Source organism: Macaca fascicularis, chromosome 2 (genome assembly GCF_037993035.2).
Source record: "Macaca fascicularis isolate 582-1 chromosome 2, T2T-MFA8v1.1".
Lineage (NCBI taxonomy): Eukaryota > Metazoa > Chordata > Mammalia > Primates > Cercopithecidae > Macaca > Macaca fascicularis.
Genome location: NC_088376.1, coordinates 154253330 through 154383753, shown reverse-complemented (window position 1 = coordinate 154383753; position 130424 = coordinate 154253330). Strand labels below are relative to the sequence as shown.

At 47.8% G+C, this 130424-nt stretch overlaps 4 protein-coding genes and 1 non-coding gene across 11 annotated transcripts in view; 2 read left to right on the top strand and 3 right to left on the bottom strand.

The window, feature by feature from the left end:
* Window positions 1-4114: 4114 nt before the first annotated feature.
* On the top strand, window positions 4115-5713 carry GP9 (glycoprotein IX platelet). The gene is made up of 3 exons (XM_005571744.5): window positions 4115-4171; window positions 4809-4934; window positions 5034-5713. Exon 3 carries the CDS (start codon window positions 5047-5049, stop codon window positions 5578-5580), a length of 534 nt encoding a protein of 177 aa, XP_005571801.1. The 5' UTR covers window positions 4115-4171; window positions 4809-4934; window positions 5034-5046; the 3' UTR covers window positions 5581-5713.
* Window positions 5714-11048: 5335 nt separating this feature from the next.
* Window positions 11049-11156, top strand: LOC123572111 (small nucleolar RNA U13). Its single transcript, XR_006696447.1, has one exon. It is a non-coding gene; the product is annotated as a small nucleolar RNA U13 (small nucleolar RNA).
* A 12687-nt stretch (window positions 11157-23843) lies between these two features.
* On the bottom strand, window positions 23844-64285 carry RAB43 (RAB43, member RAS oncogene family). 4 transcript variants are annotated; one of them, XM_005571741.4, is made up of 3 exons: window positions 63953-64285; window positions 30899-31082; window positions 23844-27581 (listed from the first exon to the last, which is right to left on the bottom strand). In XM_005571741.4, exons 1-3 carry the CDS (start codon window positions 64154-64156, stop codon window positions 27331-27333), a joined length of 639 nt encoding a protein of 212 aa, XP_005571798.1. In that variant the 5' UTR covers window positions 64157-64285; the 3' UTR covers window positions 23844-27330. The 4 variants fall into 4 exon arrangements, with proteins under 4 accessions (XP_005571798.1, XP_045241584.1, XP_015286816.1 ...); XM_045385649.3 differs by having other exon boundaries at window positions 30899-31076; XM_015431330.3 differs by having other exon boundaries at window positions 63967-64285.
* A 5786-nt stretch (window positions 64286-70071) lies between these two features.
* Window positions 70072-104156, bottom strand: ISY1 (ISY1 splicing factor homolog). Its single transcript, XM_005571740.4, has 11 exons — window positions 104023-104156; window positions 102236-102258; window positions 101618-101669; window positions 99978-100043; window positions 99757-99799; window positions 89096-89208; window positions 83698-83815; window positions 77438-77560; window positions 76679-76800; window positions 73193-73279; window positions 70072-72832 (listed from the first exon to the last, which is right to left on the bottom strand). The coding sequence occupies exons 1-11, from the start codon at window positions 104023-104025 to the stop codon at window positions 72725-72727; spliced, it is 858 nt and encodes a 285-aa protein (XP_005571797.2). The 5' UTR covers window positions 104026-104156; the 3' UTR covers window positions 70072-72724.
* A 16358-nt stretch (window positions 104157-120514) lies between these two features.
* The window catches only part of CNBP (CCHC-type zinc finger nucleic acid binding protein), a 15366-nt gene continuing 5456 nt past the window's right edge, over window positions 120515-130424 (bottom strand). Inside the window, exons 2-5 of one of the 4 annotated variants that reach the window (XM_045385652.2) lie at window positions 122975-123112; window positions 122785-122877; window positions 122418-122616; window positions 120515-121598 (exon numbers count right to left, since the gene is read on the bottom strand). In XM_045385652.2, coding sequence (XP_045241587.1) covers window positions 121481-121598; window positions 122418-122616; window positions 122785-122877; window positions 122975-123098 — 534 coding nt within the window. In that variant the 5' untranslated portion in view covers window positions 123099-123112 and the 3' untranslated portion in view covers window positions 120515-121480. Of the gene's footprint in view, window positions 121599-122417; window positions 122622-122784; window positions 122878-122974; window positions 123113-130424 lie in introns of all 4 variants that reach the window. The other 3 variants (XM_065539060.1, XM_005571739.4, XM_065539061.1) reach the window with 3 other exon arrangements.

Below are 130424 nucleotides of genomic sequence, written 5' to 3'. Positions count from 1 at the left end.
CCCTCATGTTTCTCGTTATTTGTGTCATAGGCATGTATCACCTGAAATTGCCTGAGAGGCTCAACCAAATTTTAGTCACAAGATCTGCGAACGCTTCCCTAGTGGGTGCTGAGGTTCTCCAAGGAGCCGCTGGGCCCATGTGCAGACAGATAAGCAAATGGCTGGGTGAGTGCATGGGGGAGGGCTTCCTGTAAGAGGTCATGCTCCTGGTGAATCTTAAAGGATGCAGCGTGCCAGGCAGAAATTCCACAGGGCTCCAGAAAGAGGGCACGGCAGAGGCAAAAGCACAGAGACAAAAGTCTGCATGTGGGTGGGGAGTGAGGGACATAGCTAGCCTACCACGAAGCTTCAGATCAGGAAGAGATGACAGGTGAGGCTGGACAGGGTGGCAGAGGGTATCCTGAAGACAGCGGGGAACCATGAAAGACATGGAGCAGGGGCTTGGTGAGATTAAATCTGTATAGCAGAGGCAGAGGCCGGCATCAAGGAGACAACAGTCCTGACAAGACACAGATAAGACCAGCACTAGAGAAGAGATGGCCAGCAAGGCCGACGAGTATGTATTACATAATGCCCATGGGCCAGGCAGAGGTGCTGGGGAGGTAAGAGTTAATGGGACAGAGTCTCTGCCCTCTTGACTCTCACATCAATGGGAGGAGACATTTAATAAACACATAAAAATAAGATCATTTCAGATCCTGATCAATGCTAAGGAAAATATGAAATGGAGTATTTTGGTACAGAAGGATGGAGCTCTGCCTTGGCGAGGGAGGCCTTTGAGGAGGGGTCATCTGAATTGAGATGAGAATGATGATCAGGAGGAAGCCATGTGGGGCTCTGGGGGAAGGGCACTCCAGGCAGAGGGAACAGCAAGTGCAAAGGCCCTGAGGCAGGAAAGTGCTGGAGTGTTTGAGCAACAGAAAGAAAATCGGTGTGGCTGGACATTGATGAGCAAAGTAGAGAGTGGGTGATGGGGTCAAGAAACAGATAGGGGCCAAGCTACAGCGGGGCCTGTAGCTTCCTGACCACAGGGGCACGGGCTTTCTTTTATTTGCGACGGGAAGCCAAGAAGGCTAATGAAGACCAGAGCAGTAGCAGCACAGGGATAAGTGGTTAAGTTCTGAATAGATCCTGGTGGCTGAAATGACAGGAATTACTGATGGGTTGGACAGGAAGGAGAAGTGACTCTTCAGAGGAGTTTTATGGAAGAGAGAAGCAGAAAAATTAAGGCAGGATTTTTCAAAAGGGCAGTATTATAGGCTGCTTTTTTTTGTTTTTTTTGTTTTTTTTTGAGATGGAGTTTTGTTCTTGTTACCCAGTCTGGAGTGCAATGGCGCGATCTTGGCTGACCACAGCCTCTGCTTCCTGAGTTCAAGTGATTCTCCTGCCTCCACCTCCCAAGTAGCTGGGATTACAGGCATGCGTCACCACCCCCAGCTAATTTTATATTTTTAGTAGAGACAGTGTTTCTCCATGTTGGTCAGGCTGGTCTCGAACCCCCAACCTAAAGTGATCCGCCCACCTCAGCATCCCAAAGTGCTGGGATTACAGGCGTGAGCCACCACGCCCAGCCTGGCTGCTCCTAACCTGATGGAATGACCCAGTGAAGGAGAAACTGATGATGCAGAGGAAGGGGCACCTGATGGGGCAATGTCCTGGAATGGTGAAGAGGGGAGAACTCAGAGCACGAGAGTGGGGCTTGGCCTTCGCCTTGGTTCCTGTTGCTGCTGTCACAAGAGGCTTCATACATCACACATTTATTTTCTCACTCTTCATCACGCAGCTCCTGTGGGCTCTTCCAGCCCTCCTGAGGTAGATCAGCAGGACCTGTTTTCTGAGCACCTGTCAGGACCCCTGGTCACCATCCTGCTGACGGCAGCAGGATCTGGTTGAAACAAGGTGTAGTGAAGAAGCTGGCAGAAACCAGAAACCAGCAGATGGGGACAAAAGCAACCACTAGTTGTCCTCACTGCTCTCTAACATAGACATCCCCTACCCACACCATGGTAGTTTACAAATGCCATGGCAACATGCCATGGCAACAACCTGAAAGTTACAGGGTTCTGGAAACTCACCACCCCTTTTCTAGAAAGTTCTAAATAACCTGCCCCTTAAATTACATGTAATGAATATAAAGCGGCTTTCTTCACCACTGGCTCTTTGACTTCTATCCTGGCCCAAGCCAAGAGCCCTCAGCGGCTAAGCCCTGTTGTGGGGGCTCACCTGCCCTGCACCACTTGTAGGTGGAAATCAAGGTGATGCAGGGCAGGTGAGCCCCCACAACAGTGCTCACCTGGCAGGGCTGCATTCCTCTCTGGAGGCTCTGGGAGAATCCACTCGCAGGCTCATCCAGGCTGTTCGCAGATCCAGTTCCTGCATTATCCTGTCCCTCTTGGACAGATGGGAGTGTATTTACCCATATGGGTAAGTACACATGGGAAAAAAAGACAGTCTTGCCTGATGTTGGGATGGGGGGGAAATTTTTATTTTCTTCTTCCTGTTCATCTGAATATTCTAATTTCCCACAATGAAAATCACTTATTTATTATTTATGTAGTTTTTTAAATTCACGAAACCCCTCTATGTTGATGTAGTTTTTCGTTTTAAGTTGTACATGCTGAAAATAAGGAAATCTCAGAGGCTCAAGAGGAAGGAGGGCACGGGCCCCACCAGCCCTACTCAGGACACCTGGCCTGGCGGCTTCAGCGCCCCCACTCACTCCAGAACCCCTTACCCCCCTGCATGGGGCTCACTGGTGAATGTGTGCAGGGCAGAGGAGGCGGAACATGCCAGGACTCCATGGGGAGGGAGGGAAGGCCCTGACAGGCTGAGGCTCCTCTCCAGGGTCCAGGCTCCAGTCAGAGTCCCCACTGAGCACACACCAGGGGACCCCCAGGAGCAACCAGGCCGCCAAGCAGGTGTGACTTCAGTGGGGGAACAGCACCTTCTCCACCCTTCTCTGAGCCCAGGATCAGTGGGTGGGGGAAGCAGAGCTAGGGCCTGGCGGCCTCTCAGGGCCTCCCAGGAGGGTGAACACCCAACTCCTGCCCCAAGAGCAGAACTGGGGGTGGGGGAGAGAACAGGAGGCCTCCCGGGGAAGGACTCAGCCTGCTTGGCCATGCAGGAGGAGGGAGGCTGGCCTGAGAAGGGTTTGGGACCAAAATAAGAACAGACATCCCCCTGCTGTAGGGCCGAGGAATATTCCCGAGGGTCCAGAGTGTCAATGAAGTGCATTTAAAACTTCCGTCAGGCTTTTGTCCTTGGCTTTTCCTGCCAGGCTTCTGTAACTTCTGTGTTTTGACCTTATTTTATTTATTTATTAATACGGAGTCTCACTTTGTCGCCCAGGCTGGAGTGCAGTGGTATAGTCTCAGCTCACTGCAACCTCTGCCTCCCGGGTTCAAGCAATTCTCCATCCCAAACTACATTTATGTTTTATAGGAAGCTTTATGTCACTAGCATAAATGGAAAATGGTGTCCCTCCCCTAAGTAGAATGTGCTCTAGAAGGAAATGTACTGCAAATGTTCAAACCATAGGCCAAAATTCTAGCTAGAGACTCACGCTTGGTAGAAGCTCTGCTTCCCAGGCCTGCAGCTGTTTGTCAGAAAGAGGGATGGGGAAGCGCTAGGCAGGAGCTAAAAACCATGGCACCAAGAAGAGAGGGGAGAGTTAAAAATGAAGTCACTCTCCCCACCATGGTGTTCTCAGCCAGTGAGAGCTGCCCAGCCCATACCTCTGTGAGGCAGGCAGGACGGGGTCACTGCTCCCACTTTACAGATGAGGAAAACTGAGGTTCAGAGAAACATCTAGCATAGCCACGTTTCTCGGGGGTCTCCTAGTTCTCCACCTTCTGGGAGCAGGCGAGGGGCCACCTCAGTCCTCCACAGACCCAATCCCAAAGCCGGTCGCAGCACTGGCGGCACAGTGGGACACCCTTCATAAACCGGGGTTGAGATGTGGTTCTGTGCCCAAGGCGCGGGCCCCTGAGGGCCTCCAGCCTCTGGAAATAGGCCCCACGGCTGCACTGGGGGGATAAGCCAGGCTATTTTCATCACTTCCTTCCACCCGCTTCCGCAGGGGGCACCTCAGCTGCATCCCATAGAGTTGCCACCCAGACCTCAGCCAGGACCTTTCAGGCCACGCGGGAGTGCCCAACCGAAGGCTTCACAGGTAAGTAGCCCTCTGTATTACCCAACATGGCCTCCCACAGGGAGAGAGGAGGTCAACTCCTGTCCCCTTAACAAGACAGGGTTGGGTGGGACATTCTCTCTGAGACATCATCTCCTTGGCTGAGTCAAGATTAATGAGTTGATTTGACACTTATTCACTGGAAACCTGCTGTGGGTGGGGGGAGCTCTGCTTGTGGAGGGGAAACGCCTGTGGGGAAGAACCAAACAGAGGGCCACGGTTCCTGAGACCTGAGTGTGAGTCTGGCCTCTGACACCACACCAGGTGGCCCTGGGCACGTTGCTTTCCCTCTGTGGGCCTCAGTTTCCCCAAGTCAGTGTTAGCCCAGATGAGTGACTTTCCAAATGGGGCCCCACTGGGTTCCCCTCCCTGCTCCAGTCAGTGTCCCCATCCCACTGTCTTCTGCATCTGGGAATCAAGTAACAGCTCACTTAGCTGGCGGGGGCGCAGCCTGGAGGCCCCTGCAAGGCTCTTTCCTAGTCTCTGGGGTCTGTGGTCCTGGGCTGGGACTCATTTAGCAGCCATCTGCTCCTCTCATCCCCAAGTAGGGGATGGGGTCTCTGCTAGGGGCCAGGAAGTCCCTTCCCCTTCCCAAAAACAAATTTACCCCAATCCACAGCTGCCCGCACCACCCTGCCTTCAACGGTGTCCAGAGCCGGTCAGCCAGGCCTGGGTTGGGCACGCTGTACCTTCCCCAGTCACCAGCCTGTTTCCCGGAGGAGAAGGCTGAGACCCGAGAAGGGAGGTGAGTGCGCCATGTCAGGCTCCACTGCATCCCCGGTGCTTGCCATCCCTGAGGATGGGTCAGCTGCCAGGCCCTCCCTCACAGCTCCTCTCTCTGCAGCCCAGCCTGTCCCATGCCTGCCTGGGAAGCCCTGTTCCTGCTCTGGGCCACAGCAGAGGCCACCAAGGACTGCCCTATCCCATGCACCTGCCGCGCCCTGGAAACCATGGGGCTGTGGGTGGACTGCAGGGGCCGCGGGCTCACGGCCCTGCCTACCCTGCCAGCCCGCACCCGCCACCTCCTGCTGGCCAACAACAGCCTTCAGTCCGTGCCCCCGGGAGCCTTCGACCACCTGCCCCAGCTGCAGACCCTCGATGTGACGCAGAACCCGTGGCACTGTGACTGCAGCCTCACCTATCTGCGCCTCTGGCTGGAGGACCGCACACCCGAGGCCCTGCTGCAGGTCCGCTGCGCCAGCCCCAGCCTCGCTGCCCATGGCCCGCTGGGCCAGCTGACAGGCTACCAGCTGGGCAGCTGCGGCTGGCAGCTGCAGGCGTCCTGGGTGCGCTCAGGGGTCTTGTGGGACGTGGCACTGGTCGCCGTGGCTGCGCTGGGCCTGGCTCTTCTGGCTGGCCTGCTGTGTGCCACCACTGAGGCCCTGGATTGAGCCAGGCCCCCAGAACCCCTGGTCCCAGGCCAGGGGGCCAATCCCTGAGGCAGGTCCCCAGACTCCACCAAGCCTGGTCAGCCCAAACCACTAGAAGCCCAAAATAAACTGGCAGCTTGGCTGTTTTATATAAGCTCAGAGATCTTTTTTCCCCTGTCGGCACTTGAGTCTGTCTCCTTCTGAAAACCTGGCTCCATTTTGTCATAACCAGACATCAACTGGGGCTTCCCTGTTCCTCAAGTTGTTAGTAAAATGGACTGCCCACCTCCCCCACCTTTCACCCTTAATTACACAGTCTCTGGACATCCCAAGCCAGGACCTGGGACTCTGGGTCTCATGGCCTCAGCCGTCTGCTTCTGGTGTGGGTCACCCTGGACAGCCCAGGCCAGCTTCACACTGGGGCCCAGCCCTCGCCACATTCCCCAGAAATCTCGCTCTCCCAGCACAGTAGTGAGCAGAGCAGGGTGTCCCAAAGGCCCCTGGAGGGAGGAGAGGAGGGTTTCCGTCCCCATGACAGAAATGGCTTGGCGGGTCCTTTTCTGTCGCGGCCTCCGACCACTCCACCTTGGCCATGAGGCTGCTGGGGCTCACCTGGCCCCGTCCTCTCCTCTGTCTTCTCTCTCCTTTTTTTCCTGTCTACTCTTCTCCAGAAACAAGACAAATCCCTCTCTCATGGAAGACAAGCTCCTACAGGGCTAACATCTGCACCTCCAAACCCTGGGGCCCCCTCCTACCCCAAGCCCTGATCACCAAATCCTTCAAACAAGGCAGCTCTGCCCCTCTGAGGAATCCTGGTGCCACATGTTAAAATCATAAACTTTTCTCCACCACATGAGGTAACATTTATGGGCCTGTTACTGGCCAAGCCAAATCCAAATATAATTACACTGGGACTCCACCCCTCGAGGGGCTGCATGTATATGTAACCAGCAGACCAGCTCGGGTGGGCCTGTGGGTCGGAAGATTCCACCAGGTAGCCCAAGTAGGTTTAGAGGGCAGCTGGAGGGCACTGACTGACAGAGCTCAGGTCGGAGCAGGAACCCCAAACTCGGAGGTGGGGGCCAGTAAGGAGTGGTAGGGAATGTGGCAAACCAGGGAGCCTGTGTTCCATCCAGAGGGGCTCAGCCGACTGCTACCATGTAGAGATGGGGGCCCAGGTGCCAGGCGTCCCGTTCTTCCAGAGAGGTCAGAAAGCTAGATTGTTATGTGAACTCTCTGAAGTCTTTAAGTGTTGGCAACTAAATAAGAAATTTTAGGAAATACATAGGCAGGACAAATAGAACATCAGCCAACTGGATCAGGCTGAGCCTGCGATTTCCGCTGTGACACGGCTGCCTAAGAACAATCGTAAAAGCTGGCATCTGCTCCTTGGGCACCAGGTGTGTTCAAGGCTTGCGTGCAGCACCTCCCATGGGTCACTCTCGGGTTTCCCTGTGGGAGCCTGTAGGGAGGGAGCTGTTGTGTGACCTGCTGCTTGGAGGAGGGTGCAGGCCCAAGGTTACCTGCTTATTCTCTTTCACACGTGCTCCCTCGAAAGCTTCCAGGCCTGTGGGGGACCCTGGAACTAAGGCCCTTCAGTCCCCAACCCCCGACACGGGGTGCTACACAGATCCCCCTCCTTCGGTGCCTTCCTGAGGCCATGTGTACCCACCAGCGATTCCAGGCCCCTGTCCTGCTCGGTCCAGCAGGAAGCTGCAGGCTGCCTGGGCAACAAGTCCTCTGTGGGTGGGGAGGGTGGAGGCCTCTGAGGCCAGGCAGGGACTTCCCAAGGTGGATGGCTGGCCACACAAGCACCCTAGGAGACGGTGACTCCCTGGAAGGTCACTGTCTGCCTTCGCCAGTTTTTGCTGCTTCAACCAAATGCCAGTCTGGGTACTGTAAAAACAGTGAATATTTATTTCTCATGGTTCTGAAGCCTGGGAAGTCCAAGATCCAGGCACTGGCATTTGGTGTCTGCTGAGGGCCCTCTTCCTCTCATTGGCGAAGGGGCGAAAGGGATAGAAGAGGCAGCCAGCTCCCTCATACACATCTTTTTTTTTTTCTTTTTTTCTTTCTTTCTTTCTTTTTTTTTTTTTTTTTTTTGAGATATGGTCCTGCTCTGTCGCCCAGGCTGGAGCGCAGTGGTGCAATCATGGCTCACTGCAGCCTCCCGCCTCAACCTCCCCAGTAGTGGGACTACAGGCATGCGCCACCACGCCCAACTAATTTTTGGTAGAGATGGGGTTTCACCTTGTTACCCAAACTAGTCTCAAACTCCTGGGCTCAAGCAATCCTCCTGCCTTGGCCTCCCAAAGCTACCACACCTGGCCAACCTCAAGCACTTTTATAAGGGCCCTAATTACCTTCCAAAGGCCCCACCTCCTAATGCAAGCACACTAGGGATAAAATTTCAGCATTCAACATCACCAGCCCCAGCCTCAGTGCCTCCCCCACCACAGGCATGGTTGGCCAAACATACCCCTGCACGGGTAACTTCACCAGCAATTCACACGATCTCCTCTCCCTCAGAGCCGTCCACATCACCTCCCCTGACACCAGCCTCACACTGACCTCCTGCAGTGGTGCGATCATGGCTCACCACAACCTCGGCCTCCTGGACTCTAGCGATCCTCCCACCTCTGCCTCCCGAGTAGCTGGGACCACAGGCATGCACCTCCACACCAGCTAATTTTTGTAGTTTTTGTAGGGAAGGGGTTTGGCCATGTTGCCCAGGCTGATCTCGAACTCCTGGACTCAAGGAACTGATTAGCCAGCTTCGGCCTCCCAAAGTGCTGGGACTACTAGGCGTGAGCAGCCACCGCACCCAGTCTGTGTAGGGTAATTTTACCAGCAGCTAGAACCACTGACCCACCCATCCGGCCGCTCTTCCTGATCACAGGCCTCTCTGCTGGCCACCTGCTCACTGGGAGGCCTCCTTCTCTGATGTAACATGGAATCCACTCTCAACATGCAAGACAACATGCTACGGTGTCTGTTATGGAAGTGGAGCTCAAGCCTGCCGGCTAATAGTACAGCACTGGGCACAAGTGGCAAGTCTATCTTTCTAGAAACTGTCCTCCCCAGCTTCTGAAACTGTCCTTCCCCTCTTCTGCATGCTCCTGGCCAGCGGGAGAGCAGAGAACAAAGAGGACTGCATGATGCCCATGGCCAGCCCTGAGGGGCACAGATCATGCTTGCACATTTGCTGTCCAGATCTCAGTCAGTGGCTGTGATGGTTAATATTGAGTGTCAACTTGATTGGATTGAAGAATATAAAGTATTGTTCCTGGGTGTGTCTGTGAGGGTGTTGCCAAAGGAGATTAACATTTGAGTCAGAGGACTGGGAGAGGCAGACCCATCCTCAGTCTAGGTAGGCACCATCTAATCTGCTGCCAGCTCGGCTAGAATAAAAGCAGACAGAAGAGTATGGAAGGACTCTACTTGCTGAGTCTTCTGGCTTTCATCTTTCTCCCCTGCTGGATGCTTCCTGCCCTCAAATGTCAGACTCCAAGTTCTTCAGCTTTTGGACTCTTGGACCTATGCCAGTGGCTGGCCAGGGGTCTTGGGCCTCTGGCCACAGACTGAAGGCTGCACTGTTGGCTTCCCTATTTTTGAGGTTTTGGGACTTGGACTGGCTAGAAATGGAGGTGAGCGGAAGGTGGAAGTTCTGTCCCAGCTCAGCTCAGCCCATGCTGGGAGGGTGACTGGTGGCATGGAAAGCCCGCTGGGACTCAGCAGCACCTGGGCCTCTAATTGCCAGCTTTCTAACCGGCTCTGGGGCTGCAGTTCTCATTTTCAATCCTTCTGGATAATAAGCAGTGAGGACCTCTACTCCAGGTTTTGAGAAATGTCTCAAAATCTTGGGAAAGTGTTACTTTCTTGGATGGATCTCTAAAACAGTGGATCAAATTCAGACAGGAAAGCTAGACTATATTACTTCCTTCATTAATTTTTTTTTTTTTTTTTTTTTTTGAGATGGAGTCTCACTCTGTCCCCCAGGATGGAGTGCAGTGGCACGATCTCTGCTCACTGCAACCTCTGCCTCCCAGGTTCACGCCATTCTCCAGCCTCAGCCTCCCGAGTAGCTGGGACTATAGGCACCCGCCACCATGCCTGGCTAATTTTTTTTTTTTTTTTTTTTTTGAGACGGAGTCTCGCTCTGTCGCCCAGGCTGGAGTGCAGTGGCCGGATCTCAGCTCACTGCAAGCTCTGCCTCCCAGGTTCATGCCATTCTCCTGCCTCAGCCTCCCAAGTAGCTGGGACTACAGGCACCCGCCACCTCGCCCGGCTAGTTTTTTGTATTTTTTGGTAGAGATGGGGTTTCACCGTGTTAGCCAGGATGGTCTCGATCTCCTGACCTCGTGATCCGCCCGTCTCGGCCTCCCAAAGTGCTGGGATTACAGGTGTGAGCCACCACGCCTGGCCACCTGGCTAATTTTTTGTATTTTTAGTAGAGACGGGGTTTCACCATGTTAGCCAGGATGGTCTCAATCGCCTGACCTCGTGATCCACCCGCCCCGGCCTCCCAAAGTGCTGGGATTACAGGCGTGAGGCTCCACACCCGGCCACTTCCTTCATTAATATTTAATTGCAAGGCTGGACACAGTGGCTCGCGCCTGTAATCCCAGCATTTTGGGAGGCAAAGGCAGGTGGATCACCTGAAGTCAGGAGTTTGAGACCAACCTGGCCAACCTGGCGAAACCTCTCTGTATTAAAAATACAAAAATTAGCCAGCGTGGTGGCGCACACCTGTAATCTCAGCTACTTGGGAGGCTGAGGCAGGAGAAGCGCTTGAACCTGGGAGGTGGAGGTTGCAGTGAGCCAAGATCACGCCATTGCACTGTCACCCAGGCCGATCTTGGCTCACTGCAGTCTCCTCCTCCTGGTTTCAAGCGATTCTTCTGCCCCCTGAGTAGCTGGGATTACAGGCATGCGCCACCTTGCCCAGCTAATTTTTGGATGTTTTTAGTAGAGACAGAGTTTTGCCATATTGGCGAGGCTGGTCTTGAACTCCTGACCTCAAGTGATCCACCTGCCTGTCTCCCAAAGTGCTGGGATTACAGGCGTGAGCTACCACGCCCGGCCCATGCCATGTATGTTTTACCACAATACATAGCAATAATTTTTTTTTTAAGTAATAGAGCAATCTCTGTAAGCGCCCTTAGCCAAAGACAGTCACTATTAACACAACATTAGTCTAAGCATCCCAGCTTTTCTCTTTTCTACCTCTGGAAAAGATACATTCTTAGCAAGTAAACACACCACTGAAGGCACGGAGGAAACAGTGGGGCTCGCCATTACAGTATTTCCTTCTGGTGTCCTTCTCTGAACAGTTGTATGTGGTTGAGATCACAACCACACAAATTATCTAGCCCAACTTTTTCCCTTCTTTAAAGAATGGAAATAGCTTTATTGATTTTCCTGGCTATATATAACTAACTCATGATCATAACCAAAAATTTTTCTCTAAAACTACAAAGAAAATTAGGAGGCTTTTGTAGTTTATAAGTGTGATAATTGGCTTTTCTCGTTCTTGTGTGAGTGAGAAGTGCTTCTCTCAAACCTTGTTATGATGTCAGCACATTACCTACCAGACATGAAAAATGATAATAAAAGGCCTGAAATCCAGCACCCTCCAGAGAGATATTTCTTCCTAACTTTGACTGAATATCCTTCCAGGCTTTCTCCCCAAAATGTGTGTGTATGTATACATATGTGGGTGGGTACGTGTGTGTATACACACCCACATATTTAAATATATATTTAAGATTGTTTTATTTATGAGAGTAATTGAGAATATATTTTCATGGTTCATCTGTTTTTACTTGGTCAATTTTTTTTTTGGGACAGAGTCTCACTCTGTCTCCCAGGCTGAGAGGCAGTGGTGCGATCTCAGCTCACTGCAACCTCGACCTTCTGGGCTCAAGCTAACCTCCTGCCTCAGCCTCCTGAGAAGCTGGGACTACAGGAGCATGCTACCATACCCGGCTAATATATTTTTGTAGAAACAAGATTTTGCCGTGTTGGCTAGGCTGGTCTCGGACTCCTGAGCTCAAGTGATCCGCCCACCTTGGCTTCCCAAAGTGCTGTGATTACAAGCGTGAGCCACCGTGCCTGGCCTACTTAGTCATTTTTAATTTTATTGTATTCATTTTATTTTTATTAATTCACCTCTTATTGAGGAACATTTAGGTTTGGGTGGGAAATTGCAATGATAAACAGCTATTCAGTTTTTTTCGCTTACTGGCATTTTCCAATCAATATTAGAATTCTAGTCACTACTTCAATCAACTCCTTCATGAAGATCATTTCTATGCCACTCCTTTTCTGGGATATCTAGGTTGTTTCCAAGTCCCCCCTACCCCCACAAATGGCATTATGTCTTAGTCTGTTTGTGTCTCTATAAAGGAATACCCGAGACAGGGTAATTGATAAAGAAAATAGCTTTATTTGGCTCATGGTTCTGCAGGCTGTTCAGGAAGCCTGGCACCAGCATCTGTTCCTAGTGAGACCTCAGGGTAGCTGTCACTCATGGTGGAGGTGAAGGGGGCCTGGTGGGTCACACAGTGAGAGAGGGAGCAGGAAAGAGGGGAGAGAGGTGTAAGGCTCGTTTTGAAAATCAGGTCTCTTGGGAACTAATGTAGTGAGAATTCACTCGTTATCTCATTGGTGTGAGGACTGCACCAAGCCATGAGGGGTGCACTCCCATGACCCACCTCCCACCAGGCATCACCTCCAACATTGGGGAATCACATTTTAACATGAGATTTGGAGGGGTCAAATAGCAAAACAGGCCAGGTGCAGTGGCTCATGCCTGTAATCCCAACACTTCGGGAGGCCGAGGTGGGTGGATGACCTGAGGTCAGGAGTTTGAGACCAGCCTAGCCTGGCCAACATGGTGAAACCCTATCTCTCCTAAAAATACAAAAATTAGGCCGGGCGCGGTGGCTCAAGCCTGTAATCCTAGCACTTTGGGAGGCCAAGGTGGGTGGATCACTTGAGGCCAGGAGACGGAAACCAGCCTGGCCAACATGGCATAACCCTGTCTCTACTAAAAATACAAAAACCAGCTGGGCGTGGTGGCACACACCTGTAATCCCAGCTACTCAAGAGGCTGAGGCACAAGGCAGAGGGATGTTGCAGTGAGTCAAGATTGCACCATTGCACTCCAACCTGAATGACAGAGTGATACCCTGTCTCAAAAAAAATAAATAAAGTAAGTTCATTTGGAGGGTCAAAGTTCAGATGCATTTTGTTTTGTTTGTTTGTTTGTTTGTTTGTTTTTCTGAGACAGAGTTTTGCTCTATTGCCCAGGCTGGAGTACAGTGGAGCAATCTCGGTTCACTGCAACCTCTGCCTCCCAAGTTCAAGTGATTCTCTTGCCTCAGCCTCCTCAGTAGCTGGGACTACAGGTGTGCACCACCACACCCAGATAATTTTTGTATTTTTAGTAGAGATGGGGTTTCACCATGTTGGCCAGGCTGGTCTCGAACTCCTGGGCTCAAGTGATCCACCCATGTCGGCCTCCCAAAGTCCTGGGATTACAGGCATGACCCACCATGCTTGGCCCCGGATACATTTTCTTTTCTTTTTTTTTTTTTGAGATGGAGTCAGTCTTGCTCTGTTGTCCAGGCTGAAGTGCAGTGGCATGATCTCGGCTCACTGCAACCTCCGCCTCCCGGGTTCAAGCAATTCTCCTGCCTTAGCCTCCTGAGTAGCTGGGTTTACAGGCACCTGCCACCATGCTCGGCTGATTTTTTTTTTTTTTGGTAGAGACAGGGTTTCACTATGTTGGCCAGGCTGGTCTCAAACTCCTGATGTCGAGTGATCCAGCTGCTTTGGTCTCCCAAAGTGGTGGATTACAGGTGAGAGCCACCTCATCTGGCCCCCAGATGCATTTTCAATAGCAAGAATTTTCCCTCTTCCCTCTCATTCCTCTCCTCACCCCACTTAAAATAAAGTTGGCTCTAAAATGCTGGATGAATAAAGGAAAAAAGTCAGCAGGGCAGAAATCATCATTACAAATACTCTGGAGTGCAAAGGATTGACCCCATGTCTGAATGTTCCCTGGAAAGTAAACATTGGCATCTGTGTATTAGTCAGGGTTCTCTGAGAAATGACCAATAGGAAGTGTGTACAGAAAGAGAGTTTAAGGAATTGGTTCACATGATGATGAATGTTGGCAAGTCAAAACCTGCATGCTGGACCAGCAGTCTGGAGACCTGGGGACACAGAATCACAGGTCAAGTCCAAAGCGTGTTGCTGCAGATCCCCTCTTGTTCAGGGGAGGTCAGTCTTTTTGTTCTTTTCAGGCCTTCAACTGACTGGATAAGGCCCACCCAATTACAGAGGGCAATGTGCTTTTCTCAAAGTCCAATGTTCAAATGCTAATCTCATCCAAAACACCCTCACAGAAACACCCAGAATGATATTTGACCACATATCTCAATACCAGGGCCCAGCAAAGTTGGCACATAAAATAACCATCACAGTCTGTAATGTTTGTTTGCTGAATCATATACTTGGCAGGGCCGGGCACAGTGGCTCACTCATGTAATTCCAGCTCTTTGGAAGGCTTGAGGTCGGGAGTTCGAGACCAGCCTGGCCAAGAGGGTGAAACTCTACTAAAAATACAAAAATTAGCTGGGTGTGGTGGCACATGCCTGTGGTCCCAGCTACTTGGGAGGCTGAGATAGGAGAATCACTTGAACCCAGGAGGCAGAGTTTGCAGTAAGCCAAGATCACGCCACTGCACTCCAGCTTTGGTGAAAGAGCAAGACTCTGTCTCAAAAAAAAAAAATTATTAATAATAATAATATACTTGGCAGTACTAATTACAGTGGAAACACCTATTTGGTAAGCACCAGCCATTTGTTTCACATATGTCATTATTATATATGCATTACATATAATTTCTTTCTTTTTCTTTTTTTTTTTTTTTTTTGAGACAAGTTCCTACTCTGTTGCCCAGGCAGGAGTGCAGTGCCACAATCACGGTTCACTGCAGCCTCTACCTCTGCTACTCAAGCAATCCTCCCACCTCAGCCTCCTGAGTAGCTGGAACCACAGGCACATGCCACCATGCCCAGCTAATGTTTTTTTTTTGGTAGAGATGGGATCTTGCAGTGTTGCCCAGGCTGGTCTTGAACTCCTGGGCTCAAGCAACCCTCCTTCCTTAGTCTCCCAAAGTGCTGGGATTACAGGCATGAGCCACCGCACTCAGCAATATATATCATTTCTAATCTTCAGAAAACCCTGCAAGATAAGAAGAATTATCCTCATTTTTTCAAATGAGAAAACTTATGCTTAGAGGAAGAAAGGCTCCCAAGGCAACACAGCTGCATTTGAGGGAGATGGAACTGAAAGCCTTCTTTAGTTAACCCAAAGCACCAGGCCTTTTCTGGCCACCCTTGCAAGCTGGGCAGGGATCACTCAATGTGGCAAGGATTGCTCACTTGGTCTCTGAATTGTCCTCCCCTTCTTCCATGGGAATAGAATTTTAGCCAGGCACAGGGCCGTGCAGAATACAGACATTTCCCAGATGCCCTGAGTGAGCTGCGCCTATGTGACCAAGTCCTAGGCAAGGGGATGCAGGCAGGTGCTTCGGGCCGTGCCCTTAAGGAAAGGGGTGACTGGTCCTCCCTTTCCCCTTCCTGTGGAGTGGGTGTGAGGAAAAGAAAGAGAGATCAGACTGTTACTGTGTCTATATAGAAAGAAGTAGACATAAGAGATTCCATTTTGTTCTGTATTTGAGATGCTGTTAATCTGTGACCCTACCCCAACCTTGTCCTTGCAAGAGACATGTGCTGTGGTGACTCAAGGTTTAAAGGATTTTGGGCTGTGCAGGGTGTGCTTTGTTAAACAAGTGCCTGAAGGCAGTATGCTTGTGAAAAGTCATCACCATTCTCTTAATCTCAAGTACCCAGGGACATGTACACTGCCAAAGGTCGCAGGGACCTCTGCCTAGGAAAGCTAGGTATTGTCCAAGGTTTCTCCCCATGTGATAGTCTGAACTATGGCCTCGTGGGAAGGGAAAGACCTGATCGTCCCCCAGCCTGACACCCGTGAAGGGTCTGTGCTGAGGAGGACTAGTATAAGAGGAAAGAAGTCCTCTTGGCAGTTGAGATAGAGAAAAGCATCTGTCTCCTGCCCGTCCCTGGGCAATGGAACATCTCGGTGTAAAACCCGATTGTATGTTCTGTTTACTGAGAAAGGAGAAAACCGCCTTAGGGCGAAAGGTGGGACTTGCTAGCACAGTGCTGCTCTTTATGCACTAAAAAGGTTTATGGAGATGCTTGCATATGCATATCAAGACACAGCACTTTTCCTTAAACTTATGTCACAGAGATCTTTATTCACATGTCTTACTGCTGACCTTCTCCCTACGATGATCCTATTATCCTGTCACTTCCCTTTTTCTAAGATGGTAAAGATAATGATCAATAAATACTGAAGGAACTCAGAGACCTGTGCCAGCATGGGTCCTCTGTATGCTGAGCGCCGGTCCCCTGGGCCCACTTTTTCTTTCTCTATACTTTGTCTCTGTGTCTCATTTCTTTTCTCAAGTCTCTTGTTTCACCCAATGAGAAACGCCCACAGGTGTGGAGGGGCAGGCCACCCCTTCAGTGGGAAGCAGAGACTGGAGCCAGGTGGCACCTCAGGGTGGCAGTGCAACCGCACAGATATCCTGTTCTGTTTTTGTTCAGACTTTTACAGGGATATAGATACAATTTTATGCTGCTATTTGGGGTCTTTGTATTCCTATTAATTAGAAAACAACTTTGAGGCCCGGTGCAGTGACTCATGCCTGTAATCCCAGCACTTTGAGAGGCCAAGGCTGGTGGATCCCTTGAGGTCAGGAATTCAAGACCAGCCTGGACAACAAGACAAAACCTCATCTCTACAAAAAAAAAATGCAAAAATTAGCCGGGCATGGTGGCGCACACCTGTAGTTCCACCTACTTAGGAGGCCGAGGCAGGAGGATCGCTTGAATCCGGAAGGCGAAGGTTGCTGAGAGCCAAGATTGCACCACTGCACTCCAGCCTGGGCAACAGAGTGAGATCCTGTCTCAAACAAAGAGAAGAAAGAGAAAAGAGAGAGGGAAGGGAAGGGGAGGGGAGGGGAGTGGAGGGGAGGGGAGGCAACTTTGAGGCTTTCGGTTTACAAAGATTCCATAATAAAAGGGAAAAAACAGGCTCTGCGGTTCACCCAGCCTGCTGGGTTTGCAGCTACCTGTCAGTCAATAAGACCAAGGCCAGAGCCTGGAATACACACTCTTTACCTGATGTCCTCCATTTCAGAAAAGCTCCATGGACCTCCATCATAACTTGAAGAATCATTCCTTCCATTGAGTTTAGAAAGTTGAATTGGCCAGGCACGGTGGCTCACACCTGTAATCCCAGCACTTTGGGAGGCCGAGGCGGCAGGATCACAAGGTCAGGAGATCCAGACCAGCCTAGTCAACATGGTGAAACCCCATCTCTACTAAAAACACAAAAATTAGCTGGGTGTGGTGGCACATGCCTCTAATCCCAGCTACTCAGGAGACTGAGGCAGGAGAATCGCTTGAACCCAGGAGGTAGAGGTTGCAGGGAGCCAACATCGTGCCACGGCACTCCGGCCTGGGCAACAGAGACAGATTCTGTCTCAAAAAAAAAAAAAAAAGAAAGTCGAATTATCTCACAGAAAGGCTTTTAAAAAATCAAGTATTGGCCGGGCGCGGTGGCTCAAGCCTGTAATCCCAGCACTTTGGGAGGCTGAGACGGGCGGATCACGAGGTCAGGAGATCGAGACCATCCTGGCTAACACAGTGAAACCCCGTCTCTACTAAAAAATACAAAAAACTAGCCAGGCGAAGTGGCGGGTGCCTGTAGTCCCAGCTACTTGGGAGGCTGAGGCAGGAGAATGGTGTGAACCCGAGAGGAGGAGCTTGCAGTGAGCTGAGATCCGGCCACTGCACTCCAGCCTGGGCGACAGAGCAAGACTCCGTCTCAAAAAAAAAAAAAAAAAAAAAAAAAATCAAGTATTTATATATTTATGTTGTATCCTTCAGCAAACATGTGGGTAATTTTATTTTGTGACTGAAGTCACCCAGTCAGCTGCCTTTAAAAAGTCTAGAGTACAGACTCGGGGAGGGGCATGTGGAGCTGTTAAGTGGGTACAGTTTCAGTTCTCAGGTGAGAAAGCTCTGGAGCCTGGCTGCCTAACAATGGGAACAGACTTAGCACTACTGAACTGTGCTCTTAAAAAATGACAAAGATGGTGAGTTTTATGTTTGTATATTTTACCGTAAGTTTTCTAAAGTTGAGTAACGATTCTGCAACGTTTTTAGCACTAAGCCCTTTTTTCAAGCTTCTAGGCAGTACCTTATATATAAGATAAATGAGTCTAACAGAATCCTCCCGGCTTCTCTGCCCCTGCCCCGTGGGCTTTTGACAAGCCTGAGGACTTCTTAAAAGCCTGTTTGTACCACACAGATCCAGAACTTTCGTGGGGTACTAAAATTTGGTTTATTGGCCAGGTGCGGTGGCTCACACCTGTAACCCTAGCACTTTGGAAGGCTGAGGCGGGAGGATCTCTTGAGGCCAGGAGTTTGAGAGCAGCCTGGGGGACATAGTGAGACTCTCTATCTCTAAAAGAAGTTTTTTAAATTTGGTTTGTTAAAAAACAATGATAGCAAAATGTTGTTGAGAACAGAAAGAAGGTTTGAATAAACAAAAAATGTACCCGTTCATGACAGCAAGATTCAAGTCTCCCAGATGAACCTCTAAATTCAGTTCATCCTATGAATATCTTTGCAAATTTCTTTCTGAGGAACTTAACAAAGGAAGAGACGAGGCTGACACCACCTGAAACTCCTCATGAGCAATTTCAGCAGAAGGCTGGGTACAGCCAGAAGAGCACCTTCCAGAGTGTCAAAATCAAGGATTAAAATATAGAGACAAATCTCTACATTTAACATTTTATGTGGGAAGCAATTTTGGTCTTACACACAGACCAAGTAAGTGGTCTTCAGTATGTCTGAAGAACAAAGAGGAGGTTAGAGGTATTATAAAAAGGAGAAATGGTACATACTGTTTTTCGGAAAGTTCACTGGCACCAGTAAAATTTGGGGACACTGGCCAGCTCTAACTGGTGAGTGACAGAGTGTGAAACTCATCTTAGAGTTGCAGCGGGTGGTGGCAGTACCTATCAGATAAGACTGGCTTTGGCTGAGTGTGGTGGCTCATGCCTGTAATCCCAGCACTTTGGGAGGCCAAGGCAGGTGGATCACCTGAGGTCAGGAGTTCGAGACCAGCCTGACTAACATAGTGAAACCCCATCTCTATTAAATAGAAAAAATTAGCCAGGCGTGGTGGCGCATGCCTGTAATCTCCCAGCTACTTGGGTGGCTGAGACAGGAGAATTGCTTGAACCCAGGAGACGGAGGTTGCAGTGACCTGAGATCGCGTCACTGCATTCCAGCCTGGGCAACAAGAGCAAAAACTCCAACTCAAAAAAACAAATCAAAACAAAACAAAAAACTGGTTTCAGGTTGGAGCAGGCAACCTCAGCAGCCAGGCTATAGAGAATGACATTCCTGGAGCAGTGTTATGTGCCACCATCCTGCCCCCCACTTCTGGACTCTGTTTTATTTGGGTGTGACAAGAGTTACCCAGTTCGTATGATCAACTGTCACAAGAGACAACCATCACAGACAACCTGCGCTGTGGGGATGCCTCTGGAGTCTGCCCCAGGCTTCCAGCTACACTTGGCATATTGACCACACAGGGGAGAGGGAGTCTCCTCTCCCTACCTACACCCCACCAGAATTCCTTGGCAGTTATTTTTATTTTTAAAATTTAATTCAATTAAATTTGTATTATTTATTTATTCATTTTTGAGACAGAGTCTCATTCTGTCACCCAGGCTGGAGTGCAGCGGTACAATCTGGGTTCACTGCAACCTCTGATTCCCGGGTTCAAGCGATTCTCCTGTCTTAGCCCCCCAAGTAGCTGGGATTACAGATGTGCACCACCATGCCTGACTAATTTCTATATTTCTAGTAGAATCAGGGTTTCGCTGTGTTGGCCAGGCTGGTCTTGAACTCCTGACTTCACGTGACCTGCCCACCTTGGCCTCCCAAAGTGCTGGGATTACAGGCATAAGCCACCACACCCGACCTATTTTTAAAAAGGGATAAATCCGGCCGGGCACGGTGGCTCAAGCCTGTAATCCCAGCACTTTGGGAGGCCGAGATGGGCGGATCACGAGGTCAGGAGATTGAGACCATCCTGGCTAACGTGGTGAAACCCCGTCTCTACTAAAAAAATACAAAAAAACTAGCCAGGCGAGGTGGCGGGCGCCTGTAGTCCCAGCTACTCGGGAGGCTGAGGCAGGAGAATGGCGTGAACCCGGGAGGCGGAGCTTGCAGTGAGCCGAGATCCCGCCACTGCACTCCAGCCTGGGCAAAGAGCGAGACTCCGTCTCAAAAAAAAAAAAAAAAAAAGGGACAAATCCACAAGGACAAAGGGAATGAGGGGAGGTGACTGTGGGGAAGAGATGCCAACATGCTTCTGTGAGGTAGAGAGTGGAAGGAGGCAGTGGCCGCTTCCACAGATCATAGTGGGGCTAGCAGAGGAAACCTGAGGAGAAGCAGCCACTGTGCCCCCAGGATCCCCAGGAGTCAGCACTCAGACACTGCAGATTGCCATAGATCACGAGAGAGGCCTGAAAATCAGGGCTGCCTGGAAGTCTAGTTCTCAGCATTTGTAACCCTCAGGCCCCTCCCTGACTTCTGCATCTGTATCTAGATGATTTGGCATCTATATGTGAATTTATGTCTTTTCTGCCCAAAGAGTTTACAGTGTCAAGTTGGTCAAGGATCAAGAAGAGATTAAGGACCATATTAGGTCTCAGACAAGGTAACATGAAGAAAATAAAACACAACCACCACCACCACCACAACAACAAAACACCATTAGGGATGACAAGCTTGCATGTTTCCAGGCAGAGTAGCATTTGGATGATGAAAGTGCCCTGGGGAGAGTGTCTGGGTGTCAGGGTGATGCAGGGGTCCTGCTGACTCCATTCATGGTGCTGTCTCTGGCTGTGGGATGGAGTCTGAGCCTGAGCCTTGCTGAGGAGCGAGCCATGAGCGTTTTTGGTTTTTTTTTTTTTTTTTTTTTTTTTTGAGACGGAGTCTCACGCTGTTGCCCAGGCTGGAGTGCAGTGGCGCGATCTCGGCTCACTGTAAGCTCTGTCCCCCAGATTTACGCCATTCTCCTGCCTCAGTCTCCCAAGTAGCTGGGAATACAGGTGGCTGCCACCAGGCCTGGCTAATTTTTTTGTTTTTTTTTTTAGTAGAGAAGGGGTTTCACCACGTTAGCCAGGATGGTCTCGATCTCCTGACCTCGTGATCTGCCCACCTTGACCTCCCAAAGTGCTGGGATTACAGGCTTGAGCCACCATGCCTGGCCGCTGTGAGCCCTTTGACCTTGAAGTCTGCAGATGAAGTTGGCACTTGTAGGAAGGAAGGAAAAGACACTTGACCAAGACATAAATGGATAAGATCCTTCAGGCCAATGGAAGAACCTGAAAATTCTAGGATGTCAGGGTCTGACCCTGGGCCATGCTTGTGCAGTGAGCAGGCTGTGTTGACCAGAGTTCCTCAGTCATGTGCACACAATGAGGATCCCCCTGGGTATCCTCTTGAAATTCAGATTCTGACTCAGGAGGTCTGGGGTAGAGGCTGAGGTTCTGCATTTTTCTATAGGCTGCTGGATGATGCCCACGCCGCTGGCCCACGGACCACAAGTGGAGCAAGGCAGGAGCAGGCAGGCTCCACTTACCTGGCTCCAGGGAGCTCCCTCAGGGCCACCTGGCCACACTCTCCCCTCTCCCAGCCTCCTCTGCCATGTGCTACCTTCTCAATGGGCCACACCTCTCCTGCTTCCCTCCAACCAGCACAGACTGTGGAGCTTCCTGGCAGAGTGAAGGGCCAAAATACAGCAAATACAATTGTTGTGCTAAGAAACAAATTTTTAAAATGTGATATGAAAGGGAAACCTCCATGTCTGCAGCTTGTTCCCTGGGCCGATTGCTCTGAGGTGACAGTGGCATTTTATGTGTGGCCAGTCACTGAGGGGCACTGCCCTCCTGCAGGGGAGTCCCTGAAGCCCCAGCCCCAAGTGTGGGCTCTGTAGCCACAGCTGTAGACAGGGCTTCTTGCAGTGGGCCGCACCATGGCCTGCTGAGAGCACAGTGGACATGAACTGAGTCCAGAGCTTCCTCTGAACTGGGACTAAGCTCTCCAGTGGGGAACCATGGTCAACAGCTGCAGCACCTGGGCAAGATGGGGCCTGGCCTCCTGCCCTCTGCAGGGTCATGGGAGTGTCTGGGAGCTCAGGGTCAGGGCCAGATGGCTGTTCCTGGGGCCTGGGGCTCCAGCTCAGGCTGTTTGGGAACAGGAACTCTTGGCTTGGAGAAGCCCATCACACAGCAGAAGGCCTGGGATGGTCGGTCTACGGGGAGCAGCTCAGTCTGAAGGTGGCAGAGCCTCGTGTGGCTGTGTGTGGCTGAGTCGGGAGAGTGGCCAGTGCTGGGCCCTCTCTAAGGAGTCCGAGGGCCACAAGGACCGTGGAAAGGGTCTGAGTGAGGGAGTGGAGACCTAGTGGCTAGGAGACTTGCTTGCTTGAGGACGCTCTCTGTGGCCACAAGGAGAGGCCAAGGCAGGACTAGGTCAAGAGGAGGCTGGGGCAGAGACCCTGGCAGGAGGTGGGTGCACTGGGTGGGGATGGGAGTAGCCAGGATGTAGATGAGGATAGGGAAGGGCCCCCCTGCCTCCTGGTTTCCTTGAGGGCAGGGCTGGCCAATCCCAGCCCAGAGGCAAATGTGTGCAGGGAGGAGAGGGGTCCAGGTTGGAGCTTTGGGAGCCCTTGGAGGGAGCAAGGCAGATTCACCTCTGGGACCCAGCACCCAGCTTGGGTCTGCAGGTGGGGGCTCAGGAGTGAACATCGTGGGGGCTTTGAGCAAGACCCTCTGGGCCCCAGACTCAGCTTCTATACTTTGAAGTCAAGGAGTGACCTGTGCTGTCTGAGTTTGCTCTGGGGTCTGGGCAGTCCTGTGGTTTGGGCAGAGGCCTTAGAGGGCCCTAGGGACAGACTGACCCTGGTCTGAGCCTCTGCGGAGTGTGGGGGTGACCGGGCTCGGACAGGCCTGGTTATGGGTTTGTCTTCCACGGGGCACACGTGCACTTAGATGCTTCCTGGCATTCAGAAGAGAATGGGGAATTCAGACATCAGGCCTTCCTTCTCCCTGGGAAGGATGACAGTTGCCTGGAGCCAGGCCTGTCTTGAGAGCCAGGGCCCTGGGCCTTCCTCTTCCAGTGCCCTGTTCCAGGCTTTCAGTGCAGAAAGCACTCCCCTCCTGGGGTCTCTTCAGGGTTCCCCGGGATACAAATGGGACAGGGAATCGGATCCCATGTTTGAGGAAACCAAGGCCCAGAGAGGGGAAATGACCTGCCCAGTGCCACAGGACAGTCAGGGCGCACCTGGGTTTCAATGGCAGTCTGCTCTGAGCCCCATCATGTCAGTTTGTCTGAGTCAGGCTTGGCAAGGGGGTGCAGCACTGCCAGGCCCCCCTTTTCTTCCTCAGGGTGACCGACCAGCAGCCCTGCTGTTCTGAGAGTCCCTTTCAACAGAGAACCCCTTATTTGAGTGACCAGGAATAGACCCCTGATTATACTGGTGGGCGGGCTATGGATTTCATGGGCTTCCCGGTGCCAGAGACTTGATTCAGGCACTTACCTAACCTGAGCATCCACTGTGTGCCTGGTAACATCTCCGCACTGGTCACATCACAGGAGTGTTCTTAGGTCCTAACTCGGAATAACGGGTCAGAGCCCCCCAACCCCCAGGCATAGGCCCTAAGCCCCGACACTGGCGTTTGTGTCTGAGACGGGGTGGGAACACTTCTCTATAGGAAATGTCTTCAGCCCAGGATCCAGGGATGGGGAGAACCTTGAGCCCTCTCCAATACAAGCCCAATGGGAGGAACCTGGGGTGTCCCTGGCAGAGAAGGGACCCAGCCCAAGCTTCCCCTGCCCCTCAGGCACCGACTGCTTCTTGCTCAGGGGGTCCCCTAGGGGCTTAGGGACAGAGGGAAGGTCTCGTAGGGCTCTGGGCAGCAGACTGGCAGGGGGCAGCATGTCTGCCACCCCGGGCCTGGAGACTAGTTGAGGTACATGGCCACCTGGGCTGCCTCTGGGCTCAAAGATGAGAGAACCAGTCCTGGGTGCAGTGGCTTGTTATAGAAATCTGTTTAATGGTTTAGGAATGTGTACACTGGCTCTGCCAAGTTTCCATAAAGGCAACTTTTCCATGTTTTAAAAAATAGATTTGGTATAAAGATTTATATGTTCATAAATAGGTGACATGAAAAATTACCAAATGCAAATAGAATACTTGGGCTGCCTGAAGCCCTGTTCACTCCAAGTCCAGGCCCTGCAGGGGTCAGAGGGTCCCTGCTGGAGGAGGCCCCAACTCCAACAGCCTCTTAGGAAGATAAACTGAATGCAATGTGTATTAGGAACCCTCCAGCTCCTTAAGCCAGCATCACACTGGCCCCACCCTGGCCTCAGCCCACCTCCCTCTGCTTCCCCCCACCAGTCACCTCCACCCTTGCCCCCTCCCCTGCACTCCAGCCCCTGACCCTACCTGCTCCCACTCTTTGGCAATTTGTCAACAAAGGAAGAGATGACACTGTTCTCCCACCCCAGAGCCTGGGCTGCCAGGAGAGCTTAGCCTGCCTGCCAAGGGGAGGAAACAAGCCAGTTTTGTTTTGTCTCACACACTTCCCCATCTTCTCTCCCAGCCGTTTTAAGGACCGGAAGGGCAGTGGGGCCCCCTCCCGGTGGGATACAGCGGGGCAGGAGCCCCTGCAACCCCAGGTACAGGCCCTGAGCCCCTGACCGACTTTTGTGCCTGAGAGTGGGTGGGAACGCTTCTGGGTAGGAAATGGCTTCAGCCCAGGACCCAGGGGTAGGGGAACCTCGACTATGGGGTGGGTTGCTCCTGCCAAGGGGTACTAGGGGCAAGGCCCCAGGGTGGGGCCAGTTCTAGGAGCTGTGTCCAGCTAGGCCATCTGTGACCCCAAATGGCATGAATAAAAGGGCAAGTTGGTAAGAGCCAGGGGAGGGCATGGGGCAGGGAGGCCAAGTTGGCCCAGACAGGACAGAGGTGCTCCAGGGACAGGGTGCCAGGCAGAGCTGTGGGGCCTTTGAAACATCCTGAGGGCCCAGGCCTGCCACTGGGTGACCTGGGCAGAGAAGCCCAGAGGACAGCAAGGTGCCCAAATGAGAGGTCAGGGCTTCTGGGGTGGAGGGACAGGGGCACAGTGGCAGCAGGGGAAGGAACGTGGAGTCCCAGGTGCGTTTGCCTTTCCAGGCCAAGCCCTTGGAGTAAGGCTGCTCCTGCCTGGGGGGTGAGAAATGGAGGTGGCTCACAGTCCCAAGGTGACAAATGAACCCATCACCGGTCAGCTACCATCCCTGTGAAGGAGCCAGGGTGGAGAGCCCTGTCCATGTCCTCCCTCCCTCCCTCCCTAAGCCCTGAGGAAGGTAACAGCCCCAACTGTGAGGCCCCGGCCTGGAAGCAGAGTAGGAGAGCCGGGCTTTTCAGAGGTGGGCAGTGGGTGGTGGTGGGCAGTACCAGTAACTATGCTCAGATGGCTGGGACTTGCCCTGGAACTGGGGCTGAAATTCAGACAGGGAGTCCCAGGCCTTTGCTCCCAAGACCCCATGCATGCTCCGTTCCCCCCAAAACAGAGGGGCTCTGCAAGGACAGGCTTCATGCGACTTCTCTTCCAGTGTGGGCCTGCGGTGAAAGACCAGCTCAGCCCCTCCTGACCATGTGACCCCAGAAACATCAGCCCCAGCAGAAAGGTTGTGGGGCTGGAGGAAGGCACTGCCCACGACATATCCAGTCCCAGTGGAGTCTGAGGGCACCCCTCAGTGCCAGGCACTGTCTGCCCTGCAAGCAGAGCCCAGGCACTGCAGTGGAGGTGCAGGGGCAGAACCCAGACCCCACTCAGCTCCACTCTTGCCCCTGCCACAAGCAAAGCTGCTGAGGAAGGAAGCCAGGCAGCCTCACCTCTGGTGTCCCCCAATCTGATGCACCCAGACTCCCCTCAGTGCAGGTGCCAGCCCCCCAACTCCTGGCAGCCTTCCTCCCTTGCAGAACCAGGCTCAGCATCCCACAGGTAGCCTCCCTGCCCAAAAGGAAGCCTGGCAGGTGAGATGCTGGCTCCACCACCACCATCAAGCCCTTGCTTGTCTCAGTCTCAGCGGGGGAACCCGTCGGGGCCCCAACCCTTCCTCTTGGGTCACCGTGGCACTGCTGTAAGGCCTACTCTTGCCCTCAGCCAGGCCTGCTGGGAAAGTGTTTAGTGCAGAGGGCAGGGAGGCATGGGGGAGGCCTCTCACTGGCCCAGGGACTACACTGAGCCCTGCCTGGCCTGGCCTGGGAGCTAGACCACGCCCCGATGCAGCCCTGCTCGTGGGTCCAAGAGCTGCTTATTTCTGGGGCACCCGTGCTAAGGAGGCTGTGAGGCAGAGCTGGGCTGACACAGACGGACTGGGATTGGCTAGGGAAGATCACCTGGCCCCTCCAGTCCTAGCCCTGGCTCTCTTGTCACTGTGATACCTCTGAGCCACAGGCCCAGAGGACAATGCTGCTTCCCAGATCCCCCCACCCCACTTTTGCCTTCTAACCTTGGCACCCAGCTCAGGATGAGGCAGTTAAGGGCCCAGGGAATAAAATGGGCCAGGATAAGGACCGCCAGCCCCTCTCCTTTCTTGTCTGGGAGACTCGATTCTATAAACTAGACTAGGACCCACGCTCAGCTGGCAGGATTTCTGCTTGTGGGGTAAGGCTGGGTGCCTTGCAGTGCCCTCTCATCCCTGAGCCTCAAGGATGCAAGCATGCAAGCTTCTACTTGGACCTTAAATGTCCACTTTCCCATCTCATTCCCCCACCCGCCAAACTTTTGAGTGCTGGCATTGAAGGATTCGCTACTTTTGCAACCTGAGTGGCAAAACACTGGGACCCGAGCCAGCAGACAGTCCCCACCTAGCTGTGGGCCGTGACCCCATGCTGTGCCGATGAAAATGAGAAGCTACACGGAGAGCCAGAAAACTCAGAGGTCCTGATGAGGCAGTGAGCCAGGCCCCAGGGAGACGTCTGTGAGTGCTGCGGGGGGCAGTGAAGGCAGGAAGCAGGTTCCCCACCTGGAAGGGGCTGGGGCTTCTCTGGAGCTGCGCTCAGGCACTGAGTCTGTGGGTCTCATGGCTCTTGCTCTGCTGCTCTGTGCAGAGCCCCAGGATGACCAGAAGAACCCAGGGCACTGGGCACATCCCTGGAAAGCAGCAACCTGCTGCCACAGGTTAAGCAAACCCATGAGAGGAAACAGTCAGAGCCACCAGGCGTGGGACAGGGAGGACCACCAGCCCCTCCTACTGTGGCCCACACTGGCGGGTTCAGGCCAGTCCTGGAATGTGAAGATTGTGGAGGGCCAGCTGCTGGCTGGCAGGGTGGCCCGTGAGGGTATCCTGCTTCCCTTTCCTCAAGGAGAGCCTCCATCCTGCAGCCAGACCGCAGGATGCAGAGCTCCAGAACTTCACCCGGCTGCTCTAGTCACCGGTGCCCAGGGGGGCTGGCTCTGGAGGGCTGGGCTTGGCAGGCCGGGGAGAGCAAGGAGGTGGGGAGCCCCCAGCTTGCCGGCCCGGCCCCCGGTCAGCACCCGCAGCCCCAGCCTTCTCCAATGTCCTTGCTGTTCAGCTGGATGTGGTCGGGGCTCTTCTCGCTGAACAGTGGGCCCCCATGCCGCATGATGAGCTCCGTGGCCACCCTCAGGAAGGCCTCTTCCACGTTGCTCGAGTCCTTGGCAGATGTCTCAATGGCACACAGGATGTCATAGTGCTCAGCCAGGCTCTGTGCCTCGGCCAGGGAGACCTCCCGAAGCTCGCTGAGGTCTGACTTGTTCCCTGCAGAGGAAAGCCAGGGGCAGCATGAGGCCACGGGGGCTGGGCAAGCCCAGTCCCACCTGGGAGGGCCATGCTGGCAGCCCCACGCCACTCCCCTCCACCACTACAAATGGACACCCTGGCACGGTCATCTACCTTTCTTTAAAAAACCATTTTTAGGCCGGGTGCAGTGGCTCACGCCTGTAATCCCAACACTTTGGGAAGCTAAGGCAGGGGGATAGCTTGAGCCCAAGAATTCAAGACCAGCCTGGGCAACACAGGGAGACCCCATCTCAATTTACCCAGCTCCTCCTAGAAGGTATGAGATGACTTCATTATGTTCCAAATAAGTTGTTAAATTGTTCCTTGACCCAATTTCTAGAATAACTTTTTAGAAGTCTCAGTTTTGTAATGTGGTTATAAGGAAGACAAAAAAAAAGAGTCTGGGCCGGGGGCAGTGGCTCACGCCTGTGATCCCAGCATTTGGGAAGGCCGAGGTGGGTGGATCACCTGAGGTTGGAAGTTCAAGACCAGTCTGGCCAACAAGATTAAACCCCTTCTCTACTTAAAAAAAATAAAAAAAGCCGGGCGCGGTGGCTCACGCCTGTAATCCCAGCACTTTGGGAGGCCGAGGCGGGCGGATCACAAGGTCAGGAGATCGAGACCACGGTGAAACCCCGTCTCTACTAAAAATACAAAAAATTAGCCGGGCGCGGTTGTGGGCGCCTGTAGTCCCAGCTACTCGGGAGGCTGAGGCAGGAGAATGGCGTGAACCCGGGAGGCGGAGCTTGCAGTGAGCCGAGATCGCGCCACTGCACTCCAGCCTGGGCGACAGAGCGAGACTCCGTCTCAAAAAAAAAAAAAAAAAAAAAAATAGAAAAAATTAGCCAGGCATGGTGGCGAGGGCCTGTAATCCCAGCTACTCGGGTGCCTGAGGCAAGGCAATCACTTGAACCGGGCAGATGGAGGTTGCAGTGAGCCGAGGTTGCACCACTGTACTCCAGCCTGGGCAATAAGACCAAAACTCCATCTCAAAGAAAAAAAGGAGTCTATAAAGATCTAAAATTTCCTTGGCAACCTTAATTGATATAGCAACCAATTTCAAAGTGTGAAACTTATTTGGATCCTGATCTCAACAAACTGGAAAAAATAAAACACCTATGAATTTTATGAGCAATTATCAATCTGAATACAGACTGGCTATTTGATATTATTAAGGAAATGTCAGTATTTTTAGATGAGAAAATAATATTGACGGTTTTTTTAAAGTGTTTACATATTTTGTAGGTTCATGCTGGAATACTGCCAGGTGAAATGGTTTGATGTGCATTTGTCTCAATATGAGGAAGGGGAGGTGACATTGTATAGATGAGAGGAGGCTGGACTTGAGTTGCTGATTGCTGAAGCAGGGTAATGGGTACCTGGGGGCTCATTATTATTCTATTCCAAGCCAGATATAGTGGCTGACACCTGTAATTCCAACTACTTGGAGGTTGAGGCAGGAGGATTGCTTGAGGCCAGGAGTTCAAGATCAGCCTGGGCAACATAGCAGGACTGCATCTCTAAAAATATATGTATGTATATATGTATGTATAAATAAATACAAAAAATACTATTTTCATAGCTGTATAAAATGTTCTATAGGCCAGGCATGGCGGCTCTGTAATCAAAGCCTGTAATCCCAGCACTTTGGGAGGCAGAGGCGGGCGGATCATGAGGTCAGGAGATCGAGACCATCATGGTCAACATGGTGAAACCCCATCTCTACTAAAAATATAAAATTTCCATGCCAGGCAGGAATGTTTTCCAGAAATGTCCTGGATAAAAGGGAATTGGTAGCCAGGTGTGGTGGTGCGTGCCTGTAGTCCCAGCTACTCAGGAGGCTGAGGCAGGAGAATCGCTTGAACCCGGGAGGTGGAAGTTGCAGTGAGCCAAGATCATGCCACTGCACTCCAGCCTGGCATCAGAGCAAGACTCCGTCCCCCACCCCAGCAAAAAAAAGGGGAGAGAAATGGTTAGGCCAGGTGGGGAAAACTCTGTTCCTGCCAAGCGCTCCATGTCCCAGTCTGAACAGGCTATGGAAGGCAGGCCACATGGAAGCAGGCACCACCCTCTTCCCAACTAGAGTCAGGTCCAGGCCCTGTCTGTACATCTGAGTCAGAAGAATCAACCTGTTGGCCCAGCTACTCGGGAGGCTGAAGCAGGAGAACCGCTTGAACCGGGGAGACAGAGGTTGCAGTGGCTTTGTGGAGGTTGCAGTGGCTTTGCAGATCTTGCAGAACCAAGATCACACCACGGCACTCCACCCTGGGTCACTGAGTGAGATTCTATCAACCTGCTGTGGTAAGGACCCCAGGGATAACATAAGAGCTAAAGAGCTTCTCCAGTCCAGGTCTGGAAGGTTGTATAGAAGGAAAACAAAGGTAAACAGCATCCTTCACAGCAGTAGTTCTCAAAGTGGGGTCCTTGGACCAGCAAGCTGGGTGTCACCTGGGAATTTGTTAGAAATACACATTCATGGGCCCCAACCAGCCCGCCTGGATCAGATGCTCTGGAGGTGAGGCCCTGCAGCTGCACTTGAAGAAGGCTTCTGTGGGATTCTGAGGCACAGAAGCCATCAGGTGTCCCTGCTCTGTGTGTGGCACAACAGAGAAAGTCAGAAGCTTGAGGTCAGCAGAAGCAAACTCAAAGCCTACATGTGTATGCTCACAGCGGACGCGGATAAAATCACTCCACTTTTCTGAGCCTCACCCCAGGCCCTGTCAAATGAGGAGAAGCCAGGATACAAGAGCTAAACCTTGACACATGTGAAGAACTGCAGAGCAAACTTCAGCTCCCTTTCTTCTTTCCTCTAATTCCAATGTTGAATATAACTTTCTATCTTTTTTTTTTTTTTTTTCTTTTTGAGACAGAGTCTTGCTCTGTCACCCAGGCTGGAGTGCAGTGGCGCTATCTCGGCTCACTGCAAGCTCCGCCTCCCAGGTTCACGCCATTCTCCTGCCTCAGTAGCTGGGACTACAGGCGCCCGCCACCACGCCCGGCTAATTTTTTAGTTGAGACGGGGTTTCAACATGTTAGTCAGGATGGTCTTGATCTCCTGACTTTGTGATCCACCTGCCTTGGCCTCCCAAAGTGCTGGGATTACAGGCGTGAGCCACCGCGCCCAGCCTTGAATATAACTTTCTAAGTGATTAGCGGGATCAGGATTTGCAAAACTATGGCTCAAACTCTGGCTGGGACTCCCTCTGGACTCAGGGTTACCCTGTGTTTAAAAAGCAGAGGGAGGCAAGGACAGGCAGAGTGATGGGATTTGTGGTCCCGAGGAACCCCCAACTCACCAATCAGCAGCTGCACAATGTTGGAGCCCGCGTACTTCCTCACATCCTCAATCCAGTGAGGCACTGACAGGAAGGAGCTCCTCTTGGTGATGTCGTAGGCGAGGATGGCCCCATTGGCACTGCGGTAGTAGCTCTGGGTGATGGTGCGGAACCGCTCCTGGCCAGCCGTGTCCCAGATCTGCAGCTAAAGAAATAGGGTTCCTCAGTGAACCCAGTGGCACAGGCTGAACATGGGGACAGGCAGAGTGACCCCACAGACCCACACCCAGAGCTGTGGTTCCACTGGGCTAGGAGGCCTTCTGAGCCCTTAGAAAGCAACTCAGTGGCTCAACCTTGTTGGAAAACCGGGGAAGCAAAGGGAAGGTGAGCAGCCCGTCCTGGCCCTCCAGGGTCCTCGGGGAATAGTGGAGGAAGGGGCATACTCTGAGCTGGCCCAGGTCCTCTGTGTGCCCCTCCATGTGCCCCTCTCCCCTTAGCACTGGGCCCACTGCTGGGAACACAGAACCACCAGTGCTCAAGCGGCCGGCGGCTGGAAAGCTGGCTCCAGGTGTACTGCGCCGCCAGCAGCGCACAAGGCCAGGTCCCCTCCCCTGCAAGAGCATCATGTACCCAGCTATATGTGAGGCTCCTCCAGCATTAGGGTTCCCTCAGGACTCTACAGCCTAGTGATGAGGGCTGTGGGAAAGGTGACTGGTGGTGGCAATGGGCAGAGTCCTCCCATGGGGCCTTTGAGTACAAGGCAGTTCCCATCAGCTGACCCAGCTTGGCCAAAGCAAGGAGCTTGGGGGCTTTTTCCACCCATATCTTCATTTAACACCTACTCTGCCCCACCTCCCACCAGACGTGGGCTGTGGAGGAGAGGTGCCCGTGGGCGGGAGGAGCTTCCCTAGCATCTTTTAGAAGCAGAGTCTGGCAGGATGGATACCAGGCCAGGCGGGGGCAGAGGTCTGTGGGGCTACTCCGGGAGATCACCAGCCAAGGTGCATATGCCAGGGCTCTCGGTGACCAAATGCCTCAGAGATTGGCTGTGCCTTCTCTGCCCCACCAATCACAGGTTTTTGTGGCTCTCTGAAGACAGACACCCAGCTTGTGGCGTATGCTGAGCTGCAGGTCCATCAGCCCCCTTTGCAGGCACAAACACTCGGGGTGCCTCTTTACCTAGTTCTCAAGATATATGAGAAAAGTCTTCCTCTCAAGGTCTGTCTGGGGTGGGGAAAGGCCACAGAGGCCCAGACAGTTCCTGAAGGCAGGGCCTCTGTCCCTAGCACTGTGGAGGTGACCACCATTTCCCCAGCACCAACACAGAGAAGTCTGAGAGTGAAAGCTCTGGGCCACAATGTGCCAAATACGACCCCTCTTTTCTGAGTTGTCCCATTTACTCCTCAGTAAATGGCTCCAAGAAAACCAGGCCTATGTTCCATAGTTCATGCGTCTAGCAGCTCACGCATGGCAACATGGGGTGACGTGCAAGGTTTATGTGTGCACCACACAAGTCTGGGATCCAGATAACCTCTGGTGTGGAGATAACTCGTCTCCACACATAACATGAAAGACACCAGCCAAACAACAGCAAAAACGCAACACAGAAGAAACAACACAGAGGCAAAGTCCTCAAACAATCATCAGTGTTTCAGAAATAGGGAAAGACTCACGGAATAAGAAAAGAATACTATCGGCCGGGCGCGGTGGCTCAAGCCTGTAATCCCAGCACTTTGGGAGGCTGAGACGGGCGGATCACGAGGTCAGGAGATCGAGACCATCCTGGCTAACACAGTGAAACCCCGTCTCTACTAAAAATACAAAAAACTAGCCGGGCGAGGTGGCGGGCGCCTGTAGTCCCAGCTACTCGGGAGGCTGAGGCAGGAGAATGGCGTAAACCCGAGAGGCAGAGCTTGCAGTGAGCTGAGATCCGGCCACTGCACTCCAGCCCCAGCGGCAGAGCGAGACTCTGTCTCAAAAAAAAAAAAAAAAAAAAAAAAAAAAAAAAAAAAAAAAAAAAAAGAAAAGAATACTATCTTTTTTGGCAAGGGGCATTCAGAAAGAAAAAAGAGCTCAATTAAAAATATGATAACATACATGAAAAATGCAAGATCAGGGTTGGAAGACAAAGTTGAAGAAATCCCTCCAAAGTAGAGAAAAAATACCAAGAAATGGAAAAGAAAGAAAATAAAATTGTGAGCCAGGCGCGGTGAGCCAGGCGCGGTGGCTCATGCTTGTAATCCCAGCACTTTGGGAGGCCGAGGCAGAAGGATCACCTGAGATCAAGAGTTCGAGACCAGCCTGGCCAACATGGTGAAACCCCATCTCTACTAAAAATAAAAAAGTTAACCGAGTGTGGTGGTGCACACCTGTAATCCCAGCTTGGGAAGGTTGAGGCAGGAGAACTGCTTGAACCTGGGAGTCAGAGGTTCCAGTAAGCCAAGATGGCGCCACTACACACCAGCCTGGATCACAGAGTGAGTGAGACCGTCTCAAAAACAAAAAAGAAAATTAAGAACCAGGCTTGGAGAGCAGGATAATCAGAGTTTCAGAAAAAGAGAACAATAAAATCAAGGAGAGGAAATCAAGTATTTCAAGAAAAGTATCCAGAATTGACTGGGGCCCACCAGGCACACACACACAATGGAGCAGAGCAGACCACACTGCATCCATGGGCGGAAATTGCAGAACGACAGGCAAGAAGAAAGAATACAAAAGACCCATGTGGCTGGCATTAGACAGCCAATGAAAAAATGCCTTAAAATGAGGAGAAAAATTATTTCCAACCTAGAATTCTCTGCCCAACCAACCAGTAGTCAAGTGTGAAGTTTAATAAAGGCATTCCCAGACATACAGTCCTCGAAAAATTCACGTTCCTGCCACCCTTCCTCAGGGAGTGACTGAAAGTTCCTCTACCTAAAGAAGTCAACAAAAAATAAGAAAATGTGGGATCCAGAAAACAGAAAGTTCAACTGAAAGGGGGGCAAAGGGAGATGCCAGGATGATGGAAAGGTAGATAGATCCCAAGATAATACCTAAGCAGCAGCCTAGACATCAGCCAACCTGGAGCTGGTAAGAGGGCTCCTGGAGCAGCTTCCAACCATGGCAGCATCACTGGTGGCAGAGTAGCCCTCCCTCCACACACACCACAGGACTGGAGAAAATATATGAGGCTGTCGTTTTTGGAATGTAGACAACAAGCAGCATGAGACCATAACCCCTAAAAGAGGAAAAACTCATGAAAGGCACCTCATGATCATCATGACGCTCTACCTGGGAGTTTCCTGACCATGGGGATAGAATCCAAGCAAAGCACAGTGGTCCCACTGAACTAAGGAGGCAGAGATCAGGGTCTGGAGTAGATTATGTGATGAAATGAGAAGACATATGTAGGGGGAGCCCAAAAGTCTATGTGAGGTGTCCCAGTGAGCTCTTGACCAGAGAGTGCCCCTTCCAGAGTTGAGAACAGACCAGAGATAGAGGTTCAGGAGTGCCAGGGGATGCTGAAGTTTCAAGCCAGACACAGTGAAGAGGCCTCATTAGTGTCTCATCAGTGCCCCATATATGAGCTGAGATATCAGAATGTCACTATGGGTGAGGACCATGCCTAAAGAAAGGCCTCTATAGACCTGCCCTAACCAACATAAGCCTTGGGTTTGGAGGTTGAGTTCTGCCACATTAGAGAGGCTCAGAAACACCTTCGTCTTTCCACATATCCACCCTAACAAAAAAAAAAAAAAAAAAAAAAGCCTAAACAAACAACTTCAAGGTGATCTGCCAGTAACTGAACTGACTACTAGGACAAGAATCAACACTCTTCTAAAGAAGATAACAGAATCCAGAGTCTCGTTATCAACCACAATTCCCATATACTATTGAAAATTCCTAAACATGTAAAAAATAGGAAAATATGAACCACAGATAGGGAAAAAGCAATCTACTGACACTGATGCCAAAATGGCCCAGATATTGCATTTAGTAGGGAGACTTTAAAGCAGTGATTTTAAATATGTTCAGAACATTACAAGGAAAGTATGTTTAAATAATTAAAGAAAAATATCATCATAATGAGTGGACGACTAGGGGATTTAAGGAAATAAATGAAAATTATTTCTTAAAACATTAAAAAATGTTTTATTAAACTATTTATTATTATTAAAATTACTGGCTGGGTGCAGTGCTTCACGCCCATAATCCCAGCACTTTGCAAGGCCAAGGCAGGTGGATCACCTGAGGTCAGGAGTTGAAGACCAGCCTGGCCAACATGGTAAAACTCCATCTCTACTAAAAATACAAAAATTAGCTGGGCATTGTGGTATGCTCCTGTAATCCCAGCTACTTGGGAGGCTGAGGCACGAGAATCCCTTGAACCTTGGAGGCAGAGGTTGCAGTGAGCCCAGATCACACTACTGCACTCCAGCCTGGATAACAGAGCAAGACTATCTCAAACAAAAATATAGATATTAAACTTAAAGTTTTTTTTTTTTTAGATGGAGTCTTGCTCTGTCGCCCAGGCTGGAGTGCAGCGGCGTGGTCTCGGCCCACTGCAACCTCTGCTTCCCGGGTTCATGCCATTCTCCTGCCTCAGCCTCCCAAGCAGCTGGGACTACAGGTGTCCACCACCATGCCCGGCTAATTTTTTGTATTTTTAGTAGAGATGGGGTTTCACTGTGTTAGCCAGGGTGGTCTCGATCTCCCGACCTAGTGATCCGCCCACCTCAGCGTCCCAAAGCACTGGGATTACAGGCATGAGCCACAGCGCTTGGCCTTAATTTTTGTTTTGAGACAGAGTTTTGCTTTGTTGCCCAGGCTGGAGTGCAATGGCATGGTCTTGGCTCACCGCCACCTCCTCCTCCTGGGTTCAAGTGATTCTCCTGCCTCAGTCTCCTGAGTAGCTGGGATTCTGGGCATGTGCCATCACACCCGGCTAATTTTGTATTTTTGGTAGAGACGGGGTTTCTCCATGTTGGTCAGGCTGGTCTCAAACTCCCGACCTCAGGTGATCCGCTCGCCTTGGCCTCCCAAAGTGCTGGGATTACAGGCGTGAGCCAGTGTGCCTGGCCTAAACTTAATTTTTAAATGAGTGGAAATTCTAGAACTAAAAATTATAATAAGTGAGGCTGGGTGCAGTGGCTCATGCTTGTAATCCCAGCACTTTGGGCGGCCGAGGCGGGCGGATCACAAGGTCAGGAGATCGAAACCATCCTGGCTAACACGGTGAAACCCCATCTCTACTAAAACTACAAAAAATTAGCTGGGCGTGGTGGCAGGTGCCTGTGGTCCCAGCTACTCGGGAGGCTGAGGCAGGAGAATGGCATGAACCCGGGAGGCCAGAGCTTGCAGTGAGCTGAGATCATGCCACTACACTCCCACCTGGGCAACAGAGCAAGACTCCGTCTCAAAAAAAAAAAAAAAATTATAATAAGTGGAAAATTCACTGGATGAGCTTAATAGCAGATTACAGATGGCAGAGAAAAAAAAATCAGTGAACCTGAAGAAAAATCAATAAAGAGTTAACATGAGGAAGGGGAAAAAAGATGGAAGAAAATGAATAAAATCACAAGGTATTGTGAGATAATACCAAACTGTCTCATACTCACATAATTGCAGTTCCAGGAAAAGATAGTGATAATGTGGGAAAAATACTCAAAGAACTAATGTTAGTGGCTGAAAAATCTCCAAATCTGATGAAACACACCTGGCTTAAAGATTCAAGAAGCTCAGCAAACCCCAAGCAGAAAAAATACAAAATACACCAAAGCAGATCACAGTCAGACTGACAGAAAATAAGAATAAAGGGGAAATATAAAAAACCGTCTGATAAAAGACATATTCCATACATGGGAACAACAATACAAATGACAAATAACCACTTCTCAGAATAATGGAGGCTAGAAGACAATGCTGAGAAGTGCTAAAAAGAAAAAAACAAGTGCGGAAAGAAAAAACTCTCAACGCTGAAGTCCTTGTCAAACAAAATTTTCCCTCATAAGACGGTAAAATCAAGACATTTTCAGATAAGTGGAAGTAGAGAGGAAAAAAGCTGCCCTGCAAAAAATGCCAGATGGTACCACCACACTCCAACCTGAGCAACAGACTGAGACCCTATTTCAAAAGAAGAGTTGGAAGTGGCTGCTCTAGGGCAGGGGGTTGGCAGTATCCTAAAACCTTCTGCTATCAATCCTTGTAGAACCAAATGACTCCTCAACCCATACGCAAGTGTAAGTTTGCTTAAAATAAAAACTAAATGAAAAACCAACAAAATAACTACTGATTAAGGCATGTAGGCCAACCAGCTGGTGAACTGTGGGCAGTAATGGAGAAGATATTTTGGGAAAGTAGACCCTTCCCATGGCTGGTAGTATTCCCACCCTATTCCCCCAAATTAGAGGAAGGGAAGGAAACAGGGCAGCGGTGGTACTCTGGGGCCAACAAGCCTGAGCTCATGACCTGACGCTCTGTCACCAGCTTTGTGTCTCCAGGCTAAAAGTTCAACCTGTTTTTCTTTTTTTTTTTGAGATGAGTCTCGTTCTGTCACCCAGGCTGGAGTGCAGTAGCGTGATCTCTGCTCACTGCAACTTCCGTCTCCCAGGTTGAAGCAATTCTCCTGCCTCAGCCTCCTGAGTAGCTGGGATTACAGGCGTGTGCCACCACACCCGGCTAATTTTTGTATTTTTAGTAGAAATGGGGTTTCGCCATGTTGGCCTGGCTGGTCTCGAACTCCTGACCTCAGGTGATCCGCCCACCTCGGCTTCCCAAAGTGCTGGGATTGCAGGCATGAGCCACCGTGCCCGGCCATTCTGTTTTTCATCCATACAAAAAGGCGCTGTCAGTCAAATGACCAAATCCTTGTGCCCAAGTGCTAGCATGGAGAAGGTGCTGATAAATGCATCCGTTTAACAATATTTACTGAGCTATTATAATTTTGTGGCAAACATTTTTAATATACACAAAGGAACTTTAATGCAAATAAGAATATATGAAGTATCAAAAGAAAAATATATTGGGCCGTGTACGAGTCGTTCATTTTTCATTCAACATGTGCTGAGCTCCTGCCTTGTCCTAGTCTCTGCTCTGATAACTGGGGATATAGCAGGGAATGGAGCAAAACCAGCTCCATTCTAGTAAGAGGAGATAGAATGTGCCACAGATCCTTTTAAAAGGCGATCATGGCCCGGCGCGGTGGCTCAAGCCTGTAATCCCAGCACTTTGGGAGGCCGAGACGGGCGGATCACGAGGTCAGGAGATCGAGACCATCTGGCTAACACGGTGAAACCCCGTCTCTACTAAAAAATACAAAAAAGTAGCCAGGTGAGGTGGCAGGCGCCTGTAGTCCCAGCTACTCGGGAGGCTGAGGCAGGAGAATGGCATAAACCTGGGAGGCGGAGCTTGCAGTGAGCTGAGATCCGGCCACTGCACCCCAGCCTGGGCGGCAGAGCAAGACTCCGTCTCAAAAAAAAAAAAAAAAAAAAAAAAGGTGATCATGAGCATGCTACAGAACGTGAAAGTCAGGGAGAGAGCCTCAGGGGTGGGTGCCAGCCTACTTGACAATCTGAGAAACTGTCTGCGCTGAGGCCTGAGTGATGAAGAGCCAACCACAGGGACGGTGTTCAGGTGGGGGAAAAGGGTGAAGGCTCAGAGGCAGGAGGATGCTTACTGTGCTAGAGGCATAGAAAGGTCAGTGTTGACAGATGGATGTGAAGAAGGAAACTGGGAGGAGACATGTTCAGAGACATGGGCCAGAGCCACAGCATATAGGATCTTACAGGCCAAAGTCAAGATTGTGGATTTCATTTTTCTTGCAATGTGAAGTCACTAGAGATTGTCTCAGGCAGGGAAATATGAGCCGGTCTCCTCTTTTCTCCCACTCACATATCTTATCAGTGCACCCTGCACTCCAGCCACAGCTGCAACAACCAGCTTTGCACACACACAAAGGCCTGCCCGCACCGGACCCCTCACTCCCTGCCTGGGAGCATCTCTGAGTCTGGCCAGGGAGTCCTGTCGGAAACCACTGTGTACTCATGCCTCCATGACCCAGAAGAGAGGGACCTCCCCACCCTAGGGATCACCGTGACTGACGGGAAACAGGGATAAAGCTCTCCTCTCCCACCTCTCTGAGGGACCACTGTGAGACACATTCCTCATGCACTTTGCAAAGTCCTCAGGGTCAAGACCACTGCCCGTGGCAGCTAACTGAAAGATGCAGCTCTATCTAAGCCTTGCCTCCTTCCCCAGGCCAGTCTCCAAAGGGGAAGCCCGGACTAAGACAAGATGTGCTCTGGTTTGTTTTTAAAATATCATGGCCAGGCGCAGTGGCTCATGCCTGTAATCCCAGCACTTTGGGAGGCCGAGGCGGGTGGATCACGAGGTCAGGAGATCGAGACCGTCCTGGCTAATACGGTGAAAACCCATCTCTACTAAAAATACAAAAAATTAGCTGGGCATGCTGGCGGTCGCCTGTAGTCCCAGTTACTCAGGAGGCTGAGGCAGAAGAATGGCGTGAACCCGGGAGGCGGAGCTTGCAGTGAGCTGAGATCGCACCACTGCATTCCAGGCCTGGGCGACAGAGCAAGACTCGTCTCAAAAAATAATAATAATAATAATCACTCAGGTCACTGGGTGGAGAACAGTCCTGTCATGGGATCACAGAGAGGGCTTAGTGTAACAGGCAGCTTGATCACTTCACCCATGCCTACTCTATTCCAAGAGGAGGGAGAAGCCAAGCCTGGAGACCCCTCTTCACCCCAACCAAGCCAGCTGGCATTAGGCAGCACCCAAAGGAGGCTGGATGAGAGTTGAATGCCTGTGATCTGCCACTTTAGCTACGCTACTTGAGAAACAGGCAGATGACAAGACACAGCAAACAGGAACCATCATACCATCTATTGGAGAGGCCAGGCCTAGGCTCAGTGTCTCAGAAGGCAAGCAGACCCACCCTGTGGACTTGTGGGGGTTCTGGCCATCTCACTCGTCCTTGCCACTGCCTGCAGGCAGAGACCAGGAGCCGACATTATAGAGGAAAGAGGGAGGCTCTGAGGGGTGCCAGGACTCGGCCAAGGAATCCCAACGCAGAGTCCTGGACTCCAGGCTGGCTGTCTCTCTGCCTTGGGAGAGGCCGGGACCAGCAGGGACACATGGGCTCTGAGTCCCCACTGCATCTGCCCTAGCTGTGCCCTCCTTCTGCCCACTTATCCCCACCTCCCTACTGCTACTCCAGCTTCTTACCAGGGTCTACACAAATGGCCTCAGGCCTGTCTCCACACCTCCACTTCACCCAGTCCATTTTCGGCACACAGCACAGTGCAGCATCTGAAACAGTGCTAGGATCTTGTAACTCCTCTGCCCTCAACCCTTGGGTAGCAACCCCAGGATCTGCCTCTTGCCATTCCTAAGAGTATTGCAAGGCCTCTGCATCAAGGACATTGCCCTTGGTGTTCCCTGCCTGAAAAGCTCTCCCAGACGCCCATGTGACTGGCCTCCTCATTCATTCCCATCTATGCTTTTTTTTTTGAGACGGAGACTTGCTCTGTTGCCCAGGCTGGAGTGCAGTGGCCAGATCTCAGCTCACTGCAAGCTCTGCTTCCCGGGTTTACGCCATTCTCCTGCCTCAGCCTCCCCAGTAGCTGGGACTACAGGTGCCCGCCACCTCGCCCGGCTAGTTTTTTGTATTTTTTAGTAGAGACGGGGTTTCACCGGGTTAGCCAGGATGGTCTCGATCTCCTGACCTTGTGATCCGCCCGTCTCGGCCTCCCAAAGTGCTGGGATTACAGGCTTGAGCCACCACGCCCGGCCTTTTTTTTTTTTTTTTTTTTTAAGATGAAGTCTCACTCTGTCACCCAGGCTGGAGTGCAGTGGTACAATCTCGGGCTTGCTGCAACCTCCGCCTCCCAGGTTAAAGTGATTCTGCTGCCTCAGCCTCTCAAGTAGCTGGGATTACAGGTGTTTGCCACCATGCCCAGCTAATTCTTATATTTTTAGTAGAGACAGGGTTTCACCATGTTTATCAGGCTGGTCTTGAACTCCTGACCTTGGTGATCCGCCCGCCTTGGCCTCCCAAAGCGCTGGGATTACAGGCGTGAGCCACCACACCTGACCAAGAGGCCTTTCTTAAAAAGAGCAGTCCCATCCTGTCCCAACCGCAATTTATTTTTTAGTGCACATCACTGCCTGACATGCACACACATACTTTTTAAATGTTTACTCTCTCTGCCTCATGAGTTCCACAAGGGCACAGGCCGCATCGGTCTGGTTTTCTGCAATCTGCACAGCACCTAGCACAGTGCCTGCCATGTAGAAGGTGCCCGACAGAAACATAATCTGGAGGAATGAGTACTGAGGACCATTTTGCCTTGGAAGCCTTTCACACTGCCATTGAATGAGCTGCACACTGTTATGGCTAAGAGTGTTTTTCACTGCCCACAGGACATAAATGGCCTTAAACTGCTGAAAACATCTGCCAAGTTGAGAATGGGAACCCCACTTTCTCTACTCCCCACCCCCAAGCCCTCCTCCTGCACACTCCCCTGACCAGCCACTAACCTGACCAGCTAACAGGGACTCTAAACTGTGAATGAGCTCCAAGCCCTCTCACCTAGCACATCACCAACTATTTGAACTTTTCCCAGTAGGCTTGTCTTATAATTGACCTTCAGGGAAGGGTGAAGTCCAGAAGCATCTGCTGGACCCAGAGGGTATGGGTAAGGCCTAATTAGGAAAGAAAAAGGGCTGCCAGAGTGTGTATGCTCAGAAAAGCAGCACTCCCCCTCCTCTCCCACTCAGCAAGCATTAGCAGGTAAGTTTCATATGGGGTGGAGATTTCAAGGCTGCAAGGGTTTCAGTCCTGGGCTTCGGGCCCTTCTTTCACCTTAGTGACAGAAGGGCTCAGTCCTGCCAATCACTGCCTCAGTGGGGAAGCACGTGTTGGGTGAAGGATGAGGCTTCTTTCCTTTTCTAAGCTCCAAACATAACTCCCAGCTTATACTACCCTCTGACTCTCCACACTCATGACAAAGCAGTGCTTTTCTCACTGTTATCTTTTCTGGGATAAACTGCATTCATCTTAACCTTTTGATGCACTCCTACCTACCCTTCAGGACCCCAGTTCAAAAGTCTCTCATTTTCCCTGACACCATGGGCCATGGGCCAACCCTGAGCATGTTCCCATATGTTCCTTCATGTTCCCCTAACTGTTTACTCTTGCCCCTACAGCAACACACATCACAGAGTGGGTTATCCATCTAAGTCAAATGTCCCACACTATTGGGCTTTGGGGCCAGATGAGGAACATAAAAGGCAGTAAGAAGACAGGACTGGTGGGACTTGCTGGCAATCAGAAAAGGATATGATATCTAAAACAAGTTCAATAGTAACAAACCAGGCAACCACCCTTCTGCTGGCCAAACAAAACGGGCTTTAGGCCAGGTGTGGTGGCTCACTTTGGGAGGCTGAGATGGGCAAATTACCTCAGGCCAGCAGTTCAAGACCAGCCTGGCCAACGTGACGAAATCTTGTCTCTACTAAAAATACAAAAATTAGCTGGGCGAGATGGTACATGTCTGTCATCCTGGTTACTTGGGAGGCTGAAGCACGAGAACTGCTTGAACCTGGGAGGTGGAGGTTGCAGTGAGCCGAGATTGTGCCACTGCACTCCAGCCTGGGCAACAGAGTGAAACTCCATCTCAAAAAACAAACAAACAAACAAACAAAAAACCCAAAAAAACGGGGCTAGGCGCAGTGGCTCATGCCTGTAATCCCAGCACTTTGGGAGGCAAGGCAGGCGAATCACCTGAGGTCAAGAGTTCGAGAGCAGCCTGGCCAACATGGTGAAACGCTGTCTCTACTAAAAATACAAAAATTAGCTGTGCATGGTGGTGGATGCCTATAATCGCATCCAGGAGGCTGAGGCAGGATAATCACTTGAACCCGGGAGGCGGAGGATGCAGTGAGCCGAGGCCATGCCATTGCACTCTAGCCTGGGCAACAAGAGTGAAACTCCATCTCACAAAAAAAAAAAAAAAAAAAAGTTAACATTAAAAAAACAAACAAAAAGCGGGCTTTGTAGTGGAAACTGACCTCGGGCTACTGCTTGGCTCCTGGTTCCTATGTCCATCTCTTGCCACCAGGAATGGATTCCCTAAGGAGAAAGACCCTGTCTTATTCCTCTTGACACCATCAATACTTGCACAGTGCCTGCAGAGAAGGGCCTCAACACATCAGCAGTCCACTGTGGGCAGGTCCCAGTAGTCAGGCCCATGCAGCGGGGCTGAAAGCTGCTTTCCAGGGATTCCTGGTTCACATTCCCACTGAGTGAGTTCAGATGTGCCCCAGTGGGAAATCAATCCTGCCTACTAGGTTAAAAGCACCACTGAAGTTCAGCTCTGGGACCTGTGTCCAGCATCTGTCCCTCCCAATGGAAACAGGAAGGTTTTATTTGACGAAACTTTCTCCTGAGTAACGAAGCAGGCGGTGGGAAGTTCCTTGCTTCTTCATATTAGAGAAGGACCTTGGAAAAGTTAGTTCTCAAGACAAACTCTGAAAACTGTTCAGACTGACCCAAATACAAGTTCCTGAGCTATTTTTCATTGTGTCTTGGGATGTGGTGAGTCAAACCAGGAGATGGAGTTTGTGGGCCATGCCAGCTCCTGACTGCCACTGTCCCTCCTCCCACCGTGCTGCGGTCCTCCAGGGAAGGGTTTGGCCCTGGGCTTGCAAGCAGGCCACAAGCCAGGGAGTGAAGCACTATGAAGTGCCATGGTAAGACAGCAAAACCTCTAGCATATTAACCGGCTAAGGACACAGCCTGCCACCATTTGGCCAGACAGGTGGAGAGAGACCAAAGTGAGGACAAGAAAGGTAAGACCAGGCTGTACCAGCAACACAGGCTGGCGGCAGGCAGAGCAGACTGCAACGCATGCAGTCTGGTGTCAGGGGGCACAAATTCTCTGCAGTAGGGGAGTAGAGGACCAAGACAGACTCTCGTGCCCAAAATTCCTCCCGCCTCTTAAACATGAGTGCCTCAAGGCCCAACATGAGAAATGGCTTTCTTTGTCCCTTGTTAAAATGCAGCTCTCCTTGGGAGGCTTGGTGGCGACGCTGAGTGAAGAAAAATTCAGGATGTGCGTTCCTGTTCCTGTGCTCCACCAGCATGAGATGAGGGAAGGCCCCTTCGGCTTCTCGCAGTTCGAGTTTCCTCCCCAGTCACCCAGGAAGTACAGTAACCCACCATGTTTTGTAGAGCCGGTGAAAGCAAGAGGCCAGAGGCCCTGAAAGTCAGAAGGCAGAGTTCTGTGGGCGCCTGGCACTGTCTGTCAGTGCTCCCTGTGTGTCAGGCCATTTCATCCCGTGACAACCCTAGAAGGTCGGTCTCATTACTCCTTATGTCTGAGGGGTCACAGGAATGAAGCATCAGCAGAGGTCTGACTCTGAAGCCTGGTGTCCTTTACTGTGGACATGGCTCCTCCACAAGCACATAGAAACTGCTTCCAAGAAATCTCACTGCCACTGGCACCTCCTGTAGGAATCAAACCCTTTCCTGAACAGCTTGGATGGGAAAAAGGTGCACTGTGGAAAATGATCCTGGCCTCTGGCCAACAGGTCCTGCCTCTTCTGCTTGCCAAGTGCCACCTCTTCCAGGTATTCCTCTTCCTCGCAGGAAGCTAAGGGCATCTACGACTAGCCTGCTGCCACCCAAACAGCTTGCTTGCTTGCAGGCTCCTTGCGGCACGAGGGAAACATTTGGTAATGAGGAAACTAAGGCAGCACGCAGGAGCTTGCAGTGGGCACCGCTAAGCCGGGAGGCCCATCAGGAAGGGCTTTCAGCAAGCATTGACAGCATCCTCAGAGTCAGAGCTGCAAGCGCCAGTGTCCTTGGTAGACAGCCTCCTGGAGCCCTCACAGCCTCCACAAGAATTCCCGTAAACCCCACACCTCTTTTCCCCAAATTCCTCAGCTGCAAGGGCCCAGGCACAAGGGATTCAGATGTCCTGTGGCCCACACTGAACAACGCCAACCCTCAAACCATCCCTCCAGTTTCCTACTACTTTGGTCATCAGCGATATCCCAGACTGGCCTCACGTGTCCATCACCCTCACCCTGCACACCATTCAGTTGCCTCATCAACTCTCTAGAGCAAACCCTCCTCCCCGGGCTCCCAGGCACAGTTGGCCGTTTCACTGCCTATGGCCCCCAGGCCCATGACCTGCCAGTGCCACCAGGCTGGCCCTCATACTTGCCATGCCCTCATCTGCCCCCATTCTCCAGCTGCACGTAGCTTGGACAAACATCACACTCCTCCCTCCCAAGGCCACAGCTCTGCACAGAGGCGGCCGTGGCATTCAAAGCCCTGCCCATCTCACTTCCCTAGGAATCCCTCACGAATCTTCCAGGGCCTCCCTCTCTTTCACGCCTCTGTGGCCCTGAGAAATGTGGATTAAAGCCCCCCGCCAAGCTCCACAGAACTCAGCATGCCTCCCTAGGACAGCCACGGCAGCCACATGGCCCTGCCTTCCAGGAACAGCCCTGACTGTCCATGTTTGGCCGGCTGTTGCCACAACGTGTGGAGGTGAAAGATGAGTACTTGTCAGGCCATGCAGTCCAACTCTTGCTTCAGAAGTCTCAGTTACCACAGCCACAGCATTAATAGCATTGTATGCTAATTATCTGTCTACATATATTTTCTCCACCAGAGGTGAGTCCCCAAACAGAGACTGCCTCTTATTTACCTTTCTCTCTCTGGTGCCTAGAACAGTGCCTGGGAGAGAGCAGGTACCTAAGGAATGAATGAACAAATAAACCATACACAAGTCACCATGCTATGTAATTTACATACAGGGTGTCAGATGGGTAATTCCCAGCCAACAACCATAACTAAACTAGACAGAGCACCACCTTCCAGGTTTCAAGGGTTCTTCCCTTTTAGCCCCATTTCAACTTGTCTGGTGCTCCAGATGGAAGGCCGTAGCTCTTAAGCGATCAAGAAACACAAGTCAAAAGAACAGAGAAATCTTTAGAAATCAACAGAAATGGAGAAAGCTGGTAAACACCACCCTAACCAGGTGATCGAACAGGCCCCATTACTAGTGGGGAACCTGGCACCAGGGGCTGCCTCCCGTGCTGCAGGATGAAGCCTACAACATCCCCTAGGATACATTCTTGCCAGAAGGGTTTAACTTGAGGCTCATCGAGTCCTCACACTTCCAGCTTACAGGAAATATAAGGAATAAAGAAACAAGTGAAAAAACAACATAAGGAAACTATGAGAAAAAACTAGAAGGTGACTCTAACAACAACAACAAAAAATCATGGCATATACTCATCTATAAATTAATTTTTAAAAATCAATGTCATTTGGCTGGGTATGGCGGCTCATGCCTGTAATCCCAGCACTTTGGGAGGCCGAGGCGGGTGGATCACGAGGTCAGGAGATTGAGACCATCCTGGCTAACATGGTGAAACCCCATCTTTACTAAAAATACAAAAAATGTGCTGGGTGTGGTGGTGGGTGCCTGTAGTCCCAGCTACTTGGGAGGCTGAGGTAGGAGAATGGTGTGAACCCAGGAAGCGGAGCTTGCAGTGAGCCGAGATCGTGCCACTGCACTCCAGCCTGGGCGACAGACCGCTACTCCGTCTCAAAAAAAAAAAAAAAAAAAAACCAAAACCACAAAATAAAATAAAAATTAAAAATTAAAAAGTTGCATGTAGTCGGGCGCGGTGGCTCACGCCTGTAATTCCAACACTTTGGGAGGCCAAGGTAGGCAGATCACTTGAGGTCGGGAGTTTCGAGACCAGCCTGACCAACATGGAGAAATCCTGTCTCTACTAAAAATACAAAATTAGCTGGGCGTGGTGGCACATGCCTGTAATCCCAGCTACTTGGGAGGCTAAGGCAGGAGAACTGCTTGAACCCGGGAGGTGGAGGTTGCAGTGAGCCAAGATCGTGCCATTGTACTCCAGCCTGGTCAACAAGAGCAAAACTCCATCTAAAAAAAAAAAAAAAAAAAAAACAGTTGCATGTTAACGTATTCAGGTATGAAGTATGATGTTTACAACTTACTTTAAAATTTTTTTAAAAAATGTGTATTATGGCCGGGTATGGTGGCTCACACCTATGATCCCAATACTTTCGGAGGCCGAGGTGGGCGGGTCACCTGACTTCAGGAGTTCGAGAGCAGCCTGACCAACATAGCAAAACACAACCTTTACTAAAAATACAAAAATTAGCCAGATGTGGTGGCGTGCACCTGTAATCCCAGCTATCTTGAAAGGCTGTGGCAGGAGAATCGCTTGAACCTGGGAGGCGGAAGTTGCGGTGAGCCAAGATAGTGCCACTGCACTCCAGTCTGGGTGACAGAGCGAGGTTCCATCTTAAAAAAAAAAAAAAAAAAAAAAAAGAAAAGACAAGAGACCTGGCAGACAGACCTTAAATTTTAGCTCCTGTCCTGTACAACCTCCAGAAAAGAGAATAGAGAGATGACAAGAAGGAGTTAATCAAAGAAATAAAAGAAAATTCTCAAGAGGGCTAGAAACACAGTAATTTTCACATTGGCTATACCTACCAAGTTCAGAGCAGGATGAATGAAAAAAATCCCACATGTAAACAGGCTGTGGTAAGACTTCAAAACACCAGAAGTAATTTTTTTAAAAGCCTATATATTTCCAAAAGTAAAATATGAGTTAACAACAAGCAAACAATAATTCAACTACTATCAGACTTCATATCAGCTGCAGCATTAGGCTGATAATGTGTTGGTGGCTCCCAACATATTACTCACGTACTTTTGGTGATGCTGGTAGAAACAAGCCTCCTCCCAGGCTGGGTGTGGTGGCTCACGCCTGTAATCCCAGCACTTTGGGAGGCTGAGGCAGGCGGATCACAAGGTCAGGAGATCAAGACCATCCTGGCTAACATGGTGAAACCCCGTCTCTACTAAAAATACAAAAAATTAGCCGGTCGTGGTGGCGGGCACCTGTAGTCCCAGCTACTCGGGAGGCTGAGGCAGGAGAATGGCGTGAACCCGGGAGGCGGAGCTTGCGGTGAGCCAAGATCGCACCACTGCATTCCAGCCTGGGCAACGGACCAAGACTCCGTCTCAAAAAAAAAAAAAAAAAGAAATAAGCCTCCTCCTCAACAAGAGCCTCAGGCAGCATCCAGATAAGGGTACTGTCATCACAGGAGGCCACAGCTCCATGCACGTGACTGCCCCTGTAGACCTTTCAGTGGGACACAATGTGGAGGACGAAAACAGTGATATTGAGCATCCTGACCCTGTGTAGGCCTAGGCTAATGTATGTGTGTCTTAGTTTTTAATAAAAAAGTAAACTAAGTAAACATTTTTAAAATAGAAAAAAACTTATAGAATGTAAAAAAACACATTTTTATAACGGCTGTACAACATGTTTGTGTTTTAATCAAGTGTTATTACAAAAGAGTCAAAAGTTAAAAACATTGCTGACTGTGAAAAAAATTAAAAACCAGTTTATTTATTTATTTATTTATTTATTTTTGAGACGGAGTCTCGCTCTATTGCCCAGGCTGGAGTGCTGTGGCCGGATCTCAGCTCACTGCAAGCTCCGCCTCCCGGGTTCCCGCCATTCTCCTGCCTCAGCCTCCCGAGTAGCTGGGACTACAGGCGCCCGCCACCTCGCCTGGCTAGTTTTTTGTATTTTTTAGTAGAGACAGGGTTTCACCGTGTTAGCCAGGATGGTCTTGATCTCCTGACCTTGTGATCCGCCCGTCTCGGCCTCCCAAAGTGCTGGGATTACAGGCTTGAGCCACCGCGCCCGGCCTAAAAACTAGTTTAACACAAGCTTGTCCAACCCATGGCCCACAGGCCACATGTGGCCCAGGATGGCTTTGAATGCAGCAAAACACAAATTCATAAACTTTCTTAAAACATTGTGAGATTTTTTTTTTTAAGCTCATCAGCTATCGTTAGTGTATTTTATGCGTGGCCCAAGACAACTCTTCTTCTGATGTAGCCCAGGGAAACCAAAAGATTGGACATCCCTGATTTAACAGTTTATAAAGAAAAAAGGGGCCAGGCGCAGTGGCTCACGCCTGTAATCCTAGCACTTTGGGACACCGAGGCGGGTGGATCATGAGGTCACGAGATTGAGACCATCCTGGCTAACACAGTGAAACCCCCCCGTCTCTACTAAAAATACAAAAAATTAGCCAGACGTGGTGGCGGGCGCCTGTAGTCCCAGCTACTGGGGAGGCTGACACAGGAGAATCCTGTGAACCCGGGAGGCGGAGCCGGGAGGCGGAGCTTGCAGTGAGCCGAGATCACGCCACCGCACTCCAGCCTGGGCAACACAGTGAGACTCCGTCTCAAAAAAAAAAAAAAAAGAAAAAGAAAAAGAAAAAAGGGCTGGGTGCAAGGGCTCACACTTGTAATGTTAGTACTTTGGGAGGCTGAGGCAGGCAGATTGCCTGAGGTCACGAGTTCAAGACCAGCCCGGCTGATATGGTGAAACCCCGTTTCTACTAAAAATACAAAAATTAGCCGAGAGTGATGGCGACTCCCTGTAATCCCAGCTACTTGGGAGGCTCAGGCAGGAGAATTCTTTGAACCCAGGAGGCGGAGGTTGCGGTGAGCCGAGATTGCACCATTGCACTCCAGCCTGGGCAACAAGAGCAAGACTCCATCTCAAAAATAAAAATACAAAAAAGAAAGAAAAAAGAAAAAAAAGTTTATAAAGCAAAACAAAGCTACCGTAAGCTAAGGTTAATTTATTATTGAAGAAAGAAAACTTAAGCAAACTTAGTGTAGGCTAAGTGTCCAGTGTGTATGAAGTCTACGGTAGAGCAGTCATGCCCTAGGCCTTCACAGTCACTCACCTTCATTCATTCACTCACCCAGAGCAGCTTCCAGTCCTGCATGCTCCATTCATGGTTAGTGTCCTATACAAATATTCCGATTTTTATATTTTATACTGTCTTTTTACTGCCTCTTTTCTATGTTTAGCTATGTTTACTTTAGATCCACAAACACCTGCTAAGGCGTTGTAACGGTCTACGGTGTTCAGTACAGGTTTGTAGCTTAGGAGCAACAGGCCACACCATATAGCCTAGGTGTGTGGAGGCTATGCCATCTAAGGTGTGTAAGGACACTCTACAATGGGCACATGATGGACTTGCCTAACGACACAGTTCTCAGAACCTATCCCCATCTTTAAGCAACACACAACTGTAGTTCAGTATCTTAAGTTCTCGGGAAGATTATTTTGTACTTAGATTTCTATATCTAGCCAAGCTAACATTTAAGTGAGGGAAAAATAATTTTGGTTATGTGATTACTGAAAGTTTATCAACTACAGACTTTTTCTGTAAGAATCATTTGAGAGGCTGGGCACGGTGGCTCATGCCTATTATCCTAGCACTATGGGAGGCCGAGGCGGGTGGATCACAAGGTCAGGAGATGGAGACCAACTGGTTAACATGGTGAAACCCTGTCTCTAATAAAAATACAAAATAAATTAGCTGGGCGTGGTGGCGGGTGCCTGTAGCCCCAGCTACTCAGGAGGCTGAGGCAGGAGAATGGCGTGAACCCAGGAGGCGGAGCTTGCAGTGAGCCGAGATCACGCCACCGCACTCCAGCCTGGGTGACAAGAGGGAGACTCCGTCTCAAAAAAAAAAAAAAGAATCATTTGAGAAAAAATTCAGACAAAACTAAAATGAATCAAAGAAATAAAGAATAGTACGTTTAAAAATAATAAAACTTAGGCCGGGCAGGGTGGCTCAAGCCCGTAATCCTAGCACTTTGGAAGGTCGAGGCATGTGGATCACGAGGTCAGGAGTTCAAGAGCAGCCTGGCCAACACAGTGAAACCCCGTCTCTACTAAAAATACAAAAAAATTAGCCAGGTGTGGTGGCAGGCGCCTGTAATCCCAGCTCCTTGGGAGACCGAGGCAAGGAAAAGGGCTCGAATCTGGGAGGCAGAGGTTGCAGTGAGCCGAGATCGCACCACTGCACTCCAGCCCAGGTGACAGTGCGAGATTCCGTCTATAATAATAATAATAATAATAATAATAAAAGTTAGATTTAAGTCTAACTGTTGGTACATAATGTAAAAAAAAATTTGGAATGGGCAATGAGGAGAAAGTAAAAGTGTGCTTGGTTTTGTTTTTTTTGTTTGTTTGTTTGTTTTTGTGAGACAGAGTCTCACTCTGTCACTTAGGATGGAGTGCAATGGTGTGATCCTGGCTCACTGCAGCCTCGACCTCCTGGGCTCAAGTGATCCTCCCACCTCAGTCTCCTGAGTAGCTGGGACTACAGACACACAACACCATACCTGGTTAATTTTTTTTTATTCTTTGTAGAGATGGGGTCTCCCTATGTTGTCCAGGCTAATCTCAAACTCCTGGGCTGTAGCAATCTGCCCACCTCTGCCTCCCAAAGTGTTGGGATTATGGTGGTTCTTGTCTTCTTTAGGTGAAAAAAACCAAATCCTGGTAGTTAAATTTAAACATGAATTTAAAACTTAATAAAATGGATAGAAACAGCACTATATTTCCAACTTACTAGAAAGTAACATGGAAGACAACTGATCAATTCAACAAAAGCAAGCCAAGAGGTAGCTAGATAAACGGAGAAAGGGTGTGCTTCCTTCCTGCCTTCCTTTATTCATTCAACAAACCAAAAGATAAAGTACACTGTTCCAAGTGCTTTGTTACCTAAGACAAAGTCCATGCCCAGAAGCGCTGAGTGCCTGAGGGTGGAAGGAAGCAAACAGTAACAAACAAGTGAAGTATGACTGGGGCAATGCAAAGTAAAAAACAAAACAAGGCAAGTAAGGGCATAATGTTGAAAACATTCTGCAGCTAGGTGTGGTTCAGGCCTGAAATCCTAGCACTTTGGGAGGCCAACGTGGTGGATCACAGGTCAGGAGATCGGACAATCCTGGCTAACACAGTGAAACTCTGTCTCTACTAAAAATACAAAAAATTAGCTGGGCATGGGGTGGGCGCCTGTAGTCCCAGCTACTAAGGAGGCTGAGGCAGGAGAATGGCATGAACCCGAGAGGCGGAGCTTGCAGTGAGCAGAGATCATGCCACTGCACTCCAGCCTGGGCAACAGAGTGAGACGCCGTGTCAAAAAAAAACACACACACAAAAAAAAAAAAAAAAAGAAAACATTCTGCACAGTCCCACTTATGTATAACATCTAGAATAGGCAAACCTACAGTGAGAGAAAGTAGCTAAGTGGTTGCCAGGGGCTGTTGGGGATCAAGAAGTGAGAGTGGCTGCTTATGGGGATGAGGTTTCTTTTGGGGTGATGAAAATATCCTAAAATCAACTGTGGTGATGACTGCACAACTCTCTGAGTATATTAAAAAACAAACAAACAGACAAACAAAACACTGAATCGCACACTTTAAGGGGGAATTTTTATCGTATGTGGATTATATCTCAACAAAGTTTTTTTTTTTTTTCTTTTTAAGGAACTTGGGAGAGTGCTACGTTAGACAGGACAGTCAGGTAAGATAATTCAGGGAAAGCAAAATATCAATCTGTAGACATATGCACTTGTACCACAAATGTACAGCAAACTGGCCCCAAGCCTATCTGGACACACCTCACCTTCCAGCCATTACCATGTGCCTTCCCAAGGGCAGGGGACTCCGCAAATTCCTAGGAGGTCTCCTTTTTTCACTTCACATGCATTTCTCCTTCCATATGTTCTGTTAAAACGTGGAGGGTGTCCTCCAGCCCTTTCCTGGACTCTTCTAGTAGAGCTTCTAGTAGAGCTTCAAGAGTCCATGGCTGGGCGCAATGGCTCATGCCTGAGGCCGAGGTGGGCAGATCACGTAAGGTCAGGAGTTTGAGACCAGCTTGGCCAACATGGCAAAACCTCATCTCTACTAAAAATATAAAAATTAGCCAGGTGTAGTGGTGTGCACCTGTGGTCCCAGCTACTCAGGAGGCTGAGGGAGGAGAATCGCTTGAACCTAGGAGGCCGAAGTTGCAATGAGCTGAGATGGCACCACTGCACTCCACCTGGGTGACAGAGACTCCATCTCAAAAAAAAAAAAAAACACAAAAAACAAACAAACAAACAAAAACAAAAACAAAAAAAATGGAGAGAGACCTGTGCTGCCAGCCGTGGGATCCAGCGGCACCCATCCATCAGATGTTGATCCTGCTCCTCACTCTCCCACTCATGCAGCCAACACATGTTGAGGGCTTATTCTGGGGAAGAAACCCAAACAAAACTGGAGGGTCAGAGTTTACACTGAAGTATTGGCCTTGAGATTTCAATGATAAAAACGATTTTTTTCTAAGAGATTTTTCTACATATTTCATAGAATTTTCATGTATTTCATAAAATTGATTCTGTTCTATGTAAACATGAGAGTCCAATTCTTATTGGGAGCATTGAAAAAAATAATATAAACATAACAGATATTAACAATTCCTAACTAGCAAACTGAAGTTTATTCTGACACTAAGATCCATTTTTTTGGTCACGAAATCACCCACTATTTATGGACCCACACAGTTAAAAGCCAAGAATAAGGCCAGGCGCGGTGGCTAACGTCTGTAATCCTAGCACTTTGGGAGGCTAAGGCAGGTGGATTGTGTGAGTCCAGGAGTTTGAGATCAGCCTGGGCAACAGTGCGAAACCCCATCTCTACTAAAAATACAAAAAATTAGCCAGGCGTGGTGGCGTATGCCCTGTAGTTCCAGCTACTCAGGAGGCTGAGGTGGGAGAATCACCTGAACCCAAGAGGCAGAGGCTGCGGTGAGCTGAGATCGTGCCAGTGCACTCCAGCCTGGGCAACCAGAGTGAGACCTGAGACCCTGTTTCCAAACAAAAAAGAATAAAAAAAAAAAAACCCAAAATCAAAGTTTTTAATTAGAAATTGTAAACAGCATTTTTTGATTTTAAAAACACCCAATTTTTATACTCCATAGCCATAAAAATGGTGGCCATGGAGGTTATCTGGCTTGAAATGACAAGGGCCTTTTTTCTTTTTTTTTTTTGAGACGGAGTCTCACTCAGTCGCCCGGGCTGGAGTACAGTGGCCGGATCTCAGCTCACTGCAAGCTCCGCCTCCTGGGTTTACGTCATTCTCCTGCCTCAGCCTCCCGAGTAGCTGGGACTACAGGCGCCCGCCACCTCGCCTGGCTAGTTTTTTGTATTTTTTTAGTAGAGACGGGGTTTCACTGTGTTAGCCAGGATGGTCTCGATCTCCTGGCCTCGTGATCCGCCCGTCTCGGCCTCCCAAAGTGCTGAGATTACAGGCTTGAGCCACCGCGCCCGGCCGACAAGGGCCTTTTTTCAAAGAATAACAGAACCTAGAGAGGCTTCTGAGATCACCCAGTCCCACTTCGTCACGCAACAGTGAGGAAACTGATGCAGCAAGGAGGAGAAATGACTCCCAGCCCTCGTGCTGTTAGCCGAAGGCCAGGCTTTTAGGTCTCTCAAACCAAAATGCATCTTGTCCCCTTTAAGAGACGTCACCTCAGAAGGCAGTACACTTACTCCAACAGCTGCCACTGCCCAGCGCATACAGGAATTGCCTAACATGAACCAGAATTATTTTATAGCCAGACCTCATTTTGGACAGAAGAACTGCTAACATTATGGTAGGCAGGCTGGTTTTTGTTGTTGTTGTTTTTTTTTTTTTTTTTTTGAGACAGGGTCTCACTCTGTCACCCAGGCTGGAGTGCAGTGGTATGGTCATAGTTACCTGCAGCCTTGACCTCTGGGACTTAAGCAATTCTCCTGCCTCAGCCTCCTCAGTAGCTGGGACTATAGACATGCATCACCACACCTGGCTAATTTTTAATTTTTTTGTAGAGATGAGGTCTCCCTATGTTGTCCAGGCTTCTTTTGACTGTTTTATGCATCAAACCCACCCTGGAACACCCACCAAAGCAGGTGCGGGTTACAGCAGATGAAACCTTTGGGAAAAGCATATACAATTACCCAAAGAGATGACTCTGAAAGGGATAACACCCATATACACGTTTGAGTTTTAGGTTATTTTAATTTTTATTATTTTTATTTTATTTTTTTGAGATGGAGTCTTGCTCTGTTGCCCAGGCTGGAGTGCAGTGGCACGATCTCAGCTCACTGCAACCTCCCCCTCCCGGGTTCAAGCGATTCTCCTGCCTCAGCCTCCCGAGTAGCTGGGATTACAGGCACACACCACCACGCCTGTCTAATTTTTGTATTCTTAGTAGAGGCGGGGTTTCACCATGTTGGCCAGGCTGGTCTTGAACTCTTGACCTCATGATCTACCTGCCTCGGCCTCCCAAAGCACTGGGATTACAGCCATGAGCCACTACATCCGGCCCTAGGTTATTTTTAAACGCCAGTCACATTACTCTCCAGCCACACTGTTTTTGGGATGTCAGAGTGGTCATTCACGAGTACAGGTGAAAACCCCTAACAAGTGATGCTCACACACAGTTTTTGGGATTAAGTTTGCCTTTTTCCAATCCAGAAAAGGGAGATTTGGAAGGCAAACTGGTGCAAGTAGAGGAGAGCTGATTTTAATGGTATCTAGATAGGAGCTATGAATGGCAAACAGTCCTTACACACGAACCCAAAGCAGGTTAGAAAAACCCGACATGTGGCTGGGCACAGTGGCCCATGCCTGTAATCCCAGCACTTTGGGAGGCCAAGGCAGGCGGATCATGAGGTCAAGGGATCCAGACCATCCTGGCCAACATGGTGACACCCTGCCTCTACTAAAAATACAAAAATCAGCTGGGCGTGGTGGTGTGTGCCTGTAGTCCCAGCTACTTGGAAGGCTGAGGCAGGAGAACTGCTTGAATCAGGGAGGTAGAGGTTGCAGTGAGCCAGGATCGCACCTTGTGCCACTGCACTCTGGCCTGGTGACAGAGCAAGACTCTGTCTCGAAAGAAAAAAAAAGAAAGATTCGATATGTAACAGCATTTGGTTGGCTTCTGCTGCCACATCAACAATAAAACAGCACTTCGCAGGCCAGTCTAGAAAGTGGAATTTTTCTGTCATTCACACTGGCCACTCCAAACACTACTCACAGTTCATCTGAATTAATAAGCATTTATTTAATAAGTACCGGGCATTAAAATGTTGACATGATACTGCTAATCAATGTGTAAAATGCAAGCAATATAGGATGGCCTAGATTTTAAATCAGTCCCAACCTTTTTCATTTGTGGATTTGTTTGTGTTTGCGGTAGTAGGAGAGGGCACAACACTGCAATGAGGAGAAAAGTACCAGACTAGGAGCTGAAAAGCTCGGCTCTGGTTCGCACTTTACCACAAATGGGCTTTCATTTCCTCTTCTGTAAGATGGGGATAGTCTCCCACAGGGTGGCTATGAGGATCAAATGCAACAACTCATGAGAAAAGCAGTGGAAACTGATAAAACACATGCACATTTGAGGGAGAGTTGCTCCTCTTATTACTGAACTCTGAGAATTCCTCATACCCAAAGCACCCAGGAAAACCACCTAGCATGAGGCCTCAGCAAAGGCCAATCACAGCCTCAGCACTACACAAAAGCCAGTGCAAGGTAAAGAAACCTACAAGGGGGCTGGGCGCAGTGGCTCAAGCCTGTAATCTCAGCACTTTGGGAGGCTGAGACGGGCGGATCACGAGGTCAGGAGATCGAGACCATCTTGGCTAACCCGGTGAAACCCTGTCTCTACTAAAAATTACAAAAAACTAGCCGGGCGAGGTGGCGGGCGCCTGTAGTCCCAGCTACTTGGGAGGCTGAGGCAGGAGAATGGCATAAACCCAGGAGGCGGAGCTTGCAGTGAGCTGAGATCCCGCCACTGCACTCCAGCCTGAGACTCCATCTCAAAAAAAAAAAAAAAAAAAAAGAAACCTACAAGGGCTAAACAACCAATGAGAGGAAAGCAAGGAAAGCAGACATGTGGACATCCTGAGTCACCGCATGGAGACAAAAGGTGGTAAAGGCCTTGTGTGCCTCTGCTTCCCGCAATCTCTGATCAGTTTGGGGTCACTGTATAGCTCTATTTCCAGTACTAGCATAGCCACAGGGGTCAGTCTCTTCCCTTTATAGAAATCCCACATGGGCCAATAAGACAAGTATTATCGTCTTCACTTTACTGACAGGACAACAGGTCAATGAAGTGACTTGCTTACGGTCAGCCGGGCAACTAGGCTGAGAAACCAAGCTTCCTGACCCCCCTCCCCCAATCCACTCTCTCTCCTCAGGTGGTTACACACCAACATCAGTTCCCATCTGTGAATGATCCACTACGGGTCAGGTCCTTAAGGGCAGGGGTTCTGCAGGTGAAGACAGATTTGAAGAGGTGAAGTCACATGCCTGTGGTACAGTATCCCCCGCTCATCCATGGTTTCACTTTCCAAGGTTTCAGCTACCTGCCATCAACCTTGCTCTAAATATATTAAGTAGGGCCAGGGCGTGGTGGCTCATGCTTATAATCCCAGCACTTCGGGAGGCCGAAGCAGGTAGAACACCTGAGGTCGGGAGTTCGAGACCAGCCTGGCCAACATGGTGAAAGACTGTCCCTACTTAAAAAAAAAAAAAAATACAAAACACAAAATTAGCCAGGCATAGTGGTTCATGCCTTTAATCCCAGCTACTAAGGAGGCTGAGGCAGGAGAATCACTTGAGCCCAGGAGACGGAGGTTGCAGCGAGTCGAGGTCATGCCATTGCACTCCAGCCTCGGCAACAAGAGTGAAACCCTGTCTCAAAAAATAAAAAAAAAAAAAAAAATAAAAATTTTTTTTTTTTTTTTTTGAGACGGAGTCTCGCTCTGTCGCCCAGGCTGGAGTGCAGTGGCGCGATCTCGGCTCACTGCAAGCTCCGCCTCCCGGGTTCACGCCATTCTCCTGCCTCAGCCTCCCGAGTAGCTGGGACTACAGGCGCCCACAACCGCGCCCGGCTAATTTTTTGTATTTTTAGTAGAGACGGGGTTTCACCGTGGTCTCGATCTCCTGACCTTGTGATCCGCCCGCCTCAGCCTCCCAAAGCGCTGGGATTACAGGCGTGAGCCACCGCGCCCGGCAAAAAATAAAAATATTAAGTAGGCCAGGCCCAGTGGCTCACGCCTGTAATCACATCACTTTAGGAGACCTAGGTGGGTGGATCACTTGAGGTCAGGAGTTTTGAGACCAGCCTGGCCAACATGGTGAAACCCCATCTCTACCAAAAAATACAAAAATTAGCCGGGTGTGGTAGTGGGTGCCTGTAATCCCAGCTACTTGGGAGGCTGAGGCAGGAGAATCGCTTGAACCTGGGAGGTGGAGGTTCCAGTGAGCCGAGATCACACCACTCTACTCCCGCCTGGATGACAGAGCGAGATTCTGTCTCAAAAAGACAAATAAAAATATTAAACGGTAGATTCTAGAAAGAATGCTTAAGTTTCAATTGCACGTCATTCTGAGTAGCATGATGAAATCTCACACCACCCTGCTCCATCCCACCTGGGATGTCCTTTGTCCAGCATGTACTGTATCACAGTGCTTGTGTTCAAAGAATCCTTATTTTATTTAATAATGGCCTCAAAGCGCAGGAGTAGCAATGCTGGCATATTGTTATAACTGTTCTATTTTGTTATTAATTATTGTTGTTAATCCCTTACTGTGCTAATTCATAAATTAAACTTTATCACAGGGGTGTATGTATAAGACAAAACATAGTCTACATAGTGTTCAGTACCATCTGAGGTTTCAGGCACCCACTGGGGGTCTTGGAACGTATCCATTGAGGATAAGATTTAACCTGCTGCTGTGCAATTCTAAAGCTGGCCCGCTTTCCACTATCTCTCCACCAGACACGCTGCCTCAGGATTCTAAGAAACCTCAAGAGGCAAGGTTTATTTTGCAATTAGGATGGTTGTCCCCGGTATCAAGAACAGATTTCTTCAGAAAATCAGCATGACCTAGAACTTCTTTCTTATCTAACAGTCCTTTTGCTATTTCTAATGAAAACTGAAAAAGTCAAACAGACTTTATCCAAATAGGAAAAAAAAAAAAAAAAGATGAGCAGAACTAGACTCTTGATTGGAAGGACTGAGAATGCAAACTTTAACCAGAAACCATTTCCCCTTATCCCGCCCTGCCCCCTCTTTTTGAAGTGCCAGGAGCAGCTACAAAAACAAAGATGACTCCTAGGGCCAGGGGAAGCTTGAGTCAAGGCCAAAGGTCCTGAAATCTGAAGGTCCAGGCCCAAGGGCACAGACTTTACCTCTATGAAGGAGAGATCTGGCAGTATCCCTAGCGAGCAGACAGCCAGCCTGAGAGAGAGATGAATAGAGGGGTACAGTTCCACAAGGCTGACCTCTGCACTGGACTTGAGGCCCGTGAACCTAGTGATCTGCAAAAACGAGTTTACATAACAGGCCTTTGTGTTGTCCCAGATAAGAGTGAGTGGAGGAGCTTCAGAATGTTTTAAGGATTTAGAGCCAGCTGAGATTTCCTGAGGACACTGAGGTGGGGAGGAGGGAGGGTGGGGGAGGGGCAAATTCAGACCTAATCTGTCTCATCTAGGGAGGAAAACAGTAACTGCAGCACTAATATAATATATATTTATATTTATAAATCCTTGTTTTTAAATAAGAAATGAGTAACACTGATGGCTTCTCAGAGGACACTGGGTGGCTTACGGGACAAACACGGAAGACTTTTCACTATACACCGTTTGAAGTTTTTAAAATTTTGAAATCTATTCAAAAGTAAGTCATGGAAACTTTAAACTCTTTCAAGCATGTTCAAAGTTTTCTGACAACCCTAAGAAAGAGGCAGAGCAAAGACCATTAGTCCCATTTCACAGATGAGGATGCCTGAAGTTCCAAGGAGAAAAAAAATGAATTGCCCAAGTCTGTGGCAGGGTTGAAGCAAGACCCAGAACTTCAGGCTCCTAGTCCAGTGCTCTGTCAGAGACTCCACAGTATACAAGACAAGCAGCACCTCAGATTCACTTTATAAGTCCAGTTCTCATAGCTACAGCCAAATGCATCCACAAGAACACTGGAAATGACCACCACACACAAAGCCTTACTGACTCGTACAGCAGTGTCTCTGAGCTCTTTGGGTTTATCTACACGCTCTGGTTAATAATTGATAAATGTTGATAATAATTGATAAATACCCTAAAACTCTTTAACTGTCAACCCCAATTTTTCTAAAATGCCCCATTCCACATTCTTCTCTCAGTGAATGCAATGGCCACAACCGCATTTTTATTAGATCCATTCACTTTCAGAATCTCAGGGTCATCTTTATGAGTTCAGAGCAAATCAGAAGGGTAGTCAAGTAAAAATGAGGATTGGGCTTAGCAGCCAGCCAAACCCTTGGTTTTGCCACAGACTTGTAAGTGACCTAGCCTCAGCTTTCTCTCTACAAAGGAACCAATTAACAGGCACATATTGGACACCATGTGTTTGACACTGGCCCACGGGATCCCTGTGTCTTCAAGGAGCTTAACTTCTATAGGGGGAGATGACAAAAAAAAAAAAAAAAAAACCACAGTTAATTTGATGCTCTGGTAAGTGTTATGACCAGATACAATAGAGTTACAGAATAGAGGACCTGGGAGGTCAGGCAAGGCCTCTCTGAAGATGTGGCATTCGTGTTGGGACCTGAATGATGAAGTAGCAGTTACAAGGGGATGTAGAGGCAGAGTATGACGGGCAGGGGAAGAGATGCAAAGGTCCCAAGGCAGGGGTGAGCCTGCCATGTTGAAGGGCTAGTGAAGCTGGAGAGCAGGCAGTAAAGGGTAGAGATGGGCCTCTGTCTGCCTCTCCAACTTCATCTCTTTCCAGAGGTCCATCTCTTTGGGGAAGGTGTTTGGAGGTTATTCTGGTTGTAATGGGAAGTGGCTACAGAAATAAAGTAATTTTATTAAATCTGTGATTCTCAATTTTTTTTTTTTTTTTTTTTTAGCAGCAGAACTCTTTAGTCAAATAACAAGAAGAACTTCAACATACAACTAGATAAAGGTATTGCTCTGACTGGTTGGGAAACTAGTTAAAGCCCTTCTGACCTTCTCTCTGCCCTCTTGGCCTTTCTCCTCACCTTTCAGTACCTCCAAGCTCACAGGAGCTGGAAAACCACCAGGTGATCCATCTCTAAGCTTCCTCAGCTCTAATAAAACCCAGCATCATTGTAAAGAATCACAGGGAAAGCTTTAGGAAATAAGAATGGATGCTTGCTGGACAAGCATCCCAGGCTTCCCAAGACAGGCCCTGAGAAGGTTTATTTTATTTTATCTTAAATAGATACCACATCTCACTATGCTGGCCAGGCTCATCTCAAACTCTTGGCATCAAGCAATCTTCCTGCCTCGGCCTCCCAAAGTGCTGGGATTACAAGCATGAGCCACCGCACACAGCCCCGGGAAGGTTTTACACTAAATCCCTGATGTGAACTTGCTTTCCACAGAAAAAACAACAATAAGTTCTGGTTTATCAAGGGTTTCAGTTAAAATCACACTGCTGAAACTACAGAGACAAAAAACAGATTGGGGGTTGCCAGAGGATGGGGTGAAAGGAACTGACTACAGAGAAACAAAAGGAACTTTCTGGGTTGGTGGAAAAATTCTCGATCTTGATTGTGGTGTGGCTGCTTGTCTGTGTACGTTTGTCAAGTTCATAGATCTGTGCACCTCAAGTGGTGAAGGTTTACTGTGTGTAAATCAGACCTCAAAAAACTTGACTTAAAATCACATTGCCAAAAGACTACTCACTCAGAGGCACTTTACAGATGGAGGAGGGAAAACGGCTTGCTCCTGCTGAGGCAGCGGACCCCAGGAATCCTGACTCGAAGGACAGTGTTCCCTCAAGTTCATGGCTGCCCAGTTTTAATTTGGAGCCCCTGCAGTGAGTCAGACTTTAGGTTTTCCTGACTGCAAAACGAGGTGGTAAACAATTGCCAGAGGCTTCCCCACCACAGACAACGGGATTCTGAAAAGCTGTCCGCCATGGAGGAAAAAATCTGCTTTGGAGTCAGAAAAACTGGGAAAAATATTCCCACTTCTATCACTTCTTAGCTGTGCGCCCAGGCTCCATCCTGTGCGAGTGGGGGTAAGAATTCCCTCCAGTCAGGCCGGGCGCGGTGGCTCAAGCCTGTAATCCCAGCACTTTGGGAGGCCGAGACGGGTGGATCACGAGGTCAGGAGATAGAGACCATCCTGGCTGACACGGTGAAACCCCGTCTCTACTAAAAAATACAAAAACTTAGCCGGGCGAGGTGGCAGGCGCCTGTAGTCCCAGCTACTCGGGAGGCTGAGGTGGGAGAATGGCGTAAACCCGGGAGGCGGAGCTTGCAGTGAGCTGAGATCTGGCCACTACACTCCAGCCTGGGCGACAGAGCGAGACTCCGTCTCAAAAAAAAAAAAAAAAAAAAGAATTCCCTCCAGTCAGCAGAGAATGCACCTGTAACCCAGCTGATTCCCAACAGCCTCTCAAGGGCAGCAGTTATAACTTGGAGAGGTTTTACCACAGCTACACAGCTCTTCTACTCCCCAGCCCCCAGGCTGCTTCCTAGGAAGGACAATCTGGAGGTAACCATAAGGAAAGGAAATAACGAACTGGCCAGCCCTGCATTGCATAACCTGTGCACAGTAAACCAGGAGCTCTGCTAGGGCACAGGCTGTAATCTCAACAGGTAAACAGGAACCCTGCCCCCTCCCTGACCACCATGAGCACCGGGCCACCTCAGACACTCCAGGAGCAGACCGATAGCTCATGAGGAGGACACCACTGCTCTTTAGCCTGTATTTTCACACTCCCCTTTCCCTGCAGCTGCTGGCATCATCACTGGGTACACACTCATTAACGGACACTCCACCCACTCCAGCTCTTCCCTGGCTATCTGCTCCAAAAGGGTGGTCCGGAGTGACTCAAAGCTGCCTTCTGCACCTTGCTCTTTTCCATCCACGGAGCCCAAAACACAGACCCCAGAAGACGATTAAAAAATAAAAATTAAAAAACCCTCAGGCAGGAGTTTCTGCTTCCCCGTCACATCTACTGAGAGGCACTGTGGTCACATAAAGACTGTTGACTTTTTTCTCCACCGTGGGGCAGGAGGGAGGCAACACCCAGAAATTATCCCAATTTTACAGAAACAAAGACAAAGAGCTACGTATCCTAGCCAAAGGCAACAAGGAGCAGGCCTAGAGCCACCCTGAGAGGCAGAGCCCAGCAGCAGCAAGGCTCCAGTGACTCCCATATCCCTGGCAGAGATCGTCCCAGCCCTGTGCTCTGAGAGGTGTCCTGAAGATCATGGGGACTGGAAACCATGAAAGCAAGCAAAGATTTCTGTACAGTGCTGTTCAGAAAAGTTACTGAGTGCCTTCAGCCCGGGGTCTCCCGGTTGAATAGGGACTACCTAACACCTAGGTTAAGTAAATCTGATTTCATTCATCGCAAATATTTATCAAACCACTGCCAGGACATTGTGGCAACCACATCCTGCTGTTTTTATTCGGAGCCATTGCCAAAGTTTGGTCCTCTCCCCCACCTTCCGGTATCTGTGAAGTTTTCAGTTTCTATCAAACTCCAGCTGGGGGAGGGAACCGGGGCTGGCCCTAGTCGAGTAAAGTTCCACCACCAGGTCCACAAAGAGACTGCAGGGAGGCGTGGCCAGGCCGGAAATTCTGACAAAAAGTTTTGCCCTCCGGTCCTAGAAGCAACTACTTCCTGATCGCTCCTAGTCCTGAGGTGGGGGTGCAGTTCTCTGGCTGAGTGCCCCGCCGGTGGGCCGAGCTGGAGGTTGCCACTGCGGTGGATGGAGGTGGGGGGTCTGATCTCCGTACTTCGAGGCGCTCCGCTAGTACCTGGAACAGGGGAGTCTAACCCCCTGCCACCCAATGGCTAAAGTTATTTTGGAGCACAGTCCCCCCCAGGGTATGAGCTCCGGAGGGCAGGGCCGCCACCTCCACACTCCCTCGCCCCTCCTCGCAACCCATGGCCAACGCTTTGAGGACTTGAACCCGGCCCAGACCCCGGGGCCCAGGCCTGCTCCGACCCGAGGAAGGAAAAAGGGGAAGCCAAAGGAAATTTCAGACGGCCGCGGGGTGCGCTGCCCCCGCCCCGCCCGCCGAGGGAGCGCCTTCCAGGGGCCCTGGCCGGCCTCCCACCTTGACCCGCTTGCCCTGGATCTCCAGCGTCTTCATGGTGAAGTCGACGCCGATGGTGCTTCCCTGGCGCTCCGAGAAGGCGCCGGTCTTGAAGCGCTGCACCACGCACGTCTTGCCCACGCTTGCGTCGCCCACCAGCACCAGCTTGAACAGGAAATCGTACTGCTCGTCCGGGTCCCCCGGGCCCGGGCCCGGCCCCGCCATGGCCTAGAGGGAGCCGAAGGGCCGGCGCTCTGGACGCTGGGACCGGCCTGAGCTCACGCAAGCCGCGGGCCGAGCTCCGCCCGCTCCAGCCGGCGGGCCGCCTGGCTACGTGGAGCGGCCGCAACACCTGAACCCCCAGCACTGCCGACCGCCTGCCTCGGCCTCGGCCCCGCCCCACCCTGGCTCAGTCCCGCCCCAACCTGGCTGGGTCCCGCCCCGGCCCGGCTCGGCCCCGCCCGGACTCGGAGCCCCGCGGGTTCCGCTCCGCCCCGGATCCGCCAAGCGGGGCCCGCGGCAAAGCTCCAGCCCGTCCTCAACTCCGAGCCAGGCCAGTCCGGCCTTCAGGCCCGCCCCAGCCCGCCCCCGACTCCGCCCCACCCGGGCTCCGCCCTCAGGCCGGCACCCACTCCGCCCCCAGCCCTATCCTCGGGCCCATCTCGGCCCGACCCCCCGGTTCTGCCTACGTCCCCGCCCCCGACTCCGCCCTCAGCTCCGACATTGACTCCGTCCCCAGGACCACTTCAGCGCGCCCAGTCTCCGACCCGACTCTGCCCTCAGCCCGACCTCGACTCCGCCCACAGGTCCACTTCAGCCCGCCCCGACTCCGCCCTCAGATCGAACTCGACTCCGCCCTCAGGCCCACCTCAGCCCGCCCCGACTCCGTCCCCAGCTCCGACCTCGACTCCGCCCTCAGGCCCGCCTTAGCCCGCCCCGACTCCGCCCTCAGCCCGACCTCGACTCCGCCCCCAGCTCAGACCCGACTCCGCCCACAGGCCCATCTCAGCCCGCCCCGACTCCGCCCTCAGGCTCTCCTCAGCTCTTAACTCCGCCCAACCCGACTCCGCCTTCAGCCCGGCCCCCAGTCCGACCCCGCCCTTAGCACCCTCGGCCCCTCCTGCATCAACACCCCGGCGCGCCCACACGGCGGATCCGTCTGGCCCACAAACCACTGCCCATCCCGACCCTTCCTCAGCTGGGATCGCAGGTGCTGTCCCGCGCCTCCTGCCCGCCCCCCACGCAGGCCTGATCTGCCTGCCGGGATCCCCTACCTGCTGCTTCCCAGACCCCCGGTCAGGAACAGGCGAAGGCCATGGCAGGAGCTCGGGACCTGCAGGCCTAGACTTAGAATGACCCCCTCCGGAATGGATCACGGGGAAAGGGGACGACCACAGCACCTGAGTGCCCACTCTGACAGGCGGGCAGTGCAGAGTCCCTGAGAGTGGCGGGGGTCACTCTTCCCAGGGGCGGAAGGGAAGGGAGGGAGCAGGCTGCAGAAGGCCAGAATCCAGGCTGGCTACAAAACTGCGGAGGAGGCAAAAATCCTGGTGGGGAGAGGACCCAGGCCCCCATTTCATGGGAAGCTGGGCCAGAAGGAGGAGCTGGGAGCTCTCATCTCCAAAATGCAGCCTAGCAGTGGTTGAAGCAGCTGCCAAACGGCTGGATGACCCAGCTCAGAGCAGCTACAGGCCCATTTGGGAAACTGACCCAGCCAAAAAGCACCAGTCTAGGAAAAGGAACAGAGAAACTTGTGGGGGACTCTGAGGAAGGGGAGACTAGCTCCTGAGTTGGCCCAGTGAACCAGGGCCCATCAAAGAAAGGAGATCCAAACATCTGTAAGAAGCTTATACTAGATCCAATAGGATTGGGATTCCCAGCTCCCAAGATGGGAAGGAATTAACAGCACCCCTTACCCCTCCAGACAGCTCCCTTGTGGCACTCCAATTCCAGGTATTCAACACATTTAATGAATGCCTGCTACAGGCGGGCACTGTCCTGGGGCCTTGTAATGCACCTGTGGACAAAGCAGACAAAAATCCAGGAGAAAAGGGGAGGGTCTTCCAGAAGCTGAAGGAGACTTCAGAGATTAAGTCCCCCAGTGCTACTGTGAGGACCCAAGCCAACCTTTCAGGTCAAGATGGGAAGGGACTGAATAAGCAGTCTGCAAAGGCAGACCCCATGGAGAAGGTAGAAGAGTTGTTTGTTTCTTCTGAAAGTTTGAACTCCAATCTCATGGGAAATACTCAACAGAATCAGGAAACCCCAAAGTGCCACTGAAAAGCAATTGAGAGCCCCGCTTTGGTACACCTGATGGGAGCAGGGAGCTACAGCGGCAGAAATAACCTCCACTCCAGGGTAGAAGTAGACAGGAGATGGGTTGGAAGATTTCTGCATGCTGGGGCTAGCTCAAATCAAAGTACAGAACTCCAGAAAACAAGGCCTGCCCCCAGCTCAGAGCAGCTACCACAGCACAGAATGGTGTGGAATCCAGAAGCCAGGATGAAGCGTGGGGGTAGATGGTGGTTGGATAGCTAACTGGCCTTTCCACTGCTCTAGCCTGGAACTGGTTGGGCTGGGACGGGGGACATGTTGGTCTGAGTACAGATTTTGTCAGAAAACCCAGCCACCACTCCCTTGCCTTTGTGGGGTGATTCTAAAATTGGACTGTGGTAAGGGTTGCACAACTCCACAAGTTTATTGAAATCATTAAAATGTAAACTTACAAAGGGTGGGTTTTATGGTATGTAAATTATACCTCAATAAAGCTGTCTAATATCTGCATTTCCTCTTTTGGTGGTAAATTCCTGAGTAGCACAGTGGCATTTTATTTAAAATGGAATCATGCTAATTTGAAATACAGCAATTAAAAATATGTTTCATTTAATACATCAAATTTGAAAAAATGTATATTGCAAATTTTTAAAAATAGGTCAAGAATTTAGTTGCTGGGCGCGGTGACTCACGCCTGTAATCCCAGCACTTTGGGAGGCTGAGACGGGCAGATCACAAGGTCAGGAGATCGACACCATCCTGGCTAACATGGTGAAACTCTGTTTCTACTAAAAATACAAAAAATTAGCTGGTTATGTTGGCGGGCACCTGTAGTCCCAGCTACTCGGGAGACTGAGGCAGGAGAATGGTGTGAACCCAGGAAGTGGAGCTTGCAGTGAGCCCAGATATTGTGCCACTGCCTGGGTAACAGAGCGAGACTCTGTCTCAAAAAATATATACATATATATTATATATATTATATATACATTATATATAATATATATATGTGTCAAGAACTTACTTTATTTTTTTATTTTTTTGAGACGGAGTCTCGCTCTGTCGCCCAGGCTGGAGTGCAGTGGCCGGATCTCAGCTCACTGCAAGCTCTGCCTCCCGGGTTCACGCCATTCTCCTGCCTCAGCCTCCCGAGTAGCTGGGACTACAGGTGCACGCCACCTTGCCCGGCTAGTTTTTTGTATTTTTTAGTAGAGACGGGGTTTCACCGGGTTAGCCAGGATGGTCTCGATCTCCTGACCCTGTGATCCGCCCATCTCGGCCTCCCAAAGTGCTGGGATTACAGGCTTGAGCCACCGCGCCCGGCCTTTTATTATTTTTGAGAACACTCTTGTTGCCCAGGCTGGGGTGCAATGGCGCAATCTTGGCTCACTGCAACCTCCGCCTCCTGAGTTAAAGCAATTCTCCTGCCTCAGCCTCCGGAGTAACTGGGATTGCAGGCGTGTACCACCACACCTGACTAATTTTTATATTTTTAGTACAGACACGGTTTCACTGTGTTGGCCAGGCGTGAGCCACCACGCCCAGCCAAGAATTTAATTCTTTTTTTTGAGACGGAGTCTCGCTCTGTCACCCAGGCTGGAATGCAGTGGCACAATCTTGGCTTACTGCAACGTCCACCTCCCAGGTTCACATCACACCATTCTCCTGCCTTAGCCTCCCGAGTAGCTGGGACTACAGGCACCAGCCACCACGCCCAGCTCATTTTTTATAGTTTTAGTAGAGATGGGGTTTCACTGTGTCAGCCAGGGATGATCTCGATCTCCTGACCTCGTGATTCGCCTGCCTCAGACTCCCAAAGTGCTGGGATACAGGCATAAGCCACCGCGCTTGGCCAAGAATTTAACATTCTTAAAGCTGGTGGGTGTGTTGAATACATTTTAACTGTGTCATTGCCATGCAGTGGCACCATCTCAGAGGGTATCCCATAATGGCAATGTTCCCTGGATCAGACCTCCTCCAAGTGGCTAGAGGGACATTCGTACCTGGTTTTCTCCTTCCTTCTTTCTCCTTTCATCTTTTTCTTTCTACACTTGCCATTATTAAAATACAAACCTACAACACTATCCTTTTGAAGTTTTCTTCTTTTTTGGGGGAAGCGGGTGGGGGAGACAGCGTCTTCCTCTGTTGTCCAGGCTGGAGTGCAGTGGTACAATCATGGCTCACTGCTGCCTCCCATCTCCAGGGCTCAAGCCATACTCCCAACTCAGCCTCTTGTACTCGACCACAGGCCTGGGACCACAGGCGTGCGTTACTACATACAGCTAATTTTTTATTTTTTTGTAAAGGTCGTATTATGTTGCTCAGGCTGGTCTTGAACTTCTGGGCTCAAGCAAATGATACTCTTGCCTTGGCCTCCCAAAGTGCTGGGATTACAGGTGTGCACCACCACGCCCAGCCCCAAATTTTCTTTATGTGGTGATACCAAGGCTAGTGCTGAAAATGTGCCCCCAAGTGAAAAAACACCATGAAGGCCAGACGCCAACCACAATATCCTGTGTCTTTCATACAGAGGTGCTTGCTACAAAATATTACAAAATTAAAAGTAGAATTGTGAGGTTCCGTGGTGTAATGGTGAACACTCTGGACTCTGAAAATTAAAAGTAGGAATAAAGCAGAAATCGGCTACAGCAGTCATAAACTTTAGTGCTCTGGCTGGTGCTGACTGCTGGCTGGAAAGGCTCCTCCATAGACAGCTCTCTGCACTCACCTGGTGACCAGAGAAAACACAGGCATCCACTCTCTCTCCTCCCAGAATCCCAAATGTCATAAACATGGGCAAATGAGCACCTCCACTCTCACTGCTTCTGTTGATAGCACTGGTCTCACACTTGAGGATCTGACTCAAAATACAGGGGTTAGCACCTCAGCACCCCAGCTCACACCTTCACTGCTAGCCCCCAACCAGACCCAGCCATCCCCTAGAGGATCAGATTGGCTTCCTCCCTGGTCTGTTTCAAGTTCCCCCAGCACAACCCCTACCCTCAACCCATCTGCTGTTAGAAGGGATCTTACAAAGGCATCCCCTGCTCAAGCAAGTTCAGTGCCAAGTCCCAGACCCTCAGGAATGTGCACACGTTTAAGGTTCCACTTCTCCCAACATCATCTCCTCCCCTCAGCCCCTCACCTGATTTCCCAGCCCCTCAAACACATATTTTTTACAGACTTCTACCCTGGTCCAGCTAGAGAGAACTGTGAACAACTCTGCCCTTTCCACGGCTCATTTTGTTGGAAAAGAAACCCAGGCTCAGGGACTGCATGACCTGCTAAAAGCCCTAGGCGTTGCGGCAGAGAAGCAGGACTAAGAGCGCCACGCCAGCCCTCCACGGACACTACCCTCTCCATCCTTTCGGGTGGAGCAGGTGGGCACCAAGTGTGGAGATACCAGAAGGGGCTGGGTGCCACTGCCCACCCCTGTGGATTCCTCTGCTTGCTAGTCAGCTGGGTGTTGGGCCAGGCCTAATGTCCATCCAGGTGGGTTCCTGCTTTCAGTGCTGCACAGTGAGCAGGGTGAGGACCCCCACCTCGGCTCCAGAACCTGCCAGTGTTTCAGGGAATGGGGTGGGCATGTGCAGGACTGCAGGGTGAGCGCAGGGCAAGAGGAGAAAGGTTTTCATTTCTTCCTTGTTTATAAATTGCCCAAGGGCAGGTGGGGTCAGCCGGTTGGGGATGCAGCAGGAGGAGGTCCAGGAGGCCTGGGTGGGCATGCTGTGTCTAGTCTTAAAGCAAAACAGGAGGGAGGTGGTGTGTTTTAGACAACGGAGGACACACAGTGTGAGGGAAGAAGGAAGTTAATGGAAACGTGACTACGAAAAAGTAGCTTTTTGGGAAACCACAGGCAGAGTCAAAGCTAATATAAACCATTCAGCAGATTTTATTAACCAAACAAAGCCTCCTGAGACGGGCCACAAGCTGGGAAAAGATGACCACACCCACCCAGCCAGCTTCCCCCACCTCCAGCTGTTTCCAGGCCTAGGACTGGAGCCTGCTGAGACCTTGTCCCACATCTAGGACCCTCTAGGGCCGTTGGGCACAGACAAGTAGCAAGGGTTTCTGCCAGGAATACCTAGAGGATGTCCAGCTGGGTGCTTCTCCACTCTCAGCCTGTTTCCTCAAATGTGGGATCCTAACCCCTAGCCAGTTTGCATCCTGGGGAGCCGAGAAGAGATCCCAGGAGGGGAGTGCTTTGTACACTGAAGGCCTGGAACAGGGGACTGGAGGAGGAAGGCCCAGAGCCCAAGCTTTCAAGACAGGCCTGGTTCCAAGCACCTGTCATCCTTCCCAGGGAGAAGGCCTGATGTCTGAATTCCCCATTCTCTTCTGAATGCCAGGAAGCACCTGAGTGTGCCCCTTAGAAGACAAACCCATAACCAGGCCTGTCCGAGCCTGGCCACCCCCACGCTCCCCAGAGGCTCAGACCAGGATCAGTCTGTCCCTAAGGCCCTCTGAGGCCTCTGCCCAAACCACAGGACTGCCCAGACCCCAGAGCAAACTCAGACAGCACAGGTCACTCCTTGACTTCAAAGTATAAAAGCTGAGTCTGGGGCCCAGAGGGTCTTGCTCAAAGCTCCCACGATGTTCACTCCTGAGCCCCCACCTGCAGACCCAAGCTGGGTGCTGGGTCCCAGAGGTGAATCTGCCTTGCTCCCTCCAAGGGCTCCCAAAGCTCCAACCTGGACCCCTCTCCTCCCTGCACACATTTGCCTCTGGGCTGGGATTGGCCAGCCCTGCCCTCAAGGAAACCAGGAGGCAGGGGGGCCCTTCCCTGTCCTCACCTACACCCTGGCTACTCCCATCCCCAACCAGCCCACCCACCTGCCAGGGCCTCTGCCCCAGCCTCCTCCTGACTTGGTAATACCTGGGCCTCTCCTTGTGGCCACAGAGAGCATCCTCAAGCAAGTTTGCTAGCCACTAGGTCTCCACTCCCTCACTCAGACCCTTTCCACAGTCCTTGTGGCCCTCGGACTCCTTAGAGAGGGCCCAGCACTGGCCACTCTCCCGACTCAGCCACACACAGCCACACGAGGCTCTGCCACCTTCAGACTGAGCTGCTCCCCGTAGACCGACCATTCCAGGCCTTCTGCTGTGTGATGGGCTTCTCCAAGCCAAGAGTTCCTGTTCCCAAACAGCCTGAGCTGGAGCCCCAGGCCCCAGGAATAGCCATCTGGCCCTGACCCTGAGCTCCTAGACACTCCCATGACCCTGCAGAGGGCAGGAGGCCAGGCCCCATCTTGCCCAGGTGCTGCAGCTGTTGACCATGGTTCCCCACTGGAGAGCTTAGTCCCAGTTCAGAGGAAGCTCTGGACTCAGTTCGTGTCCACTGTGTGCTCTCAGCAGGCCACAGTGCAGCCCACTGTGCAGCCCACTGCAAGGAGCCCTGTCTACAGCTGTGGCCACAGATGCCACAGTGGGTCAGCTCACTCCCACCAAGGCTCCTGGGATCTGGTCCTGTCCTTGCCACACTTGGGACTGGGGCTTCAGGGACTCCCCTGCAGGAAGGCAGTGCCCCTCAGTGACTGGCTACACATCCTAATGCCACTGTCACCTCAGAGCAGTTGGCCAAGGGAATAGGCTGAAGACATGGAGGTTTCCCTTTCTTATAAAAATCTTTAATAAAAATAGGTTTCTGCAGAACAGGTTATAAAACAGGAGTAGCAAACTCAAATTCCTGCCACCCAGGCAGGAGCGAGTGGAGCAGGTGGAGCGGGGCTCACGGAGAGCCCAGAGCAGCGCCCGACACAGATGGACCTGGTCATTGACCTGTGGGGTGCATGTTCAGGGCTGACATATCATCTCCTTTTTTTTTTTTTTTTTGCGACAGAGTCTCACTCTGTCGCCAGGCTGGAGTGCAGTGGCACAATCTCAGCTCACTTCAACCTCTACCTCTCGCGTTCAAGCGATTCTCCTGCCTCAGCCTCCCAAGTACCTGGGACCACTGGTGCCCGCCACCACGCCCAGCATTAGAATAATTTTTTTGTATTTTTAGTAGAGATGGGGTTTCACCATGTTGGCTAGGATGGTCTCGATCTTTTGACCTCGTGATCCGCCTGCCTCGGCCTCCCAAAGTGCTGGGATTACAGGCGTGAGCCACCACGCATGGCCACATCATCTCATTTTTCAAGAGAAGATTTGTCTTTTAGAAAATTTGCATTTTTTAAAATTATACTTTGGTCTGCAAAAAATTGCATTTTTAAATATTTGCCACTAATTGATTCTTCTCTCCTCAAAATCACAATGCAAGGCAAAATCAGATACAGGCAGCCAGTTCGCAACCTGTTGTATACACTCCACAATAAAAATAAATGGATCCACACAGTAGCAAAATATGTGTACAAAACCTACCAGGAAGACCAGGGACAGACCCTTACCGTCGAGTCAGCACGAGATAAGGAGAGGGAAGGAAGGCTGAGAATGGGGCTCAGCACTAGCCTGCCTGTCTGCAGCCCTGGGTCCTGAGGTACCACTGTGGGACGGAAGAACTTCAAGGAGAGCCCCAGCTGGGTCCTAATACCCCAGGAGCCTTCTGGCTTCTTCACTTTGGGCCTGCAGAGTCTCGCTTGCATACTTCTGGAGGAGTTCCATTTTCTTTCTTCGTACCAGTGCCTCCTCAATCTGTGGAAATTAAGAGTGCAGGGCTCACTCCTCAGCAAAGCCCTCCAACCCTTGCCAGACCCAGCCAAGAGGAAGTCCCTGAGGGAGAAGTCCATGAGGAGACTGATTTAAATACCCAGAATAGTCTCCAAGAGCCATAAGTCCCTCCCATTGGAAACATTTGAACAACAGAATGGCCTAGGGCAGAGGGTCCTGCCTTTTTTGGACCCCACACCCTGAGCACAATGACAGGTGTCATGTGGTCACGACCCTGAGCTGCCCTGATGGGTAGGAAGGACAACAAAAACCCACTGCAGTGCTCCGTGCAGTCTGCTTTGGAGAAGCCCCTGGCGCCCAGGCAGCTCTTAGCTGTGGTCCTACCTCTTGCTGCGAGGGAACGGGGACGTGAGCAATGAACTTCTGCTGTCCGTCATCCCCTCCTTTCTCCTGGCTGCCTTCCTCATCCGACTACAAACAGAACAAGCGAAAGTCCATCAGTAGGCGCCCAGCTAGATAAATGCTGGCAACTCTATAAAACACACTATTTAAAAGAAAAAAAACTATTTAAAAGAAAAAACTGCAACTATTTAAAAGAAAAAAAAAATTCTATACTTACAGAAAGACACTTGAGCCACAATATTAAGTTAAAAAAAACACAGAACACGGTGTACATTACGCTACCTTTTGTCTAAGGAGGAAATAAGAATAGAAACTACTGATGGCAGTGAGAACAAGGTAGATGAGGAACAGGGAGAGAAAAGAGAATCTTCGTGGAATATCTTTATATACTTTTTCACTTTTGAACTTTGTGAATGTTATCACTATTTTTAAAAATGTAAATGTAAAATAATGCACCATGTATAAAAAAATAATCAACTCAGAGGTTGCCTATGAGTCAAATAACAAAGAAAACAACATGGACTTGGAAAGAGAGAAAGGGTCTTGTGGCGAGTCGGAAGTCCACTGTTTGCTGGGCTCTGCCAGACACCGTGCACAACCCGTTCCCTGACTGGTTCCCAGTGGGGGTGGCTTGAAAAGCCTCTTGAGGAACCTCTCATCCATTGCTGGCACTTGGAGAAACTGGTTGTATCTAACACTAAACACACACTTACCCTGATCTGGTGGTTCCACTCCTCAGCATGTACTCAAGAGAAACACTGCACGGGAACAAGAAAATTCCCAGCAACCCTATCTGCCAAAACCCCAAGCTGGACACAACACAAATACCTACAAACATTAGACACAAAAGAGTACACATGACTCCACATATGTAAAGTTCAGACACAAGTGAAACATATGGGTCATGAGAGGTCAGGAGGGTGACCCCTGAGGCAGTAGTGAGCTTCTGGCGTTGTGGTCCTGTTCTGTTTCTTCACTGGTATTTGCTATGTGTGTGTGTTCACCCTATGAAAGTCCAGTAACCTACACATTTAGCAGGTGTGTACTTTTCTGTATACGGAACAACACTCAGCAGTGAAAAGGAATGAACTATTGAACTCAACAACCAGAGGGATGGCAAGGGAATCATGCTGAGTGTCAAGGCCATCTCGAAAGGTGACCCACAGCATGATCCCATTTATAAAACATTCTGAAATGACAAAATCAGAGATGGTTGGGGTTCAGCTAGGGCAAGAGATGGTGAGGACAGGGAGGTGTGAACTGTGAAGGGGTGGCACCAGGGATCTTTGTGGTAAGGGGACAGTTCCCAGGCTGGAGTGCGGTGGTGTAATCACAGCTCACTGCAATCTCAACCCCCTGAGCTCAGCAATTCTCACACCTCAGCCTCCTGAGGAGCTGGGACTATAGGCATGTCCAACCACACCCAGCTAATTGTTTTTATTTTTGGTAGAAACAGGGCCTCATTGTGTTGCCAAGACTGGTCTCGAACTCCTGAGTTCAAGCAATCCTCCCACCTCAGCCTCCCAAAGTATTAGGATTACAGGCGTGACTACCACCCCTGGCCAGTTCTGTATCTGGATTGTCATGATGGCCACATGGATCTCCACACATGGAGACAAATGACACAGAACTTTACATATTCATTATGCCAACGTCAACCTCCCAGTTTTACTACTGTGCTAGAACTACATGAGATAGAACCATTGGGGGAAATGGGTGAAGCATACACAAGATCTCTCTGCACTCTTTGCAACTTCCTGTATCTCTGTAATTATTTGAAAAGAAAAAAAAAATTCTGCTGTGGGTTTCCACTGCTCTTCCCCACAACGCCAGCTCCCCATCAGCCTCCACTCACACCCAGCACCCACTCTCTGAACTCTAGCACACTGGGCTGTCCTTTGTCTCTCATACTCATCACAGTATCTCTCAGCACACGATGTGCTCCTGCTGGGGCGTATTATCTCCTCCTCCCTTGGTTAAGTTCCCTGGATCGTCCTAATCTCAGCTGAGGGGTTAGCTTCCCAGCAGAGTGTCTGCAGGCTGTCCCTGCACTAGGCTCTATTGAGGGACTGCTACTCACTGTCTCTCTTACTGGACTGCCTCCCCCTGGACTAAGAGCTACACACCAAGCCTCTGTACCACTATGCCCCTGTACCTGGAAAGGGGCTGGCTCACAGGAGCCATGAATTAAACATCTGCTGAGAGAGCAAATGATTATTTGTACCTAGAGGAAATCCTCCTAAGGCATGCTGCCATCCTGCTTCAGACCTGCACTGAACTCCACTGGTGGCCCAGCTGGGCATGAGCAGGAACATCAGGCCTGTTACATCCTGTGTGACATTGACTAAGTCACTAAACCTGAGCCTGCTTCTTCACCAGTGGTGTCTCAGCAAGCTCCTTATGTGGAACCTGAGCCATCATCCATGTGTGGGTGATCCCCTCCCCTCTCTCAGTCCAGCGAATCAGATCCACCTGGATCTGTGCAGGCAGCAAGGACTCCAAACAGAGGGCCCTGCAGAAGAGCTCTGCCTGGGAGGCAGAGATTTCAAGTGCTGAGTTTTCCTTGTTTCAGAATATCTCCTTTAATGAAGTGAAGTTTTGGTAATGTTTCATAGAAAAAAATAAAAGGTGTAGCACAGACAGATATATTAAGATTACTTACATGGTGGCTCTAATAAAAAGTAGTAACTAAGATATATAATGAGTGTTTCCTATAGATCAGAGAATATGCAAAAGGTCTGAAAACATGAAAGGATTCCCCCACCATGACCCTCTGGGTTTGTTTCCATCTGTAAGATGGGGTGTTAGGGCCAGACACAATGGTTCACGCCTGTCATCCCAGCACTTTGGGAGGCCAAGGCGGGTGGATCACGAGGTCAGGAGTTCGAGACCAGCCTGGCCAATATGGTGAAACCCTGTCTCTATTAAATATACAAAAATTAGCCGGGCATGGTGGCACTCACCTGTAGTCCCAGCTACTCGGGAGGCTGAGGCAGAAGAATTGCTTGAACCCAGAAGGCAGAGGTTGCAGTGAGCTAAGATCATGCCACTGCACTCCAGCCTGGGTGACACAGCAAGACTCCGTCTCAAAAAAAATAAAAAAGATGGGGGTGTTAGACTACAGAAGAGCGACTGGCACTGCCACGTGAACAGAAGTGATGAGGTCATGGGCTAAAGCTCATGGCTTCCTCTGTGTTTATCAATCTAATTCCCGGGTATGCAGGAGGGCCTGTCTCTAAGAAGGAAGGAAGGAAGCCCTTGTGTAAAGCATGGCCAGCAGGGCACTCTCATGGCTGCTGCCTCCTGAAACCCTCCTGTAATCTCACGAGTGTTTTCACAGCCATCCTGCAGGCGAGCAAGCTGGGCTGTGAACCCTGACTCTATGTTTTGGAGCCAAGCTTCCTCCCTGCCATACTTCATGGCTTGGAGCAGATGGCAGTGAGTGCCAGAGGTGACCAATCCCAATACCTCCTCCTCGGTGACTGCATAGATGTTGATCTCTTCCTCCTCTTCCTCCTCCTCTTCCTTTTCTCCTCTTGCCAGCCGAGCCTCTCTCTCTGCTTTCCACTTTTCCACTAACTCGGCTCTGACTGAACACAAGAGAGGGTAGGTGCTATTTATTTCAGTCTCTAAATGAGCTTTCAACACTATGCAGGGAAAGGCCAACACTATGCAGGGAAAGTCTAGACATCCCCTCTAGAAAGGGACACCCTTCATTCTGCCCCCATGAGTGGAAATGGATGTGAGGCATGGTAGTCCTACAACAGCTCTGGCTTTCAGTCACTTCAAAGCAGATTTTTTGGGAACATTCCCAAATCCTCCCCAGTTCCACAACCTGAGTGGCTTCCCAACATGTCCACATGAAAACAGAGAAGGCAGGGGCAGAGCATGCTAGAAATCAGCTCCAGCTCCAGACCACTTGCTTCCAAAGTCCTGGCTTGATGTGTCACATGGGCACTGGTATTAGCACGAATCCAGATGGTGACCTCCTAGCAGACAGGGACTGGTCAGACTTGGCTCTCATGGCTTCCCCAACCTTTATCTCTGGCCCACACAGCCTTGACTGCCTCACAGGGATCAGGGAATTAACAGACCATCACACCTGAAGACCATTAGCAACAAAGAAAACTCCCTTCTGGCATAAAGCACTATTGAAAATCCTGTTTTCAAAGGAGACAACAGAAAACAGATGCCATCTATTCTAAAATAAAATGCCCAGAGACCTACGTTTCTTTTCATATTCCTGTTCCAAAGGCACAATAACACCATCATCTTCATCTAGGTAACCATAGTACTCAAAATCGATTGCCTTCATGAGCTCAGCACGTGTCTTTCTGGGAGGAGGAAGAGCTATAAGAAACAGAAACAGAGCTGAGTTTCCAAGTCACAATCACACTCCAGCAAAGCTGTCTCCTGATGCAACGCTACACAGCCACGTGGCACGTATGTTCATGAAAATACCGCGTAGGCGCGGTGGCTCGCGCCTATAATCCCAGCACTTTGGGAGGCCGAGGCAGGTGACTCACGAGGTCAGGAGTTCGAGACCAGCCTGACCAACATGGTGAAACCTCGTCTCTACTAAAAATACAAAAATTCACCAGGCGTGGTGGTGCGCACCTGTAATCCCAGCTGCTCAGGCTGAGGCAGGAGAATCGCTTGAACCCGGGAGGCAGAGTTTGCAGTGAGCCGAGGTCACACCACTGCACTCTAGCCTGGACAACAAAGCAAGACTCCATCACAAAAAAAGAAAATACCATGGATAGGCACTTTTCTATATTATTCATGGGATTATTTAAGCGGTAGAGCCCTTTTTAAATTCAGTACTTGAACCCATTAGTCCATTTAAAAGCAACCTACCTAATTAAAAAACAAAACCAAGCTCGGCGCGGTGGCTCATGCCTGTAATCCCAGCACTTTGGGAGGCCGAGGCGAGAGAATCATGAGGTCAGCAGTTCGAGACCAGCGTGGCCAACATGGTGAAACCCCATCTCTACTAAAAATACAAAAATCAGTCAGGCATGGTGGTGGGCCCCTTTAATCCCAGCTACTCCAGAGGCTGAGGCAGCAGAATCACTTGAACCCAGGAGGCGGAGGTTGCCGTGAGCCAAGACCGTGCCATTGCACTCCAGCCTGGGCGATAGAGCCAGATTCCGTCTCAAAAAAAAAAAAAAAAAAAAGAAGAAAAAAAAAAGAAATCCAGGCTGGTTGCAGTGCAAACATAAGATAGCAAAAAGCTTCATGGACAGAAATATGCATCACATTATTATTTATGTAAGAGAGAAAACTTGGAAATAACCTAGGATTGTAAATTGCAGAATATGTATGGGATGGGATATCCTGCAGCCCCTGTAATGCTAATTCACAAAGTATTTTAGTAACACAGGAACTGTCATAATGTTTAATGAAAAAGCATGACAAGAAACATAAGTAAATAAAAAAGACAAAAGAACCTATAAACAAACAAAAAAGATAGATGAGAAAGCCCTAAAGAAGATACTTTCAGACTAGGACTATTAGCCAGAATATTCAAGTAATTCTTTTTTTTTTTTTGTAATGGAATTTCACTCTTGTTGTCCAGGCTGGAGTGCAATGGCATGATCTCGGCTCACTACAACCTCTGCCTCCAGGTTCAAGTGATTCTCCTGTCTCAGCCTCCCGAGTAGCTGGGATTACAGGCACCCGCCACCACACCCAGCTAATTTTTGTATTTTTAGGAGAGATGGATTTCACTTGTTGGCCAGGCAAGTCTCAAACTCCTGACCTCAGGTGATCTGCCTGCTTAGGCTTCCCAAAGTGCTAAGATTATAGGTGTGAGCCACTGCGCCCGGCCAAGTAATTATTGAAAATGAAAAAGAAAATGACAACCAACCAGATTAGTCAAAGAATAAAAGCTGGCCAGGCGCAGTGGCTCATGCCTGTAATCCCAGCATTTTGGGAGGCCAAGGCAGGTAGATCACCTGAGGTCAGGAGTTCAAGACCAGACTGGCCAACATGGCAAAACCCTATCTCTATTAAAAATACAAAAATTAGCCAGGCGTGTTGCCAGGCGCCTATAATCCCAAGCTACTGAGGAGGCTGAGGTAGGAGAAACACTTCAACCCAGGAAGCAGAGCTGGCAGTGAGTCGAGATCGCACCACTGCACTCTAGCCAGGGCAACAGAGTGAGAGTCCATCTCAAAAAAAAAAAAAAGAAAGAAAGAAAGAAAAAAAAAACTGGAAAGTAAAGGTCTGCAATGGAGGAATTGTTAGGTATGGTTAATCCATACCATGATACTCTTTAATCCTTCACATCCACTAACAGAGTTCTAAGTACATTTGTGGGAGGATACTAATGGCTATCACAACACAACAGTTATGAAAGAGCCACTGTCATTTGGCAGGCCTCTATCTATCACCCCACTGTTGGTAACAGCAACTCTGCCCACCCCTCTGCCACTCTTGGGCCACGTCATGTAAGTGGTGGTCATCATGCTGGCTGGAGCCAGGAGATAGTGCAGGTTGAAGCCTGGCTGGCTCAGAGTACTGCATTCCTCCTGGCCACAGGGGCTGGTATATGGATGATGGCATTATAATCCAATCAAAACCAACTACACTCAGTCTGGGAATTTTGCTTGAGCTGCTTGGGAGAAAAATCTGTTGCTGAGAGAACAAGACCTAAGTCAATGACAGATGACTGTTTTAGAAAGTCATCCACAAGTGGAAAGCCAGGCAGAGAAAGAAGTTTACACAGTGGAAGTCAAAACTGCAACACAAAGAAATGTGAGCTACATTCAGCCATGCCTGAAGGCAAACTATCCTGGGATTTCCTTGGGGTTAAGTCATCTGTCACTTATACTGATGAAATAAGCATGTAACTGCCTGGAAACGGGACTAGAAGAAGGCTGAGTGCAGGGGTTCATGCTTGTAATCCCAATGCTTTGGGAGCCCGAGGCAGGAGGCCTGCTCGAGGCAAGGAGTTCAAGAATTACTAGACAACATAGTGAGACTCCCATCTCTACAGAAATTTTTAAAAATGTCAGGGGTGGTGATACATGCCTGTACTCCTAGCTACTCAAGAGGCTGAGGCAGAAGGATGCCTTGAGCCCTGGAGTTCAAGGCTGCAATGAGCTATGATTGCACCACTTCTTCCACAGCCTGGGTGACAGAACAAGGTCCTGTCTTTGAGACAGAGTCTTGCTCTGTCGCCCAGGCTGGAATGCAGTTGTGCAATCTCGGCTTACTGCAACCTCTGCTTCCCGGGTTCAAGCAATTCTCCTGCCTCAGCCTCTCAAGTAGCTGGGATTACAGGCATGCACCACCATGCCTGGCTAATTTTGTATTTTCTTCTTTTCTTTAAAGACAGAGTCGTGCAATGGCGTGATCTCAGTTCACTGCAAGCTCCACCTCCTGGGTTCACGCCATTCTCCTGCCTCAGCCTCCCGAATAGCTGGGATTACAGGAGCCTGCCACCATAACCAGCTAATTTTTCGTATTTTTTTTAGCAGAGACAGGGTTTCACTGTGTTAGCCGGGATGGTCTTGATCTCCTCACCTTGTGATCCGCCCACCTCGGCCTCCCAAAGTGCTGGGATTACAGGCGTAGCCACCACGCCCGGCCTGATTCTGTATTTTCAGTAGAGATGCGGTTTCACCATGTTGGTCAGGCTGGTCTTGAACTCCTGACCTCATGTGATCCACCCTCCTTGGCCTCCCAAAGTGCTGGGATTACAGGTGTAAGCCACCATCATTATTATCATTTGGTATGTTCCTTTCTGGCCTAAAAAAAATTTTTTTTCTTAAGGCCGGAAAGGAACATACCAAATGATAATAATGATTATCAGTTACCTCTAGGAGGGGCACTGGGATGAGGGTAGAGGTAAGAGGACTTTAACTCTATCTGTACTATTTGAATTATAACCGGTAAAATTGACTTAAGCATTTTCTTTCTAAAACAAAAATCTTTTAAAGAGATGACAAAAAAGGAAAAATAAATTTAAAAATCCAAAAATCTATGACTGGAATAAGCAAAAATATATGTAGAAAAATGTAAATGCAAAAAACCTAACATATAGAGCATAATCACAAAGTAGGAGCCGCCCCAGTATAATCCTTTAGAAACTGGAAGGAACAGCCAGGTGAGGTGGCTCACTCCTATAATCCCAGCGCTTTGGGAGCACGAGACAGAGGCTGAGGTGGGCAGATCACAACATCAGAGTTCAAGACCGGCTGGAAGCAGTGGTTCACGCCTATAATCCCAGCACTTTGGGAGGCTGAGGCGGGTGGATCACTAGGTCAGGAGATCGAGACCATCTTGGCTAACATGGTGAAAGCCCGTCTCTACTAAAAAATACAAAAACTTTGCCAGGTGTGGTGGCGGGCACCTGTAGTCCCAGCTACTCGGGAGGCTGACGCAGGAGAATGGTGTGAACCTGGGAAGTGGAGCTTGCAGCAGTGATGTGAGATCGCGTCACTGCACTCCAACCTGGATAACAGAGCAAGACTCCATCTCAAAAAAAAAAAAAAAAAAAAAAAAAAAAAAGAGCTCGAGACCACCCTGGCCAACATAGTGAAATCTTGTCTCTACTAAAAATACAAATTAGTACCAGGCACGGTGGCTCACGCCTGTAATCCCAGCACTTTGGGAGGCCAAGGCGAGCAGATCACGAGGTCAGGAAATCGAGACTATCCTGGCTAACACGGTGAAACCCCGTCTCTACTAAAAGTACAAAAAAAGAAAAAGAAAAAGAAAAAAAAATAGCTGGGCATGGTGTCAGACGCCTGTAGTCGGGAGGCTGAGGCAAGAGAATGGTGTGAACCTGGGAGGCAGAGCTTGCAGTGAACCGAGATTGGGCCACAAACCCGGGAGGCAGAGGTTGCAGTGAGCCAAGATCGCACCACTACACTCCAGTCTGTGCAACAGAGCAAGACTCCGTCTCACCAAAAAAATAAACAAAAATAAACAAATAGAAAGAAACTGGAGGGAACAATGTCCTAATGTATTAACAATCATTACATATGAGGTGTGAAAATGTGAGTGGTCTTTTTCTGATTTTCTGTATTTTACAACTTACTTTTTTGGTTTAAGATGGAGTCTTGCTTTGCTGCCCAGGCTGGAGTGCAGTGGCACAATCTCGGCTCACTGCAACCTCCACCTCCCAGGTTCAAGCGATTCTCCTGCCTCAGCCTCCTGAGTAGCTGGGATTACAGGTGCCTGCCACTATGCCCAGCTAATTTTTTTTTTTGTATTTTTAGTAGAGACAGGGTTTCACCATGTTGGCCAGGCTGGTCTGGAACTCCCGACCTTGTGATTCTCCCGCCTTGGCCTCCCAAAGTGCTGGGATTACAACCATGAGCCACTGTACCTGGCTATAACTTCTCTGCAATAAAAAACACATTGCTTCATAATTAATGGCACAATATTTAAACTCTGAATTATTTTTAAGTGATGGCAGCGACCTATACAAAACTAGTTTTGGAATAACGAATTTTAAAATAAGCAGGGTTTAATAAAAGTAGAACTATATTAAAAAAAAAATAGAAAAATCAACTAAAAGGAGACACAACAAAACGCAATAATGGTGAGAATACTGGCATCATTCTTCTCTGCCTCTCACACTTTTTCCTACGAAGTGCTGACTACCTTTCTAAAACACAAAATTAAAACAGACTAAAACTCCAGACTAACAGTTTCAAATTATATTCTGGAGGTTTGGCTGAAAGAAGGAGGAGACGTGGAGGTGCCCTACTGGATTCACACAAAGCAGCTCCACTTTTCTCCTTTTTTTTTTTTCTTTGAGATGGACTTTCACTCTTGTTGTCCAGGCTGCAGTGCAATTTTGTGATCTCGGCTCACCGCAACCTCCACTCCCCAGATTCAAGCGATTCTCCTGTCTGAGCCTCCTGAGCAGCTAGGATTACAGGCATGCACCACCATGCCCAGCTAATTTTGTAAGTTTAGTAGAGACAGGGTTTCACCATGTTGGCCAGGCTGGTCTCAAACTCCCTACCTCAGGTGATCTGCCCACCTCGGCCTCCCAAAGTGCTGGGATTATAGGCATGAGCCACAGCGCCCGGTCTCGCTTTTTTCCATTTTTACATGTTAGGGTTTGGCCCAAGATTTTATTTGTTCATTGGTTATCATTTTTTCAACTAATAAGTAACTGAAACATGAACCGGATTCAATGAACTTCAGAACCTGCCCCAATCGTTCTGGGAAACTTCAAATAAGGAAACTCCTTGTCCAGACTGACAGATTAGCACCTGCCAAAGGCAGAAACCTGCACCAGCCAATCCTGGGCGTACTTTCCAGCCCCAGTTGTATGTCATGGGCCTATGATTCCATCCCATTTCTTAAGAATTCTCAGTTGAAATCTGGGAACAATAATTCCTACATTATAAGGCTGTTATGCAACTAAGAAAAAAAAAGTAAGAGCAGTTAGCATATAGCATATCTACTCCTATGATTATTACCAACGAAAGGCTAAAACTGTCATAAACTTAGTTACTTACGTTCTTTTTCAAACAGCTCTCTAACACCAGGCAAATCTTTTGCAGCTCCAAAGTACTTGTAACCTCGGTTTCCTGGGACTTCTTTTCCTTCATGATCCAGCATTTTAGGACCAACTTTCTTATTGGGAAGAAAAAAGAGAAAATGGATCTGTTAGTTAGTTATTATTTATTTGAGGTGGAGTCTCGCTCTGTTGCCCATTTACTTATTTGAGGTGGACTCTCGCTCTGTTGCCCAGGCTGGAGTGCAGTAGCACAATCTCGCTGCAACCTCCGCCTCCCAGGTTCAAGTGATTTGCCTGTCTCAGCCTCCTGAGTAGCTGGGATTACAGGTGCATGCCACCACGCCTGGCTAATTTTTGTATTTTTAGTAGAGATGGGGTTTCACCATGTTGGCCAGGATGGTCTCGATCTCCTGACCTAGCGATCCGCCTGCCTCGGCCTCCCAAAGTGCTGGGATTACAGGCATAGGCCACTGCGTCTGGCGAATCTTATCTTTAAACCCACTATTTCCATGTTTGCAAATATATTTTAATAGCCGGATGTAGTGGCTCACACCTGTAATCCTAGCACTTTGGGAGGCCAAGGTAGGCGGATCACTTCAGCTTAGGAGTTCAAGACCAGCCTGGGCAACATGGCAAAACCCTGTCTCTACTATACAAAAATTAGCTAGGTGTGGTGATACATCCCTGTAATCCCAGCTACTCAGGAGGCTAGGGCAGGAAGAATTGCTTGAACCTGGGAGGTGGAGATTGCAGTGAGCCAAGATCATGCCATTGCACTCCAGCCTAGGCGACAGAGAGAGACTCTGTCTCAAATATAAAATAAATAAATAAATAAAAAACACTTATGGGCTGGGTACGGTGGCTCACACCTGTAATCCCAGCACTCTGGGAGACCGAGGCGGGAAGATCACTTGAGGCCAGGAGTTCACAACCAGCCTGGGCAACATGGTGAAACCTTGTCTCTACAAAAAAATGCAAAAACTAGCCAGGCATGGTGACATATGTCTATCGTGCCACTGCATTCCAGCCTGGGTGACAGAGCGAGACCCTGTCTCAAAAAAACTAAATAAAAATAGGCCAGGCGCGGTGGCTCATGCCTGTAATCCTAGCACTTTGGGAGGCTGAGGCAGGTGGATCATGAGGTCAGGAGATCGAGACCATCCTGGCTAACACGGGGAAACCCCATCTCTACTATAAATACAAAAAATTAGCCGGGCATGGTGGCGGGTGCTTGTGGTCCCAGCTACTCAGGAGGCTGAGGCAGGAGAATGGTATGAACCCAGGAGGCAGAGCTTGCAGTGAGCCGAGATTGCGCCACTGCACTCCAGCCTGGGTGACACAGCGAGACTCTGTCTCAAAAAAATAAAATAAAAATAAATAAAAATAAAAAACACGATGTTAAGTGACAAAACCTTTAAAAAGATTACCAACAACCTATATGACAATCAGTAGAAAACAAATGAAATACATCCAGAAGATACAACTATATCTATTAAAACTGATGATTTGCTGGGTATGGTGGCTCACATCTGTAATCCCTGCACTTTGGGACACCAAGGCGAGCAGATTACCTGAGGTCAGGAGTTCAAAACCAGCCTGGCCAACATGGTAAAACCCCATCTCTACTAAAAATACAAAAATTAGCAAGGTGTGGTGGTGCACATCTGTAATCTCAGCTCCTTGGGAGGCTGGAGCACAAGAATCACTTGAACCTGGGAGGCGGAGGTTGCAGTGAGCTGAGATCACGCACCACTGCACTGCAGCCTGGACGACAGAGTGAGACTCTGCCTCAAAAAAAAAAAAAAAAAAGACGATTTGACAACTACATGTAGTATGTGACCCTGGACCAGGTCCTGTACTGCAGGGGAAATGCTACCAAGGACATTACTGGGAAAATTGATGAAATGCCACATGGATTCAATTATTGTAGCCAGGTTAAATTTCTTAGACTTGATAGCTCTACCATGGTTATATAAGAGAATATTCTTCTTCTTAGGAAATACACATATATTAAAGAGTAAAGAAGCATGATGTATTTTAACCTACCTTTCAAATGCTTCACAAAAAATAAATCTCAAGGTACATAAAGAAAATAAAGCAAATACAAGTAAAATGTTAAATACTGGTAAATCTGTAAAAAGGGTATATAAAAGTTCTGTATATTTCTGCAATGTTGAGTTAAAAAACATTTTTAAAAATTATACAATTTGGTTGAGCACAGCGGCTCACGCCTGTAATCCCAGCACTTTCGGAGGCTGAGGCAGGATGACTAACTCCAGGAGCTTGAGACCAGCCTGGGCAATATAATGGGACACCATTTCTACAAAAAATTTAAAAATTAGCTGGGCATGGCCAGGGACAGTGGCTCATGCCTGTAATCCCAGCACTTTGGGAGGCCAAGGCAGGTGGATCACCTGAGATCAGGAGATCGAGACCAGCCTGGCCAACATGGTGAAACCCTGTCTCTAATAAAAATACAAAAATTAGCTGGGTGTGGTGGTGGGCACCTGTAATCCCAGCTACTCTGGAGGCTGAGGCATGAGAATTGCTTGAACCTAGGAGGGGGAGGTTGCAGTGAGCCGAAATCACGCCCCTGCACTCCAGCCTGGGTAACAGAGCAAGACTCCGTGTCAAAAAAAAAAAAAAAAAAAAAAATTAGCTAAGCATGGTGGCACACATCTGTCATCTCAGCTGCTCGGGAGGCTGAGGTAAAAGGATCACTTGCACTTGGAGTCAAGGCTGAAGTGAACCATGATCGTGACACTGCACTCCAGCCTGGGGTAACAGAGTAAGATCCTGTCTCAAAAACTAAAAGGCTGGGTGCAGTGGCTCACACCTGTAATTCCAGCACTTTGGGAGACCAACATGGGCAGATCACCAGAGATCAGGAGTTCGAGACCAGCCTGGCCAACATGGTCAAACCCCAACTCTACTAAAATACAAAAATTAGCCAGGTATGGTGGCACACACCTGTAATCTGAACTGCTCCGGAGCCTGGGGCATGAGAATTGTTTGAACCCAGGAGGCGGAGGTTGCAGTGAGCCAAGATCACGCCACTGCACTCCAGCCTGGGTGACAAGGCGAGACTCCATCTCAAAAAAAAAAAAACTAAAATAAAATAAAATAAAACAATTTAATATACTTATCGATCATATGATTATCTGACATGAAGGGGTATTCCTTATACAGTTTAGAGAATAAAGCACGTAGTTGAGAATATTAATGAATTTCTATAATATATACACTAATATGTATTGTTTATATTTTATAATTTTTATATTTATATTCTTTCTCTACACGAAAATATGTACTTGTTTATATAATCAAAGCTACCATTTTGAAAAGAAAAACAAAACCTAGAACCAAAATTGGACATATAGTGAGTATGGTTTCAATTATGACATTCATACAAAAAACAACGGAAGGAAAAAAAAAAGATAAAGAGCATATTCAAGTGGCTGCGCTTATGTAATGGGATTGTGACTGAGTGTTGTTCTGCTTCTTTGTACTTTTCTGAACTTAGTGATATTACTTTTATATGTGGAAAATAAAAACAAAATTATTAAGTATTAAAAGTCTCTGGAAGAAAATATATAAAAATATTAATTTTCATATATTTATATTGAATTTATGTTGAATTTAGGTGGTGGAACTTAACATTTCATATATTAATTTTTTCATACATCTGAGACCACTTTTCTAGGTGGATTAATGAGCTGCTTTTAAGCAGCCTCACAGGAAAAATAAAATCTCCACCACACAACTGCTGAAGAGGTCAGGCAAGTGCTCACTCTGGCAGGACATATACTAAAATCAGAATGATACAGAGAAGATTGGCATATAAAAATAAGAAACAACAAAAATAAAATAAATGAAAAGAAAAAAAGAAGTTAGGCAAGACATCCAAGAGAAAAGAAGGCTCCTAGTGCAGTGCCCAGACACAAAAGGGGCTTCAGAAATGGGAGTGTCTTTCCTCTTCTGCAGTGGGAAGGCTGAATGCTCCATTTGTATGTACTAGGGGGAGAATTACGGTTATGTGTTAAGATTTCTCAAAGGTGAAAAGATCAACACGTAGAAAAACTGCATGTGTTTCTTATATAACATGTTATCGTCCATTGATTAGATACTGTTGTTTCCAGTGATCTGAGGTAGGTCTCATCACAAAAGTGTGAAATAATTAGGCTCTGGGGCAGGAGTTTTCAAAACCAAGACCCATTAGTGCGTCATGAAATCAGTTAAGCAGGTCACAAACATCAATTTTTTAAAAACCAAAATAGAACAGAATAAAAAATATCAAAGTATACCATACTACTGTTTTTTCAGCACCGTTGTGTGCTGGCTTGTGATTGTGTGTGTGTGTGTCTGTGTGTGTTTTACAATGGGCCATGTTCTTAAAAGTTTGAAAGCTATGTTTCTAGAGTATTGTACTTACAGAAGTCCAAAAAAAGGACAGAATGGAGTGTCTCTATGGCTCTCAGATAACAAAGCCAACAAATGGCTGTCTCCAGTTCCTAAGGTGCTCAAATAATGGGAGGAACCATTGTCATTTTATCTTTTTTTTTTTTTTTGAGACAGCATCTTGCTCTGGCACCCAGGCTGAGGTGAGTGGCATGATGACAGCTCCCTGCAGCCTCCACCTCCCAGGCTCAAGCGACCCTCCCACCTCATCCTTCTGGGACTATAAGCATCTGCTACCATGCCTAGCTAATGTTTAAATATTTTGTAGATTAAGGGTCCCACAACGTTGCCTAGGCTGATCTCAAACTCCAGTGCTCAAGTGGTCGTCCTGACTCAGCCTCCCAAACTGCTAGGATTACAGGCGTGAGCCACTGCACCCAGCGAAGAACCATAGTCTTTTCTTTCTTTTTTTTTTGTGGGGGGGAAGGAGTCTGACTCTGTTGCCCAGGCTGGAGTGCAGTAGCGATCTTGGCTCACTGCAACCTCTGTCTTCCAGGTTCGAGTGATTCTCCTGCCTCAGCCTCCCAAGTAGCTGGGATTACAGGCATGCATCACCACACATAGCTAATTTTTGTATTTTTAGAAGAGATGGGCTTTTGCCATATTGGCCAGGCTGGTCTTGAACTCCTGACCTCAAGTGATCTGCCCACCTCGGCCTCCCAAAGTGCTGGGATTACAGGAGTGAGCTACCGCACCCAGGCTCACGGTCATTTTAAACACAAGGCCCAGAGATGAAGCAGCTTACACAAGGCCTTCTGGCTAGTACATACAGATGCCCTGTCTACTGTGATGCAGGTGCTGTGAAGTCTTCCAGCATCATCCTACCCACCTGTTCACAGGTTTCCTGTATCAAGGGACTACTATGGCAGGAATGGGCTAGGAACTGCTGGGGGTGGAAAACTAGATGGGACCCGCCACTGGGGCTGCCATGTACTCACTCCATAATCAGGACCGCCCAGCTCCTTTATCCGGACCTCCCAGTGTCCTTTCTCCCTTAGCAGCTTGTTAATTTCATCATTCAGGTCACGAATTCGAAATTCACCTAAACCAGCTAGAAAACAAAAAGGTTAACGAAATAATTCCATAAAAATCATCAACACCTCCAACACTTACACTCAATATCATACCCTTAAAATCAATGTGAACATCTACAAAGGTACACTACATAAAAATACTCATCTAAATTGATAAGAAAAATAACCCAAATAAATGAAAGGACAAGAATTATAAAGAGTTTCCACTAGCGTAAGAAAAAAAAAATCCTTGAAACTAATTTCATCCTCACTAGCAACCAAAAAAATACAAACTACCCTGAAACAACCCGGCAGTTCCATTTATACAGCTACTGAAATAACAAGCTCTTAAGAGAGAGGGGGAAACAGCAACCAAGGCCAGCAAAGACACAATGAGGCTGGGATGGGCACCCAGGGCTGGCAGCATTCTATGATGGTTTAGCCTTTTCAGGAAAGCAATGTATTGCTATATGGGAAAAATTTCTGGCAAGGACTATAGGGCTAAGAATTAAGCCTAAGGGATTAATTGAAAGGGATGTGCACAACAAATTTCACTGCGGTGCAGCTGGGGCATCACACCATAGAGAAGGTGGGAAAATGGTTAATGAACCCTAATATGTTGAAATGAAACATCATGTAACTGTTGGAAGGGACAATTTGCACACAGTGTAGACACAGCAAGGCCTTTATGAGGTAATGCTGGATGACAACAGCAGGTCCAGAAGGGCTCTTACACCTGGGTTACAGCTAAGACTGATGCTCTAGAAGATGGGCATGAGAGGACTTCTAGGGGTGATGGATACTGCTTGTGGACGTGGTGGCTTTCATGGGTATAAAAATCTGCTGTAATTCATCCAACTCTACATTAAAAATGGAGTAATTTTATTACATGTAATTTTTGCTGGATAAAGTCCATTTTTTAAAAAAAGTCAAACAGGCCAGGCACGGTGGCTCACGCCTGTAATCCCAGCACTCTGGGAGGCCGAGGCAGGTGGATCACGAGGTCAGGAGATCGAGATCATCCTGGCTAACACAGTGAAACCCTGTCTCTGCTAAAAATACAAAAAATTAGCAGGGCATGGTGGCGGGCGCCTGTAGTCCCAACTACTCGGGAGGCTGAGACAGGAGAATGGCATGAACCTGGGAGGTGGAGCTTGCAGTGAGCCGAGATCGTGCCACTGCACTCCAGCCTGGGCGACGAGCAAGACTCCACCTCAAAAAAAAAAAAAAAAAAAAGTCAAACAGGCCGGGTGCAGTGGCTCATGCCTGTAATCCCAGCACTCTGGGAAGCCGAGGTAGGTGGACTGCTTGAGCTCAGGAGTTCAAGCCAGCCTGGGCAACATAGTGAAATCCCATCTCCACCAAAAATACGAAAAATTAACTGGGTGTGGTGGCACATGCCTGTGGTTCCAGCTACTTGGGAGACTGAGGTGGGAGAATCGTTTGAGCCCAGGAGGTGGAGACTGCAGTGAGCTGTGATAGCACCACTGTACTCCAGCCTGGGTGACAGAGTGAGACCTTGACTCAAAAAAAAAAGTCAAGTAAAAAGAATACACTGTAAGTGGGTGCGGTAGCTCACACCTGTAATCCCAGCCTTCTGGGAGGCACAGGAGGATAGATCACTTGAGGTCAGGAGTTCGAGACCAGCCTTGGCCAACATGGGGAGTCCTTGTTTCTACTAAAAATACAAAAATTAGCCGGAAGCGGTGGTGCACACTTGTAATCCCAGCTACTGAGGAAGCTTGAGGCAGAAGAATTGCTTGAGCCTGGAAGACAGAGGTTGCACTGAGCCAAGATCATGCCACTGCACTCCAGCCTGGGCGACAGGGCAAGACTGTCTCAAAAAAAATAAATAAATAAAAAGTTTTAAAAAAATACATTTTAGAACCTCCCACTCCCATGTTCTGTTCTGTTAAGAAAGAAAAAGATCTGCCACCACCATGGTGAGACTTTCCAGTGCTAAAGACACAGAGAACTCAAAGCAGCCCAATCATCTGCCCAATCATCTGAGGGCCTCAACCAAAGCAAACGGAGAGGATTCCAGAAGCCTCTCCCAAAGCAAAGCCAAGACATCTTGGAGAAAACAAAAATCACATGTTTTACGTTTTTTCATTGACTTTCCAAAATCTATATATAAAAACATTACTTTTTGGTACATAATGAGTTTTCACAAATGCATATAATCATGTAATCATGACCACAATTAAGACACAAAAAGTTCCATCGCCCCAAAACATTCCCTTATGTGCCACTATAGTCACCCCCTCCCCTTACCCAACTTTTGGCCACTAGTAAACATAATGTATTTTGTTCCTATAATTTTGCTTTTCCAGAACATCATATAAATGGGATCATAAACTATACAGCATTTTGAGTTTTGTTTCTTTCACTCAGCATTATGCTCAAAAGCATGCTTTTGAGATTCATCCATATATTTTAATTTTATTTATTTACTTTGATTATTATTATCATTTACAAAGATGAGGCCTTACTATGTTGCCCAGGCTGGTCCCCAACTCCTGGGCTCAAAGCGATCCTCCCACCTTGGTCTCCCAAAGTGCTGGGGATTATAGGCATGAGCCACAGTGCCTAGTCTATATGTTTGTTTTTACTACTGAGTATTATTTTATTGTATAGACACACCTCAGTTTGTTTATCCATTCACCAGAAGGACCTTTGGGTTGCTTCCAGTTTTGGGACTACTATAAACATTATGTATGAGTTTTTGTGTAACAGAAAAGGATTACATTTCTCTTGGAGAAATATCTAGGAATGGAATTGCTGGATCACAGGTTAAGTGTATGTTTAACTTTATAAGAAACCACCAAACCCCATTTTAAAGTAGCTGTTCCATTTTGCCTCCTCACTACCAGTGCATGTGAGTTCATTACTTCACATACTCACCAGCACTTGGCATTGTCACTATTTCTTTAAGTCATTCTATTAAGTGTGTAGTATCTTGTTTTAATCTGCATTTCCTTTATGACTATTATGTTAAATACATGAAAAGATGCTCATCTGCCTCTATATATATATTTTTTTTTTTAGACAGTCTCGCTCTGTTGCCCAGGCTGGAGTGCAGTGGTACAATCTCAGCTCACTGCAACCTCTGCCTCTCAGGTTCAAGCTATCCTCATGCCTCAGCCTCCCAAGTAGTTGGTATTACAGACGTGAGCCACCACACCCAGCTAATTTTTGTAGTTTTAGTAGAGACAGGGTTTTGCCATCTTGGCCAGGCTAGTCTCAAACTCCTGGCCTCAAGTGATCCACCCATCTCGGCCTCCCAAAGTGTTGGGATTACAGGCGTGAGCCACCGTGCCGAGCCTACATATTTTCTTTGGTAAAGTATCTGTTCAAAATTTTGCCCACTTCTTAAAACAAATTATATATTTTTTTCTTTTTTTTTTGAGATGGAGTCTCACTCTGTCACCCAGGCTGGAGTGCAGTGGCACGATCTCTGCTCACTGCAAGCTCCGCCTCCTGAGATCACGCCACTTCCCACCTCAGCTTCCCGAGTAGCTGGGACTACAGGCGCCTGCCACCAAGTCCGGCTAATTTTTTTTGTATTTTCAGTAGAGACAGGGTTTCCCCGTGTTAGCCAGGATGGTCTCAATCTCCTGACCTTGTGATCCACTCGCCTCGGCCTCCCAAAGTGCTGGGATTACAGGTGTGAGCCACCACGCCCTGCCGCAAATTATATTTTCTTATTGATCAATTTTTAAGAGTTATTTGTCATCCCTTTCTCCACTGAATTGTTTTCATAACTTTGTCAAAAGTCAATTGACCAAGCCAGACATAGTGGCTCATGCCTGTAATCCCAACACTTTGGGAGACACAGATGGGAAGACTGCTCAAGTCCAGCCTGGGCAACAAGAGCCCATCTTTACAAAAAATTTAAAAATTAGCCAGGCAGGGCTGGGCGCAGTGGCTCACACCTGTAATCCCAGCACTCTGGTAGGCCGAGGCGAGCAGATCACATGAAGTTGGCAGTTCGGGACCAGTCTGACAAACATGGAGAAACCCTATCTCTACTAAAAATACAAACAATTAGCTGGGCATGGTGATGCGTGCCTGTAATCCCAGCTACTTGGGAGGCTGAGGCAGGAGAATCGCTTGAACCCAGGAGGTGGAGGTTGCAGTGAGCTGAGATCACGCCACTGCACTCCAGCCTGGGCAACAAGAACGAAACTCCATCTCAAAAAAAAAAAAAAAAAAAAAAAAAAATTAGCCAGGCCTGCCAGGAACAGCAGCTCACGCCTGTAATCCCAGCACTTTGGGAGGCCAAGGTGTGCAGATCAGGTCAGGAGATGGAGACCATCCTGGCTAACACAGTGAAACCCCGTCTCCACTAAAAAAAAAAAAAAATATATATATATATATATATATACACAAAAAAATCTGCCATGCATGGTGGCATGCACTTGTAGTCCCAGCTACTCGGGAGGCTGAGGCAGGAGAATTGCTTAAACCCTGGAGGCAGAGCTTGCAGTGAGCCGAGATCGTGCCACTGCACTCCAGCCTGGGCAACAGAGCAAGACTCCATCTCAAAAAAAAAAAAAGAAAGAAAAAAATTAGCCAGGCATGGTGGCATGCATCTGCAGTCTCAGCTACATGAGAGGTTGAGGCAAAAGGATCACTTGAGCCCAGGAGGTGGATGCTGCAGTGAGCTATGACTGCACCACTGGACTCCAGCCTGGGTGACAGAGAAAGGCTCTATTAAAAAAAAAAAAAAAAAAAAAGTCAACTGACCATTTATGTGCGGCTCTATTTCTGGACTTCTACTGGACTTCTAATTCTGTTTCCTTGGTCTATGTGCCCTATCCTTTCACCAATACCACATTACCTGGAAGCTGGAGCTTTCTATTACATCTTGAAATCAGGTGGAATGAATGCTCCAATTTTGTTCCTTTTCAAAATTGTTTTGGCTATTGTAGTTCGCCTTTCCAATTAAATTTCAGACACAGAATATCAATGTAAACAAAAAATCCTGTTAGAATTTTGATTGTGATATATTTGAAGACAGAAAGAATCAACATCTTTACTGTGTTAAGTCTTCTCATACGACAGCACAGTATATTTCTCCATTCATTCAGGTCTTCTTTGGTTTCTTTAATCATTGCATCCTAGTTTTCAGCATACAGATCCTGACTGTATTTTGTTAGATTTATACCTAAGTATGGCCAGGTGCAGTGGCTCATGCCTGTAATCCCAGCACTTTGGGAGGCCGAGGCAGGTGGATCACAAGGTCAGGAGATCCAGACCATTCTGGCTAACACGGTGAAACCTCGTCTCTACTATAAATACAAAAAATTAGCTGGGCGTGGTGGCGGCCACCTATAGTCCCAGCTACTCGAGAGGCTGAGGCAGGAGAACGGCGTGAACCTGGGAGATAGAGCTTGCAGTGAGCTGCACTCCAGCCTGGGGGACACAGCGAGACTCCATCTCAAAATAATAATAATAATAATTTTTTAAAAAGATTTATACCTAAGTTATTTCTTGTGTTTTGGTGCTTTTGTAAATAGCACTTTAAAAAAATGTTGTATTTCCAGCTATTCAATGTTAGTATATAACTTTGAAGCTGAGCATGGTGGCTCACACCTGTAATCCCAGCACTTTGGGAGGCTGAAGCAGGCAGATCAATTGAGCCCAGAAGTTCCAGACCAGCCTAGCCAACATGGTGAAACCCTGTCTCTACTAAAAATACAAAAATCAGCCAGGTGTGGTGGTGGATGCCTGTAGTCCCAGTTACTCGAGAGGCTGAGGCAGAATAGTTTGAACCTGGGAGGCAGAGGTTGCAGTGAGCCGAGACTGGGCCACTGCACTCCAGCGTGGGCGACAGAGCAAGACTCTGTCTCAAAAAAAAAAAAAATTATATATATATGTGTGTGTGTGTGTGTGTGTGTGTGTATGTGTGTATATATATATAAAATTCTGTATACTGAACTTTTCTGTGAACTTGATAAACTCACTTATCCATTTTAGAATTCTTTCTGTAGGTTCCTTGGGATTTTCTACATACAAAATTATGTAGGATTTTAGGCTGGGCATGGTGGCTCATGCCTGTAATCCCAGTACTTTGAGAGGCAGAGGCAGGCAGATCACCTGAGGTTGGGAGTTCGAGACCAGGCTGGCCAACATGGCGAAACGCTGTCTCTACTAAAAATACAAAAATTAGCCAGGCATTGTGGCACATGCCTGTAGGCCCAGCTACTCAGGAGGCTGAGGCAGGAGAATTGCTTGAACCCAGGGGGCAGAGGTTGCAGTGAGCTGAGACTACGCCACTGCACTCCAGCCTGGGTGACAGAGCGAGACTCCATCTCAAATAACAAAGAAAATTATATAGGATTTTCTACATTACAATAAAGACAGTTTTATTTATTACTTTCTAATCTTTATGCCTTTTATTTCCTTTTCTAACTTTACTGCACTAGCTAGGATTTCCAGCATCATGCTGAATATAGTGGTGAGAATGGATGTCTTTGCCTTATTCCTGATCTTAGGAGGAAAGCATTCAATCCTTCACCATTAAATAGTTTAGACTATGGGTTTCTTATTAGAAGTACTTTAGCAGGGCTGGGTGTGGTGGCTCATGCCTATAATCCCAGCACTTAGGGAGGCCAAGGTGGGTGGATCACCTGAGGTTGGGAATTCGAGACCAGCCTTGCCAACATGGTGAAACCCTGTCTCTACTGAAAATACGAAAATTAGCTAGGCGTGGCGGCTGGCGCCTGTATTCCCAGCTACTCGGGAGGCTGAGGCAGGAGAATCAATTGAACCTGAGAGGCGGAGGTTACATTGAGCTGAGACTGCACCACTGCGCTCCGGCATGGGTGACAAGAGCAAAACACCATCTCAGAAAAAAAAAAGAAAAAAAAAAAAAGAAGTGCTTTATCAAGGTAAAAAGCTTCCTTTTATTCCCAGTTTGCTGAGTTCTTATCATGAATGTCTAATTTTGTCAAATACTTTTTCTGCATCTACTTAGATCATCATACAGTTTTTCTTCTTTAGAATGACATAGTGAATTAACTTATTTTTGAATGTTGAATCAACTATGGTTTTCCAGAATAAATCCTACTTAGTTGTTATGTATTATCCTTTTTATACATTGCTAGGTTTGATATGCTAGTATTTCATTAAAGATTTTGTCTATATTCATAGGAAATAGTGGTCAGTAGTTATTTCCCATATCTTTTTCTGATTTTAGCATGAGGGTAACACTGATAATAAATATTCATAAAATGAATTCTAATGATACTAATACTAAAATTCATAAAATGAGTTAAAAAGTGTTCCCTTTTCTTCCATTTTCTTGAGGAAACTATGTAGAGTTGGTATTATTTCTTCCTTAAATATTTAGTAGAACTGACCAGTGAAGCCATCTGGGCCTGGAATTTTCTTTGTAGAAAGTTATTTAGAAACGAATTCAATTTCTTTCCATCTTTTTTCTATTTTTTTTTCTGAGATGGACTGTCACTCTGTTACCCGGGCTGGAGTGCAGTGGCCCAATCCTGGCTCACTGCAACCTCTGTCTCCTGGGTTAAAGTGATTCTCCTGTCACAGCCTCCCAAGTAGCTGGGATTACAGGCACACGTCACCATGCCTGGCTAATTTTTGTATTTTTCGTAGAGATGGGGTTTCACCATGTTGGCCAGCCTGGTCTTGAACTCCTAACCTCAGGTGATCCACCCACCTCGGCTTTCCAAAGTGCTGCGGTTATAGGTGTGAGCCACGATGCCCAGCCTTGATTTCTTTAACAGATACAGGACTACTCAGGTTTACCATTTCTTCTTGAACTGTGTCTCTAAACAGTGGAATTATTGACACTGTGGTTTATTTAGGATAATTATTTGTAGGAAGCTTAACACATCCCTGGCCTCTACCCACTATATGCCAGTAGCACCCTTCCAGTTGTAACAATCAAAAATTTCTTCAGGGCCAGGTGCGGTGGCTCACGCCTGTAATCCCAGCACTTTGGGAGGCTGAGGCAGGTGGATCATGAGGTCAGGAGATCGAGACCACCCTGGCTAACATGATGAAACTCCATCTCTACTAAAAACACACAAAAAATTAGCCGGGCGTGGTGGCAGGTGCCTGTATCCCAGCTACTCAGGAGGCAGAGGTTGTGGTGAGCCAAGATCATGCCACTGCATTCCAGCCTGGGCAACAGAGCGAGACTCCGTCTCAAAACAAAACAACAATAAAAAAATGAACTACTTCTTGGCCAAGCACAGTGGCTCACACCTGTAATCCTAGCTCTTTGGAAGGCTGAGGAGGGTGGATCACCTGAGGTCAGGAATTTAAGACCAGCCTGTCCAACATGGTGAAACCCCATCTCTACTAAAAAATTACAAAAATTAGCCAGGTATGATGGAGGGTGCCTGTAATCCCAGCTACTCAGGAGGCTGAGGCTGGAGAAACTGCTTGAATCCAGGGAGGTGGAGGTTGCAGTGAGCCGAGAATTCGCCACTGCACTCCGGCCTGGGTGACAGAGAGCAAGACTCTGTCTCAAAAAAAAAAAAAAAAAAAGAACCACTCCTCTTAAATGAGCTTTGGCAGTTTGTGAATTATAAGGAATTTAAGGAATTGACCTATTTCATCTAAGTTGTCAAATTTATGGGCATAAAATTGTCTGTAATATTTCCGTATTATCCTTTTAATGTCTAGAGTCTATAGTAATATTCCCAATTTGGTTCCTAATATTCTTAATTTGTGTATTTTTTTCTTGGTCAGTCTGACTAGAAGTTTATCAATTTTATTGATCTTTTCAAAAAACCAGCTATTGGGCTGTTTTCTCTACTCATCTTGTTTTCAATGTTAATTGATTTCTTATCTTAACCATTTCCTTCCTTCTGCTTCCTTTGCGTTTAATTTGTTCTTCTTTTCTTTTTTTTGAGTAGCTGGGACTATAGGCGCCCACCACCACGCCCGGCTAATTTTTTGTATTTTTTAGTAGAGACAGAGTTTCACCGTGTTAGCCAGGATGGTCTCGATCTCCTGACCTCGTGATCCGCCTGTCTCGGCCTCTCAAAGTGCTGGGATTACAGGCTTCAGCCACTGCGCCTGGCCTCTTCTTTTCTAATTTCGTAGGGTAGAAGGTTAGATCACTGATTTGAAAACTTCCATAATTTTCCATTATTTCAGTGCTATATATATATTTTTTGTTTGTTTGTTTTGAGATGGATTCCTGGAGTGCATTGGCAGGATCTTGGCTCACTACAACCTCCGCTTCCTGGATTCAAGCGATTCTCCTGCTTCAGCCTCCAGAGTAGCTAGGATTACAGGCACATGCCACCACACCCAGCTAATTTTTGTATTTTTAGTAGAAACAGGGTTTCACCATGTTGGCCAGGATAGTCTCTTTATCTCCTGACCTCGTGATCCACCCACCTCAGCCTCCCAAACTGCTGGGATTATAGGCGTGAGCCACTGCACCAGGCCAGTGCTATACATTTTTAACTAAGCACTATATCCCATAAATTTTTTCATCTCCTAAATTTTGACATTATGTTTTCACTCTAATTAAATTCAAAATATCTTCTAATTTCTTTGCTGTTTCCTCTCAGACACATGAATTATTTAAAAGCGTGTTAATTTCCAAATATTTAGGAATTTTTCAGATATGAATCTATTGTTATAATCAGAGAAAATACTTTGTGTAATTTCATTTTTTTTTTTTTGAGATGGAGTTTCACTCTTGTTGCCGAGGCTAGAGTGCAATGGTGTGATCTCGGTTCACTGTAACCTCCACCCACCAGGTTCAAGTGACTCTTCTGCCTCAGCCTCCCAAGTAGCTGGGATTACAGGCATGCACCACCACACCCAGATAATTTTGTATTTTCAGTAGAGATGGCGTTTCTCCATGTTGGTCAGGCTGGTCTCAAACTCCCGCCCTCAGGTGATCCTCCCTCCTTGGCCTCCCAAAGTGCTGGGATTATAGGCCTGAGCTACTGCACCCGGTCTCAAATATTTTAAATTTGTTAACATTTGTTCTGCAGCCCAGAATATGTTTTATTTTGGTGAACGTTCCATGTGCTCTTAAAAAAGACCATGTATTAGGCCGGGCGTCGTGGCTCATGCCTGTAATCCCAGCACTTTGGGAGGCTGAGGCGGGCGAATCACGAGGTCAGGAGATGGAGACCATCCTGGCTAAAGCAGTGAAACCCTATCTCTACTAAAAGTACAAAAAAATTAGCCAGGCATGGTGGCAGGCGCCGATAGTCCCAGCTATTCGGGAGGCTGAGGCAGGAGAATGGCATGAACCCAGGAGGCGGAGCTTGAACTGAGCCGAGATCGTACCACTGCACTCCAGCCTGGGCGACAGACTGAGACTCTGTCTCAAAAAAAAAAAAAAAAACCACAAAAAACAAATAAACCATGTATTCTTTTTTGTTAGGTACAGTGTTGTGAGGTAGAGTATTCCACAACTTTCAACTACATCAAACTGACTGATCGTATTGATTGGCTCTTCTATGTCCTTACTCATTTACTATACTTGTTCTACTGATTATTGTGAGAGGAGTGTTGAAGTCCTCAAGTCTAACTGTGGATTTGAGAATCAAGCACTTTAAAGGAACAGGTTTGCTTACCATTCTGAATCTGAGCCACTTTTTTAGAGATCTCTCCAATGATCTATTAAAAAAAAGTAATACATTTTAATGAGTTTTGAATATGTTAGAAAGTATAGAAAAACTATAATTGAAAATTAGTATTTAAAAATACTTAGACTTTTGGTTTAATAGTCATTTAGATAGTAAGAAGAAATGAGAGACTTGTTACTTCTACTGAAATCAAATTTACCAGAACATACCTGTCGTCTCCACTTCTCAGCTTTGGGCAGCTCAGTACATTCTGAGGCCAGAAAGGGTCTTCGTTCCTAAGGAGAAAAAAATAACACATTTCCATTATACTATTTACAAGTTTCATACAACATTAACAACTGATTCAGGCCTTAAGCCTAAATCATCTAATGGCCTAAATACATTTGAAGTTTTCATTCCAGATGATTCTCATTAAGCCTTAAACCTCATTCTACAATCTCTCCTTAGGAAAAACATTCATTGCATTGTATTTAGTACTGAAAAGAACTTAACTGTCCTGCAATAGAGAGACAGCTAAACTAGGTTATAGCTATTTCATGGCATATTTATAGTACCTTAAGAAACAATGTCTATCAGTGTTTAAAACAAACACACATAAATATGGGTGTATACATATACATGTGCATATAAAATTAAAAAAAAAAATCCAAAGAATGGTATATATTATCTCTAATTTGGCTGAGTCTCTAAGAGATGAAATCATTTACCAGTTTCAGCTTACAGCTGTTCTCCACAACTTACTCCAGTCCCTATTATTCAATATTAGAGCTGGAGTAATACAGGACCCAATCATCAGGCCGGGCACAGTGGCTCATCCCAGTAATCTCCACTTTGGGAGGTCGAGGCAGGCAGATTGCCTGAGGCCTGGAGTTTGAGACCAGTCTGGCCAACGTGGTGAAACCCCATCTCTACTAAAAATACAAAAAAATTAACTGGGCGTGGTGGTGTGTGCCTGTAATTCCAGCTACTTGGGAGGCTGAGGCAGGGGAATTGCTTGAACCAGGAAGATGGAGGTTGCAGTGAGCCAAGATCACGCCACTGCACTCGAGCCTGGGCGACAGAGCGACAGTCCATCTCAAAAAAAAAAGGGAGGGGGCCCACTCATCATAATACAGAATAAACTGAAAAACAAGCAGGCAGATCCATCACCCTGCCTCAGCTATGAGGAGGTATTGGAATTCAAGTGTACAGACTCTCAAGAGCGTCAGCAGGTACAGATAAGAAATAGGAAATTTTGAAGTTTGAAGTCTGTTGACCTGGAGTGCAGCGGCGCGCTCTCGGCTCACTGCAACCTCCATCTGCAGGGCTCAAGTGATTCACCTGCCTCAGCCTCCCAAGAGCTGGGATTACAGGTGCCTGCCACCATGCCCAGCTAATTTTTGTATTTTTAGTAGAGACAGGGTTTCACCATGTTGGCCAGGCTGGTCTGAAACTCCTGACCTCCAATGATCCACCCGTCAGCCTCTACTGTGCTGGGATTACAGGCGTGAGCCACTGCACCCAGCTTTTTTTTTGACAGGTTCTCACTGTGTCACCCAGGCTGGAGTGCAGTGGCATGATCATGGCTCACTGCAATGTAAGACTCCTGCATTCAAGTGATCCTCCTGCCAACAGCTTCCCCAGTAGCTGGGACTACAGGCAGGCACCACCATGCCTGGCTAGGCTAATCTTGTATTTTTTTGTATAGAAAGGATTTTGCCATGTTGTCCAGACTGGTCTCAAACTCCTAAACTGAAGTGATCCACCCACCTCAGCCTCCCAAAGTACCGGGATTACAGGCATGAGCCACTGTGCCCAGTCTGCATTTATTCTTGATACTTTACAGTTCATGAGGAAGATTTACACCAACCTTCACTTTTCCCTCTTCCAGCTGAGCCTGGCGAAATCTTGCTAAGGCCGTCCTATCAGGGATATAAAAGACTGCATTAGATCCTGTTCACACAGACTTCTCATTACCCATGTTCCTGGATGGGTTAGATCTGCTTATGATCGTATTTAATGTCATATATATATATATATATATATATATATATATATAAAGAAACCACAGAGTAGTTAGGGATTTCCATGTTCTCAGGAGTAGGGATTAACGGGCAATTTGTATTCCTGAACACCCAAGAATATATTTTACTTACACTACACACAAGGACTGTGGGAAACTCTACTTATCAGACCACTGTGAGGAGCAACACATCCAGGTGTTAAAAGGCTAACATCCTGGTGTTCTCTAGCTGTCACTCTCACAACTCCTGCACCAACCACCGGTGAACAAATGTACATCCAGTGTAAAAGTTCTGGAAACTATGAGAAAACACATTAACGGAAAAAACAAATGGGCAAAAACAGGAATGCTATTTTTAACTTATGTAAAGAAAGAAACAGCTTCTCAAAAGGCTCAGATACCAAAAAGAAGAAATACGAAAAGAGTTACATGGTGGTTATTAAGTTACAAAAAATTGATACTTACATGGCCTTTTCTGCATTTCGGGCCTGGAAAGAGAGAAAAGAGAAGAAAAATGCCCATGTTTAAAATATATTTTTTTCTTGCCATTTACTTTTTAGTGAAAAGTTTTACAAGAATACAGTCACAAGCAAACCACTTGAACTACTATATGAACAACAATAAACAAAAATTAAATATGTCCAAATCCTGTGACCAAGGCTGTGCCTCCCTCTACTTAAAATCTTTACTCCTCCACTGACCCTAACACCTTGTATCTGGCTAACTCGCATTATTCTTCCTTCAAATTTTACTTGTGTCATGACCACCCAGAACATTATTCTGTGACCCTTTCTTCCCAGTTAGGCTGGTGTCCTCTATCAAGGATTATACTTACCATGGCACTTAACACCCAGCATCACAATTGCCTGTTCCCTGCCAGTGGTATTTGGGGAAAATAAGTCTGAAGACTGCCTTTCGTAAAGTAAGCTTTATGTAAGTACTGTCACACTAAATGTCAACTGAATTATCCCTGAAACACAGTGTCTGACAGAGACCGAGTTTTCTGGGTTGGAGTCTAGGTAGAAAGGGTCCCAGCTAAGTCAGGGACTTACATTCCCAGTTCTTCCACTTACCATCTCTGAGAAGTAGTCTCTCTATAACTCAAGTTTCCCCATCTTTACAATAGGGTGCATACCTCATCTCACAGAGGTGTCACGATGTCTTCATGAGATAAATACAACAAGCATGCAGTTTACAGACACTCAGCAAAATTGAGTTCAATTTAAGTCTCCTTTGAGACTCTCCCCTTCAACTGACAGAAACAAACTTGGCAAATGCTTGGTAGATAGGCGAACACCGCAGTAATTTGGGACATACCTTCTCACAGAAACGGCTACCTCTTCTTTTTTTTTTTTTTTCTGAGATGGAGTCTCGCTCTATCGCCCAGGCTGGAGTGCAGCGGCGCGATCTCGGCTCACTGCAAACTCCGCCTCCCGGGTTCACACCATTCTCCTGCCTCAGCCTCCCGCGAAACGGCTACTTCTATTCCACTAGTTTCTCTCTTTTTCTTGGGAGCTTGTGCTCATCAATCTACAATGGCTTCCAATATATCTCATATAACCTAACCATGACGCCCCGTGTTTCTTACAGGGGCTTCACTTAATGAAAATAATACAGTAGCCAATATTACAGTAACCAATTAACATTTTTGTACCGGCACTACGTGCATTCTTATATTTACACGTCGTAAATGCTTCTTGAAGAAATGAAGAAACAACAAATGACGCCAGACCACAGAGAGCACACCCTCATAGAACATTTCCTGTCTGTGCCATTCATTTCTTCAATAGTTATTGAACATCTACAATGACTCTATGAGACGTTAAGGAAGCAATAATGAAAAGACCCTACCCTCGTGATGTTTGTATATTATGGAGCAGACTGAGAACGGACATAAATGAAATAATCCCAGAAACATATAGTCACAACTGCTCTTAATCTTCTCTGTGGTATTTAGGGACAAACAGCCGGCCCACACTATGCACCGTAACTCGGAGCGGGCCCTAGCGCTTCTCTGTGTCTGTTTCCCTCAGGTTAAAGAGCTTCATCGGGATTAAGACACTGTCCAGAACGATAACGCGGCTCCCCAGTTTCCAGTTTTTCAATTTGCGACAGCTAAACGAGGCAGGAAGAGAATCCCCTCGTTACACCAAAGAACCTGAAGCCCTCAGCAGTGCACGCCTGAGCCTCTACGCCATGAGCGCCCCAGGGGGACCGGGCGCCCCCCCGGCCTGCCCACCCACCCTACTCACCATGGTGTCGCTAAGGGCGCCGTCCTGGAGCCCCGCGGCCCCTGTCCAAGAAACTCCACAGGCCCAAAAGATGCCGACGCTCACAGGAACTGAAGATTCTAACTGCCCACAGACACTGATGTTTTGTCGGAAACGCAAAAGAAAGGGACCGGAAGTGAAAGGGAGTACCGGACGTGCCCAGACGAAGCCGACGCTCGCAGGAACTGAAGATTCTAACGGCCCACAGAGCCTCATGTTTTGTCGGAAACGTAAAAGAAAGGGACCGGAAGTGAAAGGGAGATCCAGCCGGAGATTGGGAGAGATAATTCCGGCGCGCTCCGGCAGGCGGTCTTCCGGTAGCGCCAGCACGCGGCACCATCACACGCAGCTGTGGGATCGGGCTTGCGCAGAGAGACTGTAGGTTTTCGGACTCAGCCTGGGCGGCGGGTCTTAGCTCTCGAAACAGGCGGTGCGAAATGTCTTGCGTTCACTATCGGTAGTGCGGGAGCAGGCGGCGCTGGGCGCCGTTTTGTGGAAGGCTGAGTTTTCGCCGCTACTCTAATCCCACTGGCTTCCTTCTTGATTCTTCTGTGAGAGCAAATATCCCCTTTTGGAAATTACTGGACATCATCTCTGACTGCGACGAGGCACCTACGGCCCGGACAGCTCCCGTAGTGTGAGCTGGAGTGTGCGTCCTGCAGGAGTTGGAGCTGGCCGGGCTTCGTAAACTCCTTCACGTTTCCGTGTCACTTCTTAGGGCCATTTCTGGCTCGTCTGCTGGAATCGCGGGGCCTTTCAGAGCTGGACGATGCTTGAGGTCATCCTCTTTTAAAATACAAATTTAAGTTCCAGGCAAAAAGTGCCACTTAGGGGAGGAGGGTGGATGGAGAAGTGCTATCACTGTGTCCTGAGAACATTGCTGGGACCAGAGGATCCTTAGACAAGGACCAGGAAGACAGGAGAGGTCCCTAGTAGGAGACGTTCTGATGGTTACTCCCGCATGGTGTCAGCAGTGAGGGGAGCTGTGGTGGGGAATTCAGGTGAGGGCCCGCAGCAAATTCAGTTACAGCCGCTTTCCCCTTTCAAGCATGGTGCCTCAGCTGTAGGGACTCCCTCCACCACGGGACCTAACTAGTGATGGGCACCCTAGCAGCAGCCAGCAGGCACAAGCCAAAGAGAGAAGCAGCTGACATGTGGTTCGGGATAAGACAGGACAGGAAAAGTACTTAGTCACCAGAATCTCGTGCCTGAAATGTGACAAGTTTTAAGTGGGCATATGACCGCCCCACTACAGACCCCATCCTCCCACCTGTCTGGTTTATGATTTGTAATGGTCGGTGAGAATCGAGTCAAAGGGATGTGTGACATAGATGAAGCCATGACAAAAATACACATCCCTTGCCCTTTTCCTTTCTCTGCTGACTGAGAGGTGTCCATGGGATCAGCCAACCTGAATTCAGAAATGGAAGTATTGTGAAGATGCCAGAGTCCCCCCCTCCCAGCTCTGCAACACTGAGCTCTGTAAAATGAGAAAAATAAAAACATGTCTTGTTAAGGCCTCTGCATCTGGGGGTCTTTTGTTCAAGCAGCTTAACTTTTACCTTAAATATCTGATCTCAAACAAGCAGGGTCATTCCTCACTCAAATGAGACCTTCTCAACATGTCCATACCGCCTTTATCCATTAAGTCCCTGACTCTAGGATGCAGAGATCACATATTAACAGGATTCAAGAGGTGTTACCTATGTTGTCCTAGCATCTGCTCCCCCTACTCACTTATCTCAGTTCCATTTGGGTAGCCCTCTGGTTGTAGGGAAGGGAACTGCATCCCCAGCTTTAAGTATGGATCAAGCACTAGATTAAGCTATTCCATCCATCCCATCTCCTTAGGCATAGTGACTGGCGGACTTAAGACCCAAGCTGACCTAGTCAGAATGGGTCTTGAGACTTGCTTGCAATGCTGGAGAAAATACATCCTGCTGGATGTCAGACAAAAGGTAATATCAACTGTCAGCCACTTAAGAGCTCAGGAGACAAGATTTAGTGTTTGGTGACATCATTGGGTGGATGAGAATAAGGCTTTGCCTCCAGCCCACTTAAATATTTAGTTATGTGAAGATTTATGTAAAATTCTTTAGGGTTGCAACAAATAGTCAGACCTATCTTGCCAGTCTGCTAAATGGCCCTCCTTTCTCTGCTCCCACTGATCTTGCCTTTGTTTGTGCTGCTCCTTTTGCCTGTAGCACCCCTTCCTTTATCCCCCTGCCACTTGAGACAGTTTAGACATCTGGGATTCCAATCCCAACTATGATCTGTCATTGGATCACATCACTAATCCTAAAGCAGCAGTTGTAAACTTCTGGCCAGCAGGCTGGATTTGGCCAACAAAGCTGCTATGATTTACATCAGGTTACAAAAATTAGAAAATCTCACATACAGATGCTGATGTGAGACGACATTGAGCCTACATTCCTGAACAGCAACCGCACAGGTGAAAAAAAATCTGGTTTTATTAGTTCATGTGTTTTAAGTGGCATAGAATAATGTCATACATCAAATTGGGTGAAAAAAACTAATATTAAAAAGATATTTTCCAGCTTCAGGCAGGACTTTTGCCTAACATTCATATATATGTCCCCTAGCATCCATGTAAGTGCCTCAAATGTTGTCCTCCACTAAACATGGATTCACGGGAGAGCAGGTATGGCAGGGAGAAAAACAGCCCCCCAAAATGTCCACATCCTAATCTCTGAAACCTGTTAGTATGTTACCTTACATGGCAAAAGGGATTTAGCAGGTGCAGTTAAGAAGCTTGAGATAGGACCCGGTGCTGTGCCTCATGCCTGTAATCCTAGCACTTTGGGAGACTGAGCCGGGCGGATCACCTGAGGTCACTAGTTCAAGACCAGCCTGTCCAACATGGTGAAACCTCATCTCTACTAAAAATACAAAAATCAGCTGGACACAGCGGTGAATGCCTGTAATCCCAGCTACTCAGGAGGCTAAGGCAGGAGAATCGCTTGAACCCAGGAGGTGGAGGTTGCAGGGAGCTGAGATCACGCCACGGCACTCCAGCCTGAGCAACAGAGTGAGACTCTGCCTAAAAAAAAAAAAAAAAAAAAAAAAAAAATTTGAGGCCAGGCGCGGCTGTTCACACCTGTAATCCCAGCACTTTGGGAGGCTGACGCAGGCAGATCACCTGAGATCAGGAGTTTGAGACCAGTCTGACCAATATGATGAAACCCTGGCTCTGGCCGGGCGCGGTGGCTCAAGCCTGTAATCCCAGCACTTTGGGAGGCCGAGACGGGCGGATCACGAGGTCAGGAGATCGAGACCATCCTGGGTAACACAGTGAAACCCCGTCTCTACTAAAAATACAAAAAAAAAAACTTAGCCGGGCGAGGTGGCGGGCGCCTGTAGTCCCAGCTACTCGGGAGGCTGAGGCAGGAGAATGGCGTGAACCCGGGAGGCGGAGCTTGCAGTGAGCTGAGATCCGGCCACTGCACTCCAGCCTGGGTGACAGAGCGAGACTCCGTCTCAAAAAAAAAAAAAAAAGAAACCCTGGCTCTACAAAAAATACAAAAATTAGCTGGGTGCAGTGGCGGCCACCTGTAATCCCAGCTACTCAGGAGACGGAGGCAGGAGAATGGCGTGAACCTGGAAAGCGGAGCTTGCAGTGAGCTGAGATCGCGCCACTGCATTCCAGCCTGTGCAACAGAGCAAAACTTCGTCTCAAAAAACAAAACAAAACAAAACAAAAAACCACAAGATGGGGTCCAAAGTTCAGAATCAGAGGAGATGTGACGAAGTTGATGCTGGAGTGACATGGACGTGAGCCAAAGAATCCAGAAAGTCTCTGGAAGCTGGAAAATGCAAGGAAAAAGATTCTTCCCTAGAGCTCCAGAAGGAAAATAGCCCTGCTGACACCTTTAGTCCCATAAGACCTATTTCTGACTTCCAGAACTATAAAGAACTGGTACTGTTCTAAACCACAAAGTTTGTGGTAGGTTGTTAAAGCAACAATATGAAATATGGATTTTGGTACCTCCAAGTGGGATGCTTCTCTAAAAAATACCTAACAGTGTTGAAGTGGCTTTGGAATTGGACACTGGACAGAGGCTGGAGAATTCTGATGACAGAAAAAGCCTAGAATGCCTTAATTATTTGTAGAAGTATGGGTTAGCAACTCTGCTAGTGAGGACTCTGAAGGAAATGAAAAGCACAATAGAGGAAGTGCGCGATGACTCACACCTGTAATCCCAGCACTTTGGGTGGCTGAGGTGGGAGGATGGTTTGAGCCCAGGAGTTCAAGACCAGCCTGGGCAACATAGGAAGACCCCATCTCTACAAAAAAAAAATTATTTATTTATTTATTTTATTTATTTATTTATTTTGAGACAGAGTCTCGCTCAGTCGCCCAGGCTGGAGTGCAGTGGCGCAATCTCAGCTCACTGCAAACTCGCCTCCCAGGTTCACGCCATTCTCCTGCCTGAGCCTCAAGAGTAGCTGGGACTACAGGTGCCCGCCCCCACACCCAGCTAATTTTTTTGTATTTTTAGTAGAGACAGGGTTTCTCCGTGTTAGCCAGGATCTCCTGACCTCATGATCCACCCACCTTGGCCTCCCAAAGTGCTTGTGATTACAGGCGTGAGCCACTGCACCCGGCTACAAAAAAAATTTAAAAGTTAGCCATACATGGTGGCTTGCCTGTGGTCCCAACTCCTCGGGAGGCTGAACTGGGAAGTTACTTGAGCACAGGTAGTCAAGGCTGCAGTGACCTGTGATTGCACCACTGCACTCCAGTCTGGGATAGAGAGACCCTGTCTAAAAAAAAGGAAAATGTAATAGAACATACAGTGTTAAAGAATATGTAAATCATCATAACGACTGTTAATAGAAATATGGACATTAACAATACTGCTGGGGGCCAAGTGCTGTGGCTCATACTTATAATCCCAGCACTTTGGGAAGCCGAGACAGGCAGATCACGAGGTCAGGAGTTCGAGCCCAGCCTGGCCAACATGGTGAAACCCCATCTCTACTAAAAATACAAAAATTAGCCGGGCGTGGTGACGGATGCCTGTAACCCCAGCTACTCGGGAGGCTGAGGCAGGAGAATCGCTTGAACACAGGAGGCAGGGGTAGCAGTGAGCCAAGACTGCGCCATTGCACTCCAGCCTGGGTGACAGAGCAAGACTCCATCTCGAGGAAAAAAAAAAAAAATCCTGCTGGTGAGGGCTCAGAAGGAAGTGAGGAGCATGCTACTGGAAACAGGAGGAAAGGGAGTCCTCAAATAGTGGGAGAAACTGAGCTGAATTGTGTCCTACAGTTATGCGGAGAGCAGAACTTGTAAACAATAAACTTGGATATTTAGCTGGGGAGGTTTTCTGGTTTCTTCCTACTGCTTATATAAAATGCAAAAGAAAAGAGAGAAGTTGAGGGGAGAACTATTAAGCCAAAAGGAACCGGTACTTGATTTGGGAAATTCTCAGCCTTCCATATAGTAAAAGATGCTAAAATTAGGGGATTCACTGCAAAGAATGTGTGCTCTGGAGGAAAAGCAAAAGGTGCAGTTGTACAACCTTTTTCTAGTGCCTCAGAAGAGTCAAAAGATCAGAATATTCATTCATACTGCGGGCTCTTTGAAGAGACTAGGCAACTGACACAGCTATCTCAGCAGAAACCAGAAACAGATATGAGATTATCCCATCTGTCTGTAGAGGAGCCTCCTGTTTGTCTAATGGAATTAATTCCCACGACACACAAAGGAGGCTCACAAGGTTCTTCAGAGAATTTTATACCAGCAGAAACACTGCCAGCTCGGACTATGAGAAAGAGGACAAAATATAAGAAAAGGCTTGAGCCTGAGGATATCCTTAGGTGGAGCTGATGAGATGTACATGAGATATTACTCCACACCCCCCACCCCAGTTACCAAAGATTTTACAAAAGTATCAGTGGGCTGATACTTTGGGTAATTTGGAATAGAATACATGCATTTTATATGTGAAATGGATGTGAAACTTTGGGGGCCAGAAGCCAGACAGAACAGTACCCTCCCAAAGATGTAAATATTCTAATCCCCCAAACCTGTGTACATGCAAAAGGACCTTATAGATGTGACTAAATTATAACATCAATAGGAAAGTAACAGTTGTTGATTCCTTGAAGCAAGAAAAAAAGTCTGAATGGATCCTGGAGCATTCTGTTCTTAGCAGAAAACAAGAATGTGACAATTTGAGCATAAAATAATAATTTGTAAATGACAATGAGTTTATAATTTTGCTAAATTAACAACTACTAGTCCTGGCTAACACAGTGAAACCCCGTATCTACTAAAAATACAAAAATTAGCCAGGCGTGGTGGCAGCCACCTAGCCACCTGTAATCCCAGCTACTCGGGAGGCTGAGGCAGGAGAATGGTGTGAACCCGGGAGGCAGAGCATGAAGTGAGTCAAGATCACACCACTGCACTCCAGCCTAGGCAACAGAACAAGACTCCGTCTCAAAAACAAAAAACTATATGGGCCAGGCGTGGTGGCTCATTCCTGTAATCCCAGCACTTGGGGAGGCCAAGGTGGGTGGATCACCTGAGGTTAGGAGTTCGAGACCAGCCTGGCCAACATGGTGAAACTCCATCTCTACTAAAAGTACAAAAATTAGCCAGGCTTGGTGGCAGGTACCTGTAATCCCAGCTACTCAGGAGGCTGAGGTGGGAAAATCACTTGAACCTGGGAGGCAGAGGTTGCAGTGAGCCGAGATCGCACCATTGAACTGCAGCCTGGGTGACAAGAGCAAGACTCCGTCTACCAAAAAAAAATAAAAATTAAAAAAAAAAAAAAAAAAGGCCTGAACACCCCCTATGGCCTAATGTTAAAAAATAATATTCTAACAGCCAGTTAGCTATAGTCAGATGCCACCAATTAAATAGAGGGTCTAACATTGGAGCCAATGAGTCATGATGATACATGGTAGGCAGAGACCAGAGATTTTTTTTTTTTTTTTGAGACGGAGTCTCACTCTGTAGCCCAGGCTGGAGTGCAGTGGCACGATCTTGGCTCACTGCAAGCTCCGCCTCCTGGGTTCCGGCTTCACACCATTCTCCTGCCTCAGCCTCCCGAGTAGCTGGGACTACAGGTGCCCGCCACCATGCTCGGCTAATTTTTTGTATTTTTAGTAGAGACGGGGTTTCACCGTGTTAGCCAGGATGGTCTCCATCTCCTGACCTCGTGATCTGCCCGCGTTGGCCTCCCAAAGTGCTGGGATTACAGGCATGAGCCACTGCGCCCGGCCAGACCAGAGATTTTATGAACACTTTGTTTCTGGGAAAAAGGGCTCGTAGGTTTAAAATGTGTTGGAAAGAGATCAAGACATCCATCACGTAGTAATGTACTAAGGAAAACTGTTATGAAAAGGGATTCAGCCCCACTTCTAGCAGCTCAAGTTTGAAATACCTTTGGGCAACGAGCTTCTGTGTCCCAAACTAGGGTCCTAGCAGCCAAACAACCAGAAACTACCGCCACGATGATCTGAGATAGCAGTCTACCCAGCACTCTGGGAGGTGAGGCAGGAGGACTGCTTGAGCCCTGGAGTTTGAGACCAGCCTGGGCAACAGAGCAAGACTCTGCCTCGAAAAAAAAAAAAATATATATATATATATATATATATATATAAAAAATAGGCGGGCCAGGCAAGGTGGCTCATGCCTGTAATCCTAGCACTTTGGGAGGCCAAGTCGGGCGGATCACCTGAGGTCAGGAGTTCAAGATCAGCCTGGCCAACATGGTGAAACCCTGTCTCTACTAAAAATATAAGAATTAGCCAGACGTGCTGGCAGGCACCTGTAATCCCAGCTACTCAGGAGCCTGAGATAGGAGAATCGCTTGAACCCGGGAGGCGGAGGTTGCAGTGAGCCGAGATCGCGCCATTGCACTCCAGCCTGGGCAACAAGAGTGAAACTCCATCTCAAAAAAAATTAAATTAAATTAAATTAAATTAAAAAGTAGGCTAGGCGCGCGGTGACTCACGCCTGTAATCCCAGCACTTTGGGAGGCCGAAGCAGGTGGATCACCTGAGGTCAGGACTTCAAGACCAGCCTGGCCAACACGGTGAAACCCTGCCTCCACTGAAAATACAAAAATTAGGCTGGGCGCGGTGGCTCACGCCTGTAATCCCAGCACTTTGGGAGGCTGAGGCGGGCGGATCACAAGGTCAGGAGATCGAGACCACGGTGAAACTCCGTCTCTACTAAAAATACAAAAAATTAGCCGGGTGTGGTGGCAGGCGCCTGTAGTCCCAGCTACTCAGGAGGCTGAGGCAGGAGAATGGCGTGAACCCGGGAGGCGGAGCTTGCAGTGAGCCGAGATCGCGCCACTGCCTGGGCGACAGCGCGAGACTCTGTCTCAAAAAAAAAAAAAAAAGAAAATACAAAAATTAGCCGGGCGTGGTGGCACACACCTGTTAATCCCAGCTACTTGGGAGGCTGAGGTGGGAGAATCACTTGAACCCAGGAGGCGGAGGTTGCAGTGAGCCGAGATACCACCAACTGCATTCCACCTGGGGCAAGTGAGCAAGATTCCGTCTCAAAAAAAAAAAAAAAAATTAGCCAGGCTTGGTGGTGGGCACCTGTAATCCCAGCTACTGGGGAGGCTGAGGCAGGAGAATCACTTGAACCCAAGAGGCAGAGGTTGCAGTAAGCTGAGATAGTGCCATTGCACTCCAGCTTGGGCAACAGAGTGAGACTCTGTCTCAAAAAAAAAAAAAATTAAAAAAAGGAAAAAATATATAAAATAAAGCATTTTCTTTTCAGCCCAATAAGTATTAACACCAAGGTATAAAAATGTAATCTAAAATGGAAATCTTTAGGAAGATGTCTCATTGAAAAACCACAAAGGTGTAAGAAAAACTTTACTTATAAGATACATAACCTCTGTATTTGCAGGATGTTTCTATTTCAAAATTTCAAAGCCAAATTAAATTTCTAGTCACTTTAAATTGTAAACGAATTTGGAATCAAGACGCCCCTCAAAAAATCTTTGTTTTGTTTTGTTTTTGAGACAGAGTCTCACTCTTAGTCCAGGAAGGAGTACAGTGGCACAATCTCGGCTCACTGCAACCTCCACCCCCCAGGTTCAAGAGATTCTCCTACCTCAGCCTCTGGAGTAGCTGGGACTGCATCACCACATCAGGGGTTTTGTTGTTGTTTTTGTTTTGAGATGGAGTTTTGCTCTTGTTGCCCAGACTGGAGTGCAATGGCACGATCTTGGCTCACCACAACCTCCGCCTCCTGGGTTCAAGTGATGCTCCTGCCTCAGCCTCCTAAGTAGCTGGGATTACAGGAATGTGCAACCACACCAGGCTAATTTTGCATTTTTCGTAGAGACAGAGTTTCTCCATGTTGGTTAGGCTGGCCTCGAACTCCCGACCTCAGTTGATCCACCCGCCTTGGCCTCCCCAAGTGTTGGGATTACAGGTGTGAGCCACCGCGCCTGGCCATGTCAGGCTCATTTTTATATTTTTAGTAGAGACAGGATTTCACCACGTTTTGCAGGCTGGTCTGGAAATCCCGACCTCAAGTGATACAACTGCCTGGCCCTCCCAAAGTGCTGGGATTACAGGCGTTCGAGACCAGTCTGGCTAACATGGCAAAACCCTATCTCTACTAAAAATATAAGTATTAGCGGGATGTGGTGGCACACGCCTATAATCCCAGCTACTTGGGAGGCTGAGGCAGGGGAATTACTTGAACCTGGGAGGTGGAGGTTGCAGTGAGCTGAGACCAGGCTACTGCACTCCAGCCTGGAAGACAGAGTGAGACCCTGTCTCAAAAATAAATAAAAATTAATACTAAACAAAGTTTAAAGTAATAGACTGCTCCCTTTACCCATCTATCCACAGTTAAGGGGAGCCTCTTATAGGGACATACACATAGCTTCTTCCCCAGTTCCTGACACCACCATCCCCTCTATTTCCTAGCTGAGCAACTTCAGTCATCTCTAACACAATCAGCCTGCTCCCAAAGGACCTTGAGTTAGAGGCCATATGTTTAAACATGTCCCTGAATTAAACCAGGCCTATTTCTATTTTGCCAAATATGCTGAGGTACTCCTCTCATGTGGCAAGAGAAACGCAAAGAACCTGGTGGCACTACAGGAAGAGTTTCAATAAAAATAATAGTAGAAAAAACTAAGTCAAACTACCATATGACCCAGCAATTCCACTACTGGGTATATGGCCAAAAGAAAGGAAATCAATGTCGAAAAGTTATCTGTAGCCCCATGTTTACTGTAGCACTGTTAACAATAGCCGATATACACATCAACCTAAGTGCCCATCAGTAGATGAACGGCTAAAGAAAAATGTGTAGGCCGGGCACGGTGGCTTACGCCTGTAATTCCAGCACTTCGGGAGGCCGAGGCGAGCAGATCACGAGGTCAGGAGATGGAGACCATCCTGGCTAACACGGTGAAACCCCGTCTCTACTAAAAATACAAAAAATTAGCCGGGCGTGGTGGCCGGCACCTGTAATCCCAGCTACTGGGGAGGCTGAGGCAGGAGAACAGCGTGAATCCAGGAGGCGGAGCTTGCAGTGAGCCCAGATCACACCACTGCACTCCAGCCTGGACGACAGGGCAAGACTCTGTCTCAAAAAACAAATGTGGTATATGTACACAATGGAGTATTATTCAGCCACTAAAAAGAATGAAAATCTATCATGTACAGCAACATGGATGGAACTAGAGGCCATTAAGTGAAATAAGCCAAGCAGAAAAAGACAAATATCACAAGTCACTCATGGAACTAAAAAGAGGATCTCATAAAGATACAGCAGACTGAGGCTGGGAAAGGTAGGAAAGGAAGATGAAGAGAAACTGATAAATGGGCACAAATGTAGTTTGATAGACTAAAACATAGTGTTAGATTACAATTATCTACCATACATTAGAATCTACCTAAAGGAGACAAGTTTTTTTTGTTTGTTTGTTTTTGAGACAGAGTCTCACTCTGTCGTTCATGCTGGAGTGCAGTGCACTGCAACCTCTGCCTCCCAGGTTCAAGTGATTCTCCTGCCTCAGCCTCCTAGGTAGCTGGGATTATAGGCGCATGCCACCACATCTGGCTAATTTTTGTATTTTCAGTGGAGGCAGGGTTTCTCTATGTTGGTCAGGCCAGTCTCAAACGCTTGACCTCAGATGATCCACCCGCCTTGGCCTCCCAAAGTGTTGGGATTATAGGCGTGAGCCAAAGCGCCCAGCTTTTTTTCTTTTTTTGAGACGGAGTCCGTGTCACCCAGGCTGGAGTGCAGTGGTACGATCCTGAATCACTGCAAGCTCCGCCTCCCAGGTTCACGACGTTCTCTTGCCTCAGCCTCCCGAGTAACTGGGACTACAGGCGCCTGCCACCATGCCCAGCTAATTTTTTGTATTTTTAGTAGAGATGGGGTTTCACCGTGTTAGCCAGGATGGTCTCGATTTCCTGACCTCGTGATCCGCCCGCTTCGGCTTCCCAAAGTGCTGGGATTACAGTCATGAGCCACCGTGCCCGGCCAAGTGCCCAGCTTTTTCTTGACAGGAATCTCACTGTCACCCACGCTGGAGTCAACGGCACGATCTCAGCTCACTGCAACCGCTGCCTCCCAGGTTCAAGCAATTCTCCTGCCTCAGCCTCCCGAGCAGCTGGGACTACAGGTATGCACCACCACACCTGGCTAATTTTTAGATCTTTAGTAGAGACAGGGTTTCACGTTGTTGGCCAGGCTGGTCTCGAACTCCTGATCTCAGGGTATCCACCAGCCTCAGCCTGTAATCCCAGCTACTAGGGGGGCTGAGGCAGGAGGATAGCGTGAACCTGGGAGGCGGAGGTTGCCGTGAGCAGAGATTGTGCCACTGCACTCCAGCCTGGGAAACGGGCAAGACTCTGTCAAAAAAAAAAAGGAAGGGAGGGAGGGAGGGAAGGACGGACGAACAGACAGAAGGACAGTAAGGAAAAAAGAAAAGAAAAGAAAGAGCGCACATTAATTCCTGGGAGTCTTCTCCCCTGGGCTTGCATTTTAAAGGATTTAGAATTCTTCCATTAAAAGTTCCTCATAACTGAAGTCATCCAGGATATCTATCATCCATGGCTCTCAAACCGTAAAAACCACTTAGTACAAGATTAATGAGGAAGTTCATGATGAATGGACAAAACTAAAATCACTGAACACACTGATCATGCTTATGATCACTGAAACTAAAACCTGACATTTTGCACCTCTTGATATGATGCAACAGGAAGCACACTGCATCTCCTATGATATATTCTTGTCTAAAACAAAGAAAAAGAGGTCGGGTGCAGTGGCTCACACCTGTAATCCTAGCACTCTGGGAGGCCAAAGCAGGTGGATCACTTTTAGTCCAGGGTTTGAGACCAGTCTGGCCAACATAGGGAAACCCCAACTCTACTAAAAATACAAAAGTTAGCCAGGTATATTGCTTGAACCCAGGAGGTGGAGGTTGCAGTGAGCCAAGATCGTGCTCCCACAGCACTCTAGCCTTGGAAACAGAGCGAGATTCCTATGCAAAAAAATTAAAAAATAGCCTGCCGTGGTGGCAAGGCACCTGTAATCCCAGCCACTTGGGAGGCTGAGGCGGAAGAATCACTTGGGAATCAGAGGTTGTAATGAGCCAAAATAGAGCCACTGCACTCCGACCTGGGCAACAGGGCAAGACTCTGTCTCAAAAAAAAAAAAAAAAAAAAAAAAAACCTATATCTATATATATGTTTGTATATACGTAAAATCAACCTTCTGATTCTACCACTTTACAAAAACCACAGGGGTTAAAAATCATGTGAAACAATGTCACAATGATATAATCAGCCAAATATAGGTCATAGGATCAACCTCAGGTTTTCTTCAGTAAAGACAGGAAAACTGTTAGAGACTTAGACACGTAAGAGACATTACGAAATACATGTATAGAGAGCATTTGGATCCAGATTCGAAGAAACAAATTAGAAAAATTATTTTCATCAAGTGAAGAAAATTAGACACAGACTAAGTTATGCATGCTACTAAAGAATTACATTAGGCTGGACACAGTGGCTCTTGAGTATAATTCCAGCACTTTCGGAGGTCAAGGGAGCAGGATCACTTTAGGCCAGTAGTTTGAGAGCAACCCAGGCAACACAGCAAGACCTCATCTCTTTTTTTTTTTTTGGAGGCAGAGTCTCTCGCTATCCCCCAGGCTAGAGTGCAGTCGTGCGATCTCGACTCACTGCAACCTCCACCTCCCGGGTTCAAGTGATTCTTCTGCCTCAGCCTCCTGAGTAGCTGGGATTACAGGTGGCTGCCACCATGCCTCACTAATTTTTGTATTTTCAGTAGAGATAGGGTTTCGCCCTGTTGGCCAGACTGGTGCTGAACTCCTGACCTCAGGAGATCTATCCGCCTCCGCCTCCCAAAGTGCTGGGATTACAAGCGTGAGCCATGGTGCCAGGCTGCAAGACTTCATCTCTACAAAAAATTAAAAAATTAGCCGGGCTTGGTGGCACACACCTGTAGTCCCAGCTAGGCGGCTGAAGTGGGAGGATCCCTTGAGCCCAGGAATTGAAGGTTACAGGGAGCTATGGTTCAGTCACTGCACTCCAGCCTGGATGCTCATAGCAAGACTGTCCAAAAAAAAAAAAAAAAAAAAAAGACAAAAACTTTAAGCTGAACCTAATAATTTAGCCTCTAGACCAGGAAACAGAGATAAAGAGAAACAAGTTAAATGATACCCTAAGGAAACCAGTAAATAGAGGACATTCAAAAAAACTGTTGTAGTCTCCTAACACTTAAGTTAGGAGAGTAAGGCAAACTAAAGAAACCAATTAACCTGGCCGGGCACAGGGGCTCACGCCTGTAATCCCAGCACTTTGGGGGGCTGAAGTGGGCAGATCACTTGAGTCAGGAGTTAGAGACCAGCCTGGCCAACAGGGTAAAACCTGTCTCTACTAAAAAAATTAGCTGGGCTTGGTGGCGGGCACCTGTAATCTCAGCTTCTCAGGAGGCTGAGGCACGAGAATTGCTTGAACCAGCGAGGTGGAGGTTGCAGTGGGCAGAGATCATGCCACTCAGCTCTAGCCTGGGCAACAGAGCAAGACTCCTTCTTAAAATAAGAAAAAGAAACACATTAACCTAATGCAACTCATAAACACTGACTGGATCCTGGTTTGGAAAGAGTAGCTACATAACACTTTTTAGACACTATTATGCTATTTGAATATAGTATATCAGACACTAGGGAATAATGTTTAGATGCATTAAGTATGATAATGGTATTGTGGTAACAATAACATCTTATGCATGATAAAGGGAAGTGTCATGTCTATAACTTTCAGACTATTGTTAAACCTAGAGGGAGAGAACACATAGGTGTTCATTGCACAGATTTTTTTTTTGAGATGGTCTGTTCCCCAGAATGGAGTGCAATGGTGCCAATTTTGGCTCACTGCAACCTCTGCCTCCCTGTTCGAGGTACTCTCCTGCCTCAGCCTCCTGAGTAGCTGAGAATCAAGGCACATGACACCACACCCAGCTAATTTTTGTATTTTCAGAAGAGACGGGGTTTCCCCATGTTGGCCAGGCTGGTCTCGAACTCCTGACCTCATGATCCACCCGTCTTGGCTTCCCAAAGTGCTGGAATAACAGGTGTAAGCCACCACGCCCAGCATGACTCCTTTTAATTAGCTGGATTTCTCTGTAAAATACACATTTTCATGCGTTGCATTTGCTTTCCAGTCATCAAGGTCAACGCAAATAAATTTTTATCTTATAAAGGAACACTTTGTGGTCTCCTGTGAATAGGTCCTTAATTATGTGTTTCAAAAGGTCTCAAAAGGCAACAAATTCAGCACAAGGAATGAGTGCATTAAGCAAAGGGAGTTCTAAATTTTAACCAACCCACTTCACTTTTTCCCTTCCCAACACACAAAGATGTGATTAACACATGAGAAATTATTATTAACACTAAGTTGACCTAAAGAGCCATAACAACATATCCCATTTACTATGTTTTAGGTTTTCCTACATGAGGCCCAGAATTTGGGGGGAAATAACTCCATGTGCACACCAGCCCCCAAACCTCATTTAACAGTGATGCCTTCGAAAATGTCTTTCCCCCAAACCTCATTTAACAGTGATGCCTTCGAAAATGTCTTTCCCCCAACCTCATTTAACAGTGATGCCTTCGAAAACAATTTTCCTTATGCTGTTTCATACATGTGGTAGAAAATAAAATTGCCAAGATATTTATTAACATGTGAGACATACAATTTGCTCAGTAAAAATAGCACATGAAAAAATATAAGCTTATATTCATAAAGAAATGAGTATGTTATTACCTTTTTCTTGCTTGCTCTGGACTATTAATTTGACATGGTTGGAACGTGCACAGCACAGTTGAGACACCACCATTTTAACACTGAATCGCTATACCATGAACTGACAGAACCCTGCGTGAAGGATGAAAAACTCATACCTCAAGTGAAGAATCACAAAGCAGCATGGAAGGGGAAAATGAACTAAATGGGCATGGGGAGTGAAGAATGGTTGAGGTTCCAGGCTCTCACTGTACATCCTTAAGTAAATTAAATTTAACTCACCTATAAAGTGAGTTAAAACAGATGAGTTTTAAGGTCCATCTCAACTCTAAATAAGATACTAGCAAAAACAAGGAATCCATCACTTCAGATCCTTATGAAACCCAGGAAAGGGTGGGGCACATTGGCTCACCTGAGGTCAACAGTTGGAAACCAGCCTGACCAACAAGGTGAAACCCCGTCTCTACTAAAAATACAAAAATTAGCTGGGTGTGGTGGCAGACACCTGTAGTCCCAGCTACTTCGGAGGCTGAGGTAGGAGAACTACTTGAAGTGGGGGGCAGGGGCAGGGGCGGGGGCGGCGGCTGCAGTGAGCTGAGATGGTACCATTGCACTCTAGCCTGGGCAACAGAGCGAGATTGTGTCTCAAAAAACACAAAACGCTGAAACAGCAATGGTATTAAAACTGTTCAGAATGGGACGGACACGGTGGCTCACGCCTGTAATACTAGCACTTTGGGAGGGGGAGGCAGGTGGATCACCTGAGGTCAGGAGTTTGAGACCAGCCCGACCAACATGGTGAAACCCCGTCTCAACTAAAAATACAAAAAATTAGCAGAGCGTGGTGGCAGGTGCCTGTAATCCCAGCTACTCAGGCTGAGGCAGGAGAATTGCTTGAACCCGGGAGGTGGAGGTTGCAGTGAGCCGAGATTCCATCACTGCACTCCAGCCTGGGCAACAGAGCAAGACTCCATCTCCAAAATAAAACAAAACCACCACCACCAAAAAACTTGTTCAGACTGAACACAGAACTCAAGGGCATTATTATAATGCATTACAAAGAGAATTTTCTATAGCTTTGCACAAGTATCTAAATCCTATACATCCTTTTAACAGCAATTTTAATTATTGAACACATGACTTAAGTACAAAAAGAAAAGTCCAAACTGTCAGCTTTCAGTCCTCCACATTCCCCTCTTTAATATGGTATTTTGCACTATATACATTAATGAAAATTTGAAACAAAAAAGAACTTTAGTCAAACTCCCCTTCCTCCTCCAGCTTTATTGGAATAGTTTAAAATTACATTTCTATATTCTAGGACTTCAGTTGCTCTTTCCATCTGACTTTTAAAAACTGATTACAGCAAATGAAACACAGTTGTCTAAGTGATATAGTATACAAAAATAACATCTTGATTTCTGTGAAAATGCATTTCTCTGCAATTCCTGAATAGCTCCAAATTATGCTAACTCTGAGCATTGATGTTTACTCTGGGTTTTAGATTTAGTCTTTGAAAAAAATGTGTTCTAAACCTTTGCCATCACCATCTATGTGTCCAACATCAACACTGTGATGAAGTTGTTCCTGTTTAGGCTTTTATTCCGATTTCTCTCGAACAGCCATTAACACGCATGTTTATCTTTTTGTTTACTCCCACTGAACTGTATGTTCTATGTAGGGCCTGATACAGATGTTACTTGATGTTATTTAATAGCTACTGAGGTCAGACAATCCAAGGCCATCATTATACTAAAATTAAAGTTATTTATGGAAGTTCATAGACACTTCCAGAATTGGTTTTACCTCCTACATGGGAACATGTTCAACAAACCCAGGACGGGCTTACTGGTCTGACTCAACTCTTCCCATTCATCAATCCCTATTCACCAGTGGCACGGAAAGGGGGTTCTTTAACAAAGCATTATACATAACACCTCTACCAAACTAAACATAAACTTTTTTTTGTAGTTAAATGCAGAAAGTCGGTTTTTTCCACCCCTTTCCTCCTTTTACACGGCAAGTAAAGCTCACTGGCCTGGGAGTTGCCTCTATCTGCCAACCTTTGGCCAGTGAAGAGGATTCAGAGAAAATAATACAACCATCAATCAGAAAAAGGAGGGGCGACAAAGGAAAATAATTAGGCTGTAGCCTCAATTGTGCATTCCCGTGCAAGGTGCCCTGACTCGCCACAGCGGTAACAGTTGACTTCACTTGTCTTGCTGCAGTTGATGGCTACATGACCAGTTTCACCACACCTAAAAAAGAAATTAAAATACTTTTCACAATGGGCCTCAGAACAAAACTGTCTACCAAAGCAACAGTCACGATGCCGAACAAAACGCCTGATCCTTGTCTTCATGCAATTAACCCCTAAGGTTTCACAGATATGTACACAACATTTATCAAATTATATACTTCACATGTCACAAACAGGCAAAGATTTCTGGTTACATGATAAAATATTTATGTGTATTAATTATAGAGCTTTCTATGAAGTCTCTGGAAGTTTCAAACTGTAACACTCTTATTTTTACGTATTAAAAAAATCCAGTTGTTAGGCCGGGCATGGTGGCTCAAGCCTGTAATCTCAGCACTTTGGGAGGCCGAGACAGGCGGATCACGGGGTCAGGAGATCGAGACCACCCTGGCTAACACGGTGAAACCCCGTCTCTACTAAAAAATACAAAAAACTAGCCGGGCGAGGTGGCGGGCGCCTGTAGTCCCAGCTACTCGGGAGGCCTAGGCGGGAGAATGGCGTGAACCCGGGAGGCGGAGCTTGCAGTGAGCTGAGATCCGGTCACTGCACTCCAGCCTGCGGGACAGAGCGAAACTCTGTCTCAAAAAAAAAAAAAATCCAGTTGTGAAAACTGTCCTTGTACCATAAGCCACAGGATATCAGGGCAGAATACAGAATTATATACAGACAGACTGCCAGTTATGTATGGTGAAAATTGGTCTTATCTGGTCACAGCTAACTTTCACTGAATTTATTAAGGCCCTTCCATTTATAGCTAATTCATTTCTGGAAGAATCTCTGCAATGAGTTTTCTTCTAACAACATTCTGACACCTTACCTATAGCACTTCACTTTGGTGCAGTCTTTTTGAATGTGTCCGAATTCTCCACAAGAATAGCACTTCTGCTCATCTGCATGGTCGCAGTCACGAGCCAGATGGCCTGGTTTGCCACAGTTGTAGCAGCATTGCTCTCGCTCTCTCTTGGGCTCCTTGCAGTCCTTGGCAATGTGGCCACCTCTACCGCAGTTATAGCAGGCTTCAACAATAAGGAAAAGAAACAGACCAAGACTATAAAACCTTTACAAAGTGTTATGTTTTAAATTATACAATATAAAACCTCAAAGGTGGAAATGCTATACGCAGTTGCATGTGCTCACCTCTCCAAACTCTAGAGGGGGATAAAAAGGAAGTGTTAAATACTTACCATCCTCCTGAAGATCACAATCCTTGGCAAGATGACCAGACTCACCACAGCGATAACAGATGTCTGGAAGAGATGAGGAAACAAACTGGAAACCTGTTTTGAGCAAAAACAAAGAGAATTTGGCTAGTCAGACCAGTCTTGATACTAACAAATACTGAAGTACTTCAAATTTTTCTATTCGACAAAATACCTCTATCCGAGGTAAAACCACCTCTGCCACGGCTTCTCATTCCACGACCACGGCCTCCACCAGTAGGACATTCCCGGGCCCAGTGGCCAGATCGTCCACACTTGAAGCACTCATTGCTGCTCATGGCTGCAGTCAGATCTTTGAAATATTAAAAGTAACAACATTAAACCACTGAAAGTTCTTTTAACTTTTATTCTCTGTTAAATGTATTTTTGGAAAACTATTCTGGGGGAGAAAGCTAGCTAATATATCAGTTAAATAGCTGGGTGCAGAGGCTCAGGCCTGTAATCCCAGCACTTTGGGAGGCCAAGGTAGGTGGATCATGAGATCGAGACCATCTTGGCTAACATGGTGAAACCCCATCTCTACTAAAAATCCAAAAAGTAGCCGGGTAAGGTGGCGGGTGCCTGTAATCCCAGCTACTTTGGGAGGCTGAGGCAGGAGAATGGAGTGAACCCGGGAGGCGGAGCTTCCAGTGAGCTGAGATGGTGCCACAGGATTCCAGCCTGGGCAACAGAGTGAGACTCCATCTCAAAAAAATAAAATAATCATACAACTACATGCTTATTATAGACCTACTATAATACACACGTTAATAGTTATTGATGGAAGTGATGGAATTTACAGGGTTAGGGTCAGTGAAAATCCATTATGAGAATAAATAATTGGTAGTGGCCAGGCGCGGTGGCTCACACCTGTAATCCTAGCACTTTGGGAGGCCGAGGCAGGTGGATTATCTGAGGTCAGGAGTTTGACACCAGCCTGGCCAACATGGCGAAATTCCGTCTCTATTAAAAATACAAAAAATAGCCGGGCATGGTGGCATGCGCCTATAATCCCAGCTACTCAGGAGGCTGAGGCAGAAGAATCACTTGAACCTGAGAGGTGGAGGTTGCAGTGAGCAGAGATCACGTCACTGCACTCCAGTCTAGGGGACAAAGTAAGACATACGCACACACACACGCACACAGAAAATGGACTCTCAGAGTGAGGAGTCAGTGAAGGAAAATACTCTTAACCTTAGCACCTGATACAGTACCTAGTTATACTGCAGCACTTGCCTGGTGACTGAGATATTCCTTAGAACAGGTATGTTAAAACAAATGCAAGATACAAATTTTATCTCTAGATGGTACAACTACAGTAGGCCCTCTATATCCATGGGTTCTGCATCCATGGATTCAACCAACCTGGGAATAAAAATATTCAGTGGAAAAAAAAGTTGCATCTGTATTGAATATGCAGACTTTTCTTGCCATTATTCCCTAAACAATATGCTAACAACTACTTATTCAGCATTTACATTGTGTTAGGTATTATAAGTAATGTAGAGATGATTTTAAAGTATATAAAAAGATGTGCAAAGGTTCTAATGCAAGTAGTACACTATTTTATATCAGGGACTTGAACATAGGAGGATTTTGGTATCTGAGGGAGTTCGTGGAACCACTTATCCACAGATACCAAGAGACGACTGTATAATAAAAACACTAGGAAAATGACCACAAGTTACACCAAAGCGCTAATAATGGCACATACAGCACTGGGAAAATTTGTGTTTTGTTTTCTTTTCTTTTATTCTCCCCTTTCCAAATGTTTCTGTAATTTTCCATTTTAAACAATGCAACTTAGAATTTCATAATAAACTCCTTTAATTGGGTATCATTTTAAAATAAAAATAAAACTCCCACTAAAGCAAATGGATTTTGTACTTCTTATGTAATAATCTAAAAATAAATTGAGGCTATCCTTAAAATAGAATGAAATGGAATAGAATGGAATGAAAACAATGTAACTATATTTTCACACTTCCATATCTCAATATTTTTACTCTGAATTCCATTGTCAAACAATGGCACATAAAGTCGTATTTTAAATATCCTCTCAAACCTAAGCACAGGCATCATCATCTAGAAAAACGTATTTCCAACTGAGTAAAACTGACTGGATAATGGAATTAGCTAACCCAACCACAGCACCAAAGACCCAAAAGGCAGTCAGAAAAATGGCAAGGTTCTCCACTTTCAGTAACTGTTTAACTTTTTACTAACTCTTGCCACTTGCCTACAAACATATTACCAAAAAAAAATCATTTGGCTGAGTTATTGGTGCTTTCAGATGCAAAAAACATATTTCTAGTCAGAAGAAACCAGCCAGTGAAGGAGATTAAAAACAGATTTTCACAGAATTTCAAACAGTATCTGCTTTGTAATCATTCTTTCTTAACTATACTAGTATCAAGCATCTTAAATTATGTAAAGTATTTGCCGGTTTCCACCAAAGGGAAGAGTCAGGATTAAAAAAAAAAAAAAAAATGAATGGCAGCCTGGGTGCAGTGGCTCACATCTGTAATCCCAGCGCTTTGGGAGGCCGAGGAAGACAGATCACCTGAGGTTGGGAGTTCGAGATCAGCCTGGCCAACATGGTGAAACCTCGTCTCTACTAAACATGCAAAATTAGCCAGGCTTGGTGGCGCATGCCTATAATCCCAGCTACTCGGGAGGCTGAGGCAGGAGAATTGCTTGAACCCAGGAGGTAGAGGTGGCAGTGAGCCGAGATCACACAATTGCACTCCAACCTGGGCTACAAGAGCGAAATTCTGTCTCTCTCTCACACACACACACACACACACACACACACACACACACACACACACACACAAAAAGGCATATAAAATAGTCTATCTTCTCCAGTTGAGCTCATTTAACTATTGCTCTCAAGAAATTATTTACACATAAATGATTACTTTTAAAGTATAATCCAGACAATCTGCAAGGCCTGAATATTTTATAATTTGATATTTAAACAAGATACATCTTGTTTAAAATACAAAACCAGGCTGGGCGCGGTGGCTCACGCCTGTACTCCCAGCACTTTGGGAGGCCAAGACAGGTGGATCATGAGGTCAGGAGATGGAGACCATCCTGGCTAACATGGTGAAACTCCGTCTCTACTAAAAATACAAAAAAAAAAAAAAAAAAAAAAAATTAGCCAAGCGTGGTGGCTGGCGCCTGTAGTCCCAGTTACTCAGGAGGCTGAGGCAGGAGAATGGAGTGAACCTGGGAGGCGGAGCTTGCAGTCAGCTGAGATTGTGCCACTGCACTCCAGTCTGGGCAGCAAGACTCTGTCTCAAAAAAAAAAAAAAAAAAAAAAAAACACAAGGCTGGGCACAGTGGCTCACACCTGTAATCCCAGCACTTTGGACGCCAAGGCAAGAGGATCACCTGAGGTCAAGAGTTTGAGATCAGTCTGAACAACACAGTAAAACTCCATCTCTACTAAAAATACAAGATTAGGCCAGACGCGGTGGCTCACGCTTGTAAGCCCAGCACTTTGGGAGGCAAGTGGATCGTGAGGTCAGGAGATCAAGACCATCCTGGCCAACATGGTGAAACCCCAACTCTACTAAAATAAAAAAATTAGCCGGGTGTGGCGGTGCGCACCTGTAGTCCGAGCTACTTGAGAGAGGCTGAGGCAGGAGAATCGCCTGAACCTGGGAGGCGGAGGTTGCAGTGAGCTGAGATCGGGCCACTGCGCTCCAGCCTGGGCGACAGAACGAGACTCCGTCTCAAAAAACAAAAATGTTCTGTAAAAAAGATACGCACCTCAGTGGCAAAGGCAGAACTTTGCACACTAGAACAAAAGTTTTACATGTTTTGCCTTTTTTTTTTTTTTGTGACGGAGTCTCGCTCTGTCACCAGGCTGGAATATGGTGGCACAATCTTGGCTCACTGCAACCTTAACCTCCCGGGTTCAAGCAATTCCCCTGCCTCAGCCTCCGCATAGCTGGGACTACAGGCGTGCACCACTATGCCCAGCTAATTTTTTGTATTTTAGTAGAGACAAGTTTCACCATGTTGGCCAGGATGGTCTTGACCTCCTGACCTCGTGATCTGCCTGCCTTGGTCTCCTGAAGTGCTGGGATTACAGGCGTGAGCCACTGCACCCAGCCTGTTTTGCCGCTTTTAGTCACACATAATTTTACTAGAGTAAATTAATGCTAATAAAGAAAACAAAAACAAAACACTAAGCCTTAAAAGGGAAGAAAAACATTAATAGCCTTCAAACATCATCAATATGACATGCTTTTTAAAGAGGTCTTTCAGTGTCCTTAGGTACTATGTACGCAATCTGTCCTCTCCTCCCTTTGGCCAACCCTATCAGAGTGAATCAGGTGGTCTACAGTTTCACTGGTAACTGGTCCCTTGTGATAGGCTTGTCTCTTTAACAACATTATTGGCCGGGCGTGGTGGCTCACGCCTGTAATCCCAGCACTTTGGGAGGCCGAGGCGGGCGGATCACGAGGTCAGGAGATCGAGACCAGCCTGGCTAACATGGTGAAACCCCGTCTCTACTTTAAAAATACAAAAAACTAGCCGGGCGAGGTGGCGGCGCCTGTAGTCCCAGCTACTAGGGAGGCTGAGGCAGGAGAATGGCGTGAACCCGGGAGGCGGAGCTTGCAGTGAGCTGAGATCTGGCCACTGCGCTCCAGCCTGGGCGACAGAGCGAGACTCCATCTCAAAAAAAAAAAAAAAAAAAAAAAACCCCACAACAACATTATTAAACTAACTGCTTTCCACAATGTTTTAGACTCACACTACTTATATTAGGCAGCAGGTCCCGATCCTAGCACTCATCTCATATGAGTGTATTTAGTTTAAAGGTCTTTACAGAATTCCATGATATTCCTTAGGAAAACTAAGGTAAGGTAAGACAGCTGAGAATCATGGCTCCATGAGTCTGTCTCATTGCCTATGACTGCTCCTGGCTGGATTCTCACTGCACTGTCCTGGTCTCCCCTGCTCCTTTTCCACCTGTCACAACTTTTTCCAATCTTCGTGGGCCAACTCAAATGCCAACTCTATAAAAGAATCTGACTACATCTCCCAGCCTGGAACTATCCTTCCTATTAAGTCCCAGGACACTCTGTTAATATCTGTCTAATGGCAGTACCACATTGCCTTGTATCATATTCCTTGAAGGTAGAGACCAAGTAATTAACCTTTGAATCATCGAACATCCCATACAGTTATCCTTTTAGTAGCCATCATGTAACTCAGTATTTTAATTAATTTTTTTTGGGGGGGCAGGGGTCTTTAGTAATTTGGTGAATGAAACTACTGACCCAATCCAATCTAATCAAGTACTAACAACAATGCATCTAAATTACTGCTATCAGTCACCAGAGTTACTGCACCATTAATTTAAAGTAATGATGTATTCTCAATTTTGTATTCACTAAGGACTGACTACAGTCACTCTCTGAAACTCTCAGCTTTCTGAAACCATAGGTAAGATTCTGCCCAAATGAATTTAGGATCCACAACTTTCAGCTTCTGACAGGGATCAGGGCCAACCACTCAAAGGACATTTCCAATGTAACTTTTTTATAAATCCAGTAACAGAAGTATCTTCTACTTGTAATTGTTATTTTTGGGATTCCAGTCTATAATAAAGACTAGAAAATATCAAAGGAAGAAAACTGCTGAATCATAAAACCATGAAAATTATATTTTTTTCAGATTATCTAACACCATCCCCACGTGTGGCTAGGAAATTTACACCCAAGACAACTAAAAAAGCCAGCAGCCAGACCAGAACCTCTAATTTGTCATCCAGGTTCTATTAGTCCAAGAATTCATAATCAATTAGACTTCAGTACTATTTTATGCAATGCTACAAAACATACATACTAACTTCAATAAAAAATAAAATGTTTTTCACTTTTGTCAGGCAGCTGGAAAACACTTATTTTCTTCCTTTTGCTAAAAACCACTAATATAAGGGACCAGTTACTAAAGGTTCTTTGGGTTTGTTTTCTCTGGAAAAAAATTTTCATGAAACCTGATATATGTATACTGCACTGATGTAGCCTGCCTGACACCGTAAGAGATTTTGGAACCACACTCAACCTGGGTTAATCACTTAACCCAGTTTAACTACTTGCTGTGTTACCTCAAAGACATCTGACTACCCATCTCTGTCTTACTTGTAAAAGGGAAATAATAAAACTGATGTGTGGTAAGAATTGTTACACAGTACCTTGTGCTTAATATATATTCAATTTAATAACCAAAGTTTTTGTCTTCTAGGTACATATTCTTTCCACTTTTGCCAATTACCTTAGACTGCTTACAGACAGTAGACAGAACTCAGTCCAATGTCTATTACATAGCAGGTTTAGAGTGAGACTAACTGCTTCTACTTGTTTCCCATCTTACAGTCTATTTCCTGAATGGAATGGAAAAGAGATTAAGAGGAGAAAAACTGGTGATTTCCGAATCAGTTCACATTTTCAACTACCAGACATCAAGATATTTGTCCTAAGTTTCAATTTTTGTGTATCAAATTTTTATGATACAAACCACTTTAAAGGGTGGCAGGAGCACAGGGCATGCGAGGCAAGAGAAGAAATGACTAAGACAGTCAACAGAAGGTCTGGACCAGGCCGGGTGGCCCACGCCTGTAATCCCAGCATCTTGGGAGGCCAAGGCAGATGGATCACCTGAGGTCAGGAGTTTGAGACCAGCTGGCCAACATGGTGAAACCCTGTCTCTACTAAAAATACAAAAATTAGCTGGACGTTGTGGCGTGTGCCTGTAATCCCTACTATTCAGGAGGCTGACGCACAAGAATTGTTTGAACCCAGGAGGCAAAGTTTGCATTGAGCCCAGATCGCACCACTGCACTCCAGCCTGGGTGAGAGTGAGATTCCGTCTCAAAAAAAAAAAAAAAAAAAAAAGGTCTGACAAGACTGACGGATTCACTGAGGAGCCATGTATGCTAAACTAAGAGGGGTAACTATTTTTAAAATTTTGAACTTATCTTGGAATTAAAGAAACCACAAATGGTTACTAAATTTGTCTTCCTTAACGTAATTTTACCATACTATTAAGAACAAATCTAGTAAACTACTAAAATCTAATAGTATGTGGTCAAGACTAACAATCAGGGTTCTAATAAATAGAACGATCATAACTCGGTCCTACAAAATACATTTAAAATAAAGTAGCAACAGGAAAGTTGGAGATAAAAATGGCACTAGCAAAGAAGGGTATGATTCTGGCTATCTTTATTACTTTATATGGTTTTCCTAACACTGCTGTACACATTCACATTTGTATATATCCTTACTTTTTGCAAGCTCAGGGTTATCCCTGACTCATTCATGTTGTTCACTTAATTCCATTTAGACCATATTGGAGCTTTTGCCCTCTGAATGTATATATGCATTATTATGCTCCATTAAGTCAGTTTGGTGTTTCAACATGGTAGTAAAACACTTCAGACTTTTTTTTTTTTTTTGAGACACAGTCTCACTCTGTTGCCCACGCTGGAGTGCAGTGGCGTGATCTCGGCTCATTGCAAGCTCCACCTCCCAGGTTCACTCCAATCTCCTGCCTCAGCTTCCCCAGTAGCTGGGACTACAGGTGCCCGCTACCACGCCTGG

Bases quoted from the DNA above. Each gene is read 5' to 3' on its own strand.
- RAB43 (XM_005571741.4), bottom strand. From the start codon at position 64,156: ATGGCGGGGCCGGGCCCGGGCCCGGGGGACCCGGACGAGCAGTACGAT. The intron at 31,083-63,952 runs GTGGGAGGCCGG...CTATTTCTTTAG, and splicing joins TCCAGGGCAAGCGGGTCAAG to CTGCAGATCTGGGACACGGC. The intron at 27,582-30,898 runs GTGAGTTGGGGG...TTTCCTCTGCAG, and splicing joins CATTGTGCAGCTGCTGATTG to GGAACAAGTCAGACCTCAGC.
- GP9 (XM_005571744.5), top strand. From the start codon at position 5,047: ATGCCTGCCTGGGAAGCCCTGTTCCTGCTCTGGGCCACAGCAGAGGCC.
- ISY1 (XM_005571740.4), bottom strand. The intron at 89,209-99,756 runs GTAAGCAAACCT...TTTGTTTTCTAG, and splicing joins AGTGGCTCAGATTCAGAATG to CTGGTTTAGGTGAATTTCGA. The intron at 73,280-76,678 runs GTATTGGGATTG...TTCTGTTTGTAG, and splicing joins ATGCAGTCACCGAGGAGGAG to TCGGATGAGGAAGGCAGCCA.